Source organism: Juglans microcarpa x Juglans regia, chromosome 6S, assembly GCF_004785595.1.
Source record: "Juglans microcarpa x Juglans regia isolate MS1-56 chromosome 6S, Jm3101_v1.0, whole genome shotgun sequence".
Lineage (NCBI taxonomy): Eukaryota > Viridiplantae > Streptophyta > Magnoliopsida > Fagales > Juglandaceae > Juglans > Juglans microcarpa x Juglans regia.
Genome location: NC_054605.1, coordinates 148754 through 287957, shown reverse-complemented (window position 1 = coordinate 287957; position 139204 = coordinate 148754). Strand labels below are relative to the sequence as shown.

General features: G+C 40.0%; 7 protein-coding genes and 2 non-coding genes across 10 annotated transcripts; 6 read left to right on the top strand and 3 right to left on the bottom strand.

Moving 5' to 3' along the window:
- Positions 1-9092: 9092 nt before the first annotated feature.
- LOC121237672 lies at positions 9093-20129 on the bottom strand. The gene is made up of 7 exons (XM_041134515.1): positions 20001-20129; positions 19580-19919; positions 19003-19071; positions 11301-11350; positions 10090-10734; positions 9877-10006; positions 9093-9535 (listed from the first exon to the last, which is right to left on the bottom strand). Exons 1-7 carry the CDS (start codon positions 20127-20129, stop codon positions 9093-9095), a joined length of 1806 nt encoding a protein of 601 aa, XP_040990449.1.
- A 13473-nt stretch (positions 20130-33602) lies between these two features.
- Positions 33603-37373, top strand: LOC121237223. Its single transcript, XM_041133861.1, has 4 exons — positions 33603-34023; positions 34102-34160; positions 36832-36949; positions 37067-37373. Exons 1-4 carry the CDS (start codon positions 33776-33778, stop codon positions 37146-37148), a joined length of 507 nt encoding a protein of 168 aa, XP_040989795.1. The 5' UTR covers positions 33603-33775; the 3' UTR covers positions 37149-37373.
- Positions 37374-37691: 318 nt separating this feature from the next.
- Positions 37692-41792, bottom strand: LOC121237222 (chromophore lyase CRL, chloroplastic). Its single transcript, XM_041133860.1, has 9 exons — positions 41370-41792; positions 41209-41258; positions 40961-41021; positions 40763-40798; positions 40479-40529; positions 40259-40351; positions 38508-38612; positions 38243-38335; positions 37692-38127 (listed from the first exon to the last, which is right to left on the bottom strand). The coding sequence occupies exons 1-9, from the start codon at positions 41511-41513 to the stop codon at positions 37987-37989; spliced, it is 774 nt and encodes a 257-aa protein (XP_040989794.1). The 5' UTR covers positions 41514-41792; the 3' UTR covers positions 37692-37986.
- A 20900-nt stretch (positions 41793-62692) lies between these two features.
- On the bottom strand, positions 62693-62800 carry LOC121238004. Its single transcript, XR_005935050.1, has one exon. It is a non-coding gene; the product is annotated as a small nucleolar RNA R71 (small nucleolar RNA).
- Positions 62801-69415: 6615 nt separating this feature from the next.
- On the top strand, positions 69416-69838 carry LOC121237671. The gene has a single exon (XM_041134514.1). It carries the CDS (start codon positions 69416-69418, stop codon positions 69836-69838), a length of 423 nt encoding a protein of 140 aa, XP_040990448.1.
- A 2048-nt stretch (positions 69839-71886) lies between these two features.
- On the top strand, positions 71887-72285 carry LOC121237669. The gene has a single exon (XM_041134512.1). The coding sequence runs from the start codon at positions 71887-71889 to the stop codon at positions 72283-72285; it is 399 nt and encodes a 132-aa protein (XP_040990446.1).
- An 11304-nt stretch (positions 72286-83589) lies between these two features.
- On the top strand, positions 83590-83696 carry LOC121237978. The gene has a single exon (XR_005935026.1). It is a non-coding gene; the product is annotated as a small nucleolar RNA R71 (small nucleolar RNA).
- Positions 83697-91212: 7516 nt separating this feature from the next.
- On the top strand, positions 91213-92218 carry LOC121237668 (protein FAR1-RELATED SEQUENCE 5-like). The gene is made up of 2 exons (XM_041134511.1): positions 91213-91278; positions 91658-92218. The coding sequence occupies exons 1-2, from the start codon at positions 91213-91215 to the stop codon at positions 92216-92218; spliced, it is 627 nt and encodes a 208-aa protein (XP_040990445.1).
- A 9189-nt stretch (positions 92219-101407) lies between these two features.
- On the top strand, positions 101408-102603 carry LOC121237658 (succinate dehydrogenase assembly factor 2, mitochondrial). Of its 2 annotated transcripts, XM_041134496.1 has the most exons (3): positions 101408-101801; positions 102134-102202; positions 102355-102603. In XM_041134496.1, the coding sequence occupies exons 1-3, from the start codon at positions 101472-101474 to the stop codon at positions 102499-102501; spliced, it is 546 nt and encodes a 181-aa protein (XP_040990430.1). In that variant the 5' UTR covers positions 101408-101471; the 3' UTR covers positions 102502-102603. The 2 variants fall into 2 exon arrangements, with proteins under 2 accessions (XP_040990430.1, XP_040990431.1); XM_041134497.1 differs by lacking the exon at positions 102134-102202.
- Positions 102604-139204: the final 36601 nt, after the last annotated feature.

Below are 139204 nucleotides of genomic sequence, written 5' to 3'. Positions count from 1 at the left end.
CTTATAAGCTCTTTTCTTTGAGAATATTTTTTAGAACATTTTCTCCAAATGCATGTAACAAAAGACTTATAACATGCGTACTTACACTTGTCAAATAACATATGAAATGTCATGCATGAAATAACCAAGTATAACATGTTCAATTCATAGCATGATAACATAAACCATATGAGATATCGAAACACATACATGGAACCATAAAAAAGGGCCTTGGCTGAAACATATAGAAGCCAAAATATGAAGAATCATGACTTGAACATGCTTCAAACTACTTGATAATCAAAGCATAATGAAACAAAACATAAAATTATGATATTTGAGTAAGATTAGAAACTTCCAAAACATGGTATAGCCGAATCATCAAGTAACACCAATCAACCACAATGTTTTCCTTAAAACTGAAACACGCATAGAACATTCTTGCCATTTTCATCTTAAACCAAACATACCATTCATGTAATATTCATATTCCAAGATCACATAAGCATATTCAAACAAACAAACAAGAAATAGCAAACAAAGCAAACATAACAATGAAAGGATTTAAACAATCATATACAAATATTAACCAAGAGTAAGTTGAGTGTATATTTACAAAAATCCACGTAAGGAAATACTAGCAAGCTGCAAATCTGAATGTGCTTCATTAGAAAGTGCCTAGAAAAATACTATATCATGTTCTTGAGTGTGTGAGGATTTCTAGGGCATCACTTGATCTCAAATCATTTAGCCTTTAGGGTATTTTTGGTCAAAACACCTTCATTTCACTCATGAAGTAAAACAAGGCTTCAAATAAGATGAATACACATGTGGTGATCGAAAAACATGGAGGGTATACATCCCCTACCATTCGGTTCCAAGGGTTGCTTGAAAACCCTAAAACCTTCTTCCATAAGAATGGGTAGAAGTGTGTGTGTGTGTTTCACCATTCTCGAAATCTTCATGAGATTGGATCCTCGTTCTGAGTTGAGAAGGTGACTTGTGTGTGCAAAACTAGGGAAAACCGATCCTTACCTTGCCTATTCTTGATGGTGGTGAAATCCTCTCTTGAAAAGAATCTCCCTTGTTTGGTTGGAAAGAAAGTGCGAGAAAGTGCAAAAATTTTCAAGTGAAGGTGTGAGATGAATGTAGAGAAGTTCAGAACATATGCAAAACTCAGAATGCCAAGAAAAAAGTTTTGGGCGTGTGACACTCTTCCCTTTTTATAGAACTTTCCTCAATCCCTCATTGGTTGTTTGAAGTTCATTGCATGTAAGACAAGTGGTCTTTCCATATTCTTTCTCCCTAGCTGAAATGACCCTTGGTATTCCCCACCTTTGAATTGCATTGGGAAGGTAAAAAGGCTTGGGTGGCGCGTGGGTCTTCTCTTTAGCCGAAATCCTCCTCTTCCTACTATGCCTTTTCCAATTCCCAACTAAGTGCATTGTATATTAGGGCAAAGAGGTAAAATCACTCCATGTCTCTTTCTTTTCCCAAAAGATAAACTTTGCATTAATGACACATGGCATAAGCATGTGCCATCCCCTAGCCATCCACTCTCTCTTCCACTTCCCAAGTTGATGCTTCATCTCCTAGTGCTCCTTCCTTAGGTGACTCCTCATGTGCCATTGGTCTAAAAATAACCCAAGTGACAAGTGGCAAGTGAAAAGGTGCATTGGAAATGTGGTAGCCGAAATCTTAGGGGCATATTTGTCCTTTGATACAAGAGTCCATTCATCTAATCATCTAGAAGCTTATCGCATGCTTGACACTTGGCAAAGTTTGACAAAAATCTGAAATCCCATGTGCCCCTTTTCGGTTTCCCATGCATATTTTCTAGAGAAACTTCCTTCCTCTTCCCTAGATTTCCCTTTCCAAGAAATCTACCTTGGAACTTGAAATAAGGCCAAAACAAGATTCTAGGCGTGTGGAAAAATGGGTTGGCCGAAAATCCTTTAGTCTTCCTAGGTTCCTTTTGTCCCTTGATTCTTCTAGAAGGTTTCTAGCATGTTTACAAGTGGAAAATCCTCTAGACTAGGCGTGCAAGCCACCTTTTGGTGTTTCCCTACACTTCTCTCTCCCTCTTAGCCCACTATCAAGACCAGATTCATAGTGGAACATGTGCATGACACATGGCACTAGTGACTAAGGTTTGAGCCATGGACCTAAAGCAATTGGGCCTAGGTTTCTAAATAGGGCTGAAAAGTACAAGGCAATCTAGGGTCACTCCCCTCTTAGGCTTAAATCACTAAATCAAAGACTTTAAGACCTTCCAAAGTAACTAAGGCTCTTAAAATGCCATGGCAACTAAGAATGAATTCTATGGGCAATATTTAGACAAACTCGGGTCATCACAGAAGATCACGGGTAGAAATATCGTCATGTTCCTGTGGAAAACCATCATATGCAAATTTGGGATCCCCAAGGGCATTATCTTGGACAATGGACGACAATTTGACTTGAAACATTATTGAGAGTGGTGCATGGAGCTAGGAATTTAATTCAAATACTCTTCTTTAGGACATCTCCAGGACAACGAGCAAGTAGAAGTGACCAACAAGTCCCTTACTAAGGATGCTAAAGAAGAGACTTATGGATAGAAAAGGAGATTGGGCAGAAGAGCTCTCACACATCATGTGGGCATATAGAAGCACGGTAAAAACCCCGACAAGAGAGACCCTATTCTATTTAACATACGGGAGCAAGGTTATGGCTCCAGTAGAGATAGGGCTGCCAACATATAGTGTCTAGTATTTTGACCAATAGTGGAACGATAGAGCACTAGAAGAGAACCTCGACCTACTAGATGAACGTCGAGACGAAGCTGGAGTTCAAGTGACCCCTAACAAAAGGAGAACCGAACAGTACTTCAATCAGAAAGTTAAGCCCTGGGTCTTCAAAATAGACATCCTAATCTTAAGAGAAACTGGAGTAACCACGTAGGAAGAAGGAAAACTTGGCCCCTGTTGGGACAGACCATACGTAGTGATCGCCAACCTGTGACCTGGCACATACTACATAAAAGATGCCCAAAGAAAGGACCTACCACATACTACATAAAAGAAGCCCGAAGAAAGGACCTACCACACCCATGAAACACAAAGCACCTAAAGAGATATTATCCTTAATTATGTAAAGCATGGAGAACTATGAATAAAGTTGATATATAAAGCAGTTAGTTATTTCTCTCTGCCCACCTTCTTGCCCAAAAGGCGCGAAAGTCCACAAATTCTACTACCCTCAACCACTATTGTCAACTCCAAAGACTCACTGTGGATAAACAATAGGGATAAACAATAGGGCATACAAGTCCTCAAACTCTACAAACCACAACCACTAATGTTGAGTCACCAATCTCGTTGTGGGTAAACAATAGGGCACACAAGTTCATAGACTTCACGACCCTTAGATTGGACTAACTGTGTAGGAAAAAGGAAAACTTCATCCCCACTAGGATGGACATTTCATAGTGATCGCCAACTAGAGACCCGACACATACTGCTTAAAAGACACCAGAGGAAAAGAACTGACACATCAATGGAACACAAAGCACCTAACGAAATATTATCATTAATTATGTAAAGCACGAAGAACTATGAAGAAAGTTGATGAATAAAGCAACTGGTTATTTCTCTCCACCCACCTTCTTGCCCAAATCTCCTCGACCACTAATGTCAAGCCACCAGACTCGTTGTGGGTTAACAACAGGGCACACAAGCCCTCAGACTCAACAACCTCAACCATTATTGTTGAGTCCAAAGACTCGTTGTGGGTAAACAATAAAGTGCACAAATTCTCAAACTCTATGACCCTCGACCATTAATGTTAAGACCAAAGACTCATTGTGGGTAATCAAAAGGACGCGCAAGTCCTTAGACTCTGCAACCCTCGATCACTAATGTCGAGTCACCAGACTCGTAGTGGATAAACAATAGGGTATGCAAGTCCTTAGACTCCACGACCTTCAGACCAGAGTAACTACGCAGGAAGACGGAAAACATGGCCACTACTGGGATGGACCATATGAAGTGATCACCAACCCATGACCTGGCACATACTATGGCGCCCTCGACCCCCACGTGTTATTTATGTGGAGTTCGTGACACAGGGATGATGACCACACGGATCACGCACCCCAACGACCAATGCTCAGAGTGTGTACAACATGCAATAAGTGTATAAAAATATTCGCAGCAGAGAAATAAAAACGTCTTTATTTATTAAGTACCAGAATTTGTTCAAAAACAGTAAAATAACTTTACAAGGATTATACAGTCATCCGACAGATAAATTAAAAATAGGAAATAACATAAGGGAAACAAATCCCATAACGCTGAACAATAACTCAGCAACTCAGACCTCCGGCGGAGCTGATCCCTCGGGTTCATACTCAGGCTCTACGTCAAACTCTACGGCACCATAAGACGGAACCGTAGGGCAAAACACCATAATGAGATTATGACATCTCAGCAAGTAATTAACCAAAACAACATTTAAGAGATTTTAAAACACATCAATATAATCACGCGTCCCCATACAGAGAAATAAACAGAATAACAACCCATATTTCCTTTTCTCCAAAAATATACTTTTAATACTCACACGAAAAATTCCATTTTTGGCCCCGATCATAATTATTACAAAATTACGCATGCACCACGGTCTCCCCTATGAACCGTCCGCACACCTTGGCTCTCATCATCACATCACGGGTAATGTCCGTGCATGAGATTTCGTAATGAGCGATGCCCAGTTCCGCGCCCAGCGTGTACATGGCCAAGCATCCTCTAACCTCGCTAGCCAAAAGGTCACGAAATCGGTACGGGAGCGTTACCGTCTCGTCCGTTCCCGTCGTCGCCCTGCGACAACTCAAGGGACGTCACGTCAGTCTATTACGCTCCCGAGTGACCAAAGGAGCTCCATCGAGATAATGCCCCATCTCGGCTTGGGGTCGTGATACACACGCATCCACATATTTAGTCTTAATTCCAACAGACAACGTGACATCACAGCACAATTTATTATAAACGATAATATGCATTACAACAGTTTATTGGAAAAAATATTAAATATCTCATTGACAAAAATAGCGCTCCATTTACAAATACATAGTTTCACATCTACACGCGTAATCTCGTCCTCCAATCCGGCCCAAGGCCCAACACCAAAACCAACTACAATCACAACCCAACACTTCAACGACCTAAGGCCCAATTTTCAACAAACCAACAAATCAACAGTTTTACAATTTGACAATTACAACAATATTATTATAAAACCGGAAAATTACATACACACGAAGTTAGGAAATTCTGAAAGATCACTCGAAATGACGTTGCTCAAGGTGGCGGGACAATGGCGGCAACAGTGATTCAAGAGCAAAACGGTGACTTTTTTTATGAGTTTTCTCTCAAAAGAATTCGGTTTAGAACAAATGGGTAGAAAAACAACTTACAGCAATAACCAACAATTCACTCAAAACCAATTGAAATTTCATAATTTTAGAACAAAACAGAGCTTGAAAAAACTCCTCAAGCTCTCGGATTTAACCACCAAAATTCACAACACAATAAACACAAGAGAGGAAAAAGTCTTAAACGAGATAGAGAAGATGAAGAACTCGAAAGACTTAAATTTGCAGAAGCCGTGGCCTATAAATAGGCCAAGCATGGCTGTTTGCGAGACATGCGTGTCGCACGGGCGGAAGAGGAAGAAAGCGGTAGGGCAAGCCGTGGAAGCTTGAGGTGGAAGTGAAAGTGGTCGCGAGGATCGACGGATTGACAGCGAGCATTTCGGAGTCCCACCGAACGCCACCGAGTAGCTCATGAAAGGAGGTGGATGGTGGTCGCCACGTGGAGCGGCAGCTGGACAGGTGAGTTTCAAAGCCTCCACCGAACGACACGGAGCTGAAAAGTGGAAGGAGGAGGTGCTGGCTTGCGGCAGCTGCTGAATGAACAAGTAGGAGCTGGAAAATTGCAGGAAAAAAAGAAGAAGGAAGAAGAAGAAGGGTTGTTGCACGGCACAAGAAGGAAGAAAATAAAACCCTAAAGGCAATCCTCCATACGGCGCCGTTTAGCTAAATGAGGGGTTGGGTTCTACAAAACCGCATGGGCTGGGCCTTGTTGGGCTGGGCTTACACGGGCTGGGTTGGGTTTAATAAAACACAAAGGCTGCTATTCGGGTTGGATTAAAACAAAACTCACACACACAGCCCACTAAATAAAATACAACAAAAACAAAGGCCCAAACCAAAAATACACCAATATAAAATAACATAAATAAATAAATAGTAAGGAAATAAAAACCCAAAATAAATTACAATAACAAAAATAAATAAAATAACACAATTAAAATAATTAAAAACCCATGAAATTTAGGGATCTCACAACCTCCCCCCCTTAAAAGAAATTTCGTCCTCGAAATTGCCAAGTTCCTTTATTGATTCTAAAACAAGATACATCACAAAGCTCAAAACAAAATTGAGAAAGAAAACAAACATTCAAAACTACCCAAACAAGTAAGGGTAGAACTTTCTCATGTCTGCCTCTCTCTCCCACAAAAAATCTTGTGCTAAAGGATCTCCCCAAGATACCATAACTAGAGGTATCGTCTTGGATCTCAATTGTTGCTCCTTTCTGTCCTAGATCTGAGTTGGCACAACTTCATACGTGAGATCAGGCCGGAGTTGAATGCTTCCTGGGTCAACGAAACGTGGCTCTAGCTGACCAAAGCTCTTATTCAATGATGACACGTGGAAAACATCATGAATCTCTCCAAAATATTCTGGCAAGGCGATACGATAAGCAACAAGTCCAACCTTCTCCAGAATCTGAAAAGGGCCAACATACCTCGGGCTAAGTTTCCATTTCTTACCAAAACGCTTAACTCCTTTCATTGGAGAAAATTTGAGGTAAACCCAATCACCATCCTCAAATAATAAATCTCTTCTCCTCGTGTTCGAATAGCTCTTCTGACGACTCTGTGCAGCTGCCATCTTGTCTCTTATAATTCGAACCTGATTCATCATTTCCTGAACGATTTCTGGTCCAAGTAGATTCCCTTCGCCAACTTCATCCCAAAACAAGGGAGATCTGCACTTCCTCCCATAAAGAGCTTCATAAAGGGCCATTTGAATAGTCGCTTGAAAACTATTATTATAAGCAAACTCTATAAGCGACAGATGATTTTCCCAACTTCCTTTAAAATCCAAAACACAAGCTCGCAACATATCCTCAAGGGTCTGAATAGTGCGTTTTGATTGACCGTCAGTTTGAGGATGATAAGCACTGTTGAATTTCAACTTGGTGCCCAAAGCTGTTTGCAAACTCTTCCAGAAGTGAGACGTGAATTGTGGGTCCCTATCTGACACTATACTCTTGGGTATTCCATGAAGACGCACAATTTCCTTGACATATAACCAAGTCAAACTTCCCAAAATATCAGTGTTAGAAATAGGTAAGAAATGGGCGCTCTTGTTCAACCAATCAATAATAACCCAGATTGAATTCTTCCCACTAGGCGTCCTTGGTAGTCCAATTACAAAATCCATTGCGATGTCGTCCCATTTCCACTTAGGAATAGGGAGTGGTTGAAGATAGCAAGCGGACCTCTGATGCTCAGCTTTAACCTACCGACAAGTTGTACATTTTGCAATAAACAAAGCAATGTCTATTTTCATTCCTTCCCACCAAAACTTTTCTTCAAGTCTCAGTACATCCTTGTACTTCCAGGATGAACTGAATAAGGGGTTGCATGGGCCTCAGTCAAGATTCTTTCTTTAAATTCTGAATCTGTAGGAATCACCCTACGATTGCGGAAGAAAATAATATCATCTCTGCTTAGACTGAAATGCGCAGGTCCTTGCGACTTCTTGATTCTTTCTTTAATATCTAACAGCTTAGAGTCATTTTCCTGCAGAGTCTTTAACTCCTCAAAATCAAGAACTCGGATATCATGGATTGAAGTCAACAACTCTTCCTGTTGTGAACTCTCAGCAAGAAGTCTCCTCATACCAAACAGAAGAGAGTCTAACCTTGGCGACTCAGCCTCATCAACCGAATAAGACTTTCGACTAAGCGCATCTGCAACCTGATTTGCTTTTCCTGTGTGGTACTTAATCTCACTGATAATCACTAATTAACTCTAACCATCTCCTTTGTCTCATATTAAGATTTTTTTGCGAGAAAAGATGTTTAAGGCTCTTATGATCAGTGTAAATTTCACAAGTCTCACCATATAAATAGTACCGCCAAATTTTGAGAGCGAAAACCACAGTTGCTAACTCCAATTCGTGCATGGGATAATTCTTCTCATGATCTTTCAATTGGCGGGATGCATACTCCACAACTCTTCCTTCCTGCATAAGAACACATCCCAAACCAAATTTGGAAGCATCACTAAAAACCACAAATGGCTTATGAGGTTCCGGAAATGCCAAAACAGGTGCTGTAGTTAACCTCTTCTTCAGCTCCTGAAAACTCTTCTCACATTTGTCGGACCAAACAAACTCCACATTTTTCCTGGTAAGAGTAGTGAGAGGTCCAGAAAATCGAGCAAAGCCTTCCACAAACCTGCGATAATAACCGGCAAGTCCCAAGAAACTTCGAATTTCGTGCACCGTTGAAGGACGTGGCCATGCCAATACAGCATCGACCTTACTTGGATCAACTGCTACTCCATCACGGGACATAACATGACCAAGAAATTTAATCTCCTCCAACCAAAATTCACACTTGTTCAGATTTGCATAGAGCTAATGATCTTTTAACTTACCCAAAACCAATCGAAGATGACTGGCATGCTCTTTCGGTTCTCGAGAATAGACCAAAATATCATCAATAAAAACTATCACAAAGGAATCCAGATAGGGTCGGAATACTCTATTCATCATATCCATAAATGCTGCAGTGGCATTGGCTAATCCAAACGGCATCACTTTAAACTCATAATGCCCATACCTAGACCTAAAGGCAGTCTTAGAAATATCCTGATCCTTTATCCTCAATTGATAGTATCCTGACTTTAAGTCAATTTTTGAAAAAGTAGAAGCACCTTGGAGTTGATCGAATAAATCATCAATTCAAGGTAGAGGGTACTTATTCTTAATGGTTACCTTATTGAGCTTTCGGTACGGGTAGTTGACTTGAAAAGTCAACCAGTTCCTGTAATTGACTTTTCAGCTCTTTTAATTCCGCTGGCGCCATTCGGTATGGGGCCTTATGAACTGGTGCCGCACTGGATTCTAGATCAATGGCAAACTCCAAATTAGGAACAGGCAGCAAGCCGGGCAAATCATCCACAAACACATCATAGAACTCCTTCACAATCGGAATATCTGCTAAAGATTTCTTCTCCGAAAGTGCAGACACCACTTGAACCAAGAAGGCATCCGCCCCATTAGCTAAGTCCCTGTTTACTTGAATAGCAGATATAACTGTAGGTTTCGACTTTACCTTACTTCCTGCAAACTCTAAATACTTCCCTTCGGGTAGTTGGAAACTAACTATCCGACTATGACAATTAATACTAGCAAAATACTGATATAACCAATCCATTCCTAAAATAATGTCAAACTCAAGTAATTTAAACATGATCAAATCCACCTTAAGAGTCATTCCATTAATAACTAGAGGACAACCTAGGGTAACCTTCGAACACCACACAGTTTCCCCATTTGGTAACTTCACTACCAAAGACCACGATAAAGGTTTAAAGACCAGGTTGCACATCCGTGCAAAAGTGCAAAAATGAACGACTGAGATGCTTTCAAGTCAAACAAAGTGCAAGCATAATAATCATACAGTCGTACTCTACCTAAAGAGATTAAAACTACTGCTAAAATCAATAAATCAAATCACACAGTATAACAATTTCAAAAGATTGGATAGAAATCTAAACCTGTGATGACTCCAGCATTTAGGGTTTCCTGAGCTTCATCATCTACCTCACCAGGGGTCACTGCGTAAACCCTAGCCTGAGCAGTTGGTCGTGGGGTAGTCCACCCACCACGGAAACCGCCTCGGTTTGCCTGAAACATGGTAGGGCAATTGCGAGCAAGATGTCCCGTTTGCCCGCATCTGAAACACTGAATCCCAGACATATGGCACTCGCCTGCATAGCCCCCATTCGTACCCCGATGGCCATCTGCAGTCGGACCCTAGTTCTGGTAATGAACTTAGGTGCAGACCCCGAACTACTTCCTTCCCTGAAACTTCTTCTCTTTTGACCGATTGAAGCAGCAAGAGGATCAATAAACTCCCGCTCTACAATCGTAGCAACCTCCACTAATTGCTGAAAGGTCGGAATTTGCAAACAAGCAACCTGCCTATGGATCTCTCGCCGTAGACCCTCCTGAAATCGTTCGATCCGCATGTCCTCTGTAGCAATCAAATGTGTAGCAAACTTCCCAAGTTCTATAAACTTCCTGGCATACTGCTCGACCGTCATCTCCCCTTGCACTAAATTGTTAAACTCCCAGGCCTTCTGTTTCCTCATAGTGTTCGGGAAGAAACGATCATTAAACTCCCTTTTAAAATGTGGCCAAGACACCGCTATAATAGATCCTAACTCCATTTCCAAAAGCTCCCGCTTGGTCCCCCACCAAGCAGTCGCATCACCTTGCAGTAGGTAACTTGCGTATAACACTTTCTTAGTTTCAGTACACCCACAGATCTCAAACGTCTTTTCGAGATCACTAATCCACCTCCCAGCACGAAGTGGATCCTCTTGTCCAGAAAAAAGCAGGGGTTCTGTGAGCTAAAAAGCGTTCATACAGACAACTGTTCTGTTGTTCCCTTTATGGCGGAAAATTCTGCTGAAGAAATTCTGTCATACAAGTTAAGGCTCTATCCATGGCGAGATTCCCATTAGTACGAGACAAGTCATCCTCAGGCTCAGGATGTGGCATTCTTGGTCGGTCCATTTACTAATAAAACACCTATTTTAAAAACCGATATTTAATAAACAAGTTAAAATAAAATAAAATTTTCTGATACTGCACCTAGGTATTTTACGGTTTTACCCAGAGCCAGACTGCTCTGATACCACCTGTGGCACCCTCGAATCCCACGTGTTATTTATGTGGAGTTCGTGACACCGGGATGATGACCACACGGATCACGCACCCCAACGACCAATGCTCAGAGTGTGTACAACATGCAATAAGTGTACAAAAATATTCGCAGCGGAGAAATAAAAAGGTCTTTCTTTATTAAGTACTAGAATCTGTTCAATAACAGTCATGCGACAGATAAATTAAAAACAGGAAATAATATAAGGGAAACAAATCCCATAATGCTGAACAATAACTCAGCAACTCAGACCTCCGGCAGAGCTGATCCCTCGGGTTCATACTCGGGCTCTGTGTCAGACTCTACAGTACCATAAGACGGAACCGTAGGGTAAAACAATATAATGAGATTATGACATCTCATCAAGTAATTAACCAAAACAGCATTTAAGAGATTTTAAAATACATCAATATAATCACGCGTCCCCATACAGACAAATAAATAGAATAACAACCCTTATTAACTTTTTCCCAAAAATATGCTTATAATACTCACACCAAAAATCTCATTTTTGGCCCCGATCATAATTATTACAAAATTACGCATGCACCACGGTCTCCCCTATGGACCGTCCGCACACCCTAACTCTCATCGTCACATCACGGGTAACGTCTGTGCATGAGACTTCGTAACGAGCGATGCCCAGTTCCGCGTCCAGCGCGTACATGGCCAAGCATCCTCTAACCTCGCCAGCCTCTTTTACGGAATCGGTACGAGAGCGTTACAGTCACATCCGTTCCCGTCGTCGCCTAGCGACAACTCAGGGGATGTCACGTCAGTCTGTTACGCTCTCGAGTGACCAGAGGAGCTCCACCGAGATAATACCCCATCTTGGCTTGGGGTCGTGATACACACGCACCCACATATTCAATCTCAATTCCAACAGATAACGTGACATCACAACACAATTTATTATAAACGATAATATGCATTACAACAGTTTATTGGAAAAAATATTAAATATCTTATTTACAAAAATAGCCCTCCATTTACAAATACACAGTTTCACATTTACACGCGTAATCTCGTCCTCCAATTCGGCCCAAGGCCCAACACCAAAACCAACTACAATCACAACCCAACACTTCAACTGCCCAAGGCCCAATTTCCAACAAACCAACAAATCAACAGTTTTACAATTTGACAAATACAACAATATTATTATAAAACTGAAAAATTACATACACACGAAGTTAGGAAATTCTGAAAGATCACTCGAAATGACGTTGCTCAAGGTGGCCGGACAACGTCGGCAACAGTGATTCAAGAGCAAAACAATGACTTTTTTTTATGAGTTTTCTCTCAAAAGAAATCGGTTTAGAACCAATGGGTAGAAAAACAACTCACGGCAATAACCAACAATTCACTCAAAACCGATTGAAATTTCACAATTTTAGAACAAAACAGAGCTCGGCAAAACTCCTCAAGCTCTCGGATTTAACCACCAAAATTCACAACACAATAAACACAAGAGAGGAAAAAGGCTTAAACGAGATAGAGAAGATGAAGAACTCGGAAGACTTAAATTTGCAGAAGCCGTGGCCTATAAATAGGCCAAGCATGGCGGTTTACGAGACATGCGCGTCTCACGGGTCGAAGAGGAACAAAGCGGCAGGGCAAGCCGTGGAAGCTTGAGGTGGAAGTCAAAGTGGCCGCGAGGATCGACGGATTGACAGCGCGCATTTCGGAGTCCCACCGAACGACACCGAGTAGCTCATGCAAGAAGGAGGGGGATGGTGGTGGCCGCGTGGAGCGGCAGCTGGACAGGTGAGTTTCGGAGCCTCCACTGAACGACACGGAGCTGGAAAGTGGAAGGAGGAGGTGCTGGCTTGCGACAGCTGCTAAATGAACAAGTAGGAGCTGGAAAATTGCAGAAGAAAAGAAGAAGGGCTGCTGCACGGCGTAAGAAGGAAGAAAATAAAACCCTAAGGCCAATCCTCCAAACGGCGCCGTTTAGCTAAATGAGGGGCTGGGCTCTACAAAACTGCACGGGTTGGGCCCTGCTGGGCTGGGCTTACACGGGCTGGGTTGGGTTTAATAAAACACACGGGCTGCTATTTGGGTTGGATTAAGACAGAACTCACACACACAGCCCACTAAATAAAATACAACAAAAACAAAGGCCCAAACTGAAAATACGCCAATATAAAATAACATAAATAAATAAATAGTAAGGAAATAAAAACCCGAAATAAATTACAATAACAAAAATAAATAAAATAACACAATTAAAATAATTAAAAACCCATGAAATTTAGGGATCTCACACATACCGCTAAAAAGACGCCAGTGGAAAGGAGCTACTACACCCAAGGAACACAGAGCACCTAAAGAAATATTATCCTTAATTTTGTAAAGCATGAAGAACTATCAACAAAATTTAACTGGTTATTTCTTTCCGCCCACCTTCTCACCCAAAGCTCCTCGACCACTAATGTCAAGTCACTAGACTCGATGTGGGATAACAATAGGGTGTGCAAGTCCTCTGACTCCATGACCCTCGACCGCTAATGTCGACTCCAAATACTCATTATGGGTAAACAATTGGGCGTGCAAGTTTTTAGACTCCGCAAGCCTCGGCCAAAAATGTCGACTCACTAGTCTCGTTGTGGGTAAATAATAGGGCGCACAAGTCCTCATACTCCGCGACACTCAACCACTAATGCCATGTCACTAGTCTTATTGGGGGTAAACAATTGGGCGTGTAAGTCCACCAACTTCGCGACCCTCAGACCAGAGTAACCATGTGGGAAGAAGGAAAACTTGGTCCCCAATGGGACAAACAGTACGTAGTGATCCCTAACTTGCAACCTGACACATATCGCTTAAAAGATGCCAGACGAAAAGAGCAACCACATCCATGGAACACAAAGCACCTAAAAAAAAAATATTGATGACTTGCATAATTTAGTATATTTTATCACTTCTTAACTTTAAACTTTAGTATAATCTTATTTATTTTTGTCATTTGCAGGCTTCATTATTGTCATTAAATTTTATTTCAGATTTGAAGAAAATGAAGATCAAAATTTTACAAGCCTATAGTCTAGGAACTCTCTCATTTAAATGAAGATGTTATATGAATATAGGAGCTGCTGAAAAAAAAAAAAAAAAAAAAAAAAAAAAAACTCATGTAGCAGTGGGACATGAGGGATGTAAGCTGGGGTTTGAATTTATGAGAGATGCACGCGGGGTCCTTTTGGTTTTTCCGAATAAACATATTTTAAGGAATTCATGCAGGGGCCCTTCTTTTGATTTTGTGAATTGGTATGCAATATGGGCACTTATTTTGATTTTGAATGAAGACCAATGATGTGGCTTGCTTGAGATTTTTGGGCTCTTGAATGGATATACACAAGCAAGTGGTTTGACTTGGCTTTAGACGTTGGAACGAAAATTACGAGTCAGTTGGTGTTGAACAGAATGGATGTAGCTAAATGAATCAACATGCATGTGGGACGCAAGGTGGGGCAACACATCTATAGAACGGCACACACGGACGAGAATGAGAATTAATTGAAAAATAAGAGAGTTACGGAACATAGTAGTTTTCTTTTTTTTTTTTTTTTTTTTTTTTTGGCTTTTGGCACTTTCGGACAAAAAGGGATTTGGATGGAAAGGGGTTTTTCTTTTTCGTTTGAAGACGCTGCGACTGAGAGGCTAGGATGGCAAGAGTATTTTTTAGTGTTCATTTTCTTCCATTCTTCTCAGAAAAATAATGGTGAATTCGTTTATGTTGAATTTAATTTTTAGCATGAACTAAATTTTCTTTATTCTAGGAAAACGATGTAATCTAGTTTCAAACTATGCTTGCTTTTCTATGCTTATTTGAAGTAATTCTCTTCCATATTTGTCTGATTTATTTTGACCTTATTGCTTCTAATTGACTGGCCATTAATTAGATGATTTTGATCTCGTGATTAACTATTGGAAGAGGGAATTATAAAATAGATCTTGGATATTTCGGCATAGGTAAATATAGAGATTGAAAGACTTGTATGAACCTATGTAGTATTAAAATCATTGGTCTTATTGCTTTATTGCGTTATTAATTTGCATACTCTTGTGTAAAATGATGAACAAGAATAATTTTTAACTGACTATCGAAAGAGGCTTTTGGATGAATTGGAGATTTGCTAACAAACAGAGAGAATTAAATTCAATTAGTTAAGAAGAGTAGAGCATAGTGAGGGATTCGGTGAAATTGATTTCCTAGAAGTTTTTTTTCCCATTGATTTGATCTTCAAACAACATCTTCATTTTCCTTTGAGTATTTTCTTTGAATTAATTTTATTTTAAATTACAATTACAAAAATCTTAGTGACTTTTCTAAATAAAGTCAAGATTAGTATAATTTAGGTATTCATCAAAAGTAAGTTACCAATCCCTGAGGACAATATTCTTCTCATCACTTTACTATAAAACTACAATACTGTGCACTTGCGGTTTTGCACCAATCAAATATTATCCTTAATTATGTAAAGCATGAAGAATTATGAATAGCATTGATGAATAAAGTAGTTGGTTATTTCTCTCCGGCCACCTTCTCAGCCAATGCTCCTCGAACACTAATGTCGACTCACCAGACTCGCTGTGGGTAGAAAGTAGGCTACGCAAGTCATCAAACTCCATGACCCTCGACCACTAATGTCAATCAGTAGACTTGCTGGGGTAAACAATAGGGCACGCCTATCCTCAAACTCTACAACCCGTGACCACTAATGTTCAGTCCAAAGACTCATGGGTAAAATATAGAGCGAACAAATTCTTAGACACGCAATGAATAAACAATAGAGCACGCAAATCCTCAAACTCTGAAACACTTGACCACTAATGCCAAGTCACCAGTTTTCCTGAGGCTAAAAAATAGGGCGCGTAAGTTCTTAGACTCCACAACCCTCAGACCAGAGTAACTGTGCAATAAGAAGGAAAATTTGGTCCCCACTAGGACAGACAGTGCGTAGTGGTCACCATGACTCAACACATACCGCTTAAAAGATACCAGAGAAAAAGAGCTGTCACACCCCCGAAACACAGAGCGCCTAAAGAAATATTACCCTTAATTATGTAAAGTGTGAAGAACTATGAACAAAGTTTATGAATAAAGCACCAATTATTTCACTTTGCCCACCTTCTCACCCAAAGCATCATTGTAGGTAAATAATAGGGTGCGCAAGTACTTAGACTTTGCAACCCTCAACCACTAATGTCGAGTCACCAAACTAGTTACGGGTAAACAATATGGTGCACAAGTACTCGAACTATGCGATCCTCTACCACTAATGTCCAGTCCAAAGACTTGGTGTTGGTAAACAATAGGGCATGCAATTCCTCAGACTCCATGACCCTCAGCCCCTAATGTCGAGTCCAAAGACTCGTTGTGGGTAAATGATAGGGTGCAAAGTCCTCAGCTTCTACGATTCTCGACAGCTAATGTTGAGTCACCAAACTCATAGTGGGTAAACAATAGGGCGCGCATGTCCTCAAACTCCGTAACCCTCAGACCCTAGTAATCGCGTAAGAAGAAGGTAAACTTGGCCTCCCTTGAGATGGACAGTACGCAGTGATCACAAACCCGCAACCCGACACAGACCGCTTAAAAAGATGCCAGAGGAAAGAAGTTCCCACACCCATGGAACACAGAGCACCTAAAGAAATAATATCTTTAATTATGTAAAGAATGAAGAACTATGAAAAAACTTAATGAATAAAGCAACTGGCTATTTCTCTCCACCCACCTTCTCGCACAAAGCTTCTCGACCACTAATGTCGAGTCAACAAACTCGCTGTGGGTAAACAATGGGGTGCATAAGTCCTCAGACTCTGCGACCCTCAACCAGTAATGTCGAGTCATAGACTCATTGTGGGTAAAAAACAGGGCACACAAGTCCTCAAACTCCGCTACCCTTGACTACTATTGTTGTGTCGAAAGATCATTGTAGGTGAACAATAGGGTGCACAAATTCTCAGACTCTGCGAGCCTGGACCACTAATGTGAAGTCTAAATATTCGCTTTGGGTGAACAATAGGGCACGCTAGTCCTCAGACTCCGCAACTTTAGACTGCTAATGTCGAATCCAAAGACTTGTTATGGGTAAACAACAGGGCGAGCATTTCTTCAGACTCCGCCTCCACCACTTATGTCGAGTCACCAATCTCATTGTAGGTAAACAATAGGGCGCGCACGTCCACAGACTCAGCAACCCTAAGACTAGAGTAACTATGCAGGAAGAAGGAAAATTTGGTCCACATTGGGACGGACAATACATGGTGATCGCCAACCCGTGACCTGGCACACAGAGGAAAAAGTGACCAAGTCCTCAAACTCCACAACACTTGACAACTAATGTTGAGTCACCAGTCTTGTTGTGCGTAAGCAATAGGGCACGCAAGTCCTCAAACTCTGCAACCCTTAGACTGGAGTAACTGCACAAGTCGAAGGAAAAATTGATCCCCTCTAGGATAGACAGTCTGTAGTGATTGCCAACTAGTGAACCTGCACATACCGCTTAAGAAATATTGCCTTAATTAGGAAGAGAGTGTGCAAGTCCTTAGACTCCATGACACTAGATCGCTAATTTTGGGACACCAGACTTGCTATGGGTAAAAAATAGGGCACATACGTCCTCAGACTTCGCGACCCTTGACCACTAATATTGAGTCCAAAGACTCATTGTGGGTAAAAAATAAGGCTGACAAATTCTCAAACTCTGGGACCCTCAACCACTAATGTCGAGTCCAAAAACTCGTTGTGGGTAAACAATAGGGTGCACAAGTTCTTAGACTCCGTGACACTCGACCACTAATGTCAAGTCACCAGTCTCGCTATGGGTAAACAATAGGTCGCTCAATTACTCACACTCTGCAACCCTCAGACAGGATTAACCGCACAGGAAGAAAGAAAACTTGATCCCTAATGGGAAGGACAGTACGTAGTGATCACCAACCCATGACCTGGTGCATACTACTTAATTATCCTTAATTATGTAACATAGAGCACCTAAACAAATATTATGCTTAATTATGTAAAGCATGAAGAACTATGAAGAAAGTTGATGAATAAAGTAGCTGATTATTTCTCTCTACCCACCTTCTCACCCAAAGCTCCTCAACCATAAATGTCCAGTAACCAAACTCATAGGTAAACAATAGGGTGTGCAAGTCCTTAGACTCCGCAACCCTCGACCATTAATGTCGAGTCACTAGACTTGTTGTGGGTACAAAATAAGGTGCGAAAGTCCTCAGACTTTACGATCCTCGACCACTAATATCGAGTCGAAAGACTTAGTGATGGTAAACAGTAGGGCGCGCAAGCCCTCAGATTCCGCAACCCTCAATGCTGAGTCTAAAGACTTGTTGTGGTTAAACAATAGGGAGTGCAAGTCCTTAAACTCCGCGACCCTCGACCACTAATGTTGAGTCCAAAGACTCGGTGTGGCTAAACAATAGGGCACACAAGTCCTTAGACTCTACAATCCTCGACCACAAATGTCGAGTCACCAGACTCGCTATGGGTAAACAATAGGGCGTGCAAGTCTTCAGACTCCATGACCCTTGACCACTAATGCCGAGTCCAAAGACTAGTTGTAGGTAAACAATAGGGAACTAGTCTTTAGACTCTGAGAGCCTCGACCACTAATGTCAAGTCCAAAAACTGGCTATGGGTGAACAAAAGCGCACACAAGTCCTTGGACTCTGCAACCCTCAACCACTAAAGACATGTCACTAGCCTCGTTATGGGTATCTGCTAACTCTCCACAACACTTCCTCACCTCTTCTATCTTTACCTGAAGGTGAGTCAATTGCTCTTACTTGGAAAAATGCTCCTTCTGAAGCACCCTCAACTCGAAGTAGGTTGCAAGTAGCCTCACTCCTTGCCCCGTTGAGCTCTTCACCGAGAATGACTACATCTTCCCGCAGGCCAACCAAGTCGACCTCCAATGACCGGATATACCCATCACTCTGTTAGCTTGATCAATGACCACCTCCAGCTCGATCTTCTCAACTCCAGGTACACGATTTCCTTTCATGCCAAAAAAGCAAACACACGCCTAAACCACACTTCATCCTCTGAGTTGGACCGTTCTTCAACGATCTAGGCCACCAGTTGGTCCACGCCCTGCCAAAACCATATATAAATAAGGATCCAAGCCCAAAAGGAGAAACAGGGGCTCAATTCGACAAAGTCCTTCCTAAGGAAAGAAACTTCCTCAATCGGGATGCCATGGTGTAAACAAAGTTGTCTCTCTTTGAGAGCCCTGTCGCATGTGGGGCTAGAAACGAACTTGCACCCTCATTGCCTCAAGGCAGGGGCCTTGAGCCACTGAAAGACCCAGAAGGTAAGGGCTGGGACCATCTCAAAGGCCTCAACCTCTACCACGACAGTAGGAGGCATGCGCACCACGTCCATACTCGCGATATTGCCATCCGCCAAAATGAGGAAGAAGCCCTTTAGCAATAAGAGGTGAAGAAGCCCCCTCCTCCCCCCCTAAAGAGGCAATGAAGGGAGAGGAAGGAATCGAAACCCAAACCCTGCTCAGCTTTGGGTTGAGGGGAAGTATCAAAGTTTAGTTGCCAAATATAGTCGAAGTTAGAGAGCCCGAAGTAGGCTCCCCTTCCCCGACCTTCCTTATATTGAGAACCAATCTCGACTTGAGCCCCACCCATCGAGATCCTATCATGGTGGCCAGCAGCAAATTCCATAAGGCACCAAGTAAAAGTGTAGTTGATGTTCGCATCCGCATCTTCTTCATTGACCAATTCCAAGGTGACTGGCAGGGTTGATTGTGAAACAAAGTCGGGCCACCGAACAGAGTCTGGTCCCTGCGAAGGGAACTCAAAGTCAAAGGCAGTAGCAAGGTCCGAGAAGGCCTACCCCATTAAATCATCCAAACCTTCAGAGTCCAGGGAACCCTCTCAGACAGGAGATTCGTGAGACCAAGGCTCAACCACCCCCTCAGCCTCATGGCGAGACCGCTTCCCTTCTTTCTCTAGTGGGGTAGCAACAACCCTTTTCTTACCCTGGGAGGTCTTAGGCTCCTTCAGAAGGATGTGATCGTTGATGCAAGAGCAGTAGGGCATCACCAAGAACCTATCAATATGGATCCTTGTCAAAAGGGCCTATGTCCAAATAGACTCCACGTTGTGCTTGACCCAAGAGTAAACCCTCTCCACACAGGCTTGTTCCCACTGAGAAAGGGTAACAGTCACAGCTTTGTCATCAAGGACCTTTCCCTAAATGGCGTGGATTGGAAATTCAGCCTTATTAGTTTTTCTACTGGGAAATTCCCATCCTTCCCTAGAAACAAAGAAAAATTTCTTCTACCACTTCTTGGTGTTCGAGTTGCGGCCCTCGAAGCAAGTAAGGCGATAGTGAGAGTGGGAGCAAAAGAACCAAATCTTACTCTCCAATGCCCTGACCTAATGGGTAGCCAAAAACTCACAGGTCGTTAGTTCGGGGTACTACTCCCCAATAGGTTCCATAACCATCCTCCATGCGACGCAACAGCACATGAGAATCCTCCAAACATTAGAGCAGAGTTGTGTCGATGCCAACTTAAAATAGTCAAGGATGTCGCGCACTAAGCAATAGAAAGGAAGTCGTAACCCATGAGAAAGGGAGCAAACCATAAGGGCCACCTTCTTAGCAAAGCCCTCTTCATCGACAGGCCTTTGAGGGGGAACCTCAAGAACCACGGAATCAAGGATTCCATACGAATCTCTCAGCTTTCGAAGGTCCACCTTGGTCAAGCTAGACGACTAGTCATAACCCTCGAAATGAGGAACTTCGCAAGCAGAAGAGGACTCCGGAGGGGGAGGGCTACAAGAAGAAGGGTGAGATGAACTCTGGCACCCCATGGAATTAGAAAAAAAAACTTCAGAGAAAGGAAAATGAGTCTCAACGAAGAATACAAACAATAAGGAAAAGAATGCGCAAAGGTGAAAGAGGTAACAATGAAATGGAGGGAACCATTTATAACCTAGGGTTCAACAGCTGAAATGCCCTAGGAAGAATACGAGCAATCTAATAGCACAATCAGCGCAAGCACATCCCACGATCTGGTGATGTGACGTGAGGTCGTTTCAACCCCTCTGACACGCAAATACATACGACCAATCGCAGTAAATAATGTGACAAGGACAAACATTTTATAATCTTTAAGTTCCCGCCACACAGAGTGGCAGAAATTTGCATGGTAACTGGAGGATCATTTAAATCTTTGATAGAAGGGCCCAAGGATATGAAATAAAAGGCCCATGTAATGGGCCCAACAAGATAAGAAACCTACAGGAACGCTGTAGATTCGGGTTCACAAGATCATATCGCCCCAAATAAGATTATTATGGTAACCAACCCTAATAGCAGATATATACTACTAAGGAAAAGGTGAGATACTCAGGGTATTATTCCCTGGGATGTCAAATTGCTCTTTCTGGGATCATATACCAAGATTATGGTGATCAGAGCATGGAGATTTGAGGAAAAATATACCGTACTTATCACCAACACTAATAAACCCAAGTACAATCTTCAGATCCCTCATTTTAACAAGTAATACATCCATATTCCTAACTTAAGCATTGGAGGTGCACCAAGCACAACAGGCCCCCTTTTTCTTCCTTGTTGCAGGTCTTTGATTGAGATAAGTTGGTAGCGAAAAACATCATCAACACTCATCTTCTTCATAGATGAGATATAGGGATTCCCTTCCCTTTCTCATCCTTGCACCTAATGTTGAAACTGCACTGTTATCTAGCCTACCAACCAACTACAACATGAGCAAAGGTTTAACTCTAAAATTGTTTAGCATGACAAGTTTAAGTGGGATTCGAAAAGATTTCCCGATGATCAAGAGATTCAACAACAATTTTTTATGTGAGAAGTTCGGAGACCATGCAAACACAACTTATCTTCTGTAATGCACCTAGATCATACAGATCAAGTAAATCATTTGTTTTTGTCAATGGGCCGTGAACCTAAAAATTATTTGCATCAGTATTCTAACCTTAGACTTGGACAACATTCCCCAAAACCAAGCCTAACCTTGGGGGGGTTCAAAAGATTTGCACCATTAATTGGAGGAAGTGAAAAATAGATCACAAGAACAACACAACCCTTACATAAAAGTTAAAACTTAATTATATTGATTAATTCCAATGATGCACAATTACGAGCCACCAACAAAATTCAGGACAAATAGCCACAATAGTAATAACAAATGGGCGAAAACAAATACCTTGTGGAAGGTAATGTTACTAGTCCAGATCGACAAGGACTTTTCCTTTTTCCAAGCATTTTCCATTACAGAACCGCTTTGGAACAGTTGGGCTGATTTTAGCCCTTTAATAGCAACCAATGAGAACATGACATCTCAGCATTATATACATTAAAACTATGAGGATCATCACATGGGATTTCTACCTAGACTTAAAACCCTATCAAGAAATTGTTTTCCCTTTTGGCATCTCTGCTACCCTATGTAACCTCCTACTTCCACCACCCGTTGCCGCCGTTGCCAGCAGACCAATGCAACCACCCAGTCCAACGCATCACATTTCCACCAATAGATTGCATTGATAACTATCTGCCTACTATTATTATTTGATTATCTTTCTCAAAATCAAAAGGAATGCAAGAAGTGTCAATTAATCAGTTAACCAACAACAGTGAATCTAGATAAAGCATAACTCAATGCATAAAGCCATATATTTTATCAATGATTACGCAAATTTGAGTCTTTTTCTTTTATAATTTTTCCAACCCATATCTCAAATCAGAAATAATAAAGAAATGAAATACATCAAGCAAAAATAATGAGTTGGGGAAAACGGAAAACGTACCACCAAGGGAATTTGGGGGAGGTGACGATCTGCTGCACTCGAGAGGAAGAACCGAGTTCCAACCAGTAGTTGCCACAACAACCCACCACCCACATCGTCGCCACCATTTTCTCCATCATTGACACCATTTTTTGGGCTCATTTACCAATTGTTCTTATTCACGAGTTATTCTCCATTGCATGGTATTCTGTGGATGCTTATTTTGTATTTTCAATTTTTAAAGGAGCATTTGGTTCATTTTCCGTGCTCTTGGTTTGCTTATTAGCTTATCATAATTTGTTCATTTGTGTAACTAAATATTAAACCACATTGTTTTTATTAGCTCATTCATAATTTCTTTAGAATTATTATTGAAATGATTCATTATGATCTAATTTATAGACTTGGCACATGAAGAATATTCAAGATTTTGAAGCAATATGATCTGGTAAAGTTGGAAACAAATTTTTGATGTCGATCTGAGATGGGTTTGGTAAGGGGTGACAATGAGACTAATGTCGCGATCTTGTTGGTGGCGGTGAGTTCAATGGCGACGTTGAAGTTGGGAATTGGAGAAGTCGGATTGGAAAAGTTTTGAAATAGGCAAGTGTTTTTTGCCTTCAATAGGGATTTCTAAACGTGTGTTGTGGTCCCATTGTTAGCCCTATTGGTGGGCTACGTACTAAAAAATTATTGAAGGTTTTTTTCAGCGTGACAAGTGAGAAGATTTTTCCTTTCCATTAAAGAAAAATTGGAGGCTTTTTTTGAGAAAATTTCGAGCTTTCTCGAAAAACTAAGGAATGAAATGGATCTCTAGATACAAAGACTTCTTTTCCCTACCCTTTTTGGAGTGGGTGTGAGCTAAGAGCTTAGGATGCAAACACAATGAGGGAATGCAAAAGGAGAAGTGGAATTTTCTGAAAGAGGACCAGATCTTATATTAGAGCAATCGACAGAGCTTTACTAGTTGACTGTGGTGGAGGAGATGAGCACCTCGACTCTAGTGGGTATAAGGAATGATGACAGAATTCAAGCAGCTGTGCTTCAATCAATCTGCACAACACAAGATATCAACAACCTTCCCAAGTTATCTCAGCAATATACTCAAGTCAACTAATGTCTATACTTAGGAAGTAAATCAATTTGTCAGTTGTATATTGTAGTCTGATTAGCTGTGTATTTAATCTGTATTTTCTGTATAGCATTCTTTCTCTATTTTGTACACTTTCCATAGATGGATCAGCTTGTATATGCTACTATAAATATGGAATGAAAGCACGCTCTCTATAACTTGTGAGATAGTAGTTTCTCAAAAAATCTTTATGGTATCAAGAGCCTATACGGGTTGATAGAGAACTGTGTTTTTTTTTTTTCTATCTATGGATTCCTCTGCAATCTCTGGTTCCTCTACCAACTCAAACCCTTATCCTTACCCAATATCACAAAATGTCTCCAATTATGTATCTCTCAAACTAAATTCAAGCAATTTTCTGCTTTGGAAAACACAAATACTAAACATACTAGAAAGTTATGATCTTCAAGGATTCATAACAGGTGATGTTTTAGCACCATCACAATTTCTTCTAGGTGACTCATCTCAGCCTAACCCACTGTATCAAAAGTGGCGCAGGTCTAATAGATTAGTTAAAGACTGACTTATACTCTGAAGAAGTGTTAGGCATTGTTGTTGGTCTAAACACAGCCTCTGAAGTGTGGAATGCTCTTGTCCATGCATTTGCAAAGTTTCCTCTGATCGAAGTCTTGCTCTTAAGCACAGACTCACCTCCATTACAAAAGGATCTGATTCCTTAAGTGATTACCTAAGGAGGTTTAAGACCATCTGTGATGAGTTTGCTACTATTGGCAAACCAGTGGTAGAGCACAAGAAGTCTTGGTGGCTTCTCAATGGCCTTGGCAAGGAGTTTGAAGTTTTCACAGCAACTATGCTCAGGCCACCAGTTCCAACATACTTAGAAGTTGTCACCCTCTTGGAGAGCTACACAGACAGGTATAAAATTGATGCAAACCCTTTACCTGTGGCCTTTTATGGACAGAAGTCCTATAAGCAAAAGAAATCAAATGCAAATCCTGGATCCTTCACATCAAAGGGTCGTGGTTTTGTACAAGGACAGTCCACTGGCTCCAAAACAAAGGCTGAACAAAGTTTTAACAATCACTCTCGTGGCTCCTGTAACACCGTCCTTGTGGTGGGTCTTTTTATAAAATATTTTGAGAAAGGACGACGAGAATTACTGTCCGATTTAAAACTTTTTGCTTTCTTCCCAGGGTGCAAGACTCTACGTTTATAAAATAAAATTTACTTTTACAATAAAAGAGGTTTACAGTGGAAAACATCATTTGTAATAATAAAAGGCCTCTCTTACATTTAAATGCTCGTGCCTAGACTTCCGTGCTCTTCCCTATGGGCCTTGTCCGTCCCGACGCGTACTTCATTTCCTTCCCTGTTGAGGGGAGGGACATACATAAAAACTAAAATGAGTTGAAGACTAGTAAGCATTACTTCATGCAATTTAAATATAACAACATAGGTTTTCATTGATGCATTCATCATTCGTACATACTATACATACATGCATGCGTGCATACGTACATTCATTTGAAAACGTCAGTGGACGGGGTTTTCCTTTCTTTTTGTAAAACGTTTCACCCGTCAGTGCCTTCATTTCTGCAAGAGTGCAGTGCCTTCATTTCTTAAAGTGCATTCGTGCATACGTACATACATACATACATTCTTTCTTATCACTTTCATAGACCGGTACACACTGTTAGGCCCCGTGTGTTAGGGTTAGCGGCCCTATGGCCAATGGATTCGCCCATGGCCACGGGTTGGAATCCCATTCCGTTAGGGTGCAGCACTGGGTGCACTACCAGTACTACTACCCGGCATTGCAATCTGCCCATTCATTCATTGGGTACCCCTTTTCATTCATTCATGTGGCCGTTACGTATCTTCATACATTTCATGCTTTCATTTCATTCTTTCATTCATTCATTCATGCCAGCTCTGAAGAGCTGGAGCTTTCATTCAGTACTTTCTTTCATTTAACAGTCCTTTCATGAGAAAACATTCATTTTCATGGGAAAACATTTCTTTTCATGAGAAAACGTCATTTTGTGAGCATGTGCTCGAACGCCCTCTTTCATGACGTCCACGAGCATCACCTCGCGGCGTTCACAAAAGTGTCAGTTCACACCGTCCATAAAACATAAAGCACGGGCTCAAACTTCGCCTTTCGCGGCATCCGCAAGCATCACCTTGAACGGCGGCCTTCGCGGCGTCCGAGAGCATCACCTCGCGGCGCTCGCGACGGCGTCGGTCCGTAGGATCCGCGAAGGCGTCGGCTCGAGCTAGTCTTTCGTGCATTTACATCAGTTCGTTTTCTTTCAAAATACGTACCATAGATACATCTTATAGTCATCCATTCGCATGCGTACAATTAATAACTTTGGGTGCGTAAAAAGGGGCTTTCATGGAAGGGCCGTACGTACATATACATTTGAAAGCATAGCATCTTCTTTCGTGAACATTTTCTTAAAGAGAAAGCTTTTCGTTTTCTTTTCATGATTTCTAGAAAACTCCAGAAGGGCATGAACATAATACTTACCTGGACTCCATGCTACTTTCATACCATGCAGTCCATTCATGCGCGTGTCAGCTGGCAACCTACATGCATATATAACCTTAACGTCATTCTCTATCTAATGCATAAGCAACTGAACTAGAAATAGAACTACACTATACTTGAAACACTTTCCTTCTATCCCGTGCACTTACGTGCCCTTCACTATGTTAAAACCTTCGGGGACCACTTACGGTCACCACATCTTCCAACTCAACGTCTTGCCTTGAGTGCTCATCCACATGATTCACCTTAGAATTAAGACACTAAGACATTCGTCTTATTCTCCTTTCTGAACTCATCTTGATGCATGACTCAGACCGACTAAGTCACGCATCCCCATCCTAAACAATACACTCGTCACTACCTCCATACATCCTAGCTCATACTAAATCCTCATTCCCATCCATACAAGCCACACGACTCTAAGCCAACTTTGAGGCTTAAGCACCGTGCAACTATACTGTGGACAGATTACCCATTACATATGGTGAATCCGTCTGGTACACGTGTCTCACCAGACCACATGTACCTTACCCCTTTATCACCAAAGATCAACATATAACATGTTGATCACCTGCTCGTAGAGACAAGGGTCATACTTCGATACCAACATTCTCTTAACTCGACTAGCATGACTCTTCATGCTATCCGTCCCTTCTTACAGTTCATCCCAACACTTAATGCGACAAGGCTCTATTCACAACTACACCTTATGTCACATCATATAGCTCAAGACTATTCTCAAGCTACACAGTGACCTTGTCACATCACCTAACATCCTGCTACGTCATTTCTTACATCAACCCTTAACTCATCACGAGTACGGTTCCTCACGTACTCTCATAACATCATGACATCTCGTCACGTTCTCGTTACGCCATTTTCACACTAACTCTTCACCCATCTTAAGCACGACTGTCAGTAACCATGTCACTTCGTGACGTTGCCCAATCATGCTTCCGCTGTGCACTCTTACACTTATTCTGCTACTACACCCATACTTTCGGCCGTAAGTCAATTATAGTGACACTTGTCACCTCAGACTACAGGCTATGCCATAACTATTTCGGGACATTGTTCCACAATTCCTGACACTATTCACCACGTTCTACTCCCATCAACTGTACAACCATCCTTATCTCTGCGACACGTCACACGGAGTGTCGCTGCCTCGTGGAATACACTCCACGTATACTCCCTTTTTACACGCTACAATCTATCATTAATATGGCATACCCGCCATACGATGCATCATTCCACCACATGGAGTACACTCCGCGTATACTCCATACATGCTATGCCACATCACCATCACGGCATATCCGCCGTATGGTGGATTGCTCCATCACATGGAGTACACTCCACGTGTACTCCATTCACACTCGTTACGCCACATCACCACTATGGCATACCCGCCATATGGTGCATCACTCTACCACTTGGAGTACACTCCACGTATACTCCATACACGTTACGCCACATCACCATTATGGCATACCCGCCGTATGGTGTGTCACTCACTACATGGAGTACACTCCGCGTATACTCCATACACGTTACGCCACATCACCATTAAGGCATACCCGCCGTATGGTGCGTCACTCCACCACATGGAGTACACTCCACGTGTACTCCATTCACACACCATGCCATACAGAGTACACTTTACGTGTACTCTTCCCAATCCATAATACGCTAGGAGAGTATATTTCACATATACTCTCCTTATCTCACTTTATGCTACACATAGAGTACATTCAGTGTATACTCTTCCCATTCCACACAATGCCACACCATCCATACAGCACATGCCTCACAACTACACTGCACAACACAACCACACCATCATTACAACACAAACTCCACAATCATACTTCACTGCACACTTCACAACATAGAAAGCCCAACACTTTGCAGCGCACTACACAATAAGCCCAACACTTCACATACGCGGCACATCACATCACCACACTACACAGATATGCCCAACACTTCACAGCGCACTACACAGCACATCTCAATACAACCCAGTCATTCCCCTAATACTAACAACACAGACCACAACCTAATCAACTAATCAATATCTAACATAATTAAAAGGGATAGAGAGTTATACCATCGACAGGATAACCCGTGCGTTGATCATTGATCGTCACAGCCAATGACATTGGAGAGGTCGTACGTGGCGGCTAACCCACGTACATTGACTATTTGGACGTTTGGATAGCTAAGTGTGGTCTTGGAAGGGCTCATAAAGGCCTTGTGTTGGTGGCTGTGGGGAGCGGTACACAACGTACCTAACCGTGTATAATGGCGGTCAATCACATGCAGTGACTGTCCATCACGTCCAGTGATTACCCACCACGTAAAGTGGTGGTTTGGACCTAGGGCTTGGCTAAGGGAAATGCGGTGGATCTCGTGGTGGCATCGAGGTGGCGCCACGGTGGCTCACGGAGGCGGATCTGGCCATGAAGTGGGTGAGAGGCCGTGGGAGAGTGAGAGAGAGTGTGCGCGCATGGGTGATAGATCGGGGCCGTGGGTGGTTGGGTTGACTTGGTGGTGGCCTGAGGAGGCTGATGACGGTGGTTACCCACTGTGGGTGGCGGTGCACGGCGTGCAACCCGTACGTGTGAGGAGGAACGTCCGTGCATGGAGGAGAGGCCATGGGCCTCAGGTTCAAGGGAGGATGAAGGGGGAGGTAAGGGGAGGTTCATGGTGGTGACTGGTGGCCGTGGGAGCTGCGCACGGTGGCGCATGGTGAGGAAATGGGTTGGAGACCCATTTCGGGTTCTTGTCGTGGAAGGAGAGGGAGGGCTGTGCAACAGGGGCTGGCTTCGGTGGAAGATGATGGCCGGTAGGAGGATAAGCTGTCGTGGGAGTGGTGGCACCGTTGGGCTGCGCACGGCTGTGCTACGTGCATCAAGCCCATTCGGGCTTTGCACTTCTAGCAGAGAGGAGGAGAGAGCGTGAGAGGGAGAGGTTACTACGAGGAGGCTTGTCGGAGGAAGGGGGAACTGATGGTGCCGATGGTGAGAACTGCCGACGCACGGCAACGCCGGGCTGAGGCATGGAGCAGTTCAGGCGTAAGAGCTGCATACAGCGTACGCCGAAGGAGAGAGGGAAGAAAGAGAGAGAGGGCTGGGGAAAAAGTGAGGGAAAGAGAGAGGGGGTATGGGTATTTAACCCAGTCCTTTCGTCTTGGGGTCCTCAAAACGTTCTAACTTTGAGATATTAAAATACTGATTTGAAAATGCGTAAACGTTAACTTAATTAAAAGCACTTAGAGGAATTAAGGTAAATATTATTTTAAACTAACTTTATTTTATAAAATAATATTTCTTTATCATTAATAAAATGATGAAGTCTTATTTAATATCTTTAAGAGAATAAAACTATTAAATTAATTAAAGCTTTCAATATAATTTAAATCCCATAATATTTCAAATAATGGGAATCATTTTAATAATTAATATTAAAATGATTTCTGACAATTATAATATTTTGGAGCTCTTCAAAATATTGTAATTGTCTCATTTAAAAACAAGTTTAACTCAACGATAATGGAAATACCTCATATAAATATTTCCAGTACATTTAAAATACTGGGCGTGCCTTAGAAGTCACCTAATTTCTTGAGAGACACGTCGTCATAGTTCAGCACACATGACGATGCTTGCAGTCGCTAGAAAGAATGGCAGCTGTTGCATAATTTCGTCATCGGAATTTACTTACGTCAGAAAGAATGTGTCTTACATAAGAAAAGAGAAGCTTACGTAAGAAGAAAGGAGCGGGGGTTACAGCTCCCCTTCCAACTTCAAATCTGCAAATAAAGAAGAAGTTATCTACCAGATTTGTAACTAAAGAAACCATACTGCATACCGTCAAAGTCATGGCATCCTTCACCTAGCTACATATCCAAAAACACCTGAACAAAATGGAAAAGCAGAAAGAAAACATATAAGTATCACAAACTTAGGTTTGACTATGATGTTTCATGCCAAACTCCCACCTAGGTTCTGGCTAGACTGTTTTTCTACTGTTGTTTTCTTGTTAAACAGATTGCCAACTCCTATGCTTAATGTGGACTCTCCATTTTTCAGACTTTATGCTAAACACCCTGATTATAGCATACTTCGAACTCTTGGGTCTAGATGTTTTCCATATCTTGGAGAATACAGGTCCAATAAGCTTGAACCAAAGTCTTTGCCATATGTTTTCATTGGCTACAGCAACAAACACAAAGGCTACAAATGCCTTTATCCACCAACTGGTCGTATTTTCACCTCACGATATGTCGTGTTTGATGAATCAGTCCTCCCTTCTTCTGAACCAACACTACTCTATGACTCTCCCACAATTGAGGGGGAACTTTCAACATTCACTGAATGGCACCAAGATAATTTTAAAGAACCTGCAAAGCAGCCATTGTCTTCTACTTATGCTTTCCCTTCAGCCATTCAAACTGAGACTGCTTCTCCCTCATTTCCTATGGTTTCTAGCCCTACTCCAGAAACAGATGGTATGTCCCTCTCATCACCACTCATTTCTGTTCAAGCTACTGAGTAGCCAACTCCTCCATAACATCCTATGCAAACAAGGTTTAGGTGTGGCATTCACAAACCCAATCCTCGTTATGCAAACTTGCATGCTCTAACTCCTATTCCTTCTAAACCAAAGTCCATCAAATATGCACTCAAACATCCTGGTTGATTTGCTGCAATGGAGGAAGAACTTGCTACATGGCAATTGGGAATTGGTTTCAAAAACTAAGGGGATGAATATAGTTGGTTGCAAGTGGGTCTATAAAGCTAAACTAAAGGCAGATAGCACTCTTGAGAGACTTAAAGCAAGACTGGTTGCAAAAGGTTTTAGTCAAGTTGATGGGGTGGATTTTACAGAAACTTTTTCACCGGTGGTCAAACCTGCCAGCATTTGAATAGTCCTTACACTTGCCACTGTTAAACACTAGAAATTGCATCAATTAGATGTCAAGAATGCATTTTTACATGGTTTTCTTAACACTCCTGTTTACATGGATCAGCCACCTGGTTATGTAGATCGAAATAGATCTCAGCATGTGTGCAAGTTAAACCGAACATTGTATGGCCTCAAACAAGCTTCAAGAGCTTGGTTTGACAGGCTAAGTGACTTTCTTTTACAACTTGGCCTCTACTCAAGCTCAGCAGATCCCAATCTTTTTATATGCCACTCAAATTAGGGGCTCCTTATTCTTCTACTCTATGTAGATGACATGGTAGTGACTGGTGATAATCCAAAGAGAATTCAGTGGTTGATATCTCAGCTCAACCAAAAATTCTCAATCAAAGACCTGGGTTTTCTACATCATTTTTTGGGAATACAAGTTCTTAGAGTGGGTACTGATCTCTTTCTATCTCAACACAGGTACATCATGGACTTGTTGACTCAAGCCAATAAGCATGAATGCAAACCCTTGGCAACACCTATGCCTTCCAAAGCTCAGCAACCTACTACTTCTGAGGAGTTGTTTCATGATCCAACAACTTATAGAAGTCTTGTAGGTGGTCTGTAGTACCTCACATTCACCAAACCAGACTTGTCATTCAGTGTGAACTATGTCTATCAATTCTTGCAAGCGCCAACAGTGCATCATTTCTAGCTTGTCAAAAGGATCCTCAGATACTTGAAAGGCACTGCACAACTAGGCATTCACATCATGTCCAGCAGCTCACTCGACTTATATGGGTTCTCTAATGCAGATTGGGCAGGTTGCCCAACAACAAGGAGATACACCTCAGGCTATTGCACTTTTCTTGGAAGCATTGGAGTGCAAAGAAGCAACCAAAAGTTGCAAGATCAAGTGCAGAGGCAGAGTATAGGGCTATGGTAGCCACTGCAGTTGAATTAACATGGATTTCAACTCTACTCAGAGACCTTGGAATGCCATTACTGAAAACACCCTCTCTTCACCGTGACAACATGAGTGCCTTGTATATGACAGTCAATCTAGTTCTACATGCTAGAACAAAGCACATAGAACTGGATTACCATTATGTCAGGGAAAAAGTGGCACTTGGCTCATTGGAAACAAAATTTGTTACCTCTCTTGCTCAACTTGCAGATATCTTCACTAACCTTTGCTCAAAAATCAATTCAAGCTGTTGCGTGACAAACTTGGTCTTTGTTTTCTTCCACAGTCAAGTTTGAGGGGAAATATAAGGAATGATGACAGAATTCAAGCAGTTGTGCTTCAATCAAGCTACACAGCACAAGATCTCAGCAACCTTCCTAAGTTACTCAGCAATCTACTCAAGCCAACTAATGTCTATACTTAGGAAGTAAATCAATCTGTTAGCTTTATATAGTAGTCTAATTAGCTGTGTATTTAATCTGTATTTTCTATATAGCATTCTTTCTATATTTTGAACACTTTCCATAGATGGATCAGCTTGTATATGCTACTATAAATATGGAATGAAAGCACACTCTCTATCTCAACTCGTGAGATAGTAGTTTCTCAAAACATCTTTAGTGGGAACCTCGACGATAGTTGATAGAGCTGCAGGCTGAAATTCGGGTGGTGGGCCGGGCCAAAAACTAGAGCTTTGCTTTGGGTCGATGTTACCGGCTGATGGTTGTGGAGGAGCTGAGTAGGTCGACGTCAGAACTCGAATCACTTCTTTGCTCCTGGGTGGCACGGGCTGGGCAATAGGAGATTGAAATTCAAGCTTGAATGTCCGAAATCAAGCATGAGGAGTGGTTTTTTGGTCATCGCAAGGCAGGGTTTTTTGGTCATTTGACTTAGGTTGACATGGACAAGGACATGTAGGGGAGTATGCGGGGACTGAGTTCTTGGACTATAAGTAAGTTATCAAAATTAGATAGTAGGTTGGGATGAGATAAAAATTGAAAAATTAAATAAAATATTACTAATATATTATTTTTTTAATGTTATTATTATATTAAGATTTAAGAATATTATTAAGATATTAATTTTTAAAATAATTATTTTTTATATAAAAATTTGTAAAAATTTTAACAAGATAAGGTAAGACAAAAGACAAGACGAGATGGTTCCACGTCAATTCAAACCGAGCCTAAAAGGTTTGGAGCACTTGGTAGAAGATAAGAGAAGCACCAAAGTGTCCAAAGAGGGGCTTGTGTCGGATGTATGAAAGCCACGCTTCCACGTATGTTCTGGAAGAACGGTTATCTTCTCATCCCTTCTCCGCTTTTCTACGTCCATTCTTCTACAGAGAAGAGGAGAAGAGAAGGCCATAGAAAATGGCCGTGCAGCTGAAGGCACCCTCAAGATCTCACACCATCAAGTCTTTACCGACAATGTCTCCTTTGGCCACAATCGGCAATGCCGGTCTGCGACGACCGCCCGATCTGTTCGCTCTAAAGTCATCCTTTTTCTCTCCTTCACTTAACCTTTTGCTTTCTCCTCAACAACGGACTCCTGCGTCTGCTGCACCCAGATTCTCTATGCGTGTCGCCTCCAAGCAAGCCTATATTTGTCGCGATTGCGGGTACCCTTTTTTACCTCCTTTTAACTTGGGTTTTGATTTTGTTTCCCTTTAACCGCATTCCAACCTTTGTTGATGCAGCTATATTTACAATGAGAGAACTCCCTTCGAGAAAGTACCTGATAAGTACTTCTGTCCTGGTAAATCACCTTCAACCTTCTCCTCTGTTTCAATATTTCTGCTTTACGCAGTTACCATTCAACACATATGGGGAATGGACCTGCTCATAGATGCTTTGGAAAAGGAAGCTACGTTCATCATTATTAACGAAGTTTAAAATATTATTTTTAAATATTTTTATTATTTTAAGATTTTAAAAGATTGAATTATGATTTGAAAAAATTGAATTGTTTATTATATTTTGTGTGAAAGTTTAAGAAAGTTATAATGATAAGATGAAATGAGATGATAATTTCATGCCCCAAATAAGTCTGATAATTTCTTCTTAAAAAGTACAAAAGCTCGATTTTCAATTCTTTGCACTCACATAAAAAGCACACTTTTATAAATGCACCTTGCTTTTTATATGTGAAGCGCTTGTTATTGGCGTGTCCCTTTTTTTTTTTTCTTTTTGTATGGAGAAAAGGGTTAGAGTGGGTGACTAGAGATGACTTTCCTACCTAGACATGACCATAGTAGCACCCAACTCGCCGGAGAGCCAAACAGGAGAGGCCTAGACAACAAGAACTATAGACACTCCCCACAAGTTGGACTTAAGCCATAATCTGACCCAAACCCCACAAGGGCATCAATGGTCCATGAGCCAATAGGTCAACAATAATCTTGAGTGTTTCCCGTTGCGGGATCCAACCCCAGAACCTAGTGCCCATTATCAAACTCATAGACCACTGAGTCACCACCCTCGATGGTTGGCATGTCGTACTTAAGAGCGTGTTTTTACCAACATTGGTCACATCAATTAGATTAATTGAAAACAATAAGATTTAGGTGTCATTTGGATAGTGAATTGAGATAAGATGAAAGTTGAATAAAATATTGTTAGAATATTAACTTTTAATATTATTATTATTTTGAGATTTGAAAATGTTGAATTATTTATTATATTTTGTGTAGAAATTTGAGAAAATTATAATGATAAGATGATATGAATATTTCTTATATCCAAACCGGGCGTTAAGATTAAAAAAAATAATATTCTCTTTATAAACAAAATAACATTCTCTTCCACAATGGCTAGCTCAAATAAATACTCACCATCATGTGAATATGAGCCTAAGAGCCTTAACTGTGGCTCTTTCCGTTTGAACAATTTACTGACTGAGAGAAGTCATGAACATGATAAAGTTGTATGATTTCTTTTGAAGGCCAACATAAATCTAACCAATTCTAAAGATATAAACACAAATTAGACAATATGTAGTTTTTCTTTTCTATGCTTTAGAGAATATGTAGTTCAACAAAGAATTTAGGTCTGTTTGGTTATGCAGTTCAGATGAGATGAGATGTTTTGTAGAAAATTAAATAAAATATTGTTATAATATAAATTTTTAATATTATTTTTATTTTGAGATTTGAAAAAGTTGAATTGTTTATTATATTTTGTGTAACCAAACCAGCCTTATAATCTCTAAGCATTATCTATATTTGGGTGTTTCAAAATCATCACAAAACCCAAGACAGAAAGATAACCTTAAAAAATTAAAAAAATTCTACTCATTATCTACATACTACACACCACATATTTTTTTTCCTTATCAAATGTGCGGTGTATGCATGGTGAGTAGAAGAACTCAATTAGTTTAAGAGGAATAAAATAAAAAATAAAAAATAAAAATAAAAATAAATGTGGTGTGTGGTGTGTTAATGAGTAGTAAATCTCTAAAAAATAGTATAATGATATATTATTAAATATTGATTTAAGAGAAATGATATCTGCAGTCGTGGAATGCACAAGCGTCGTGCAATTCTTTTAAAAAAAGTGAGTAAATATTGAATTCACATGAAAAAAAAAAACTAATTTTTTAATAGTGGATCTTACTCTTTTCAAAACGATTGTGCAAGGCTTACGCACTCTACGATTGTATGTAGCATTACTCATATTATATATGACAATATGTGGCATCTTGAACTGATAGTTCATGTTGACTTTGAGATGGATTGATATTTGATTGTTTATGCTAGCATAAAAGTCAATAGCTACATTCTTGAGATTTTTTTGTTATAACCCGTTTGGTATATTTTGATCGAATCATATATATCGACTATCAAATATCAGAGATGTGTAAGTCGAGTAAAGCACAGAAAATTATATAGGTTTGTATGAAATTTTATGCAAATAGTTTATTACTTACTTTTATGTTACCTAACAATCTAATAAATCGAGTAATTAGGATAAATATTTATTTTATGGATTTTTTTTTCTTATTCATCATTTTTAAAAATGTGTGCTTTACTTTTAGCGGGTGCACCTTGCTGTGCTTGCACTTAATTTGTGCTTTATGCCTAGATTCTAGACAACATTTGCCTTAAAATAAGGCTAAACTTTCAGCAACACTAGATGTGATATGTTTTGAATGGTTTAATGTGTCAAGGATTTAAATATCAGCACCTAAAACGTACAACATAACATGTGATTAGCCTAATAAGATTTATGATAGAAAACATCATTTTTTATCATGAGAATAATGAGCCTAATTGGTCTTTTTTTTTCGATGTTAGCTAATTGATTCAGAATTGAAAAGGACTGGAACTAATAAATAGGATCAAACTTCAAAGAGTTATGAAACTGTTGATCGTGGGATGTGTTTATGATACTACTACGTAATCGTCACTCTCAATTCTGCTGTGCAGTCTGTGGTGCTCCTAAGCGAAGATTTAGGGCTTATGAACCTGCTGTGGCGAAAAATGCTAATGAAAGTGATGCTCGCAAGGCACGGAAAGCGCAAATTCAGAGAGACGAAGCAATTGGGTAAGCATAAACCTTTTTTATTTCAGAAGAAAAGAGATGTGCCCTTCCTTTCTCTTTTGTCTCCCATTTCTTAATTCAAACAGTTCCTTACTATATTACTTTTGGGGATTGCAACAGGAGGGCACTCCCAATCGCACTTGTGGTGGGAGTTGTGGCACTAGCGGGATTATACTTCTACCTGAATAATAGCTTAGGTTAATAGTTGGGCTGCCATAATAAACGTGGACAGAATGATCCCTGTATTATTTACATTCTATTTCTTATAGTTCGTATTTTCCATTCACGATTCCAATAGCTTGGAGCAGTTTCCCCACCATTTTTAGCATACATATAAACCCATTGAAGTCTGTCTTGGAGGAGCGTAGAATATGTTTACCCAAGGAATCACAACTCACCTAAGTAATGAAGCAAGTCAATTTTGTTTTGTGTTTTTTTTTTTTTTTTTTCCGGTTTAAAAGATCTCGTCTCATATGATGCTGAGCACCTTATATGACGCGGCACTATCTGCGAGTTAAACATATCATACATAGATTCTGATCGATTATCACATAAACAATATCAAATAGCTCATAAATAGAGAACGCCAGAACGAGTGACGATTTGCTGAAATTGCTGCTGATAAAGGCTGCGAGAAATTCTATTTAAGTGTAGTCGCGTGGCACTTCTTTTAATAACATAAATAATAAAAAATAAAACTTGCAACCCTGGCCTTAAGAGTGTTCTGCAGGAGACACTTGAAGTATAACTTATAACTAACATAAGCTTATAATCAAATGCAGTGATGAGGAAGACATTACAGACTGAATAATAGTAGAACTAATGTACCAAAATATGGATGTGTTTCCTACAAATTTAACCACAATCTAGAATTTCTCTCGCGACACATTTGCAATTTTCATTCAGTCACAGACCATGCTTACCGCATGCCTATATTGGTGAATATCCCACCAGAAGAGATATTTAAAAAGAGAGAACTTTATGGTGAAAAAGTACTTGAAAAGAGCCGACGAATGATGATGGCTATACGTAACAAGTGGTCAGTCTTGTAGAACAAGTGAACCCTCTATTCGTTTCTCCATTGATTGCTGAGTATGGAAATTTAAAGGAGAAAACATGTCATTAGAAATAGAGGCAGGCACTGGCTTGAACTCGTAAGGACCTTCCTTCGCTCCCCAAACCTGTAACGCGTAAACAAAAGCACTCCCGTTAAAGTGCTCTAATCTCAATGCAAACAATTTCCATAAATATGCATGAAGGTAATCATCCAACACGAACAAGACTAAAAGAACTAACTTGATTTCCATCTTCATCATAGCCCCTGTCCCAGGTATGCATCTCATTATTCTTCAAGATTGCAAGTTCTGAAGTGCAGTAGGTTGCACCATTCTGTCATGAAGGAAAAAAGCTATCACTGAATAATTTTAATAGAACTGATCACAAGTCGAGGAGAATTCAACTTGTATCCATATGCCACTCCCAGGTTTTCCTGCATACAGCTATTATACGAGGGGAGCATAATCATAAAGAATAAATGGTAACAGGGTCAACAGATAAGTACCCATGAATTGGGAAACCCGCCAGGTGGAGTTGAACCTTCATATAAACAGCGTTTTCCACGCTCACAGGTTTTAAGGTATACTGTCGTTAAATGCTCTGCAATGTCCTGCATATTAATAAGAGATAGAACATGAGTTTGGCCACAAGTAACAATTTAAAAGCATTGAGATGAAAATATGTAGTCCCAAACTCAAACACAAAACCTTGCTGGCATTAATGTCCAGCACATTACATCAGCAGTCCTAGCTAATGAGTGTTCCCAAGCAGAAGCAGTCAAACTACAAACGCATAACGAATTTCTATGGGCTAGATTAATAACTGGTTTAGCGCTATGCCATTCTTGAGCCTGAGGTTAAATCAGCCCATGCTAAAACCTAAGAAGCATAATCTACCCATCTGCAATGTCTCCTATGAAATAACAGGTGTGGCAAGAACAAATCTAGCAAAGTCTGTTACAGCAAATTATATGGTTATGATATCAGAAATTTTCCTTTCAAGTCCTTACTGCCAATAAATAGTCGACAAGGAAAAACATAGGGTATGCAAAGATACCGCTCTAAAACACTAACATCTACTAAATATGAAATTTGACTCAATCAAAATGCCACGACCGATCAACCTGTACCCTATAATTGGCTTGTCGCATGGTTGTAACCCATCAATTGAAAATATTTTTTTCAAATTTATTTTATGTCCCTGTTCAGATCCAACTTACTGAACTTCAGATATGTCATCACACCAGTTTATTCATTTATTTTGATAATTAACATTATTTACGAAGAAAATAAGAATGCCACAACCCAAACACGTAACAATCCATGACCAACTTAAATGTTGCACAGATGTTTGACGTATAAGAAAATAATCAAGTGGTCAGAATTGGGTTTGATTTATGCTTCTGTTGACGTGTTCTTCATCACACCTATTTATTAATTTATAAAAATCGTTAAAGTGAAAGCCAAACACATCTAAGGGTTTGCTGTTTGTGATACTACATATTTGACTAATGAGTGTGGGTGGTGTATGTAACCCCACATTGGGAGGAAAAAGTTATTGTTCTTTATAATGGTTCTAATAGGGCTCCAATTACACCAATGACTAGTCCTTTTGGAGTATAAATCCAAATGTGGCTTGGGCCTTCCCTTTAGGCGTTATAAACGGTATCAGAGCCTATCCCAACTAGAAGCGTGGGACTTGAGTCGTGCCATCTGAGATGAAATGGACCAAGGATATCGGAAATTTAAGAGCGGGATATTGTGATACCCCATTCTAACTTATGAGTGTAAGTGGTATATGGGACCCCACATTTGTTGGGAGGAAAAAGTTCTTACTCTTTATAATGAATGGGGCTTCAATTGTACCATTCAGTAAATCTTTTAGAGTATAGGTCTAGATGTGGCTTTGCCAGTATACCGGAGCTATGCCTACTTCATTCATATCAATAATACTTGTCTCTTACTTATAAAAAAAAAAAAAGTCTAGATGTGGCTTTGCCCTTCCCTTGGGGTGTTACACTATTTGCACACCTCACATACATTGGCTTTGCCAATTTCTTAAAATTTCGTTTCTATAATAGAGTTTTTATACCACACATTCAAGCAAAATATAACATTAAAAAAAGCATACAAAGATTTAGAAGCACAACACAAAATCTTTCTTCCACACTAGATGATGCCAATTCACATAAGGGCTGTCTTATATTATATACATCTAATTAACAAAGACCATGACTTGAAGTGGTGAAAGGCTCACCCCAAGAACTTCTTCAGGCTGTGGCCGCTGGTCCTTTGGGCGATCACAGAAGTTCTTGTATTCCTCCACATCTCTAATGGCATATGAACTTACCTGCTCCTCAAACAAAGTCAAAAACAGTAGAGAAATCAAATCCAATAAACAAAATCTGCATAATTCAATCATGCAACGGAACATTATGTTTTACAAGATTAAAATGCAAAACAGATCAGATGCCCACCTCAACATCACATTTCAAATCTTTGGGACAGGGCTTGACCATGTAAAATCTCTGCAATCAGATACAAGTTAGCCTTCATCAATGCACTATATTTTTTAGAAGGGGAAAAACATACACTATAGAAACACCATTGAAGTTGAATACTATTGAAAAGTTAATAATTATAAAAAGAAAACGATAGCAGAAGCAGGAAGACAAGGCTCGAGCAAGCCATTTCTATAATGCTAAGATCAAGGCATCTAAAAACTAGCGATTTTAACAGCTGAGAGAACAGACTAGCATACCTGCCGAAAAGGCTTCTGAGGAGTCCTCCAGAATGCCTAGGAACAGAAATAAAACCCTCATAAATAATCTATTTCCGGTACAAAGCAACTGATAATGAACAAATATAATGATCAGGAAGCCGTTCCTAATCAACTGTGCCTTACGAAAAAGAAAGAAGGGAAAAAGGAAAGCGAAGGGGTAGCAAGTTATACACTCACTTGCTCAAAATATAAAGCCTTTGACCCATCTACCATCTGTGCCGCTGGGCATGTAAGCATTCTACAGAGAACCAAACACAAAAGGTAATTGACGAGAACAAATACAGTCTAGATTATGAATCATTGGTTAGAGATAAGAAGCTCAGTTATTATTTCAACGGAAAATAAGTAGCTTAAGGAAGTTTCCAGATATCGCGCAAGAAAGTAGGAACATGAATTATAATAGGCTAGAGGGTCTACGGAAGCACCTGAAATTGAAGTAATTATCAGGATCTCTGGATGCTTGCTCCATTGAGAACTATTGCAAGGGGGGAAAAAAATAGAGAGAGAGACAAATCACGCATTTAATAAAGTGGTAGAATTGATTGATAAATAGAAGAAGATGGAAAAGAAAGTGGAAGAGTTGGACCTTTTGTCCGGAAAGAGAGTGAGCAACGATGCGAGCATGGTCCCAGCGAGTGGTAGACTTGGTCAGTCTCTTCAGCAAAAGCGCGCCTCCTATCAGTAGCAGCGTCTTTATTACCAGTCCCCGGGCTCGGCGTCCTGTACCCATCGTTTCTTTCTTCTTTTTAAAATCCTAATATATACCCATAGGACCATCCTTCATCTTCTTCATCATTTAGGATTTTCCCAGGAACAAGAGAGTAAGCTTTACATAGGAACTTACTCCGATCGATCGGATGGAGGAAGGGATTTAGGTTTCAAGTTATCAACTATGTTTTGGCCTGAGAGAGATGCAGAAAAACACAGACTATCGGAATTTCAAAGTTTCGGCCGTATGCCGTATGCCGTATGCCAGTGGTCGAGCGTTTGCTAATCGCTTCGCCACGTCACCAACAACATTTCTTGTCGGTTTTATCATGCTACGTCGGGCTAGACTGAACTGGGCCGGGCTGGTCAACTCTTTGTTTTTAGAATGAGATTGGGTCCTTGAGTCTTGACCCATTTTTATGTAATTCTATCTTTGAATTTTGTTTATTTTATCAAAAAATTATTAATTTGTTTTTAATTTTTATTTCAATAATCATACTGTTATAATCTTTTAAATTTAAAATTTCCTTTCATTTTATGATATAAAATTCTCTATATGAATTGATTATCACATGTGTTAAGGTTGTGTTTCGTACACCTTAACTAAGTTCTTGCAACTTGGGCTGGGATGTTTCTACCTGCAATCACAAAGACAAATGTGGGCTCGGTGGTGGTCGAGAGAGTCTCCAATGCTAAAGTCAGTATTTTGTCTAGGAGAATTGTAGGAAAATGATAGAGTTCAAAGAGATTCATTCGTACTTGGAGCATGGCTTTTATATGAGGTTTCGAGGGTACAGCCTTGTACCTTGTGTCAGGGGTTGTGCCTTTAATGTGGCGTGACGTCTGAGGTGACGCCATCAATGCGGTGTGGCGTCTCTACGGTTGGAAATCGGAACAATCACTTCTTATTTCCATCATCAAAGAATGGAGGGTTGCTGACGCTTTTCATTCACTTGTTACCATAAATCCTTTAATGTTGGGCATTGGAGGCGAGTGTCAGGCTCTTTTGGTGATTCCTGATTCCTGGGCCCTTCGACTTGTTTCTCGTGCAATGCATTCCCTTTCTACTAACAAAATTTGTGGGCCAGACTCTTTTAGTGATTCCTGGGCTGTGGGAGGACATGATCTAGTCTGAGATGGGCCTTAGTATCTAGCCTAGGCCCAACCCAGTGGGTCGAGAGGGGAATATCCCTTCCAGTTATCCCATCAATTCTTGTCAAATGTGTTCGGTGGGAATTCTTTTATTTCTGGAGACGTTTCGACTACACGTCTCTAACAAATGGATGTACACTTGAGTGTGCCAGTTTGACTTCCTTTGTCAGGGTAACGGCTAACGGTTCCCCTCCTGCGTCGCTTCGTGCAGCGCATATCGTAGGACTTGCACCCATTTACTCTTTTTGAATGGGTCGTAGACTCTGAGGGTTACGCCTCGAATGTGGTGTTATACCTTAATATGTTTTCTAGCGGACTACGACTTCCTTTTTGCTGGCCGTTTTGTGACGTGCTAGACTACCTTCGTTTGGCTCTTGTACAGCTCCACCCCAACACGTGGAGGATTCTACTATGTTGCTACATTGTCTGGTGTCAAGCACTGGAAGAGGTCAACCCAAAGCATCTAAACCTCACTGCTCGGGAGTTCCTCTTAACCCATAGTCTCTTGAAGCAAAAAGGGAACACTTGTAGGTTTCGATCACGCCAAGGGCAAATAGTGGCCCGCTTGGAGCAGCAATACAATTGGGTCAAGGACTGGAACCAACAATTCTTCTTTATGTCCGATAAGGGGTGGGAGTTCCCAACCAGACAAACTACTCGACAGGAGTTCCCCATTCGTACCATCTAGAGGATCGTGCTGGTGGACAGGGAGGTCCAATCCACACCCACCAAGAAGGAGGAGATCCGATTGGAGATTGTCCATGCTTGGGTGAAGTTGCACCAGGAGGGATGTTTATTCTAAGGCCTTGTTAGGGGAGGCTAGTGTAAGGCGATACCAAGCTCCACCGACGTACATTCACTTTGATGACCGTCACATCCCCATGCAACCCACAGCCCCTAGGGTCGTAAGAGGCCCTAAGCCAGCCATTGGAAGGGGAGAGGGAAAAAGCCTCGCGCCGAGGAGTTTGGGGACAATAGATTTGACTCTGCTCCACCACCCCCTCTTGGATAATCTTCGATTCCCGTGGTTGTTCGTTAGCCGAGACCATCTTTAGCCATTGTGGGGGCAGTTGTGCCCATCCCACCATCCTTTTCTTCCTAGACCATGAGACTTGTCACCTTGTCGAGACAGACTGGGAATGCGAGCGCATCCCAAGGGGGCCGAGTCACTTTCGAGATGGGTGAGGTTCCTCAGCTAGTGATCCCCACCCTTGGTCTCTCAGGCCGTGAGTTCTCCTACCCCGCCAGGCAGTGCGATGGAGACTGAGACCCTCACTTGAGTTAAGGAGATGCTGGCATTACATTTCTACAAGGCTCTCGTTGTCCCGTCTCCTAAAGTTGACATAGATATGATTCCCTCCTCGAAGGGTGGCGAGCATGCTGTAGAGGGCAAGGGGTTTCCATCTGCTGGGGAGCAAGTACAAGAAAGCGAGGGCAGGGATGTCTTCGATCTTAGCAAGGATAGGGTCTCCATCCCTGAGTCCCTTTCGACTATTCCCCTAAGCATGAAATCTCTTTGATGGAAGTGCACCTGGAGGTGATCACAAAGGTTTGCGAGGCTCCTGCTGCTATGCCTGAGGCTGGGGCCATGGAGGTGTCAGTGAGGCCAATGAGGCTTCAGCAATCTCGCCCGATGGAGGTGTCGTTAGTCCCCCCCCCCCCCCCCGGAGACGGAGGCCTTGATGGCATCAGTGAAGGCCAAGGAGCCTGAGGTAGCAATTACACCAAAGGATAGGGAGTTCCTCGAAGAACCCTTGGTGGAAGAGGAGGTGGAGGTTGCCATGACCTCCCAAGAGGCCGAGCCTAGGACAAGTCTTGCGAATGGTGCTAGGGAGAAAGTTGTGGAGGCAGTAGGCAGTTTTGGGATCTCGTCTAATCCCCTACTTAAGGGGCTGTGTAGTTCTTCTATTTGCAAGGTTTTCTCTTCCCTATAGTTGGGGTCATGGGGTCATCTCGCAAGGCATGGGCGCCAGCCGTAGGCAGGCAAAATCAATCACCATTTGGGTGAAGACATCCCAGCAAAGAATGTATGCGGAGCTGCCATTGTAAATGAGGATCCTTCTAGTGGTGAAGTTGGCCACAAGCATGGTCACCACTAGGGTGTCATCATGGGAATAGAGGACCTCTTCTTCATTAGCTTCCCTGAAGGAGATGACCAGCTCAATCACACTTCTTCTTTGTTTGGACAAGTAGTGATCTGTTGAGTATACTTCCTTGTATCGTGCCTTCCTGGTGTGTGCTTTCCTATTGGAGGAGGTCTAGCCATAGCCAACAAACCCCCCCGGAGATGGTTCTAATCTTACCTAGGGGCCGCCTTTGCGGGGCGGCGTCCAGGGGCGGTGTTATGCAAGCTCTCGCTCCACCCATCGCATCCTTAAGCTTTCACTCCTCCTTGGCCTATCAAACATTCCAAGGCTCTGTTCCTGCTCTCCTATACGGTTGGCTTGGTGCTAAGGGGGTGGTACTCTGACATTCCCCCTCCTGTTCTGAGGGAGAAGCAGTTACGATGTTGTGGGACATTGTTTGGTGGTAGGTGCAGTAGCGGCGACCTTAGTTTCGGTTGTCAACTTCCCGGGCAGTTGGTCTATCTTCCTTCTATACAAACAACATAATCTTGTCGTATCGAGATCCTAGGCCTCTTAGGAAGGTGCCTTATCCCTCCCCCACTCCTATTGGCCCCCTTGCCTTCTCAGGGGCTGTAGCTTTGCGCTATGCCTTGGCCTTTCTATCTGCTTGTTCCAACTCTATCTTTCTGGGCTTGGTTAAGGCCTAGAGTGTGTTTTCGGCGTTGATAAAGTCATCAGCCTTATCCATGAATTCTCATAGTGTGGTTGGGTTCTCCTTGCCAACTCTGCCAGGAACTAGTCTTGAGGCCATAAGCCTCCCAGGAGTGCTGCCAAGGTGATGTTTTCATCCTTGTCATCCATCATTATATGCTCCTTGTTGAATCTAGACAGATATGTTTGTAGACTTTCGTCCTCCCTTTCTTTGATGGTTAGGAGGTACACTGTTTGGTCGCCTTCTCCTCCTGCTTACCATGAACTGTGTGAGGAATAGGCGGGTTAGTTCTCCAAAGCTGTCAATTGATCTGGGTGCCAATGATCCTAACCCTTCTCTCGCAGCCCCCTTCAAGGTCAGTTGGAAGGCTCTACAAGCAATCTCCGCAAAAAAACCATGTAGGGTTATATGAGCCTTGAAAGTTTCCAGGTGCTTAAGGGGGTCCCTATGTAACACCCCGCTCCTTACTTCTTACGTACGCTTCTTCTTTCTGACGTACGTTCATTCTTTCTGACGTAAGCAAGTTTCGAGGACGAAAATTATGTAACCATCCGCCCCTTCTCTCTAAGAACTGTGAGCCTCGTTATGCGTGCTGAACCTTGATGGCGTGTTTTTAAAGATACTATGTGACTTCTAAAGTACGCCTAGTGTTTTAAATGTACTGGAAATATTTATAAGGAGTATTTCCAGTGTTATTGAACTAAACTTGATTTTAAATACGACAATTATAATATTCTTGAAGAGCTCAAAAAATATTATAATTGTCGGAAATCATTTTAATATTATTATTAAAATGATTTCAGTTATTTTAAATATTATGAGATTTAAATTATGTTGAAAACTTTAATTAATTAAATGGTTTTATTCTTTTAAAGATATTAAATAAGACTTCATCATTTATTAATGATGAAGGAATATTATTTTATAAACTAAATTTTAGTTTAAATAATATTCTATCTTAATTCCCCTAAGTGCTTTTAATTAAGTTAATGTTTATGTATTTTCAAATCAGTGTTTTAATCTCTCATCGTTAGATAGTTGCGTAGATCCCCAGACGTTGGGTTTCAGAATAAAACCCCCAGCCCCTCTTCCTTCTCCCTCACTTTTCCCTTCCCTCTCTCTCTCCTCCCTCAGCTCACGCATATGCGGTATGCTGTCCTTCCCCATGCCCAATTCCTCCACTACCCAGCCCGACCCCGCTGTGCGTCGGTGAGCCTCACTGCCCCTTCCATTGGCACCACCTCACTCTGGCGAGTTCCCCCACACCGGTCTTCCTCTCTCACGCTCTCTCTTCCTCTCTCTCAGCAGTGCACAACCCGAATGGGGTTGATGTTGCTGCATCGCCGTGTGCCGTCCTGTGGTGCCACCACCTCCACAGTAGCCTCCCCTCCCACCGGCCATCCTTCTCCAGCGAGCTCGGCCCCCTCCATGTAACCACCTGCACATACACAACCTTACCCATGCATGGGTTCACTGGGCACATCCCTAGCGCCACCGTGTGCGGCCACCTTGGCCACCGGACACCACCACGAGCTCCTCCTGGTCTCCCCCTTCCTCCTCCCTTAGACCCACGACCGATAGCCTCCCCTAGATCCACTGCATGGGACTCCTCCACCGCATGGGTTTCTCACCCTCCACCACCATACGCCACCACCCACGGCGTGTGACCACCCTCTCCGGCATCCTCAGCATGCACACTCTCCCTCACTCTCTCTCACGGGATCTCTTCCTCTCACACGACCGTGAACCGCTGTGCCACCACCACTGAGCCTCCACGGCTCCACCAGCAACCTCCCTTGACCTCCCTTGGTCTAACCCTAAGCCCGAACCACCACTTTATGTGGTGGGTAGCCACTGTGCGTGGCTGACCGCCACTGTACACGGCTAGATCTATCGTGTTACGCTCCTTGCCACCATCACAAGGCCACCTTGAGCCCTTCCAAGACCGCATTTAGCTATCCTAAAGTCCAAACAGTCACCATACGTGGGTTAGCCGCCACGTGCAACCCTTCCGACATCATCAGCCATGACGACCAGCGAGCAACACACGGGTTATCCCGTCGATGGTCTAACTCTCTATCCCTAGTTATTTATATTAAATGTTAGTTGGTTGGTTAGGTTGTGGATTGTGTTGTTAGTATTGTGAAGTTCATTGTGTTGTATGGAGATGTGATGTGCTGTGTAGTGCGCTATGAAGTGTTAGGCATAGTTGGGAAGTGTGCTGTGTAGTGTGGTTGTGGAGTATGTGCTGTATTGGTGATGTGGCATGTGGAATGGGAAGAGTACACGCTGAGTGTACTCTGTGTGTGGCATAGTGTGTATGAAGGGAGTACACGCGGAATGTACTCCATGTGATGGAGTGATGCACCATACTGCGGGTATGCTGTAGTAGTGATATGGCGTAACGTGTGTGAAGGAAGTACACAAGGAGTGTACTCCACGTAGTGGAGTAATGCACCATGTGGCACGTATGTCGTAAAGGTGTTGGGTCGTAGCGTGTGAAAATGGAGTATACGTGGAGTGTACTCCAAGAAGTGCAGCGACACACCACACGGTGTGTCGCAGAGATAAGGATGATTGTGTGGTTGATAGGCGTAGAGCGTGGTAAATAGTGTTGGGAACTATGGAACAGTGTCCCGAAGTAGTTATAGCGTAGCCTATAGCCTGAGGTGACAGGTGTCACCGTAATTGACTTATGGCTAGGAGTATGCATGAAGTAGCAGAACAAGTGTAAGAGTGCGTAGCGGAAGCGTGACAGGGGAATGTCACGAAGTGACATGACCACTGGTAATCGTGCTTTTGATGGGTGAGGAGTTAGTTTTGGAATGGTGTAGCGGGAACGTGACGAGATGTCACGATGTATCAGGAGTACGTGAGGGACCGTACTCGTGATGAGTTAGGAGTTGGTGTAAGAATGGCATAGTGGGATGTCAGGTGATGTGACAAGCTCACGGTGTAGCTTGTGAGTAGTCTCGAGCTATATGACGTGACGTGAGGTGTGGTTGTGAACGGAGTCTTATTATGTTAAGTGTTGGGATGAACTGTTAAAAGGGACGAGTAGCATAAAGAGTCATGCTAGCCGGGTTAAGAGAAGGTTGGTATCGGAGTATGGCCCTTGTCCCTACAAGTAGGTGATCAACATGTTATATGTTGGTCTCTGGTCATAAGGGGTAAGGTACATGTGTAATCTAGTTAGACACATGTGCCGGACAGATTCACCATATATAATGGGTAATCTGTCCTGAGCATAGTTACACGGTGCTTAATCCTCAGAGTTGGCTTAGAGCCATGTGGCTTGTATGGATGGGAATGAAGATTTAGTATGGGCTAAGGTGCATGAAAGTAGTGACGGGAGTATTGTTAGGATTGGGATGAGTGATTCCGTCGGTCGGAATCATGCGTCGAATGTGGTTAGTAAGAAGAGTAAGACGAAAGGTCTTAGTGTCTTAATCCTAAGGTGAATCATGAGTTCACTTTAGTAGATGAGCACTCGAGGCAAGACCTTGAGTTGGAAGATGAGGTGACCGTAAGTGATCCCTGCAGGGTTTAGCATAGTAAAGTACACGTAAGAGCATGGGATAGAAGGAGAGTGTTCCAAGTGATGTGTAGTTCTATTTCTAGTTTAAGTTGCTTATGCATTAGATAGAGAATGACGTTAAGGTTATGTGTATGCATGTAGGTTGTCATCTGACATGCACATGAATGGACTGCATGATATGCAAGTAGTATAGAGTCCAGGTAAGTGTTACATTCATACTCTTTTGGAGTTTTCTAAAAGATACGAAAAATGAAACGATTTTCTTTACAATGCATTACGAAAAGACACGAAAGATGTTTTACGAAAGAAAATGCTAAGTGTTCAAAGGTATACGTATGTATGGCCCTCCTCAGCAGCCCCTGTTTACACACCCAAAGTATTAATTGTACGCATGTGAATGGATGACTATATGTTGTATCTATTGTATGTATTTTCTAAAGAAAATCAATGATGAGGCTGATGCCTCAAGCTTAAATGGATGCTTTTATGGATGCTACGAACCGATACTTTTATGAATGCCATGAACGAACTGTTAAATGAAAGATAAAGCTGAAATGATCTGAATGTTTAAGCCCATGTTTTAAATGATGTTTTTCCCTGAACTGAATTGTTAAATGAAAAGGATTGAACTGAAAGGACTGAAATGAAATGAACATTTAATGTATGAAGATACGTAACGGCCACATGAATTAATGAATGAAAAGGGTACCAATGAATGGGCAGATTGCAATGCCAGGTAAGTAGTACTGGAAGTGCACCCAGTACTGCCCTCTGACTAAAAAGGGATTCCCAACCCGTGGCCACGGATAGAGTCCGAGTCTAAAGGAAGACCGCTAACCCCAACACAAGGGGCGTAATAGTGTGTACTGGTCTATGAAAGTGATAAAAAAGTATGGATGATTGCATGAACGCATGAATTCTTGAAGAAATGAAGGCACTGATGGGGGACATGTTTTACAAAAGAAAGCCCCTTTTAAAAGAAAATCTCGTCCAGTGATGTTTTCAAATGAATGCACGTATGCATGTACGTATAGTATGTATGAAATGGTGAATGCATGAATGAAAACCTATGTTGTTATATTTTAACTGTATGAAGTAATACTTACGAGTAATCGATTCATTTTAGTTTTTATGTATGTCCCTCCCCCCACAGGAACTGAATGGTCAGGACGGACACGGCCCATGGGAAAGAGCAAGGAAGTCTAGGCATGAGTGTTAATTGTACGAGAGGCCTTTTATTGTTAAAATTGATGTTTTCCGCTGTAAACCTCTTTTATTATCAAAGCACATTTTATTTTATAAACGTAGAATCTTGCACCCTAAGCATGGAAGCAAAAAGTTTTAAATCGAACGGTAATTCCCGTCATCCTTTCTAAAATCATTTTATAAAAAGTCCCACCAAAGGACGGGCGTTACACCCTGGATCCATCATACATTTTCATTTGAGGGACCTTGAACTTTGGTGGCAGCAGTGCAATTGATCCTCTAATGAGGAGGTGCCCATCTTCCTCATCATCTCCTCATACTTGTCCACGAGGCTTCACAACTCGTGATGCATCTTCCTTCTTTCTTTTTCACCGGCATTTGCTTGACAGAGCTTTGGGATTCTTCCTACTCATTCCTACTTGAACCTGCTTCATCTTGTTGTTCAGTATTGGCTCTTCTCAAAGCTTCATTTTCACAGTGAAGGTTCTCAACTTCTTCCGCCATCTTTCTCATACGATCTTCCATCTCTGCAAAACGTCATGCCGTATTCATCAACGTTGCTTCTTGTTCGTCGGTTACTTGTGAAAGTTAAGTAGACGACAAAAGAAGGAAACCTTGCATCTATAGAAATCCCAAAGATGGTGCCACTGTTAAGATCGTGTTCCATAAACCATGGTTAAGTTCCTGCAACTAGAGCTAGTGTTTCTACCTGCAATCACAAAGATAAAGGTGGGCTCGGTGGTGGTCCAGGGAACCTCTAATGCTAAAGTCAGTATTTCATCTTGGAGAATTGTAGGAAAATGATAGAGTTAATAGAGACTCATTCGTACTTGGAGCATGGCTTTTATATGAGGCTTGAGGGGGACATTCTCGTACCTTGTGTTAGGGGTTTGTGTCACGCCCATAACATGGCCTTTATTGTGGCGTGGCTTTTGAGGTGGCACCATTAATGTGGCTTGGCGTCACTTCTTGTTCCCATCGTCAGAGAATGGAAGGTTGCCCTTGCTTTCGGTTCACTTGCTAGCATAGATCCTTTAATGCTAGGCGTCATAGGCGAGTGTTAGGGTTGGTGCATCTCATCTGAGCCCTTCAACTTGATTCCCACGATATGCATTCCATTTCTACTAACACAGTTTGTGGGTCAGGCTCTTTTGGTGATTCATGGGCCTTGGGAGGGTAGGATCTAGTTCAAGATGGACCTTAGTATCTAGCCCAGGCCCAACCTAGTGGGTCAGGTATGGAATATCCCTTCCAACATGTTTTTAGTCACTAGGATTTTTTTTTTTAATTAGTTCTGAACTTCTTCGCTCCATAAGAACAAACAGACAAGTTTAAGGATGTCGTGTTTTTTTGTTTCTTTTTATTTTAGGAATAAGAAAGAGAATGATTAAAAAAAATGATGTCGTTAGGATTATTGAAGTTTGGGCATATTTCAGTAATTTTATGCAGAGAAGGGTACACCCGTTGTCTCCTAACCGTTCGTTATTTTCTATTTGCCACTTCGCTCTACCTTTTCTCCTTACCCCTCTTTGATCGGCCGCCCAAGGGCTCCTAAAGTGTAGCTTGGGATTGCTGCACTAGTCTCAATCTCTAAAAGGACTTCCTGTATTTGCCTTAGTTTCTCTACGATCCCACTCGACCGAATGTTTTGGTTCTACTTTAGATCTAATTTATGAGAAAAACTGTAAAGGAAATATATAAGAGACACTGATTTTTCAAGAAAATCAGCACCTCCAATATGGTGTTAGCCATATAATTGTTCTTCATGATACTTTCCCAGAACATTCTACCACACTTATAATAGAAAGCAAAACAAACCAAAGCATAAATGACTAACATGCCCTTAATAGTGTAACGGGCCACCAAAACACAAAAGGCTATCTACTACACTTTAAGACAAGAACATGTTTATTACCTAACTACGCATAACGGCCCATGGCCCAGCCCATCAGAATACTCTTCTCTATCCCCATCTTCAATTCCGACATGACCAACACTTCAACTCTTCTATCTCCTTCTTGAAGTCCCTAACGGCTATCTTCCCCTACAGAAGACCTTGTCCACAAGGTCAGGGTACTACCGCTGTAGCTGATCCATGAGAACCCACGAGGAGTCCTCTTTTGGTGCTCCACTGCATTTGACCAACAACTTAATCAAAGGCCTGTTTGGAAACTCTCTCATGCATTGATCGGGTGTCTTCTCGGGTTCAACACGAAAGGCATCTTGAGGGTCTAGAGGTGGCAAATCTGGTGAGGGTACAACTGTCAGTCCCAGATGCTTCTTGAAAAGTGAGACGTGTAATCCCTAAGGCAACTCCAATTTGTAAATGACATCCCCAATCCGTTGTACCATAATAAAAGAACCGAAGTATCTAGGACAAAACTTGGAACTTTGACGCTTGGAGACACTCTACTGTCGAAATTTTTGAAGTTTGAGGTATACTAAGTCTCCCACCTCGAATTCCCATTTGGTATGATGCTTGTCATATTACCCTTTCATGGCTTCAAGTCCTGCTTGTAAATTATTTTTCAAAATCCCTAGGATTTGTTCCCTAGACCTCAACTGTGAATCAACTTCTGCATTTTGTGTAGTACCCGAGACATATTGTAACAGTGTGGGTGGAGGGACCCCATATAAGGCCTCGTAGAGAGTTAATCTGGTAGAGGAATGAAGGTTGGTGTTATACCACCACTCCCCTCATGGTAGCCATGAGGCCTACTCTCTCGGCCTCTGGTGTACAAAACACTTTAGGTATTGCCATACGCAACGGTTCACCACCTTAGTTTGGCCATCAGACTGGGGATGGTAAGCTGAGTTGTAAGACGGCTTTGTACCTTGAAGCTTGAACAACTTCTTCCAGAAGGAACTTGTGAATATAACATCATGGTCAGTGACTAGGGTTATAGGCATACCATGTAGTCTGAACATTTGAAAGAAGAAGAGTCGAGCCACTATGGATGCAGTGTAGGGGTGAGAGAGAGGGAGGAAATGGGCATATTTTGTGAATCAATCCTGATATGAACCCGTAGGAAAGAAATCCCTTGAACCCACAATTAATTTGAAAACTCCTCAAGGAAGCCAAAATCAAGTCAATGGATGGAAAATCTAGATCCCATGAGAACTCGTTTCAAGAACCTAGATTATATTAAAATCTAGACCCGTTGAAAAACCTATCTCAAGAACCCAGATTACAAGGAGAAACGCTACAAAGGTTGTGATTTACCTTTGATAAGTTTAATAGTTCAATAAAGAACAAGAGGAGTAAAACTCAACTCACAATGAATAAATTCATCAAATTTCATAAAACTGCTTAAAATGAGGCTACAAAGAGTATTTAAACCTAAACCTAATTAAAACCCTAGCTAAAATAAAGCCCCTTTTACCCAAAATGCCCCTGGATGAACAATGTTGCGGCTACAGTAACCTCTAAAAACCCTAGTTCAATGAAATAATAACTTTCCCAACATGCCCTTACATAGGCCTCTTTTAAGTCCTTCCCATAATAAACTTAATTATTCTAAACTAATAAAATAAGTCCTTTAAATGAATTAAATAAGTTGAAAGCCTTTAAGTGCCCAAAGCCTTTAAGTCATGTTGTTGCCCTCTTCTACAGCTTATCAAATGAATCAAAACTGGATCTTCATCCTTCAAGCCAATCTTGAATGTTGGGCTCTTGTTAAACTCGTCCCAAGTGGATTGCCAATCCTTGCATTGCACTCTTGACCTTGTAATTGGCCCATATGGAACTTGCAAATGATCTTTAAGATTAGGTCCATGTTGGTGCCCATCATTCCCGCTCTCCTCAAAATGATTCGACCTTGAATCTCCACCTGGATCAAAGGGAAAAATATTAGCAACATTGAAAATAGCAGAAATATGATACTTACCTGTAAGATCCACTTGATATGCATTATCATTAATTTGTTCAAGAATTTGGAATTGTCCGTCCAAGATACTCCTATCATCAACTGGTAAAGGCATTAAATCTAGAGGAGTAAATGGATTAAGTCTATAAACAATTTCAAAAGGTGAAAATTGGATAGTAGCATAAACACTCCAATTATATGCAAACTCAATGAAACGCAAATGATACTCTCGCAAATGTTCATGCAACAAGTCAATGTATGGCAAATGATACTCCCACTAACGTTCATGAAACACACCTAAAGTTTTCCTTACATGAAAATGACCACTCCAATTATATGCAAACTCAATGAATGGCAAGCAATACTCTCACAAATGTTCATGCAACACGTTAATCAATGACAAATGATACTTCCACAAATGTTCATGCAACACGTCAATGAATGGCAAATGATACTCCCACAAACGTTCATACAACACATCAATGAATAACAAATGATACTTCCACAAACGTTCATGCAACACGTCATTGAATGGCAAATGATATTCCCACAAACGTTCATGCAACACAACAAAAGTCTTCCTTACACCAAGGTTACCCAACAAACCACCATGTCTATCACACACAAGCAACTTATGTATAAAACTAGTAGGCACATAAAGTCTATTCTCTTTAAACAAGTACCAATCTAGTTTATAGAACTTACCAAACGATGTTTTCTCACTTGTTCCATACACACTAGCAAAGTCATCATCATTAGAATGCAATTCCTTGTCATATTCAAGTCTCAATAATTTTGCATCTAAAATGAAGACAAGGACATACCTTCTTGCTAAAGCATCAACCACAAAATTTTCCGTATCTTATGTGTATTTGAGTACATGAGGAAAAGTATCAATACAGTCCTCCCACTTAGCATGCATTCTAGTCAACAACTTACTTTGTCCCTTCATGTGTGTCAAGGACTCATGTTTTTGAAAGAAAGGTCGGTTAAGAATTGTCGCACTTGGCACAAAATCAATGTAGTGCTCTATCTCCCTAATAGGTGGTAATCCACTAAACACACTGCTAGGGAACATGACCTTATATCCCTGCAACAAAGAGACAACAATATTAGGCAAAGATACGTCAAGTTCGTTAGTACTAAGACTCGCCTTAGCATAAAAACTCACTTTTCTCTTTATTTTTCTCTCACTTTCTTCACTCTCTCTTTTCTTTCTACTTCTGTTTTACTCACTTTTTCTGTTTCACTCTTTTTTTTTCTATTACTCTCTTTTTCTTCGTCTTTTTTTACACTCTCGACCTCACAATTATTTTCCAACCCATTCTCTTTTTTTCTTGAGGTCTCAACCTCACTGTCATCTTTTTTCTCTCTCTCTCCTCTTTAGCCTCACTATTTCTTTTTTTCTCAATCTCACCTTCACTCTTGCTTTTTAGCTCAATCTCACTTTCACTTTTACTTTTTAGCTCAATCTCTTTTTCGCTTTTTCTTTTTTGATCACTCTCACTTTCACTCTTTCTTTTTTGATCACTCTCAGTTTCACTCTTTCTTTCTTAGCAACCTCACTTTTCAGTTTCAATTGGTTCCCATGGGCTTGTGTTGGAGTTAAATGAGCAAATTTGATTGTTTTTCTATCCTTTTCAAAACTGTATATGTTCCTTAACCCATCATGGATCACCTTCCTATCATATTGCCATGGCTTCCCCAACAAAATATTACCAGCATGCATAGGCACTACATCACAAAGGACCATATCCTGGTATTTTCCAATTGAAAAATAAACTAGCACTTGCTTATTTACCCTAACCTCCCCACAATCACTCAACCACTGCAACATGTATGGTCTAGGGTGTTTCAAGGTAGGTAAATTCAATTTCTCAACTAAAGTAGTGCTAGCTAGATTAATACAACTCCTCAAATCAATAATCATACTACATACCTTGTTATTGATGTGACATCTAGTATGAAAAATATTCTAGCTCTGCTTCTCGGTATCATCCATCTTAATTTGTGTAGTAACAAGAGAATCACCATACTCTTCTTTCTCATACCCATTTTCAACACTAGACTCACTTCACCTCTTATCTCTCTTGCCCTGTAGATTTCTAATTACCGCATCTTGATGATCTATCCTATCCCCCACTTCACCCAACATCAAGTTCAACTGCTCAAACTGTTGTTGCATGGATTGCAACACAAATGATGAGTTATCTACCATTCCCTTTGGTGAAGAGCCACTCCGATGAGACATTGCAAAGTGCTGCACAAAAGAATGTTAGTGGAAAACCTCACATACTCCCTTATGTGTTTACACTCGAATAATGACACTCCACTCGTGTTTCACTCTTAATTGACTTTTTCCTGATAATAATCTCACACTTTCTTGCCTTTTACCTCAATAGTTTTTCCGCTCAAGTTCTTTAAGAACTAGTTGAATTAAATCAAGACAATACAATCTTGTATTATTCCAACCAGTAATATAGATCCAAGAAACAAGAAACAAGGAAGGAATAAAATGACACGAGACTCAATGAATTTATACGAGGGAAAGAGTAAATATAAAATAAGATACCAACTACAAAGATGTATTCAACCCCTTTGATAATAAAACTCAACTAACAAATGTTTTTCTTTCTCTTTGTTGTAACTATGTAGTAACCTTTGAATATGCTACATTTTCTTTTCTTATTCTTCTTCTTCTTTTTTATTTTTTTTTGGATTTTCTTTTTCTTTTCCTTTCTTTTCTTTTCGTTTCCTTTGCTTTCTTTTCTTTTCTTTTCCTTCTTCTTCTCTAATTCAATCACAAACAACAATACTCAATTGTGAAAATCAAGCAATTGAATTCAAGCACACAAGAATTGAGAACGAAATAGAAGAGAATCAGTGGAATGACACTCCAAGCAATTGACAAACATAGAGATGCATTAAACCCTAGAATTTTGAAACCTTAGGTGATGTAAATTTCAGCTGAACCCAAAACCCTAAGAATTTCGGCAGCCTTCTTTTGTTTATGCAATTTTTTTTTTTGGCAACCCTAGAACAATGTAGCCCTAAAATTAAATTTAAAGATGCAAGAAATTAAAAAATAGAATCAGACCTGATTAGAAACCTGGCTCTGATACCAAACGATATGAACCCGTAGGAAAGAAATCCCTTGAACTCACAATCAATTTGAAAACTCTCCAAGAAAGCCAAAATCAAGTCAATGGATGGAAAATTTAGACCCGATGACAACTCGTTTCAAGAACCTAGATTATATTAAAATCTAGACCCGTTGAAGAACCCATCTCAAGAACCCAGATTACAAGAAGGAACGCCACAAAAGTTGTGATTTACCTTTGATAAGTTCAATAGTTCAATAAAGAACAAGAGGAGTAAAACTCAACTCACAATGAATAAATTCATCAAATGTCATAAAACTGCTTAAAATGAGGCAACAAAGATTATTTAAATCTAAACCTAATTAAAACCCTAGCTAAAATAAAGCCCCTTTTACCCAAAATGCCCTGGATAAACAGTACCTCGGCTACAGTGTTGCGGCTACAGTAACACTACAGTAACATCTAGAAACCCTAGTTCAATGAAATAATAACTTTCCCAACATGCCCTTGCATAGGCCCCCTTAAGTCCTTCCCCTAACAAACTCAATTATTCTAAACTAATAAAATAAGTCCTTTAAATGAATTAAATAAGTTGAAATCCTTTAAGTGCCCAAAGCCTTTAAGTCATGTTGTTGCCCTCTTCCATAGCTTATCAAATGAATAAAAACTGGATCTTCATCCTTCAAGCCCATCTTGAATGTTGTGCTCTTGTTAAACTCGTTCCAAGTGGATTGCATCAATCCTTGCATTGCCTCCTTGATTTTCTTGGCTATTGACCTTGTAATTGGCCCATCTGGAACTTGCAAATGATCTTTAAGATTAGGTCCATGTTGGTACCCACCAAATCCACTACCACCAAAATTACAGAAAACCCCTTTAATACTGGTAGGGCATCAATGAAGTCCATTGAAATGTTTGCCCAGCTTCTAGTAGGGATAGGTAGTGGCTGAAGTAAGCCTGCAGGGTGCAAAATCTCTGATTTGCATTTTTGGCATATGGAGCACTCCCTAAGAGCATTGACATTGGTTTCATCAAAGTCATCTCCAAAATTTAATGAAAAATACATATTTTTCCTAAATCTAAAACCTCCCCAGCCATAACCCCACATTGGATTAGTCAAAATAATAATATAATATTATTTTTTAAATAATAATATTTTTAATTTTTTTCATATTTTGCAATTACACCAACCATAGGTTAATAAATAATTAAATTTGTACTTAAATTATTTTTTCCCAACTAGAATTTTTCCTCAACCTAATTATCCAACAAATACATTTTGCCAACCTTTCTTCTACCCAACAATCAAATATACAATTTATGAAACTAACAAACACATTTTGCCAACCTTTCTTCTATCCAACAAACACATCTATAATTTGTTCATCCAAGAAACATATTATGTCAATATTTCTTCTACCCAATACTCACATCTACAATTCTTGAAGCTAACAAACACTTCCACAAACCCTTCTTCTCTACCCAAACTTCACATCTATAATTTTAAAACTAACAAACACATTTATTCCACCATGCACAATACACAACATTCATATTTGCAATTATTGAAACCAACATGTAGATGTAGCCAACCATTCTTTTTTTGTCAAGATTTTTAGTTGTAGCTAATAGTCTTAGATTAAGTCCTATAAATAGATCCATCCTCTAACTACTTCCCACTCATCAAAAACCAATCTTTCTTCTTCCAATTCTTCAAATTTTCTTCTCTCAATTCCCTATAGATCCCTTTTGGAGTATTGATCATATTTTATATTACGATTCTTTTGATCATGAGTTCAATATGATAGAAGCAATGGCCCTACAATGGGAACAATGTGCAGCCAAGGGAGCATTTGCTTCACATCATCGTATGTTCATCAGACATGATCCATTGGAATGTCATGAATGCCTTTGGAATGATTACTTTGCTGAGCCGCCAATATATCCGCCAAATGTTTTTAATAGGAGGTTTTGACTTACTCGTGATCTTTTTCTACATGTACATTCTATAGTTGAAGCTCATGATGATTATTTTGTCCAAAAGAGAGATGCAAGTGGGAGGCTTGAATTGTCTTCCCTTCAAAAGATGACTGCAATAATTAGGATGCTCACAGATGGGGTAATGACAGATCTTATGGACAAGTATGTCAGAATTAGAGAAAGCACTGCATGGTTGAATATGAAGAAATTTGTGAAGGCGATCATGTCAATTTTTAGGGGTGAGTACTTGAGGTCTCCAAATGGCAGTGATATAGCGAGGTTACTAGAAGTCGGACAAAGGCATGGGTTTTTACGAATGTTGGGTAGCATTGATTGCATGTATTGGAAATAAAGGATTTGTCCTAGTGCTTGGAAAGGTATGTACTCTAGTCACGTAAATGAATCAACTATTATTTTAGAAGTTGCTGCGTCTTACAATCTTTGGATATGGTATGCTTTTTTTTACTTGCCTGGGTCTCATAACGACATCAACGTACTCGATCGAACTTCTATTTTTGTTGCATTGGCCAAAGGTTGTGCTCCTCCGTGCAACTACACAATCAATGGTCATGAGTACACAATGGGATATTATCTTGCGGATGGTATATATCCTTCGTGGGTAACATTAGTGAAAATAATTTCTGCTCCACATGAACAAAAGAAAAAATATTTTGCTGATTGCCAAGAGTCTACAAGGAAAGATGTGGAGCGTGCCTTCAAAGTACTCCAAGGTAGATTTGCAATTGTGCATGGACCTATTAAGTATTTCCAGCCTGAAGTTCTAAAAGACATTTTGTACGCATCCATTATCTTGTACAATATGATCATTGAAGATAAGCATCATCTATATCTTGGGGCTAACCAGTTCATTTACGAAGCAATGGATAATACTCCAAATGAGCCAATTTTGTGTGATAATATACCTTATGAGTGCATGAAAGTGCACTTTAAATACCCAATTATTGGAATAGAATGCTAAAATTTGAATAGAAATCATAGGAATTAATTTATATTCTTGAATTTAGTTTCTATTTACTTTGGGATACACCTAAGCACATTTTTATGTTTAATTTCAGAATCCAAAAAAGAGAGAGCTAAAGCTCAGTCAAATTCAAAGCAATTTTTGAATTAGAATAATTCCCAATAGATTTCAATGAAGCATGACATTTGAATTGAGCAAGACTTTCAAGTAATAAGGACTCTTCATTTTCAACGTGGACTGACTTTCAATGTGGATAGACGTGTGAAATTTCAACAAAGCAAGGATGCTTCAACATGAGAAGATTTCAATGTTGGGATATCTTTTCAAAATATCAAATAAAGGATAACATCAAATAAGGTGAGTTTGAGAGTAATTTGAATCAAGAGAAAAAGAAACAAATGCAAGAAGTCCAAGTCCAAAACACGCTAGGAGACGGTCTGAACATACCTTGGTATTTTGATTATAACTTTCCACTCACACAACTGACTGATGCGATTCTTGATGCGTTGAAAAACTATCTTAAAGGGCTAACATTAATGTTATAAGGATGTCCAATGTCTGACTTCTGAAGTGCATACACAACTGCCAAGTTGAGTCCTAAAAGTTAGGGAATTTTTTATGCGGGAATCAGGAAAACGTTAGGATTTCTTCTATACCCTCGAGAAGCATATCATTGGGAGGGCTTTGAAGGGAGGAAGCAAAGTTCTAGAGAAGAGAAAAATACCATTTTACTTTTTCTGTTCTCCCATGGAGAACTAAATATTGGGTAAAGCCTAGGATAGAAATTAATTGGTGAAAATACTTTGACTTTATTTAAATTCATAGATTAAGTTTTATTGTTTAAGATTTTAGGATTGAATTCTCTATTTTTTTTAGTTTTTATAAGTTTGAGACAATTATATTAAATCTTGCTCTACTTTGATTTCGTTGAGCTATACGATTATGTCATTGATGTGATCTTTTGCTACACTACTGTTTGCTATACGATTTCATCTTTAGATCTAATATTTATTTTTATATATGAAAATTATGGTTGTAAAGGGGGGAATAGATTCTAAAATTAAATTTGAGAAAGTAGATGAATATAATGTTATATCTTCCAATTAGGAATTTGGTGCTATAATTCTTAATTGTGTATATAGTTTGCGTTGAAAAAGTCAGAGTATTGGATCCGGTTGATGAAAGCCCGAAACTTTACTTGTCTTTTTATTCATGCCCTAATCTCATTTTAATTGCGTGCTTTAGGCAAAATTTTCATATTCTTGTCATATTGTCATTTAATCTTTTTTCTTAAACTTGCATCTTGTAGTGTTTTTTCTGACTTCCTGTCGATCGATACCCTGAACTATATATATCACCACATAATCAAATTTTGGCGCCGCTGTCGGAGAGTATGGTGCAAGAGTTGATATGAGACATAATTTACTTCAGTAGTTAGTAAATGCGGTAATTTCGTTCCCTCTTTTAGCTTGCTGCATTATTATTATTTTTTTTCTTTCTTTTCATAGTATTTTTAGTTTTTAGTATTTTGTTATCTTGCATGCATAGATATAAAGATGTAGTGGGTAGATTTGCTTGTAGGCTTGTGCTAGAGTCATAATAAAAAATTTTAAATCATTTATTTGACAATCCATCTAGTCCCAAAGAAATAGGTGAACACGAAGATCAACCTACTAAAACTCTTCAGGATTACCCCCACCCTACACGCACAGCCACACCATCATGCATCATATTTCCAGCCTATACTCATCAACTTTATTTTAAAACAGGGATGATATAACTACTTCTCACATTTCATGGTTTAGAGAATGAAAATCTTTATTTGCACATTAGGGAGTTTGAGGAAGTAGTTGCAACTTTTCATAGTCATAATGCTACAGATGATGTTGTGAGACTTAAGTTCTTTCCTTTCTCTTTGAAGGATAGGGCAAAGAGCTAGTTGTAAAGGCATAGAGAGAGCTCTGCAAACCCTCGCAAAATCACAAAATTGGGAGCAAAGAAGTGACGCAGCAGTCTAGATCTCAATGGATTCAACTACTCGAAGGAGCGGCGGAGGCTTCTCGAAGGTCTTTACAAGGTAATCATGAGCCGAACCTTCGTCTATGCCACCTTCATCATCACCGGTGCTTTTGTTGGAGAACAGGTTGTTGATTATGGAGTTCATAAGCTGTGGGAATACAACAATATTGGGAAATGTTATGAAGACATCCCAGTCTTGGGACAAAGGCAATCAGAAGAATGACTTTTTGAATTCTTCCCCTTGGCGTCTTTTTAAGTAGATACCTTTGGAGTTTTGAGGCATTTATGTAATTGATAGCTTTGTGCATGTTTTCAATGAGTATTATATGCTTGTGTGCATCAAACATTTCCCAAGCATGTTTTGATTCATCTTAGCTGTCAAAAGTGTTAAATTGGTACAAGTTATGTACGGCTACAAGGATTCATCTCAGCCGAAAACATTGTAAGTTCATTTCATTTTCTGAATTTCTAATAAAAAAAAAAGAGCTGGTTGTACTCACTAAGATCACGATCAATAGGATCATGGAATGAGATGGCACAAGTCTTCTTTAACAAATATTTTCCCCAACATAAGACCAATGCTTTGAAGAGGCAGATCTCCACCTTTGCACAAAAGGATAGCGAGACTTTGTATCAGGCTTGGGAGAGGTTTAAGGAGTTGTTGAGTATGTGTCCTCGTCATGGGTATGAGAACTGGCGCTTAGTTAGTTATTTCTATGAGGGACTTACACCTAGAGAACTTCAATTCATAGAGATGATGTGTAATGGTGAGCTTTTGCAAAAAACTCTAGATGAGGCCATAGAATATCTCAATGAGTTTGCTGACAAAACTCACACTTGGACCGGATCTAGTGCTACTGAGCAGTACAAATAGGTCACGACCTGCTGGAAATCCAAATAGTGGTGGAATTTACCATCTTAGGGAAGAGGATAACCTAAAAACTAAAGTTAAGATGCTTACTAGAGAGTTAGAGGTGTTAAAAACTAAGGATTTAAAGCCAACACACGTGGCTACTCGTGTAGAGTCTTTTGGACTGTGTTTTATGTGTGGTGGGTAGATCACCTAGCTCAAAAGTGCCCCACATTTGCTGAAATGAGGGGAATATATGAGGAACAATGTAATGTCTTAGGTATGTGCAAAAAATCTTTTGCACCTTTCTCTGAAATCTACAATCCTAGGTGGTGTAATCACCCCAATTTTAGTTGAAAATAAAAGAAAAACAGCAACCTGCACAGCCACCTAAAGCTTACCCCGCACCGTATCATGCATCATCTTCTTCTAGGAACTCCTTAGAAGATACTTTATATGCTTTTATTGAGGCACCACATAAAACTAATCAAAAGCCTGAGTCTTTGATTACGCATGTTGTTGAAGAAAATAAGGAAATAAAGAGCCATGTATCCAAGTTGATGAGCTCCTTGAGTGTGAATGAACATAGCAAGTTCCCTTCTCAAGCTCAATCCACACCCTAAGGTCAACATATGGCACAAGGAAATTTGAAGGTGGTCAATGTCATTGTGACATGAAGTGTAAATCTTTACACATCCCAACAACTGATAAGTCAGAAGATGTTGAAAAGGATCAAAGAATGGTGGAGCTGAGCTGCCTAAGGAAGCCATTGTAATAAAGAGCCCAATTAAGGTACAATTTCCTCAAGCTTTAAAATCGAGTATGCGAGCTTTGGATCCTAGCAATGAAATCTTAGAGAACCTCAGGCAGGTAAAAATTAACCTCCATCTTTTGCATGTTATTAAACAAGTTCCTAGTTGTGAAAATTTCTCAGAGACTTGTGTACTGTTAAGAGGAAGCACCATGTTAAGAAGACAACATTTCTGATAGAGCAAGTTAGTGCTCTAATTGAGGACCCTAGTTGTCCAACTATTGCATGTAATATTGAGAATCATGAGTTTGGGCAAGCCTTGCTAAATTTAGGGGCTAGTGTAAATTTGATACCTTATTCCATTTATTTGCAGCTTAGTTTGGGTGAGATTAAGTCCACTTTTGTTGCGCTTCAATTGGCTGACTGTTTAGTTAAGAAACCGTGTGGGATAGTTGAGGATCTTTTAATCCAAATTGATAAGTTTACTACCCTGTTGATTTTTTAATTTTGGACACTCAGTCGGTTGTTGAGTTGACTCTAAGATTCCTCTCATATTAGCTAGGTCTTTCCTTGCTACAGCTAATCCACTTATAAACTGCAGGAATGGGTTGATAAAACTATCTTTTGGAAACATGACCACGGAGGTAAACATATTCCACATCAGTAAGCAGCCCAGGGAGGATTATGAGTGCCAACAAACGTACTTAATTGATGCATTCACTCAAGAGGAGGAATTTGATATCACCACCAAAGATATGAGAAGTGTGGAAAATGTAGTGGTCGATCATCTCTCGAGGCTCACATTTGAGGACACCACCAACCCCCAACATAAACTTAACCCCACCATGAAAGAAGTTGTGAAAAATGAGGTAATAAAGTTCTTGGAGGCTAGTAAGTTTAGAAAATTTCAGTTGACCGAGTTAGAAGAGTTGAGAAATGATACTTATGAGAACTCTAAAATCTATAAGGCTAAAATGAAATCGTTTCATGATAAAAATATTCTTAGGAAGATATTTAAGCCAAAATGACTAAGTATACTTATATGATTCTAGATTTCACAAGCACCCAGAAAAACTTCGGTCCAGGTGAACTGGACCCTTCTGGTCCCTCTGTAGTGAAACATATTTTTTAAAACAAGGCGGTAGAAATAGAGGATCCTTGGGATGCCAGAGTCTTTAAAGTAAATGGCCAACGCCTAAAAATACTTATTGATAGACAAATTTCTGAAGTGGAAGACATTCCACTTGTAGACCAAGTCTATCAACCTTGACCCTACCATGCATGTATTTTTTTTTAATTGTTTTCGTTTCTTTTCTTTTCTTTCCATTCCTGATCTTTCTTTTTGTTTGCTACAGTTTTCTTTATTTTCAGTTTGCAGAATAGGTCATGTGATGACCCGAGTTTTGTTCAGGCTTGGCCCTTAGAATTCATTCCAGGTTGCCATGGCATTTTAGGAGCCTTAGTTACTTTGAAAGGCCTTAGAATTTTTGATGTAGTAACTTGAGCCCAAGAGGAGAATGGCCCTAGTTTACTTTGGAATTTCATCCCTATTTAGAAACTTAGGTCCAATGGTTAGGCCCATGATCCAATTATAAGTCACTAGTATGATGTGTCATGAGAGTGTTACACTTTGAGACTCTAGTCTTGATAGTGGGTTAAGGGGGAAAGAGAGGTGTAGGAAGGCACCAAGATGGGCTTGCACGCCTAGCCCATTGTTATTTTGTCCAAAATTTGAGTACCATGGTAGGTTTCTTGGAAATGGAAGCCTAAGGAAGTGAAATGGAATTTTTCTAGAAGTTTTGCATAGGAAACTGAAGGGAGGCATATAGGATTTCAAATTTAGCTAGCTTTTTGCCATGTGTCAAGCATGCACAAAGTTTCTAGAAGATTTTATGAAAAGACTTTTGTATCAAGGACAAGTTTGCCCTTAGGGTTTCGGCTAGCACACTCCCAAGCATTTCATTGACTTGCCACTTGTCACCTAGTGTATTTTAGACCAATGGTATATGAAAGGTCACATAGGGAATGAGTACTTGGAAGATGAAGTAACATCTTGGAAAAGGAAATGGAGAGGACGGCTAGTGCTATGGCACATGCCCAATGCCACTTGTCTTCCACGCCAAGAGTCACTTGTTGGGAAAAAGGAAAAGGTATGTATGGTTTTACCAATCTACCCTTGAAGAGATATTTACTTGTTTAAGGAAAGGAAGGGCATAAAGGGGAGAGAAGGAATTTTGGCCAAGGAGAAGTCCTACACGCCACCCCCCAAAGTGTCCCTTCCCAATGTAATCCAAGTGGGAAATTCCAAGTGGCGTTTTGGCAATAGGGAAAGGGGGAAGAAGAAACCTTGCCATTTGTCATCCATGCAAGGACTTTGGATGCAACCAAGGAGGGAAGTGAAGGGTCTCATATATAAAGAGAAGGGTTCACGCCTAGGGGGCTTTTCCCTTGCCATTTTTCGGATTTGCATGAGCTCTCAGTCTCTCCACACAATTCTCCCTTGTTCATTTGAAATTTTTCTCATTTTATTCTATTTTCTTTCTAGCCAAACAAGGAGGATCCTTGCAAGAGAAGGGATTTCAGCACTACCAAGGATTAGCAAGGTAAGGATCGGTTTCCTCTAAGTCTTGCACACACACAAGTCTTTTCTCAGTCCGAAAATGAGATTCAAATCTCATTAGACTTTGAGAAAGATAGAACACACATAGTTTCTAACATCTTCTTGCAAATAACTTAGGATTTTCAAGAGAAACCCTTGAGGCTGATTAGTGAAGGGGGAGTTCATCCTCCATGCTTCAACAATCACTTGTAACTTGCTTACTTTAGGTTTTGTTTTACCTTATGAGTGAAATGAAGGGGTTTTAACCTAGAGTGCTTAAGAATGGAGTGGTAACCCCTGGGTCGACAAAGTACCATCAACGAGCCTCGAATGGATTCTTTTAAAAGGATACCGGAGCGAGGAAGTGCCTAACGCTAGTGGGTGCATCAAACATGTAACCAGCCAAAGTAAGGTCAAGTTAATATGAATCTCTGTTTATGACGTATTCATCACGGTGCACGGACCGTTGATGGTGCGGTAACTAGCAGGAACACACGGTCCTAAAGGGAACCGTCTTGTATCCACTCTCTGAATAACAATATGAGCATAAGTGCTAAGGATCACTCGATTCAAATCTTGTGATATGTTCTAATAATGCAAGTTCTAAATAAGTTCACGTGAATAAGAAAAAGTTATGAAGTTTTTATGAAAAGCTCAAGTCTTTGCTACAAGTCTTTGTTACAAGTCTTTTGATAATGGTCAAGTGCATAAGTCAAGTTTTGGTCAAATGCATAAGTCAAGTACATGTCCATACACGCATTTCATGATATACTTGCTGAGATTTCTTGAAATCTCATTGTGGTAGTTTTCACTACCATTCCCTAACCAGAATGGTAGAAGTTGTAATAGGTACCTCAGATACCCAGGAGACAAGAAGCTGAATGGTTCCTTGATAGAGGACATGTACACTGTTCAGGCTCGTCAATACTACACTGCAGATGCATTAATTCATATGGCTAAGCTTCTCTAGGAGATCTTGTATAGTATTAGTGACACCAAGATTGATGCTACGATCTATCAACCCTCTTAGAATCTGAAGTTTTCGTGGAATATAGACTAGTTGTCTGCATACCTAGAGCGAGCCTCTAAGGCCTAGACTGACGCAAAGGCAGTAGCAAAGGAATTAGGTCTAATACCGCCCAAGCCTCATCAATCCCATTGGGTCTTTTGGTGTTTATCTCCCGATGGGACAATGGTTATGAAGAGTACGGTAGTTGAAAAGAAAAGAGAAAAAAAAAAGCGATAGTACTTATGGCCAACTTTTGTGGATCCATGTTGTTTGTTAGGAAATCCTGTGTTTTGGGAATATTAAACTATGCTTTATGATTTTGGGATATTTCACCTTTATGGCTCATGTTTACATTTGGACAATATTTTGGGTTATAATATTAGTATGCTGCCATGTGCTTTGCAATTGCTTATCGCATTGCTTAGTTTATCCGACTTTTATTAGTTTTCCATTGCTACGCTATTGAATACTGCTAGTGTACTTAGGTGCATAGCATATTATTTGTCATGTATGAGGGGTGTGTAGCTTTGTTTTACATATCCCTACATCTCAATTACCTTTCAATCCCAAATGAGGGCTGGGGGAGCCACATAGCATGGTATCAGAGCAATTACATCTCTTGGTAAACCCACACATTATCCTAGGAATGCACGGTACCTTTAACTAGGCTTGAGATCTGTAGTCATAGGCTTGGATCTTATAGCTTTAGGCTTGAATTCAGAGGAAGAAGAAGCTACGTCCATTAGATTGCGAGTTCAAGGGAAGAAATGTTACTCTCCTTAAGGAAGGGACTGACCCACGCTGGTTTTGTGCATTTTCAGGAAGAAGGAAATCATGGTTCAAAACCGGCGTGAGAATACATCTCCTAGAGGTGGGGATCAAGAGACTGGGAATCCTCTAATGGAAGGGGGACAGGCTATAGCTGAAGCCATTTTTCAGATGACTGAGGTGGTACGTACTCAAATGGAACAAGGACAGAACGCTAGACAAGTACTGCCTAGAGGAGAACAGGGATGTACTTACGAGAAGTTCATGGTGTATAGATACCTGAATTTCGTTGGAACGGAATGACCTTTAAAGGCTAATAAGTGGCTTATGGATTTAGAAAGAACCTTTGAAATTAGCGGATGCTCAGAGGAACAGAAGGTCCAGTTCACGAGTCATATGCTTCAAGGAGAAGTTGGAATTTGGTGGCATACCAAACTGCAGCTTTTGGCCCAAGAATTGGGAAGTATGACTGCACTCACTTGGGAACGATTCAAGACGGAGTTTGATAATAGTTTCTTTCCAGAGACGGCTAAGCAGCTAAAAGTTTTGGAATTTTCAAGTTTGACCCCAAGGAATATGACAGTGGATCAGTACACTGCTCGTTTTATGGAAATGGGGAGGTTTGGACCTCATCTGATTAGTACCGAGAAGATGCAAGCAAGGAAGTTCCAGGACGGTTTGCAACCTCATATCCGAAACCAAGTAGCATGCCTACAGATAGGAAATTTCCAAGAATTAGTCAATGTAGCTTCAATAGCAGAGGCAGAGCAATGAAGGCTAATCATACAGGCTCAAACGGATAGGAAAATGAGATTTCCTTACTCATCAGGATCTAGTATGGGGAAGCGAAAAGCCCCTGTAACTCCAAGCAAAGGAAATGGCGTGATAGTTGGGAAGGCAGCACTCATCACTCCACCACCTTGTCGCCAATGTGGAGAATGTTGAAGGGCCTCGGGAGCGTGTTTTAGATGTGGTCAAATCGACCATATGATCCTGGATTGTCCGTAGATTATGCCTGGAGGACTGTCAACACCAAACGCTAAACCCAAGACTGTAGCAAAAGTCAAGGTTTATGCTATTACGCTAGGAGAGGTGGACCTAGAAGCAAATGAGACGACAGACGCGGGAGTGATTACTTGTAACATTTCCAACTTTGCCTTAATTCATAGATAGCTTGTGTTTGGGAATCTTGAGTAAATATAGTTACCTCTTCAGGTAAAGTTAGATTGAAGCAGTACGTGGTATGTGCTTTGTTTGATTCTAGAGCATCAAGGTCTTTTATCTCTAGTAGATGTGTATGACGTTGTGAGCTCGAGGCTGAGCCAATGTCTCGAAAAGTTTTAGTAGCTATTCCTGATGTGAAGGTAATCAGTTGCACAAGTGTAGTTAAGAATTGCCTGTTGGAAATCGCAAACTTGGTCTTGACCGTGGATTTGATTGTCTTTCACATGATGGAATTCGATCTAATCTTAAGAATGGATTGGTTGTCTAGGCATTACGCCCAAATAGACTGTCGAAGGGGGGAGGTAGTGTTCAATTTAGCTACACGCGAAAGGATTTGTTATATGTGTGAGACTGTTTGGCTTGGTCTGTCTACGGTAACGGTCGAACAAGTCAAGAACAATTTTGTGAATGGGGCCAATGTTTATCTAGTAATGATGAGAGACGTAACAGTAGGACCTAAAGAAATCCCAGGAATCCTTGTGATTGAGGATTTTCCTAAGGTCTTCGCCGATGAACTACCCTGATTACCTCTAGATCGAGAGACGGAATTCGTAATTGAGCTTGAATCGGCCATAGCCCCAGTGCATGAGGCACCCTATCGAATGGCCCCAGCAGAATTGAAAGAGCTTAAAGTGCAAATTGAAGAGCTTCCAGCAAAGGGTTTTATCTGACCTAGCTCATCGCCATGGGGAGCACCGGTCTTGTTTGTTAAGAAGAAGGATGGGACTCTTCGAATGTGTGTCGATTATAGGGATTTGAATAAGGTGATTCTCAAACATAAATATCCATTGCCAAGGATAGACAATCTGTTGGATCAATTACAAGGAGTTGTGGTTTTCTCAAAGATTGATCTACGATCTGAATATCACCAACTTAGAATCAGGGAGCAAGATGTCTCTAAGATTGCTTTTTGAACTTGTTATGGACACTTCGAGTTCCTAGTCATGCCTTTTGAGCTGATGAATGCCCCAACCGCATTTATGGAATTGATGAATTGGATTTTCTAGCAATATTTAGACAGTTTTGTAGTGGTGTTCTTAGACGACATATTGATCTACTCCCATGAAGAGGAAGAGCATAAGAAGTGAGGATTGTACTGGAGATATTGTAGGAACATCAGTCGTATGCCAAACTTTTTGGGACATGTGATTTCTAGTGAAGGAGTTGCAGTGGACCCTACCAAGATTGATGCTGTAATGGAATGGTAAAGGCCAACTAATGCCCATGAAGTACATAGTTTCCTTGGTTTGGTAGAATACTATTGAAGGTTTGTAGAAGGGCTTTCTAGGCTTTCTTGCCCTTTAACGACACTAACAAGAAAGAATGCTAGATATGTATGGACTGAGCCGTGTGAGAAGAGTTTTCAGGAATTGAAGAAGAGGTTGACTTCAGCCCCAGTATTAGCATTACCAGAACCTCACAAGCCCTACGTAGTCTACAATGACGCCTCTAAGATGGGTTTGTGATGCGTTCTAATGCAAGAAGGAAGAGTCGTCGCTTATGCTTCGCAATAGCTCAAAGACCATGAATGGAATTATCCTACCCACAACTTGGAACTGGCAGCAGTAGTTTTTGCACTAAAAATTTGGAGGCACTATTTGTACGAAGAGAAATGCGAAGTGTACACAGACTACAAAAGTCTAAAGTACCTATTCAGTCAAAAAAATTTGAATATGAGGCAACAGAGATGAGTGCAGACCATTAGTGATTATCAGTGTGAGATTAAATATCACGCTAGCAAGCCTAACGTTGTAGCTGATGCACTTAGTTGCAAGGTTCAGACAGACTTACCATCGATCTTAGCAAGATTGAGGAATCTAATGATTGGAGATCCACCGCGAGATGCCATTTTTTGCAGTAGTACAGGAGTTCATATCTGTGACTGAAGAAGAAATCCTAGAGGGACAGCGCACCCTAGCAGAACAAAGATGAATTGAGACTTAAAAGGTCAGTTTTGGTGGGATGCAATTAAGAAGGAAATAGCCGAGTCTGTGGCAAAATGCTCCATCTGCCAGATGGTAAAAGTTGAACATCAAAGACTGGCAGGTGAATTACAGTCATTGCCTATCCCAGAGTGGAAATGGGATGATGTGTCTATGGACTTTGTAATCGGTTTGCCAATGACGTCTTCAGGAAGGAACTCAATATGGGTTATAGTCGACTGATTGACTAACATAGCTAACACAAATTCTATTGAGAAACGTTCTCGAATTTATGTTAAGGAAATTTTCTGATTGCACGGAGTACCTAAGACCATAGTATCGGACCGAGATACCCGTTTTACTTCACGATTTTGGCAGAGTTTGCAAAAGATGCTAGGCACTCATCTGATTTTTAGCAGTGCTTATCATCCTCAGATGGATGGACAGACGAACTGTACAATCCAGACCTTGGAAGACATGCTACAAGCATGCGTTATGGAGCTCAGTGGTGATTGGGAAAGTCACCTACCTTTGGTGGAATTTTCCTACAATAATAGTTTTTAGGCTACCATTTAGATGGCACCCTACGAGGCTTTGTATGGAAGAAATGCAGATCCCCGTTGTATTAGTATGAAGTGGGTGAAAGGAAAATGCTAGGACCCGAATATTTACATGAAGTTCAGAGACAAGTAACCGTTATTCAAGAAAGAATGAAATCAGCCCAGAACAGGCAGAAGAGCTACGCCGATAACCGACGTAGGAGTTTGGAGTTTGCAGTAGGACATTGGGTATACCTCAAAGTATCACCCATGAATGGAGTCGTATGTTTCGGTAAAAAGGGAAAGTTGAGTCCTCGATATGTAGGACCCTATGAGATAATCGAAAGAGTCGATCCAGTAGCTTACAGGTTGAGTCTGCCAACAAAGATGCAAGGAATACATAATGTGTTTCATGTGTCAACTTTGAAGAAGAGTTTCGGAGAAAAACGGCCATTAGTTATTGAGCCCGACGAGATTCAACTTCAACCCAACTTGTCTTATACAGAATGACCAGTACAGATCATGGATCACAAGGAACAGGAGTTGAGGAATCGGAAGATACCTCTAGTGAAAGTGCTTTGGAATAACCTGGAATTTGAAGAAGCAACTTGGGAATGGGAGGATACAATGAGAAGCGAACATCCTCATTTGTTTGTATCTTAGAACCTTTGATGTATGCATGAATTGTGTGATTTATATATATACATATGTTGTCAATGTTTTGTTCTATGAGAAATTTGTCTATTCTGTGTTTGTTAGTTTAAGTGTGGTAACCATGTGTATACCTACCAAACCCTTAAAACAGGGGAAGGCACAAACTAGAAAGACCCCACATATGTCTATTTCTTTAAGGGCACAGTTGAGAGAACAAAGAAAACGTCGTATCAGATAACACCTTAGAAGAAAACAACAAGCATTAGCAGAACAATCAAGACAGATGGAAATGTTTGAGCATCATTGTACCCATGTGATGGATGCAGACGCTCGAGGAAGGCTTTGTTTTCAACTAGCATTACCACATGAGGAACGGTGGCCGTGGAGTAGCTCGAAGGAAGTAGAAAGAAGAAATCTGCATAATTTCGATCCGGAAGCATAATCGAGCCGCACATCGAAAGAACGTTCAAGTCAGTTCGTACCCTTCGAGACCTTGGATATGTCTGCGGATTGTATTTGTTTTTGCGAAAAAGGTCAACCACTTGAGGACACGGAGCTTGAGATAGAGCATAGGTTGAATGAAATGCGTGTCAATATGTATTTTGATTACGATTTGGAAGCTATATTTTACTTTTCACAGGATTCCATGACCGTGGGGGTAGATGAAATGCCTTCATCCTCAACATCGTCTAAGAAGTCTACGGCTGCTTATGGAAGAGGTAGTAGTCTGGTATATCTTCTTATGAGTGTTTTGATTAATGGTTGCAGTGCTGATTTCGAGGACGAAATCTTTTTCTAAGGAGGGGAGGATGTGATGACCCAAGTTTTGTCTAGGCTTGGCCTTTAAAATTCGTTCTAGGTTACCATAACCTTTTAGGAGCCTTAGTTACTTTGAAAGGCCTTAGAACCTTTGATGTAGTAACTTGAGCCCAATAGGAGAATGACCCTAGTTTACTTTAGAATTTCGGCCCTATTTAGAAACTTAGGTCCAGTGGTTAGGCCCATGATCCAATTCTAAGTCACTAGTGTCATGTGTCATGAGAATGTTACACTTTGAATCTATTCTTGATAGTGGGTTAAGGGGGAAAGAGAGATGTAGGAAGGCACAAGATGGGCTTGCACGCCTAGCCCATTGTTTTTTTGTCCAGAATTCGAGTTCCAAGGTAGATTTCTTGGAAAGGGAAGCACAGGGAAGTGAAATGAAGTTTTTCTAGAAGTTTTGCATACGAAACTGAAGGGAGGCATATAGGATTTCGAATTTAGCTAGCTTTTTGCCATGTTTCAAATATGCACTAAGTTTCTAGAAGAGTTTGTGAAGAGACTTTTGTATCAAGGACAAGTTTGCCCTTAGGGTTTCAGCTAGCACACTCCCAAGCATTCCATTCACTTGCCACTTGTCACCTATTGTATTTTAGACCAATGGTATATTAAAGGTCACCTAGGGAATGAGTACTTGGAAGATGAAACAACATCTTGGGAAAGAAAATGGAGAGGACAACTAGGGCTATGGCACATGCCCAATGCCACTTGTCTTCCATGCCAAGAGTCACTTGTTGGGAAAAAGGAAAAGGCATGTATGGTTTTACCAAGCTACCCTTGAAGAGATATTTACTTGTGGAAGGAAAGGAAAGGCATAAAGGGGGGAGAAGGAATTTTGGCCAAGGAGGAGGAGCCCTACACGCCACCCCCCAAAGTGTCCCTTCCCAATGCAATCCAAGTGGGGAACTCCAAGAGGCATTTCGGCAATAGGGAAAGGGAGAAGAAGAAACCTTGCCACTTGTCATCCATGCAAGGATTTTGGATGAAACCAAGGAAGTAAGTGAAGGGTCTCATATATAAAGAGAAGGGTTCACGCCTAGGGCTTTTCCCTTGCCATTTTTTGAATTTGCATGAGCTCTCACTCTCTCCACACAATTCTCCCTTGTTCAATTGAAAGTTCCCTCATTTTCTTGTATTTTCTTTCCAACCAAACAAGGAGGATCCTTGCAAAAGAAGGGATTTCGACACTACCAAGGATTAGCAAGGTAAGGCTCAGTTTCCTCTAAGTCTTGCACACACACAAGTCTTTTCTCAATCCGAAAATGAGATTCAAATCTCATTAGACTTTGAGAAAGATAGAACACACACACTTTCTACCATCTTCTTGGAAATAACCGATTAGCGAAGGGGGAGTTCATCCTCCATGCTTCAACCCTCACATGTATCTTGCTTACTTTAGGTTTTGTTTTACGTTATGAGTGAAATGAAAGGGTTTAAACCTAAAAACCATAGAAGCCAAATGGTTTAAGACCAAGTGATGCCGTAGAAATCCACACACATACTCAAGAACATGAGATAGGGTTTTAGATGCTCTTTCTAATCTAGTATGTTCGGATTTACATCTTGCTAGGATTCCTTTACATGGATTTTGTAAGTATATACTCAACTTACTCTTAGTTAATGCTTATATATACTTGTGTAAATGCTTCCATGGTTTTTGATCGCTTTGTTTGTTATCTCTTGGTTGTTTGTTTGAATATGTTAATATGATTTTGAGTAACTCTAAGGAAGGAATTATATGTTTCGGATTTGTGATGAAAATGCCATGAAATATGCCTATGAGTTTTGGTTTTCACTTGTTTGAGGTTGATGATTTATGCAATATGAAGCTTCGATTTGAACATGCTTTGAAAGTTTCAGACTTAGTCAAAAATCTATGATTTCATGTCTTATTTTACTATGTCTTGATTTCTATAATATATGCTTGAGGTTTGGAACATAGTTATGTGATGAATCTTCATGCTTTTGTGCCTATGAGTTTTGGCCTAAGCAAGCTTTCATGGTTCCATATATATGTTGTGATATCACTTATGGTTTATGTTATCATGCTATGAAATGAACATGTTATGCTACTTATTTCATGCACAGTATTTCATATGTCATATGTCAAGTATAAGTAAGCATGTTTAGGTCTCATGTCACATGCATTTGGGGAAGAAGTGTTTTTGAAAAGAATGTTTTCAAAGAAAAAGTTTAAAATTTTTCTCATGACCCCAAGTAGTGCTAGGGCGGGGGAATTTCCTAGTGGAACTCCTCTGTCTACTCTGGAGTGCTTAAGAATGGAGTGGTAAGTCCAGGGTCAACAAAGTACCATTGACGAGCCTCGAATGGATTCTTTTCTAAGGATACCGGAGCGAGGAAGTGCCTAACTCTAGTGGGTGCATAAGGCATGGCATGTAACCCAACGAAGTAAGGTCGAGTTAATATGAATATCTGTTTATGGCGTATTCATCACGGTGCACAGACTGTTGATGGTGTGGTAACTAGCAAGAACACGCGGTGCTAAGGGGAACCGTCTTGTATCCACTCTCCGAAGAAGAATACGAGCATAAGTGCTAAGGATCACTCAATGCAAATTTTGTGATATATTCTGATAAGGCAAGTTCTGAATAAGTTCACGTGAATAAGAAAAAGTAATGAAGTTTTCATGAAAAGCTAAAGTCTCTGTTACAAGCCTTTTGATAATGGTCAAGTGCATAAGTCAAGTTCTGGTAAAAGGCATAAGTCAAGTACATGTCCATGCATGCATTTCATGATATACCTTTTTTATGCTTGTGTTAATTGTGGTATGTTGTGTGATTAGTTGCTGAGATTTCTTGAAATCTCATTGTACTAGTTTTCACTACCATTCCCTAACCAGAATGGTAGAAGTTGTAACAGGTATCTCAGATACCCAAGAAACATGAACCCGGATGGTTCCTTGATACAGCTAAGCTTCTCAGGGAGATCTTGTATAGTATTAATGAGACCAAGATCGATGCTACGATCTATCAATCCTCTAAGAATCTGAAGTTTTGGTGGAATATGGACCAGTTGTCTACGTACCTAGAGCGAGCCTTTATGACCTCAGCTGACGCAAAGACAGTAGCAAATGAATTAGGTCTAATACTGCCCGAGCCTCAGCAATCCCATGGGGTCTTTTAGTATCTATCTCCCAATGTAACAATGGTTATGAAGAGTATGGGAGTTTAAATATTTTGAAAAGACAAGAAGGACAAAAAAAAAAAAGTCGACATTACTTATGGCCAACTTTTGTGGATCTATATTGTTTTTAAGGAAATCCCATGTTTTGGAAATATTAAACTATGCTTTATGATTTTGAGATATTTTGCCTTTATGACTCATGTTTACGTTTGGACAATGTTTTGGGTTATAATATTAGCATGGTGCAATGTGCTTTGCAATTGCATATCGTGTTGCTTAATTTATCTGACTTTTATTAATTTTTCGCTGCTACAGTATTGCATATTGTTAGTGGACTTAGCTGCATAGTTTATTATCCGTCATGTACGAGGGGTGTGTAGCCTTGTGTTACATGTCCCGACATCTCAGTTACTGTCCAATCCCAAGTGGGGGCTGGGGGTGCTACAAAGTATGGTATCAGAGCAATTACGTCTCTGGGTAAATCCACATGTTGTCTTAGGAATGCATGGTACATTTAACTAGGCTTGAAATCTGTAGTCATAGGCTTGGATCTTATAGCTTTAGGCTTGAATCTAGAGCACTTGTTTCCTTAAGTATTTATGTGTGAGTTTTGGAGAGAATTGAGAGCCAACATTGCTGAAAATTGGGATAAGCGTTTATTGATTTTTTTGAATTGGGCACTTCTTTTGAGAATATCATTGCATGGTTTATGGTGTGATGGCGGATATACTTGGGATATGATGAATGTCAACTTAGGATTAACATTTGAGCCTTTCAAGCCAAGCCTTTCAATTATAGACCCCAAATAGCCAACTTTGAGCCAGGAAACATATAGTTTTTTTTTTCTTATACCAACATTATCCATACCTCTCCACATTGGAGGATAACCTATACAAGGATTTTTTTCTATCATTTTTACTTTCAAGTGTGTACTAGAAGTGGAATTCTTTTCTTTGCGAAGAATAAAAACAAAGGAAAGAGCACGAGTTACTAGTTATTCATGTGAGTTAGCTTCAAAGGTAGAAATACCAAGACTGAGTAGAAATAGCAAAATACCAGGTGACAAATAATTATTCACCAAATTAAAAAAAATGAAAAAAAAAAGAGAAAAAGAAAAAAGGCATTATTCGATGATGAAAGACTAAAGAATACATCAAGTGAGAAATGTGATTTATTGAGATATTTAATAAGATTTCTTAGGTATGTACTTGGATGTTTTTTAATCATTTTCTTTCATTCCTTATTTTTTATATAGCCTAACCTAAACCACATTACAACTTTTTGTTTTGATCGTTCTGATCCCAAGTAAGTCTGTGGCAATGATGGTTGAGTTATCATTTGTTAGTGTTCCTATCATAAGATCAATACTTGCTTGTTGCTTGTTCATAATTACCTAAATCTCCATGTGATTGTGTGTACACCACTTGTCAACTCCATAGAGAGAGCCCTTACACAAAACACTATTATACCTGTGAGTTATGGAGTTTAACATTTTGTTTGAGACGTTCTTGATGTTGCATGTGTTAAGGTTAATGGTAAGATGGTTATGACTTGGAGAACACACAAACACTTTGTGAATTGCTATAGGGAGATTGATCTTGATGGGTTATTGGATTCCTTAAATTGTTTTGATATTCGAATCTCGAAAGTGTAAATTGGTGGTCTATTTTTGTGATTTTCTTGTCTCTTTCATCTTTTTTTGCATAAAAATTGTTAGGGACAAGCAATAAGCAAGTTGGGAAGTGTGATGAGTGCACAAAAATGCCCTTTAAATACCCAATTATTTGACTAGAATGCTAAAATCTGAATAGAAATTATAAGAATTAATTTGTATTCTTGCTTTTATTTACTTTGGAATACTCCTAAGCCCATTTTTATGTTTAATTTCAGAACCCATAAAAGAATCCAGTCAAATTCAAAGCAATTTTTGAATTGGAATAATTTCCAAGAGTTTTCAATGAAGCATGACTTTTGAATTGAGCAAGACTTTCAAGTAATAAGGACTCTTCATTTTCAACGTGGGTTGACTTTCAATGTGGATAGATGTGTGGACTTTCAGCAAAGTAAGGATGCTTTAACATGAGAAGATTTCAACGTTGGGATAACTTTCCAAAATATTAAATAAAGGAAAACTTCAAATAAGGTGGGTTTGAGAGTAATTTGGATCAAGAGAAAAAGAAACAAATCACAAAAAGAAATTGTAAAAAGTCCAAGTCCAAAACGCACTAAGAGACAGTTTGAACATACCTTAGTGTTTTGATCATAAATTCCTACTCACACATTCAATTGATGTGATTCTTAATGTGTTGGAAAGCTATCTTAAAAGGCTAAAATTCCGTGTCTAATAAAGATGTCCAAAGTCTGACTCCTGAAGTGCGTACACAACTGCCAATCTGAGTTCTAAAAGTTAGGTATTTTTATGCAGGAATAAGGAAAATATTAGGGTTTCTTTTATACCCTAGAGAAGCATATCATTGGGAGGGTTTTGAAAGGATGAGGCATAGTTCTGGAGAAGAGAAAAATACCATTTTACTTTTTCAGTTCTCTCATGGAGAACTAAATATTGGGTTAAGCCTAGGGTAGAAATTGATTGGTGAAAATATTTGGACTTTATTTCAATTCATAGATTAAGTTTTATGTTTAAGATTTTGAATTCTCTATTTGTTTTGGATTTTATAAGTTTGAGACAATTATATTAAATCTTGTTGTTCACATAAAAATATATGCAAGTGCACAGAATCGAAACAAGTAGTAAAGTGCGTTAAAGAAAACGGATGTCAAACCCACAGGGATTAATTATGCTATTGAGTACTAAAATTTACTAAATTAAGTTCTATTTGGAAAACCGAAATTTGAAGAATAGATTATCTAAATGAAACTAAAGAAAATAGTATTAAAATTAAGATTTTAAAAATAATAAGAATATATCTAGAGCGTTTGATTTCACCTAGCAAATTCCACACAATTTATTCATTCTTATTATAGAATTCCAATTATCCTAAATTGGTGATAAAAATTCCTTAACTATTCAATAATTTCTCCCGAACAATATCAAAAATATCTCCAACTAATAACTCCATATCTCTATGTGAATTTAACTAATTGGAGACTCATTAAGTTCTTTGGATTTTTTTTTTAAAAATCACACTAACCAAGATAAAGTATCTCTATTTTCGTTCAACTAATGGTGCCTAATCCTAGAACTTTAATCACAAATCACCTCTCGGCTCATTGCGATTCAATAGATCGAAAAATAATTAGTTAGAAAATTGTAAGCATTAAGAACAAGGAATAAATACTCAATCATGGAAATATTGAAAATACGATAACTTAGAATATAAATTGTGTGTTCAATGTTAGACTACATCAAATTTCTAAAAAATAGAATTAGTTCATAATGAAATTGACAAGAAAAATAATAAAACTAGTATTCTTCATTGGAGTCGGTTGATGAAGCATGCGGCTCTCGCCTCTGTCCTCCAGATCCGCCTCCTTAAAAAAACATAAATGATAAATTTTGGACTATCTTTACTCTAAACTATGACTCTCCTCCTCTATTCATCCCACGAGACAGGATTAAATAGATGTCAAAACTCAAATCCAAAAGCAATATAAATGCGGCTACAATCTAACTTAAAGATCTAGAAAGTAATTTCTAAAGATAAATGTTAACATAAAAGAAATTATCCCAGGAATAACATAATTATCTAAAATGGAAGATTCAGTAATAAGCGGCTTGATTTACGGAGTTCGGGAGGGTTTTGTGGTCAGTAGATTGATTGTAGAACTCAGAAGGGTCCCACAAGGTAAATGTCGTGTGTGCTGAATATAACTGGTTTCCTCCCCTACCGAGAGGAAAGACTCCCAACCGGGATGATAGAACCCTCTCACCAAGCTACCGAGCGGTAAAGCTGCTCGCCGTTTCTACTTATTGCCCACAATGTCGTTTAGGTTGGTTGCTTAAGTTAGTCGTTTAGACTAGTCTCCCAATCTAATCGCTCGGAGCCTTGCACCAACTTGCCCAAAAGGTAAAATATCTCGCTTATCAGCTAACTCTTGTCACCAATTCTGGTCGCGCCTTCTAGTCGTGCCTTTTGGTCTCAAGTCTCCTCGCCTAAATCTCCTTAGCTCTCTTCAGATCTCACTGCCTCTCATTGGTCTAGATCCGTAGTCTCTTCTTTTGTACCAAAATGCTCTCATTTTGCAATAAATCTTCTAATTCCTTCAAATCCAAGAAAATAAAGAAAAATATATAGAAATAAAATAAAATCAACAGTATTGAAGGAAAAATGACACTTTTCATAAATAAAAGAGTAATAAAAAATACATAAAAATTACATAAAAGATTGTCTAAAGTCTATAATTCAAACGAATCATTCAAGATCAATTAATTCTAAAAGTTAATTCAAAACTCAATTTCACCGCATTATCCATCCCCACATTCATGCATACCCATCATTCTCACTTTATCATTAGTTCCCCGGATAGTTTTATGCAAACAAGTAAATAAATAATGGATCTCTAATCACTTCATAAGCTTTCTTTTTAAATTACTCTCCACTAATGTAGAACAAAAACTATTACCAGGGATCAATAGGTCTTTATTAAGCTTGTAATGTAATGTAAGGCTAGTGTGAGGGCTACAAAGAAAATGTAGGATTCAAACAAAACAAGAGAACTTAAGTTTGAACACCAACAAAACAAATAGAGCATTCTCACTTCTAACATATCTTCTCAATCATTGTAAATCTCTCAACATACCTCTATTTATTATACTTTCAAGTATCTCTCTCTTTACCCCTCTATTGGGCAAGTCGGACACTTTCTTTTCTTTTCTTTTTTATGGAAGTATTCCATACCTTTTCAACTGCCTTTGTGGATGACTCTCCTCGGCCTTTTCTTGTTGGTCACACAATAGATGAGTTGACTTTTCACACCCCCAAACTTATGATTTTGATAATATGGCTTTAATTAACTTTACTCTTAGACCTTTTACTCTCTTGCCTTTCATACTCTTGTGAGTCTGTAACTTTATGTAAATTTAGTTCTCTTGAAAGGTAAGAAAATGAGTATTTAAGCTCAAATAGGGTAGGGAATATGAGGTTTACAAGAAAAAAAAAAATATAAGGCCAAAATATAATTCAATAAAGGTCAAAGGGGTGGCTAGGGATAAAGATAATAAATGGGTAAGCTTGAAAGGCTCAATCGATCCAAAAAAATGCCTCAATCATTTTCCCAGTAATATTTTGTTTATGATTTTGCCTCGAGTGTAATCAAACAAGTTCTAGTGTAAGTTGAGACCATACAAATTCAAAAAATTCACATAAAATTTCTCTAGGTGTGCAAAACGATTAATGATCATAAGAAGCATTCATTGAACATAGAAAATATCAAATTAAGTAAGATCTTGTAAAGAATTAACAACTAGACATAAGCAATGAGAATTTTTCATAAAAATTATAATCAGTTTCATTCATATTCTTATCATAGGCTTTTTACTCATCAAACCATACTGTTATTATTATTATTATTAGTTTAAATAAATAAAATAATATCCTTTCCCCCCAAATTTAAATATCACATTGTCGTAAATGAGAAAAAGGAAGAAAAACTAAAGTAAAGAATGAGAGAAGGTAAGAGATGCTCCCCTGATTTTCTTTTTTTTTTTTGGTCTTCCAATTGAATATTTTCCTTAAAGGTGCAGCTGTGTACCCCTTGGAGATCTCCCCGGCCTCTTCGTTCCTTAAATTTGATGGAAGCGGTTTGAGTTAAAGCTTGGGTGGTTCCTTAAGTGGTAGCTTTGGAAATTCAGCTCCATAAGTCTTGTCGGCCATGACCACGTCTCGGTCGCTTATTTGAAAACAAGAATATACCTCAGAAGGGAATTCCATAAATTTAAATGCGTCAAAAGTGACCTGCTCCTCACCCTCCTCCATATCAAGTATAATGAAGTCGGCCGGGAAGATGAACTTATCAACTTTCCCCGGTACATCCTCAATGAGTCATCTCGGGTATTTAATATATATGTCCGCCAACTGTAGAGAGATGGTGGTAGGCTTTGCTTCTCCAAGACCTAGTTCCCTGAAAATAGAGAGAGGCATTAGATTAATACTTGCCCCTAAGTCACATAAAACTTTATCAAAATATGAATTTCCTATAGTGCAAGGGATCGTAAAACTCCCCAGGTCTTTCAACTTAGGCGGCAGCTTCTTTTGTAAAATTGCACTGCTCTCCTCTGTCAACATTACAGTCTCATGCTCATCCACCTTCCGCTTGTTTGATAATATATTCTTGTTTTTTTTTTACTCTTTACGGAAAAGGAATTGGTGAATCATAAATTGAAGGAGAATAAGTTTCAGATATAAACTCCTTGGATTTCTTGGGTTTTGCAGCCCCTTTATTCTCCTTAGCCATTTCAGCTTGCTGGTCGATCACATCCTACTCTAGTCATATGTCCACCCACTTTTCAATGTTATGGTTTCGACATGTTCCTTCGGATTGGTCACAGTGTTGCTCGATAAAGTCCTTGTTGTCCTTTCAATAAGCATGTTTGAAAGCTGACTGATTTGTGCCTCAAGATTGCGGATTGAAGCCGAGCTGTTTTGGATCACCATATCATTCTTTTACATCACCATATCAGTCTTTTGCATGTACTACATAAATATATCCTCAAGTATCAGTTTCTTCTATTGCTATGGAAATTGTTGAGGTGGTCTAACCGACACTTGGTTATTGCTCCATGTAAAGTTAGGGTCATTTCTCCATCCGGAATTGAACGTATTTGAATAAGGATTGTTTTGACATTAGAAATTAGACACGTAATGGGCTTATTCATAACTCGGTTGGGCAAAAGGATTCCCCACTGAGCAATCTACACTTAAATGATTTCCTGCACAATGATCATAAACAACATTAGTTTGAATAGCATTAACGTTCATCTTACCTAGTTGTTTGGATAGATTTGCCAACTGGGCCGCAATTGCAAACATAGAGTCAAGCTCAACGACGTTGGTCGCCTTCTTTGGCATTGCTCTCTCAGTGGCCCACTGATTGTTGCTAGACGCCAACTCTTCTAGAAGTTCATATGCAGCTTCATGGGTCTTACTCATTAATACTCCTCCTGTGGTTGCATCAACCATAGATCGATTTGTGGGTCCCAAGCCATTGTAAAATGTCTGTACTTGAAGCCAGGCTGGGAGGTCATGATGTGGACACTTGCGCAATAAATCCTTCTATCTCTCTCATGCCTCATATAATGATTCACCCTCAAATTGGGTGAAGGTAGTGATATCATTCCTTAACTTCGTTGTCTTGGCCGGAGGGAAATATTTTGCTAAGAATTTTTGTGCCAACTCCTCCTAGGTGGTGATAATGCCAGGTGGCAAATAGTTCAACCAAACTTTTGCTTTTTTCCTAAGTGAGAAAGGAAAAAGTGTCAATTGAATTGCATCATCTGTCACTTTGTTATGTTTAAAAGTATAACGAATTTTAGAAAATTTACAATATGGACATAAGGATCCTCTTGTGATAGCCCCCCAAACTGGAAGGTTTGTTGAATCATTTGAATGATGGCCGGCTTGAGCTCGAAGTTATTGGCTTGTATAGCTGGCTGCCTTACTAGGTGTCGCCTCATTGACAGAGGGCATAGCATAGTCTCTTAAAGCCTTGTGCTCCTAGTCAGTCATATTAAATTTAGATTCAGCGACCTCTTTCTTTTTCTTTTTATTGATCTGACATAAGGTTCTTTCAATCTCGAGATCAAAAAGTGTATGCTCTAATGATTTAGATTGGGGCATACACTTTTAATTCCTTAAAAGAAAAACCAAACTGAGATCTAATTTAAACCAATTTTTTAAAATAAAATAAAATCCAAAGTAGTAAAAATCTAGCTAGTATCCATATCAATAACAAATAACTAATCCACGGCAACGGCGCTAAAAACTTATTTGCATAAAAATATCTGTAAGTACATAGAATCATAACAAGTAGTAAAATGCTTTAAAGAAAACGAATGTCGAACTCACAGGAATTAATTATGCTATTGAGTACTGAAATTTACTAAATTAATTACTATTTACAAAACCAAAATTTGAAGAATAGATTATATAAATTAAACTGAAAAGAATAGCATTAAAATTAAGATTTTAAAGATAATAAAAATATATCTAGGGCGTTTGATTTCACCTAACATATTCCACACAATTTATTCTTCCTTGTTATAGAATTCCAATTATCCCAAGGTGATAAAAATCCCTTAACTATTCAATATTTTCTCTCAAACATTTCTAAAAATATCTTCAACTAATAACTCCATATCTCTATATGAATTTAACTAATTGGAGACTCATTAAGTTCTTTGGATTTTTCTTGAAAATCACACTAATCATGGTAAAGTATCTCTACTTTCGCTCAACTAATGGTGTTTAATCCTAGAGCTAATCACAAATCACCTCTCGATCTCATTGCGATTCAATAGATTGAATAATAATTAGCTAGAAAATTGTAAGCACTAAGAACAAGGAATAAACACTTAATCATGGAAATATTGAAAATATGATAACTTAGAATATAAATTGTGTGTTCAATGCTAGACTACATCAAAACTCTAGAAAATAGAATTAGTTCATAATGAAATTGAAAAGAAAAATAATAAAAGTAGTGTTCTTCGTTGGAGTCGGTTGATAGAGCATGCAACTTTCACCTCTATCCTCAAGATCCCCTCCTTGAAAGAAACTTAAATAATAAACTCTGGACTATTTTTACTCTAAACTCAGACTCTCCTCCTCTATTCATCCCACAAGATAGGATTAAATAGATGTCAAAACTCAAATTCGAAAGCAAGGTAAATGCGGCTACAATCTAGCTTAAAGATCTGGATAATAGTTTCTAAAAATAAATGTTAACATAAAAGAAATTATCCCAAAAATAATGGAATTATCTAAAATGGAAGATTCAGTAATAAGTGGCTTGATTTACTTAGTTTGAGAGAATCTGGTGGTCAGCAGATTGATTGCGGAACTCAGAAGGGTCCCATCTGGTAGATGCCATGTGTGCTGAATATAACTGGTCTCCTCACGTACCGAGAGGAAAAACTCACGATCAGGATGATAAAACCCTCTCGCCAACCTACCAAGCGGTAAAGCTGCTCGCCTTTTCTAATTGTTGCCCATGATGTCGTTTAGGTTGTTGCTTAAGTTGATCATTTAGACTAGTCGCCCAATCTAGTCGGCCGGAGCCTTGCACCAAGTCTTCTCGCCCAGAAGGTAAAATATCTCGCTTATCGCCTAATTCTTGTCGCCAATTCTGGTCCCGAACTCTGGTTGCGCCTTCTAGTCGCAAGTCTCCTCGCCTAAATCTCCTCGGCTCTCTTCAGATCTCGCTGTCTCTCATTAGTCTGGATCCGTAGTCTCTTCTTTTGTACCAAAATACTCTTCTTTTGAACTAAATCTTCTTATTCCTTCAAATCTAAGAAATTAAAAAAATATATATAGAAATGGAATAAAATAAATAGTATTGAAGAAAAAATGACACTTTTTATAAATAAAACAATAATAAAAATTACATAAAAATTGCACTTATCACTTGCTATGGTTTGATTTGGTTGAGCTATAGGATTATAAATATATGATTGTGACTTAAATAGTTGTTTTTCATGTCATTGATATAATCTTTTGCTACACTATTATTTGTGAACATAGTGTCGTCTTTAGATCTGATATTCATTATTATATATGAAAAATGTGGTTTGTAAATGGGGAATAGATTCTATAATTAAATTTGATAAAATAGATGAATACAATGTCGTATCTTCTAATTAGAAATTTGATGCTACAATTCTTAATTGTGTATATAGTTTGGATTGAACAAGTCAGAGTATTGGATCGGGTTGATGGAAGCCTGAAGCTTTACATACCTTTTTATCCATACCCTAATCTCATTTTAATTGCGTGTTTTAAGTAGAATTCTCATATTCTTGTCATATTGTCATTTAATATTTTCCCTTAAACTTGCATCTTGCAGTGTTTTTTGACTCCCTATGAATCGACATCTTGAACTATACTATACCACCGCATAATAGTTTGGTCGTAATCAATATCTGGATTCATGGAGTTCATTGCGCAACATCATCATATTAGAGACAGAGGCACTCATTCTCAACTACAAGGGTTAGGTGCCCATAGTGCAATGCAATTATGACAATCTAGCTATAAGCATACATCATTTAGCCAGCCTCCCCTCTTATTTATCATCACTATTGCAGATGATATTATTGCCATACTTGTATCATCCTGTGGTTATATATGCAATACGCATCAAGGATTTTGCGGGCACTCTAATGACCTTGATGACAAGGGTTCTCACAAAAAAAAAAAAAATGGCAGATCAACTTCTCTTGACTGTTGATAGCAAAGCGAGCTTACCAAGCATTTATGGAATATGCATGGCCACTCATAATTTATAAGTTAGAATGTGGAAAGACTTGTTGTTAACTGTAGTAATCGTAAAAATATGGTCATATTAAGGAAGTTCTATTATTTAAGATTTCCTTTTTATTGTTTTAATGGACATTAATTTATCCATCCTAAGACTACTATTGAAAATCTTTCATTGGCGTAGTTTATGATGAGTAATTTAAAAATTCTAATTTAAATAGAAGGAAATTACTTTTGTCAATCCTTTTAAATAAAAGCATAAAACTCCTCTTATATACAATTCAGAGTACGAAAAAAGGGTGCACATATTTCCTTCTTAAAAGCAAGAGAAGGCTTTCAATCATTTGCAAGCTCTATATTTCAGTGTTATGGACACTTGCTTTTTCTATGTTTGAATCATATGGTCATAATAGTATTGAACTTAATGCGTGCATTTACTAAACCAACTTATTCTTCAAAACTGACTTTGAAACAAGGTGCTCACAGACAGCCTAGCAAGATATGATGGCAGACCAAGTATAACATACAAGCTTTTTCGAAGTACCTTTCTGTCTGCATACAAAACCAACTAGTATAATAGCATTCTTCAAGAATGACTTTGAAACTTACAAGACCAACTTCGAGTATAATATAATACAAAACCAACTAGTATAATACCAACTTAGCATAGAGTATAATATAATAGCATTCAATAGCAGACCAAGTACATTTTTGTCCTAATATAAAGAAATGTGAACTAACCAAAAAAAAACCCTCCACTCGGGTTGCTGTCATGAGGAAAAATCAGATCAGAAATTCCCAAAGCATCCCATTCTTAAGAGCTACCCAAAGCGACCCAAAGTCCAACCACCACTTCAGTCCATTAATCCTAAGTTACACATGCTTAGAAGCAGCCCAAAGCAACCACACGCTAATGAAAGGGAGAAAACAAGGATACTAGAAACTAACATTGACTGAATTTGACAAGAGACTTTTGTGAAACTTGAAATATTGAAAAGCTGAACACTATCAAAGTCAAGTGACCAAGCTAAAACACTTCAATGGCCAACAAAGCAACAACCTTCCTTACCAAAGCGGCACTTAATATAGCCAGCTTAACAAATTAGTACTTAATATATCCATGGGGAAAAATCACACACAAGTATAACCACGCATAAAACCAATACAAAATCTGAACTCAATCTGGAAAAATCTGAAATCAAAACATCTTGTAAATTAAATCCAACCCACCAGTCCACAAAAGTTCCAACAAACTAAACAAACAGCTTACTCAAGTTTCTACTACCAATGTGACCCACAATGCAAAAAGTTACAACCAGCCTACAAGATCCTTAACCTTTCCAGCATGCTATTGTTGAAATCAAATCACAATTCCAAAATAATATCATCCATTTCAAAAAAAGGAAAAAACAGATCTAATAGTTGCTGCCCAGCCACTAAAATCTGAAAATCTAAAATCAGCTCAACAGTTACACACCTCCATGAGGTGTGGATGGAGATTTCTCAGATGTACCTTCGGAATTATTCAAAGATGCCTCATAAATTTTCCTCTGAATATTAAGGAAGTAGTATTGTTGCATGGCATTCATGCCAGCAAGATCCTTTCTCATCATTGCCGCCTCAAACTTTTTCTCCTCAAGTTCCAGTTGTGCACCTCCATCACGATTTGCCTTCATCACCCATGCTCTCCTCTCTACCATGCACAACCGTCTATCCTCGGCCATCCCAGCTAATGCCATGTTGAACTTAGCATCACATGATTCCCAAGACTTCCACTTCCTCAAGTTTTCTTTCTTAGCTTTTTTGCCTGGAGGTCTCTCAATAAGAATCCCCACGTTCTCCTCCATAGTGTCGTTGACAACTTCACTTTACTATTCATTGGCTGGACGTTTATCATGTGACCTTCTCCTCGTATTCAGTGAAACCATGTGTTGCTACCATTTGGGTTAGTGTCTCAAAAGACACCAACAATGCTCCATTGTGAAGTTTGCCTTCTCAATCTGAAAAGGTGAAGCAATATTGTAAAAAAATAAATCTTACATACATAATTGCAATATTGAAAGAAAATGGTACATACCTAGTCTTGCTCAGTCGCACCACTCGAGTGCAATGATTCTACCTGCACTAAAAATGCACAAAACGTATTTGTGCATTTCTGGATCATGGACCAGCAATTGATCAATGACCCGACATAATGGTTCACAATGTTTGGTTTTTTATACTTGATAAAAATTTGAAATTTTGTCCCACATCTGAGTGGATTTTTTATCAGTACCCCGTATAACATCAATGCTAATGTTGAGCCAAGTGGAGACAAGGAGGTTACCCTCCTCTACAGTGAAAGATGTACCTCTTTGAACTTTTTTTGCTGGAGGCCTCTTTTCACCGCCAAGGGGGGTTGCTTGGACCACAATATTAGCATGTTGCGTATACGTTGGAGAGCTATTACAACCTTCTCTTCTACTTTGTAAGAAAGCGGTGAAGAATGGGTCCTGATCGAATGGAGTCTATCCTTTAAAAAGTCGTAATTTATAAGGAGTCAGTCAAAAAAAATAACAATTGTCTAGTTATGTATAAAAATATCCACCCTCCAGCCATGAGGAGTAGATTATAGCAATTGGAGGTACGGGTTGTAGATTTCCAAAATGCAAACATTGATATGTGGTGTGAAGGATGTATTAATATAAAAGCTAAAATACTTATGAATGTATTAAACTCTAGTCTGCAATTAGAATTCAAAATACAAACGTGACCTATTTCCTGTTAGTTGACATCAAAACTGGGAAGATGTAAGGCCTAAAGCAAAAATTTATGTTTGTCACATACCAATCAAATCATGGAATATTTTTTGTGTATATGCTAACAATTAATTATGATAAGTTGTTGGTCCTAAAAAAAATCTACAAGTTCTTTGACTAGAAGTAATCATCTACAGCGGAGCAAGAGAAAGACAGGTAATGCCAGTTCAATTATCTATGCCTATTAAGACAAGAAACCTGCCACAATAGAGTGCAGTTGGGTTGGATTTGGATAATGATGAAATAATTTTAGATGCATAAATTCAATCCCATCTAATTGAAACAGCATAAAGAGAAAAGGGTTAGTCAATCAATTGCTCAGTTTTAGTCAATGAAAAATTTTAATAATGGTTGTTGGCAATGAAGTTCAACAATGGTTTTGAGTAAGTATTGGATATTGTCTTGTTGGTCAGCAACAACATTAGTGACACCATCATATTATTGGGCATACGATAATCTTGTTCTGTCATCCATATTATCACTCGGGAGATAAAAAGATAAAAGAGTACCCCCATCATCTTCTCTACTTTCCCTCTAAAGCTCCATTTAAAGGGAGGAACTGCAACCTAAAATATATGCATGCAATCTACAAAAGAGAGGGTGGTTTTGAAGATGAAGTTTTGTCAAAAGGAGATTCCAGAAGACAAATTTGTTTCTTTTTCTTGCATGGTGATGCCAAATATATCTAACCTTTGATACATTGGTAGTTGGAAATGTGTGGTTTACAAGTGCCCTTCAAAATCAAGCCATTTTAACAGTATTTTCAAGAACAAAGCCGCTTCCAAACGGTCTGGCTGTTTTTCACACAAAAACAGTCCTCCAATCAAGTAATGACAGGTAAGAAAAAACACACAAAAGGCAATACGGTAGACCACAGAGAATCAAGGTAGTTCCTTTCTCATTTGCATCGCGCAAAAGCATTCGGGTTGCTCACTGCTTCGTTGGTCTGTGCACCTCCCTCAGTTCGACGCTGACGCCGACGTGTAACGTGACGACTCGAAGGCATGATTAGCGCCCCTCTCTTGCACTAGCACGGCGTGATTTTGGGACAGATTGCACCGCCTCTTTCTTGTGGCACTTGTGAAACATCTCTGATCTCATTTGCACCGCCCCAATCTTAGTCTGACGCCGACGAAGCTTAGAAAGTCCGACGCCGACGCAACTAGTTGTCCACAAGGATTTCATGGCTGACACTCAGGGATGTGTTTGATTAAATACCACAAAGGGCTGTAAATGGCTGACACTCAGTTGCCCACGAGGATTTCATGGTTGACTCTCAGGATTTCTAGCTTTGTTAAGCCTTTCTTCTTAATCTTCTAAGTAAATTCAAATTTATTTGCATATAAGGCTTGCAAACAAAGCCATTCTACCTCTGTTAAGCCTTGCTTGGTAGCAATAGTTATAACTACATCAAATACATGTGCATTAGATGTCCATTAAACCTAGTTTCAAGAACCATAAAAACAAAAAACGATTAATGGCCTATATAGACCATTATTCTGGCTTATGTAAACCATTATCCACCTGGCCTATGTTTGTGACGACGTACAGTACTCTAGCTAGGTGCTTATCTATTAGTCAACTCCTTAATGGCCTATGAGGACATCTCTTTGCAGAAAAGATCAACTGGACCAAGTCCTTGCATGCATGCAATAGTATTTGCATATTCTGGAAAGACTCGATTTTAGTGCATACGTGGACTTGGTATATAGTTTGTGTGATCCTTATTGTCAATAATCTTATCATATTGCGCTTCTCTTAGTTTATTCTAAGTCTATAGTTAATTCTTGACATAAAGTAGGGAACAATTAAGTTTGATCATTTGGTGAACTCTATGTTTGGAGAATATGCAATCTAATTGGTTTGCACCTTTTATTAATTTTAACTATGTTATAGCTACAACTATACTTGTATCAACTAAACTTTTTAATGCACACAAATGTTTTGAATAACTATTGAATTTATAATTTCAATGTTTAATGTGATTGTTTTGAATAACTAATGAATTTATAATGTGGTGGTTTTGTATTGAAGGAACTTGAGGCTGAAAGTGTAGATGGACAATGTAATGTTAATGTTGAAGATGGGGTGAATGTTGAAGATAACGTGAATGTCCAATATTGTGTGAATGTTGAAGATGGTTTGAATGTCGAAGATAGGGTTAATGTTGAAGATAGAGTGAATATCGAAGAAGGAGTAAATGTGGAAGATTCGAGTAGTAGTCCTTTGGAGTCATACATTGGCATGATATTTGATGATGTGGAAGATGCCCAAGCATTTTACAAGGCATATGCAAGACGGAAAGGTTTTGCAATTCGGACCAATCATACTCGGTTGTCGAGAGATGATAAAAAACTTTGTGCAGTAGACTATGTTTGCACAAGGGAAGGATTTCGGCGGGTAAGTCGAAAAGAAAAAGAACGAACAGTTCCTGAACTTGCAGAGACAAAGATTGGATGTAAAGCAATTATGGGAATAAAAAAAGATGGTGAGAAGTGGATAGTGAACAAGTTTGTGGTTGGACATAACCATGTTCTACTTACACTGAGGAGTACTAGTTTACTCCAAGGAAATAGGAAAGTTACTAAAGTCTAAAAAAAATTTATTATGACTTTGAATGAGTCCGGTGTACCGACAAGGAAGATTATGTCAGTGTTGAGTAAAGAATCAGGCGGTGACTTCAATGTTGGATGTATTGGCAAGGATGTTGAAAATTACTTGAGAAACAAAAGGAGAAAAGTATTTGAAGAGGGGGATGCACAAATGTTATATTCTTACTTTCTTGAGTGACAACTCACAGAACCTGGATTTGTGTACTCCATGCAAGTTGATAAGGATGGATATATGAGAAGTTGTTTTTGGGCCGATGCGAGATCAAGAGCTGCATATCAGTATTTTGGAGATGTTGTTACATTTGATGTCACGTACCTAACCAATATTTATAAGATGCCATTTGTGCCATTTTCTGGAGTTAACCATCATCATCAGACCATAATGTTTGGTTGTGCATTGTTAGTTAATGAAACAACACAATCATATACATGGTTATTGAGAACATGGCAAGAGGCAATGCTTGGTAAAGCCCCTTCAACTATAATTACCAATGATGACAAGGCTATGGCTAAGGCCATTGCAGAGGTACTCCCAAACACAATTCATAGGTTGTGCTTATGACACATTTTACAAAAGTTTCCCGAACACTTGGCCCATGTATATAACAAATTCCAAGACTTTGGGAAAGATTTTCGCGATTGCATCATTGAGACAATTAGAACTGATGTGTTCGAGCAAGAATGTGCTTCTATATTAGTGAAGTATGAGCTACGAGGAAATATTTGGCTGCAAAATCTTTATAGCCGACAGTATAAATGGGTTCTAGCTTACTTGCGTTCAACATTTTGTGCCGGCATGTCAACAACTCAAATGAGTGAAAGCATGAACAAATTTTTCAAAGATTATGTTCATTCAAACACTATGGTTAGTGACTTTGTGTATCAGTATGAAAAAGCTATAGATGCACGTCACTTTAAAGAAAAAGAGAAAGATGTGTGGACAAAATCTACGCGGGCGATATTGAAGACACCTTTTAAAATTAAAGAGGAGATGACAATAGTTTATACAAGAAAGTCTTTCATGATCATCTAAGATGAGCTGTTCAATAGTCTACGGTACAAACAAACAAAATTGTCCAAAGAGGGTGAAAGCAAGACATATGAAGTCGTACCTTATGGTAAAGAAACACCTGTTTATCATGTGATATTGGAAAGTGGTGACGGATATACAACATGTACATGCCAAATGTGGGAGTTTATGGGGCTTCTTTGTAGGCATATCTTGTGTGTTTTTGGCAAGAAAGTGAAGTTAGATAGGTTGCCACAACATTATGTTCTTGAAAGATGGACTATTAATACTAAGAGTCGACCCATTCTTAACATACCATGTTCTAAAGGGTAAGTTCGGCAAGGACAAGATGATCCTACAATGAGAAAAAGCAAGTTAATGATACAACTTTATGACATTGTTGAACTTGGGTCGTAGTCAACTGCAAAACACAATCACCTATGTTTTGCATTGGAGAAGGTTCACAAAGAATTACTTGCAATGGAAGATCATGTAGAATGTTCACAAAAAGGGGATCAACCAATGACATTCAAATGGTAAGAAGTCAAGTTGTATCAAACTTTTCACAAACAGTCCAAGATCCTCCATGGGTGCCAACAAAAGGACGACCAAAATCATTAAGAGCGAAGAACCCAAAAGAAACACAAACAACAAAGAAAAGACATTGTAGCATTTGCACGAATGAGGGACTTGCAAAAAACAATTGTCCTTCAATGAGGTATAATAGTTTTGTAGTTATTTGTATTTTATCAGTTTTTAATTGAAAAAGTTGAAAAGGTTTGTGTTTTGTTGTTGTTTTTGTAGGGATTTTGGGCCAACAACTGACAACATATTGATCATTTAGAATGAATGTGGGAATTTTCTTATATCTTGTATGTGATTTATTTATCTTTTGTTATGTTTAATTCAGCTTCAACAAAAGGATTAATTTAATCCGTCTTTATTTTTAATGTGACAGGGAATTTGGCTTTCTTCACAAGTTTGGCGGAATTCAGATTGTGAAGAGACTTTGTTTACCAATGTTTGTTGTACTGATGTGGCAGTTTAGCTACAAGATATTATTTATTTTATTCTGGTTGCATTTTCTTTTGGACAATGACATGTATCCATGAATTTGATATTGGTTTATCTATGATATGCTTGGATTTGATTTTAGTGCCATGGCAAAAACCTTACTTGGACATAGAGAATTTCAAATAAACTAGCCAGCATCTGATCATACCAATAAAGTTGGGAAATTTCAAATGCATTCAATCCATGAAGGATGTTCTCATTACATTAACCACATTTAGTACATTCAAATACAAGCATCTGATCTCAAAGTGTCCGATGCCGACAACGTGTTACAAGAGTCGTAGCACTAACCGAGATACATTGTAATTTTTTGGATACATAAAAATCACACCACAAACTATTATAAAAAAAACCATGAGAAGCGTAACACTTTCAAGACTCCCTTGTACTGCTTATCCAATGTTTTAAATTTGGAATGTTCGATGTGTAGCCGCTCATGAAGTAGCCTATCGTGCCTCCATTCAGCTAACTCCAACGTCATCTTATAGTAGCTGTTTTGCTCACTTTGAAGACCAATCCACTCAAAAAATGCACATTGTTTATTAGCTTTGTAGTTTGGACAATTGAAAAATCTTCTACCAAAACTTTTTGCTTTTCCAGATATCCGTAGCTTTGCTTGGCAGCCACAATAGCAAAGTAGTCTCTCCAAAATAATTTTGTCTTTCCCTCTTTCGGTCCAAGAACTTGACCCGGAATGAGAACCCCAACTCTTCATTTGCTATCATAATATTGAAGAAAGAAAGTAAGTAGTGACTGAAAAAGTTTTAAAATATTGATAGGTACATTTTGCAATTAAGAGATTCTATAAAATTTTAACCATAGGTACCATAAAACTCCCACAACATGATTGTTTCATGTTCTAGATTGCAAACTAAGAGATTCTATAAAATTACATATAGTTAACAAATAAGCCTCAAAGCCAAGGGTAAGAAACAATCTCTTTTAGAAGAATACAGATGAACTTCAATTACAAGCGCACAAACAAAGCATGTTTTTGCCTATTCTTTGAACTTTGAATGTAATGTAGCTAGAAAGTATAGACAGAACAGGTTGAAAGTTAACAGATAAGCCTCAAAGCCAAGGGTCAAAAATATGGGGAATGAAAGCTGTATACCCATTGATCTTATAATATTTTGCCCCCTTTGTCAATCTCTCTCACTAAATATTCTAATACATGACAACAAATACAACATAAACTGGCAAACCTAATTATAGTAACTTCTAGCTCTGTAAATTGGCCTGTGACGCATAGAGATTCGAGTTTATCCATGTGTATGCCAAACTTTAGGCATACTAGACACTGGACTCAGCAGACTAAAAGACTAGCAACCAATGTGTATTCAATCAAGAGCATTATTTGTTGTGATAATTGACCCCCATATTAATGTATAAGTAGAAATGAAATTCGAATCTCAGCCTAGTTGCCTATCATCCTGTGTATTCTCTAAGTAGTAGAATTTTGATTCTAGAGTAATAAATAATCATGTATTCAAACCAGTCAAACCATTTGTCAAATGAGAAATCTAGAAACGGTTATACCAATTTTGGGGATAAGCTTCGACGAAGAGAGGGTTCGACGCCGATTTGTGGGGATTTCCTACGGGTTGAGCTTCGATGAAGGGGGAGTCCAACCGACGCCGTTCGTGGGGATGAGCTTCGACGAAGGTTGAGCTTCGACGAAGGGGCTGCTCGGGTTGAGCTTCGACCTAGGGGATGCGATTCAGGATTGCGAACAGGGGTGCGGGTACGGGTGCGGGTGCGATTTGATGAAAGGGGTGCTGGGTTGCGAAGAGGAATCAGGGGTGCCGGTGCGAAGGATGAAGGCCTGTGCAAGGGATTTCCTTTGAAGGGGGTGCGAGTGATTTTTGCAAACAAATTGATGTTTTGATGTTTGATGGTTTAGGATAGATACGGTGGATGGCTTATGTGTAAGTTTATAAGTGGGAGGCTGTTTTTATTTGAAAACCAGCCGAATCGGCTATAAGGATTTCTCTTTCAAGAATAAGATGCGAATGTCTAACAAAAGTTGATTACATGCATGCTATCTTAGTATAGTAACAAATACTTTAGTGTTTTGCAAAATTTGTTCCTAGGACACATAAGTGAAACTTTGAATCTCTCAAATCAACATATTCTTGTCTCCACATTGAAATATATATATATATATACATGTATATGTATATATATAATTAACCACTCAACCGAGGGAACTCCATTGGACCTTTTCCACGTGTCGACGCCAAGTATTACAGGAACAACCCAACTCTACAAGAACAACCCAACCAAACTACATACAAGATATTTATGCCACATACTAGACCCATAGCAAATACCAGAGCAATACATATCACAAATTGTAAGCACAAATCACAAATCAGACCACATATCATACCACAACACCACAGATCAAATGAGTTTCCAAAAAAATCAAACAATACAAATATAAAAAAAAAAAAAAAAAAAACGAGGCAAAGCATGAATTTTTACCCTTGCCACACAATAAAAATCGAAATAGAGCGACTCAGAGAGGCAGTCTAGGGCAAAAATCTCAAGTCCCAACCCAACGATGCAACTATAAATTTTTGATGTCGAGATTCTATCCCAAATCGATTGTCCCTGCTGACTGCTCCTAACCTAAGCCAACAGAGAAGAAATTGATTCCTTCGGACAAAGAAATAAGCAACGAAATTGAAAAAAAAAATGGAGAGAAAGGGAGAGAGGGAGTGTCGGACTCTAAAGGGAAGAGAGAAAGAGAGAGAGGGAGAAAGGGAAGAGAGAAAATGGAGAGAAAAAATTGAAAAGGAAAAAGGAAATAGATTCTAGGGGGGAGGGAAGAAAGGGAGGGGAAGAGAAAGGGGTGTTGGGAGAAAGGAAACGGATTCATGGGCGTAAAGGGGTAGAGCAGTTGGACAAAATAATTTTTTAATAAAATAACGGGGAAAGTTATGAACAGGCTTCGTTTGGAACCTAAATTCATTTCAACTCATCTCAACTCATTATTACAACTTTTTCAAATCCCAACACAAAATATAATAAACAATTCAACTTTTTCAAATCCCAAAATAATAATAATATTATAACAATATTTTATCATTTCAACTCAACTTAACTCAGTTCAACATCCAAATGCAGTTGTAGTCTCTAAACATAGAAATGACTTTGAATATATTGTAATGTTTACGGAATCCAATGCAATGATTTTAAAGAGAAACCATTCAAATTTTGGAGAGAAGTAGTGTTTAACGAGACCGATGCCAGTGCTCTAATGTGGGCTTTAAGGTCTTTCTTCATCCCTTGCCAAATAAAGTCAGCCCTAGCCATGTGTAACGATTTTTGGTAACCAGCATGTCCTCCATAAGGGCTATCATGTATGTAGTGTAGGACTTGGGTCTTGAATGGTGAGTTTTTTTACAGATAAATCCTTCCGTTTTTTAATAGAAGCCCATTCACCATAGAGAACCCTTGTCAGCCATCTAGGCTTGTGATAACCCTTGAACAAATTCAGAGAGTTCAGAGTCAGTCCTATAAGATGTCTTCAGATTCTGTAGCCACATAGGACCTAAGATTGTAATCCCAGCTACAGATCCTTCCTCTCAGTTCTCTGTTTGTCTGGACAAGGTATTAGCAGCCTTGTTTTCCCTCCCCTTCTTGTACTCAATCACAAAGTCATAACCCAACAGTTTGCTGATCCACTTTTGTTGAGTGGGTGTCACAATTTTCTATTCCAATAGGAACTATAGGCTTTGTTGGTCTGTTCTGATAATAAAGGCCCTTCCTCCTAAACAAGGCCTCCATTTCTTCACTACATACACCAAAGCTAGGAGTTCCTTTTCATAGGTCGATAGGCCCAAAGCCTTTCCCTTAAGGGCATGACTAAGGTCGGCTAAGGGTCTACCCTCCTATATTAATATAGCCCCAATACCTCCCCTTAGGCATCACACTCGATAAGGAAGGGCTTAGAAAAATTAGGTAAAGTCAAAACTAGAGGTATGGTCATGGTTGTCTTTAACCTTTCAAAGGCTTGAGTCGCTGTCTAAGTCTATTGGAAGGAATTTTTCCTTAGTCATGTCATGAGTGGGGCAGCCAATAACCCATATTGCTTGATAAACTTTCTGTAGTAGCCCATGAGGCCCAAAAATCCTTTTAAAGAGTAAAGAGATTTTTGTTGGGGCCAGTTAAGCATAGATTGGATCTTAGAAGGGTCGGCCTTCGCCCCTTCTGCTAAAACCAAATGCCCAAATAATCAATCTCTTGGCAACCAAATTTGTATTTACTCTTCTTGGCAAAAATGGATTGTGCACTGAATGTTTCTAGCACTATTGTCAAGTGCACCACAAGTTCTTCCCTGGTTTTGTTGTAAACCAGAATGTCATCAAAAAACACAATCACAAACTTCCTTAGATAAGGCTGAAACACTTCATTCATTAGCTCTTGGAAGGTGGCATGGGCATTTGTCAACCCAAAAGGTATCACAAGGAATTCGTAATGGCCTTGGTGGTTTCTAAAAGCTGTTTTGGGTACATCCTCCTTCTTGACTCTTATTTAATGATACTCTGACCATAAGTCCAGCTTAGAAAAAGTTATAGCTCCTTGTAGCTCATCAAGTAGCTCATCTATGACTGAGATGGGGAACTTGTCCTTGATAGTTTTCTTGTTTAGTGCACGGTAATCCACATGGATTCGCCAATTGTCATCTGCCTTTTTGACCAGTAGCATAGGGGATGAGAAAGGTGATTGACTCAACCTAATAACACTAGCTGCCAGTAACTCTTGCATTATTTTCTCAATTTTTGTCTTCTAGAAAAAAGGAGTATCTGTAGGGTCTTACAGATATAGGTGCAGTCCCTTCTTTAAGCTTAATAGGGTGGTTAAAACTCCTTTTAAGAGGCAGCCCCTTTGGTTCCTCAAAAAACTCATTAAACCTACCTAAAACTATCTGTAAGTCAGAAGGTACCATTGCCTCTCCTTTATTAGGTTCCAACTCACAAATCTAAAGGAGTATTCCCCTCCTCTCTACTTTAGTTAACTGTGACAATTCCACCCCATCTATCTACTCATGAGGCTTGGGGTTCAAACCCCTAAAGGTTATGGATTTCTTTGAACAATGAAAGTCATAGTTTGAGAAGCAAAAAATTAGTAGAAAATAACTGCCCTTGCACCAAAAAATCAATTTCCTCTAGTTTGCCTCCACTTCTTATTCTTTCCCCATTGACCACCCTTACTTCAATTTGCTCCATAGAATTAATGGCCAGCTTAGCCTTAGAAATAATGTGGGGTCCAAAAAGTTGTGGCTACTTCCTGTGTCTATAAGAATTACCACTTGATGTCCCTTCATCTCGGCCTAGCACTCGCATGGTTCTTGGGTTGACTGACCCAGCAATTGCATGGAGTGATATTTCAGGTGTTTCTCCCCCCCCACATTCTGCACAACTACTTCCCCTTCATCCTGGTGTGGCTTCTCGTTTTCCTCTTCAATTAATTCACTCTCTAGTGAGAATTACATCCCTTCCATAACAAATAGTTTGGCCCTTCCACATTTATGATTGGGTTTCCATTTCTCCTCACAAAAATAACAGAGACCCTTCTCTCATCTCTCCCTCATCTCATTAGTACTTACCAGTTGAGTGGGTAGGCTTTCCTTGGAAGGAAAACCCTTAGCAACTGTGAATCTTTCTTGATTGCAGGAGACACTGACCCTGAACCCCCTCCCCTTCCCCCACTGTAAGTACCTTGGGAATGTGTGTTGTAAAAGTTTCCAGGTATAGTTCCTCTCTTAGTGCTGTTAACATATTCTTCTTGAATTTTTGCAAGCCCAAATGCTAAATTTAAGTTGTTGGGTTTAAGCATCCTTATGAGAAGCCTAATCTCATCATTTAGTCCACTAAGAAAACAACTAAGTTTATAATTCTCAGAAACTCCTCTAAGATGATTAGAAAGTACCTCAAATTGTGTCATGTAAGTTGAAACAGTTGAAGTCTGCCTTAGTCTAGTAATAACCTCCATGGGATCATCGTATGATGAGCTACCAAAATGAATTTGCAAGGCCTGAATAAAGGATTCCCATGTATGGAAGCTCCCTGCCTCCTTAGCATCTTGAAACCAAACCAAAGCATCTCCTTCCATATAAAAGGAATCCATTAAAACCTTTTGTTGATATGGCATTGGATGCATGACAAAGTAATGGTTCACTTTGTAAACCCAGCCAATATCCCCATCAAATCTGGAAAAATAAAGTTTGATGGAACGAAACTGCATTCCCTAGAAGCTCCAAAGCCCTCTTTTTTCACTTCTTCATCTTGGTTTTTGTGGTGAGTGTGTCTCAAATGGGTATGGGCCCCATCATTCAAGGTCTTTAATAATAGATCCATTTTTTCTCGCTAAATCATCCAAAGATTTCTGATGACCCTTTACTCTCTGTTCTTGCATGTCCTGGTGTTGTTTCATTCCTAATACCAGCTTCTCGAGCTCCTTAAATCTTGTGCCCTTCGCCATTGTAGAATGCTCCAGTCGCAGGATCTTCAAGTCTGATGCCAACTTTGTTACGGTTCTACTTTAGATCTAATTTACGAAAAAAACTGTAAAGGAAATTTGTAAGAGAGACTCTGATTTTTTGAGAAAATCAGAAAATCAACACCTCCAATATGGCGTTAGCCTTGTAATTGTTCTTCATGATACTTTCCCAAAACATTCTACCACACTTTAACAGAAAGCAAAGCAAACCAAAGCAGAAATGACTAGCCTCGTCTGTTTTTAGAGATGAAATGAGATGAAATGAAATGAGTTGAGATTAAAGTTAAAAAATTGAATAAAATATAGTTAGAATATATTTTTTTAATATTATTTTTGTTTTGGAATTTGAAAAAGTTGAATTGTTTATTTTATTTTATATGTGAATTTAAAAAAATTGTAATGATGAAATGAGAGATTTTCAAAATTTTCAAAATGCTCTTTTTAGAATAACGGGCCATCTAAAGACAAAAGCTATCTACTACACTCTAAGACAAGCCCATGTTTATTACATAACTACGGATAACGGCCCATGGCCCAGCCCATCAGAATACTCTTCTCTATCCCATCTTCAGTTCCGAGTTCCGACACGACCAAACACTACTCTTCGATCTCCTTCTCGAAGTCCCTAACGCAGAACAGCAAAATGGGGAGTTTTCGAAGAAGTCTGATCGGCGTGCACCGAATCCTCAATTCCAATAGAAGCTCCGTCGCAGCCCCTTCCTCTCAGGCCTTTTTTGGGCCTCGATATCGTGGGGTTTCCCATTTTTCTTCAATCAATAGCAACGATACTCTGTCGCCTGATATCGATCTCTCCAACGAAGAGAGTAAGAGACGCTTGTTTAACAGTCTGTTATATAGGAGCAAACAACGAGGCTTTCTGGAACTGGATTTGGTTCTAGGGAAATGGGTGGAGGAGCATATTCATTCCATGGATGAGAAGGGTATTAAAGCTCTCGTTCACGTCCTTGACCTGGTATTCTTCTATGTTCCTTTCTCTTCTCTTCTCATGTTTTAGCATTGATCATAAGCCATTTACATCTGTCTTTGATACCATTTATTTTTTTAGCAACAAGAGGGGATTCCTCTGATAATTCAAATGATTAAATTAGGTCTAACAAGAAGAGATACCTCTTAGACTAAGATTAGAGCCTTTATTGATTTTTTCTTAGGGGTAAAAGACTTGCTGGTTTCCTTGGACAGCTTACTCTGCGATTCTATTAGAAAATGAATTACTTCTTGGGAAACAGAGACTAAATACTCAATGCATTGAGTTCTTACTTTGGATATGGTGTATCTGGTCTTCAGGAAAATCCGGATCTCTGGAAGTGGCTTACTGGGCAAGAGCGACCCCCCGAATCAGTGAAATTAAATCCTGTGAGACATGATCAAGATATGAAAATTCAATTATTTTTTTCTCTTTGCTTTTCTTATTATTATTTTTTTTTTCTAGAAACTTTTATACTTCCATTTGACTTTTCCTATTTATTTGAATTCAATTTTCTCATTCAATTTATTCGATCTTATAGGTGTTTACTGCAGTGCATGACAAGGTTATGAACAACCTCAACAGCCATTCCGCCTCGGAGACACGAGCAATACCTGGACAACCATGGGTAAGGGGGTGGGAAGATATGAGTAAAGGTCGAGACGGTCCTATTGCAGGGAATCAGTAGTTCTGCGAGCAAAACTGAGCTATGTTTTGAATAATGCGTTTGTCCCCTCCACTGGAGGAAATAAATAAGATGTGTTTGTTATTTTCGTTTCTATTTGTTCTTCCCATGTCTAGTTGTTTTTAAAAATAAATAGCTTTAGGGAAACCAAACTGCACTGGAGCCTTGCCTCGAGGCCAATGTGGTGTAATAAATCATATATATTTGGCCTATGTTCTGTATCCAAAGTTGCTTATTGTAATGTAATATGTCATATATTTTGGTTCAAATGTGCTAGTCTTGGTAATTCGTCCTACAATGGAAACCGTATTTTCTTTATGTTCTGTTCTCTGGAACTTTTGACTTTTAAATGTGACAAAAACTTATGCTACGAGAACAGAAAGTAGAAGCAAGAAGAATTATCAAATGCTAGTGTTGATACAGTTTCCAGCCTATTGAGAAAGTCTTCAAGGCTCTTTCTCTCTCCACCTGCAACCCAAGAAGATTTGGTGGCTGCTCCTACTTCAAACACTCCGAAAATCAAGTAAGTTACTTTGTGAGATCTTAGGAAGAAGAAAAATGACAATCTTTTTTTATCTTCTTTTCTCATGGGGTCTGGTTGTATTTATAGGCTATCAAGGCAAACTGGGGTAGCCCTTTCCTGCTCCTAAAAACGTTGGCTACTGCCGTTTAGCTTTACATTCTCCATGACAGAACAGTACATCGCATTTAAGGTTCCTCAGGCTTTATGTCTTTTGTATTAAATGTGTCATTAGGTCATTTTTGCGTTAACACTCTTATGACTAGTTTCGTTATGGGCAACTTAACTTCTCATTAGTTTGACGTAACTTATCTCTTCGCTTAGGATGCCAACGCTCCTCGACTTTGTCCTCAAGCATTGGGGGTGGGGAGGGTACCCCTTCCTTGCGCTGTGGTGAGCACTCCTCATCACGAGCACCCTTAGAGCGAGGATCCCTATGACAAGATCCCTTAGTGGTGAGCACTCTTCGGGGTTGCATTTCTCGTTTCGAGGTCCTTTTGGTGAGCACTCCTTGGAGCTCGAGAGTGAGGATCGTTATGACCATATCCCTTGACAGGGAGCACTCCTCGGGGCGAGCATTTCTCGTAGCGAGGTCCTTTCGGCAAGTGCTTCTTAGGGCAAGCATTCCTCAAAATGAAGTTGTTTTAGTGAGATTCCTTTGTAGCGAGGCCATTATGGTGAGCACTCGTAGCGAGGATCCCTTAGTGGGGAGCACTCCTCAAGATAAGAATCGCTCACAACGAAATCCTCTTAGTGAGGATTTTGATGGCTCATTGGCTTTCAATGTCGATTGGGTTTTTGGGTCTAGGAAATTGGCCTTAGGTTGATCGGGCCTTTTGGGCGGACTTTCCCTCTTAATAGTATCCCCAGATTTTTTGTTATCTTATAGGCACGCGAGAATTTCCCGTCTAATGGCTCTTTACGACGTAACACACTTGCATTTATTACAGGGAGCTGCTACAGCTACATAGGGATCCCACAAACTTAATGCCACATCAAATTTTTTTGTTGTTTTGTTTGTTTTTTCATCAATTCAGTCGCTGTATTACAGTTTACTGCAGCCATCCTGTCTGCAGCTCCCTCACGCAACATCTCGCACGTCCCGCATTTTCTTAGCCACACAGCTCACTCCTTCACACACGACAACGGCCCTCTCCCTGCCTGGTATCTCTCTCTCTCTCTCTCTCAATCATTCTCTGGTTTCCGTTTTTTCATTCCTTTTTTTTTCTCTCATGTATTGCTAGCTTCATTCCTCTTCTTATTCTTTTTTTTTTTTTTTTCTTCTTCAAGTATCTATCGCCGGTTCATTCCTCTTATTCTTCTTCTTTTATTTGATTTCCTTTATTTATCGCTAGCTTCATTTCTCTTCCTTTTTTTTTAGGTACTATTCCTAGCGGCGTCCTTTGAGTTCGAGAAAGTAAGTTCCAGATATTCTCATTTATTCACTCCTCTTCTTTGAGTTCCAGCTTTTTTCAAGTATTCCTTTCATTTTTACACATTCAAAGTGAGATAAAAATGATATTTTTACACATTCTTAAGGGATAAAATGTATATTTTCGTAATGGCAGTAACTTTGGGGATAAAATATCATGTAAGGGATAAAAATGACATCTAAGAGATAAAATGACATTTTTACACATTCTTAGATTTTACACATTCGATTATATAATTTTAGTTTTGTATAAAATTGTTTTATTTATATTTTTTATTATTATTCTTACAACTATAATCAAGATGGAACTGTGTCGATTAATATTTTTCGAGAAAGAACACAACATTGAGGGTCTTAACACTACACGAGGTTAGAAGTTAATTATTTAATTTTTAATGGCATTGTTTTATGAACTCTTTTAAATATCGATTATTTTATGGCAGGCTTAACGGATTTTAAATAAATCATGTTTTGATTAATGTAGACCAACAAGAGCAAATTGGATCTCAGTATACCGAGAATCAAAATGTTGAAGAAGCAAATGTTGATATGATATTTGAGACTCAATCGGATGTTATTGAATACTACACAAAATATGCCAAACAAGAGGGATTTGGAGTGTCGAAATGAACATCGACTACTGGGGATTATGGGAAGGTAAAATACTTCACCATAGCATGCAGTCGCCATCATAAGCCAATAAGCAATTCATCAAAAGTTGATCAGCCAAAACCGATAGGAGGGACAGGTTGCAAGGCTAAGATTAATGTAAAGCAAATAGCAGATGGAAAGTATCAGTTATCTAATGTTGTCATCGAACACAATCATGCAGTAAGCCCAAGTATGTCAAGACATATTGCTTGCCATAAAAAATTATCAAGTTGGTTGAAAAAAGAATTGAAATGATGGATAAAGCCAGACTCTGTCTGGCTAAAAATTACAAAGATATACTTGTTAAAGGGGTGGATATGAGAATCTCACTTTTGAAGAGAGAGTGCAGGAATCATATCAACAAAATTCGTAATGAGTTGCTAGGAGAAAGAGATGCAAAGCCATTTCACAAGTATTTGGTGTGGCAGTAAGAGAAAAATAATGGTTTTTTCTATGCGATGGATCTAGATGAAGAATGGAAGTTGAGAAATGTGTTTTGGGTAGATGCTCGAAGTAGGGCAGCAAATGAATTATTCGGAGATGTCATAACGTTTGACACAATGTATTTGACAAATAAATATAAAATGCCATTTGCCTCTTTCGTGGGAGTCAACCACCACGGCCAATCGATACTTTTTGGATGTGGCCTTATAACAAACGAGGACATAATACATTTGTGTAGTTATTCGACTTGTGATTGAGGTGTATGTCAGGACGGGCTCCTAATGCGATTATAACCGATCAAGATAGGGTAATGAAAGCAGCAATAGCAATAGTTTTTCCAAGAGCTAAGCATAGATTTTGTTTATGGCACATTTTATTCAAATTGCCTCATAAGTTGGGATCTTATTCACATATGACAACTTTAAAGGCTCTTTATTAAATTGTATATAGGACTTTTTGAGTTGTCAAGAATTTGAAGAAAGGTGGCACAACATTGTTCAGAGCAATGGTTTAACAGACAGTGCTTGGTTGAGTAACTTGTATGAGGAGCGGCATCAATAGGTACCTGCATATGTGAGAGGTATGTTTTGGGCTAGAATGTCCACAACTCAGCGTAGAAAAATTATGAACGCATTTTTTGATGGCTATGTAAATGCAACCACACCATTGAAGAAGTTTGTTGGGGACTATGATAATGCTTTGGCTAGGATGGTCGAGAATGAGAAGATAGCTAATTTTAGTTCATTCCAACGAAAGATCTATTGTATTACGGTCCATGCAATTGAGAAGTCACTTCAAGAATTATACACGAATGCCAAGTTCAAAGAGGTACAAATAGAATTTAGGAGGACTATGAATTGTTTGTCTTCCCTAAAAAAAATGAAGGCGCAATATCGACGTATGAAGTTGTTGACCACTTAAGCATTTATGATGATTTTGTAAAAGAGGTGAAATACTGTGTATATTTCAATGACGATGAATGTGAAGTGATGTGCACTTGTAGACTATTCGAGTTCAGAGGAATTTTATGTAGACATGCACTCATTGTTCTCACCATGTGGAAGAAAGTCGTGGAGTTGTCATCCAAGTATATTCTTGATCGTTGGAGAAATGATTTAAAAAGAAAGTACATGATGATACAAAGTAGTTATGATGACCTCAGCAATAATCAAGTTGCACAAAGGTTTAATGATTTGTGTAACGATCATTGTGAAATTACTTTAATTGCTTCAAAGGATCATGAGACCTACATAAAGTGGAAGAATCATATGCGCAAGTTTAAAGAGGTAGAGTCAAGTCAGAACAGTACAACGAGTGAGTATGTTGTGTGTCAGGATGGTCCAAGTGAAACAAAACAACAAAATCAAGGGGTTCGTAGTCTTGCTGGTATTAAAAGTAAGGGTAGGCTTCCGTCCAAATGGCAAGTCTCTACAGTGGAAACAAAATTGAAAAATAAAAGAAAAAATCAAAAAAGAAATAAGATAGATGAGGTATCGTAAAATTGTGCAACTAGATTGTCATGTCCAAGCCCTTCTTTTAACACTCTACTAATGGTTTTTTTTTTATGATTCGCAGGTGAAGGACATACATACTGGAGTAGGGAGTCAAGATAGTATACTTACCCAACCATGAGTACTATGTAATATTGGAATTTGAATGTGATTAGGTGGTTGGATGGTAATTTTGGGATTTGAATGTAACTTTGGAGTTTAAATGTATATTTTGGTAATGGCAGTGGAGACAACTTATTTTGGTATTTAAATACTGATTCAACAAGTATAGTACAACTTCCATTGTACAAAATCTCTTTTCTATTTAAGCATTACGAATTCTTGTACAACTTGCGCAGCTACAATTATGTCTTACATACTTGACAACAAAGTACTTTGTCAACAACTACTAACATTACAACTCAAAGTATTTGACAATTGTTAACATTACAACTCAAACAACTTCCATCCTTCTGTACAAACACTATGGGGCACCTTATAAGAACTGTTGCTAGTAATGCTACAACTACCAACAGAGCATGTAACATCATCAGCATAATTTGATTCTAAGTTTGCAAATGAACACCCCATAGTGCCAGATTGTCTTCTCCTTGCAATGTCCACTTTTTTCAATTTCAGTTGGTTAGCATAAATTCACACATCAAACACAAATAAAAGCCCTGCATCGATTGCAAGGTAACAAATATTTTCTGAACTAAATAACTTGCCAATTTTTTCAATCTCAGTTGGTCAGCACAAATTCACACATCAAACACAAATAAAAGACCTACTTACTAATTTTTTTCATTACGTATTTGAGAATGAGAAATCTAGCTCCAACTTCACACTCTTTATGAGACTAAAAATGGAACTATTCAGGTTTAACAAATAAACCAACAACCGCAAGCCAAAATCACACAGCGATCACACGCCAAAATACAGCAACCACACACAAAAATAACCAAAGTGACAAGAATGGGTTTTCATAGTGGGCAGCGGGGGAAGAGAGTGGAGTTGGGGATGGGCAGTGGGGTGTGAGCAGTGGTGGAAGAGAGTGGCGTTGGGGATGGGCAGCGGGGGAAGAGAGTGGGTTGTCAACGACCAGTGGGGGTTGTGGGTGACGGTGGTACTGGGTTGACGCCAGAAAGACGCCGACAGCGGCACTGGGTTGAGATCCCGCTTCATGAGGAGAGTGGCTTCGTAAGGGTAAGGGGAAGCGGGGGAGCAGGGGAGAAGAAGGAAAAGAAAAAGGAGAAAAAAGAGAGAGTGGTCGCTGGGGGAGGGGCATGTGTCACACTATCAGTGTCTTTGTGGGATTTCTTTGTGAGATCTATTTGTAGCTCTAGTGTTTTCCTTTATTATATGCCTTGCTTTGGTATGATGCAAGTCTCTTCAAATTCCTTACTTATGATCGTTTTGTCCACGTGTTAGGATTTGCAGGCTCTTTAGTTTGTTATAAATACTCAACCTTTGCTTCGCTCTTCCTCATTTCCTAGAATTTTGTATTGCATTTCTCATTCTCTCTTCCTCTCTTCCTTTCCATCTATCTGACTACCTAAGGTCATCTTCCGCCACTATGTTAAAGAAAGGCGCTTCCCCTTCAAGAAAGGGTTCTCAAAGTATTGACCCCTCGCCAGATTGCGGTTCGGTTAATAACCCTAACTTTTTCGTTGGGATGTCTGGCATTCTAGGGCTAAGATTTGGACCCTTTTTGTTGCAAGTATTGGATCCCTGAATCCGTTGTGTTCGGGCCCAGGCCCCTTGGTTAGACAAGGTTGTGATTGGCCCTAACGGTTTCCATAATGAGGTTGGCCTCTATATAGAAATATTTGCTTTAGGCCCTACAATTTCCACAACGGTTTTGCTCCAGTTGGCATCTAGCAAGTTGGCTCAAAATGCATGGAGGTTGTTGTTGTGTTGTTGTGTGATTTAGAGGTGGGCCCTTGATCCGTAGAAAGATGAAGTGGATGTAAGTCCAAGGGAGTTCCTTTCCTTTTATCACTAGGAGAAGAAATTCGAGAACACTTGTACCTTTCGGTAGTCGTGACAGGAAATGGTTGTTTTACCCCAACAGACCTAACTCCCAACCCAAAGAATGGACCAACAATTTTAATTGTGTTTGGGTCTGGGTGGGAGTTCCAGAATAGTGAGGTTGGCAAATCTCTCTACCACGACATATATGGTGCTCGAGCTATGTCTCGAGGAAGATTTCTACATTGGGCAGTTTGAAATGTGGATGTTGAAGCATCTAGACTTAAGATATCCCAACCTAGTGTTGTCAAATGGTAATCTCTAGGATTTCCTCTACGAACGACAATGCTTAGGGAGGGTTCCTCGATTAGCATCACGTGAAATCTTCGTTGGTCCATCCACTCCTCCCTGTGCGAAGCCCGCGAATGGGCCTACCCTTGAGGGTAATGTGGATGACCCTATGATGTCTCTAATTCTTATGGGTGCTAAACTTTTCGGAGCAAGCACCTAGTGGCCCACAGGGTTACAGTTTGGAGAGCAACTTTTCGGAGGTTTCTTAGTGCTTCTAATGGTTGATCTTCCCTAACCGGTTGTGGTTTACCTCGAAACTAGCTTGTAGGATAAGGGGGAGGAAGTTGAGACAAGGGTAGAGGGGGAACAACATAAGTAAACAACTCTCTTAGTGATGCAGAAATCCAAGTGCCATTGAGATTCCAAGGGGTTCAAATAGAGCAGGTTCAAATTGCATGGCTTGTCGTAATTGCAGCCAACACGACAGGAGAACTAGTCGAAGTAGAGATGTTGCTTTGGACGAGGAGCACATTCTGGGGGCTAAGGAGCTGGGTAGGGAAAACGTCAAGCAATTTGTAAGTGTTAGGGGCCCTGCAGTCATCGAGGCCCCATTCACCTAGGTTAAATTCTTCGAGGCGGGCTAATTGTCTTCCATAGTGGTCAAGGATAAGGGCGATAATCTTGCTGATACAACTGCTTTTCCTTGGGATGTAGGAGGCGAGCTTTCTTTCCCTGAAAAGGAAGCCAACTGGGAGAGGATCCCTCCATTTCTAACCAGAAGCTAATGTACAATGAGATCTGATGTTCCTTGATCACGCCTATCTCCTTCTCATTTCTATCATATGCTTTTGGCTAATTCTTTGTGTCTTTCTTTCTAATTGATTTGCTCTTCTAGGCAAAGTGTTGTGGATATCTCGAGGTGGATCCTAGAGAGGGAAACCCTTCTTTGCGAATATTTGACTAAACACCAGTCTGCCAGTTGAATTGGCAAGCAAATGCGGCTTGTAGAAGAGTCGATCAACGATTTGAATAACATCGCCCGATTTACTTCTCAAGTGTCTGCTTTGGAGGCTTCCTATAACGCCCCGTTCTCGGAAGGGTTGGAGGGTTACTACCTATCACTTTCAAACATATCTTTACAAGCATCTAAAACTCCAAGGACATCATAAATAGTACACAATCTCATATTTTCCAAATAACCATAAAGCAAACCCCATAAGTCATCATTTCAAAATAATATAAATCAAGGAGGGGTCCACAATTTTCCAATAATCTCAACAAAATAAAACGATACATCTTTAAATCTCAATAGGTCCAAACAACACAAAGTACTTCAAATACTCAAGTTAAACCCTTCTACTAATAATGGTACTCGACCTTTTATCCATATCTAGCAAAGCTCCAATTTCTAATCTTAACCCCCAGCTCAGAAATCAATGTCATCTGAAAAATAATGAAGATAAGGGGTGAGTTATCTACAACTCAGTAAGCAGAGAATATATGCCAGTATGTAAACATGAGCCCTTTTTTAGAAAATTTACTATGCAGGAGTAAAACATCTCATTTTCATGTAAACATCTCAAAACGTACTATTAGAAAGAAATCCGAGTGTCAATATTTTCATATTCATAAATTATTTTCATACTCAAATATTATTTTCATATTCAAAAATTACTTTGGGGTAACCTAACTGCACGTCTTCATCTTATTATAACATATTATATACCATGTTTAACCCTCGTGGTAGGGTTGTGCTATCCTTGGTGGCCAAACCAGACAATATCATATTGTGAAACTTTTCATTTTTCAATCTCGGAGCCCCGAGTGTGTACACAAGAAAGAACCCTTAAAAAACTATTTTGTTTCCAAAATGGGTGTACTCATATCATATCATATCATGTTGATACCAACTATATCATGTGAGCCAGTATCATCATATCAAAACCATATCCAGATCAGAATCGAAACAGATAAGTACGCTAAAGGCATTTTTTTTTCGTATCCATATCATATCAAACCACGTACTGAACATATTCATATAATTTCCATTTGATCAAAAACAGATCCAAATCATTTTCATATCACATGTAGAAAAACTCACAACTATCATATTCGCTCAAATATGGCTCATATCTGCACTATTCATGTCAAAAGCATTTCTTTTCTCGTTCATACAAATCTCATGAGTGAATGCAAAACATATACTGAGGTTGTTTTTCACCTTTTCTTTTTAACACAAAATGTACATTTTTACAAACCATCCTCAGTTCATTTCTTTTTATGCAAATCTAGCATAGGAACACCGCTTACTTGGACTTCGTAGCCTTTTAAAAATTTCCTCAAAAATGCCGAACAAATATTAATCTTCTCCTATAACACAATCATGAATATTTCTTTTATAAATTTCCAATCGAACATGTATTCCAATATTTAAGCCTAAGATGCTAAAATAACTTACTTTTAAATACCTCAGAAACCTAAATTCACGAAATCCTAAAATGTTAATACTTCCCAAAATTCCAACTAAAACTCTGACTAAAGTATTAAACCCTAACTTATTTACTACTGAAAATCAAACTATCAGATACGGTGCAACATAATTATACCAAAACTTCTTTTTAAGTTATACATAAAGACAATTTAACAAACTAGGTCATGATAAAATTACAACGTTATCACTTACTTTTAAAAGAAGCTTTACTTAAAAATGAATTTAACTTACCAAAATCATTTCTGTAAACATGAAAAACTTAGAGTTTACAAATACATATTAAAGGTTTAAAACACAATAATGAAACTTGTAACTCCTAGGTAATAATGTAGTTTTATTTATTTATTAGACCGACTATGCAATGGCTATAGAAATTTTTTCATCACTTGAAAACATGATCAAATGGCATAATAGTAATAATTTCTATTCTATTAGGTTAGAGACTTACCTATATATATAAACATATATATATATACAACTATTTAACTCAACAACATGAAAAAAAACAGAGGAAAGGAGTGTAGTAGTGAGAGCTTACGACCAAACCGAGAGTATGCATGGATGGGCAAGGCGCGATGGGCTGGTTGGAGGAGCTACGGTGGCGCAATTGGAGTGCAACAGAGGCGTACGGCGGTGGGGCTACCTACGCTGGGCAGCGAGAGCGAGAGAGAGACGCATGATGAGAGAATGAGGGAGAGACCGAGAGGGAAAAAAACACATCTGGAGGTGGCATGAGCTTATCAGGGGACTGAGGCAGCGTGCGGTGGATTGGGGTGATGGGAAGTCCTCACCGGCACTTTCTATGGGGGCACAACGCGGTGGAGGGTGATTGCAGCAGCTTGGACGCTGCTCTGTTTTAGACAACTAAAACAGGGTATTTTGGGGCTTGCAACAGAGGCTACAGGGCGTTGGGTGGCCGCTCCGTGTGGCTGGGCACGATGGTGAGGTTCGGACAGAGGTTCACAGTGGAGAGTGGATGTCAGTTTGGCCGTCTGTGAAGAGGAGAACGAGTGACACTTAGTTTAGAGTTGAGAAAAGCTTAACATATATATGCTATAAGTGGAAAGCAGATAAAACCTCATGAGGAGGAAGGGATGGACATGCATGAAAGAGGAAATATGGCGTGAACTCGAGTTATGTGAAATCCATAAGCGTTTTCCACGGGCCTGGGCTGGTAGCGGGCTGGGTCTCAGACTTCCCTTGAGGAAGAAAGGAATAGGAACCACGAGTTGGGAGTTCTGAGGGAGCAAGATGCCAATGAAGCGAGGATAATTTAGTAGCCTTGCAGGTGAGCAACAAGGAGTTGAGTTCATCAATCGATTCTTTGAAGGAGCAGAATCACAACCTTACTAGGGATTTGTCAACTAAGAGTGACGAGCTCATGAAGGGCCAAATTGATCAGTATAGGGTCCCAGAAGCCACCTCCACTCAATGTGAGTTGGCCTTGAAGCTTACCAAGTGGCATACATAATTGGACGCTTGGGGAACAAAAGGTAAGGTTTGAGGGTTTGCAAGGTGATTTTGAAAGCTTAGAGACTTTGGTAAATTGCCTTGTGACCTAGATGTCTGAGATCATCCCATTTTATAACATGACTTTTGGGATATAATACAACCTCAGGTTGACTCTATGCCGAGATTACATTCTAACTGTAACACTCCACTTAAAAATACCTTAGATGTTAACCTTAATAGCCATAATCCTAGTTAGTTAGGAGCTAGGTTATTTGAGAGTAAGAATATTTTTGGAGCTTGAGTTGGCAAAGAGGGCCGTATGCTTTGGGTTTAGTAGAATTTTTAGAAAATTCTAGTGCAATATTGATTTTGATGAAAATAAAATTTTTGGAACTTGATTGATTTAGTGGTATTATTTCAGAGGTTTTAGTGCAATATTATTTATGTTCATAATATAAAGCCAAGAGGCCAATAGGGAAAGGACACGTGGCATATTGGAGGGCTTAGTAAATTGGGTTAATTACTAAATGGTTTTAGGAAGGCCCATGAGATTCGTTTAACAAGGCCCCAAGCTTTTTGGGTATAAAGATTTAGGAGAGACACTAAGGTCTTAGGCCCAACTTGGAAGACATAAGATTTTAGGTCTCACTTATTGGACAAAAAACTATTAGCCTGACTTATTAGACCCAAGATATTAGGCCCAACAAGGCCTCGTTTGCATTCAAAACCCATCTCAACTCATCTCATCTTATCATTATAATTTTTTCAAATTCCCACACAAAATATAATAAAGATTTCAACTTTTTCAAATCTCAAAACAAGTTTTTCAAATTTCCACACAAAGTATAATAAATAATTTAAATTTTATTTTACTATTCACAAATCATCTCAACCCATCTTAACTCATCTCTGAATCTAAACCACTCCTTAATAAGCATAAGATTATTGGGCCCAACTTAGTAAGCTTTAAAACTATTGGCCCGATTGAGGAAAGACCCAAAGATGGGGGCTTAAACTAGAGGAATTTTGAGGCCAAGTGAAGGCCCAATAAGTGTGGACATGAGGCCCATAAACAGGTTCACTTCCAAGCCCTCACATAGAGGATTAAATAGTTGGCCCATTTGGGCCCAACCCTTGAAACCCAAGCCTTGTATTTCATTTCATTCTTCCAAATAGGGCCCACATATACCATACCATTGGTTTCCTTTCTCCCCAAGCTTACCCCACATGCCCCTAGGGTTATTTTTCAACCATGGTTAGGCTTCTAACTTGAGTTAAAGATCACTATTCATCTCACCCATGAATAGTAACTCAAGCATCATGACTTTTCATAGTTCTTTTAAACCCTTTTCTTCATAATTTTAGATCTGAATTTTTTGTCTTTTGCACGTGTTTTGTATCACCCGTAGACAGTCTTTGAATGTTAGAATTAACCCAACTCATGCCACTTGAGTCAAAGACATGTCAATGCCACCACAACCCACCAATCAGATGCTTGGTGCAAAACCAAGCAACCCTTTCAACAAGCCACGACCCTTCCACAAGTTTCTTGAATATTTTCTGCACCATTCAACCCTCACGATGTCCCCTAAAATAATACCTAGTGAGTGTGGAAAGTAGTTCCAAGAAACAAAAACAAAATCCCAACAATTCACCTAGGAAGCTAGTTGAATTCAAACAAATTGAACCTTGATTCTTCAAAGAATTTCTGCACCTATTTGCTTCACTTTCTCACCCCACTACCCTTGTCATTTATTCCCTTGGAAGTGCTTCAAAGCACTCAAGTGCTTGCTTGTCCAATTAGCTCCCAAGATAGCACAACCGATTGGCTCAAAGAGAGGCACACATTTGAATCACTCAGCTAAACCACCTCCCTTTCATCTCTTTATAATTTTAGTTCAAGCATGATCAATTGGAAACCAACCACACATCTTTACCCACTTGAGAAGGCCACTCAATCATGGTCATAATGCCTACACCCCAAATCAGACCAAGAGGATAGGACAAAAGAGGATAAAAAATCTGGACATCTTTGGTGAAGCCAAAACCATTGGCTTTCAACTTGTATTTCCTTGGGATTTTTGTCCATAATTCTGGAACTACTCAGCCCCTGCACCCATGGTCATCCTCTAGCACTTAACATGAGGTAATCATGCATTTTTAGGTCACTATTCAACTGACCAAGCAATGGCAAAATTGAAAATGCACTCACGCATTGCACCACCCACACAACAATCACAACACTTCCCTTCATCCAAGACCAACGCCCCTTCACCTCTCATTCCTCCATTTGAGTCCTATAAATACCTCCATCCACCCCTCACTTCCTCACAATCCTCTCTCAAGCATTCTCCTAGCTTTCTTGAGAGCAAAATACTTCTAGTGTGAGAGAAGTGTGAAACTGAGTGGGTTGAGATTGAGGTCTTTGAGTGAGTCGAGTTTTGAGAGCTCAAGGACCACGACTTTTGGTAAGTAATTGTGATGCCCCCAACCTTCGCTTGGGATGGAATAGAGACTTATAGTATTGGGACATGTAACACAAGGTTTCATACCCCCGTACATGACAGGTAATATGCAATGCATCCTATAAGTGCAACTAGCAGAATGCAATATTCGCAGCGGATTAAGGGTGAAAATAAAACTTATGCCAGAATAACTAAAAACATCGTAATGCATTAATGACCATCATAAGTTCAAACCAAATAGTAGCATAATCTTAGTACAACTAAACATAAAAGTCTCCAAAGCTAGATAAGCTGCTTCATGCATTCTAGAGCATGAAGGGCTAGTGTTATAAACATCATAATAATGTCCAGCCTTTTCTCGAGGTCTGGCTCCTCCTCAATCAGTTGGATCCACCGCTCCATTCAGTCTGTCCTTCTAAAGTCTTGACACAACTTCTATCATTTCGAGTGGAATGATAGTGGATCACAATGGGTGAGGTTTATTTGAAATCTCAGTAAGTTAAACAACCAACGTGCACAAAAATAAATTATGCATGAAGAATGATAAATATGAAATGCATGAAATACGAAAAAAAAGTGTGTGTCTTCCATCCAGATACCTTAACATTTTCAGAAAAATTGAGACATATTTTCGCACAAAGAATATTTTTCACTTTACTAGCAAAAATAATCATAACATTTCATCATTATTAGCAATTCATATTTAATCATAATGTGTGGTATCGTCACAGTTTTCCATATGCACTGTGAGTACCTTTTGGTGACCATAGTACAACTCACGTTGAAACTACGTTACCTGCAGACTCATTCTCAATGTATTGGTAATATAATATAACATCATAGCATGTACACCCACCAGCTTTAGGTGTCATAACATTTGACTTCGCTCCGGCGTTCTTAAAAAAGAACACATTCGAAGTTTGTTGACTGTTATTCATCAATCCAGAGGCTACCACTCTATTCTTAAACACTCTAGGGTCGACAGAGAAGTTCCACTGGGGCAATTCTCCATCCTAGCCTTTGGGGTAGTGACACAATTCATTTTCATGTTATGCTTAAAAAATGTATTTCGTGACATTTGTATATGTAACAAGCTTTCATGTAAAAATGATATTTATAGATGCAATATGCTAAAATAATGAAAATATCACATGTCATGTAAGTATACACTAAATGTCTCATATAACATGATATTTTATACTCAAAATGAAAATTATAACATGAGTGTGGCATTTATCAATAAATCATAAATAACTTATCAACGTGTAAGTTAGAGGCCAACTTACAAACTTCCTGAATTTGAAAAGTCGTGGTGTCTGAAATCAAATTCATACTAAGTTAGGAATTGAACTTCTAAGGAAGATGTTCATAATCAAAGGGTTCAAAAAATGGGTATTTACAAAAATACTCCTAAATTTTCAAAAATTGCCACTAAGGCCCTAATTTTTCACTATTTGCAAACAAACCTCAAATTTAATCAAACTTCATGGACCTCATATTTTTTATAGTCTAAAACTATATATACTCTTAGAACCGTAAAATTCAAAGTGGAACTAGGTCAAACACTCCCAACCCATGGCATGCACTTTAGTTGATCCATATGAATGCATGCTTATGCAATTTTCTTTAGTCACAAACAATCACTATAGTCTTTAACGATATTATAAGGTCCAATTCTTGGGTAAGCAAGTCCATCCCAATACTTAATCATGGCTAAAAACCTTAATCTTCATTAATCCTCCATTAATCAAGTTTGATGCATGCTTTCAAAACTCACCCAAAATATGTATTTTCGTTCTTATCCCAATCAGAAGGTTTTCTAAATGCTTAATCATCAAGCCTAGGTGGAATAATCAAATTCATGCCTTAATCACAAACTTACTTAAAATCCATGCATGTTTTGATGATCAAAACAAGATAGAATTAAAACCTATCATAGCATGCTTTTAATAAAAAAATAAAACCTTCCATGATCATTCTAAGACATTAATAAATCAGATCAAAATATGCTAAGACATGCCATAGCTAAAATTTTTACTTAAAATAATTAAACACTTAAACCATTCTTAATGAACCCGGTTTTGAATCAAGCATGGTAACCTTTTCTAAATTCATCCAAAAATCACTCCAGCACTTAAAATCACAACTTGATATGTAAAATAAGATCTAGGGCAAGAAAATGTACAAATTTCGAAGCCCACTCAAGCTCCTAGCACAAGAACGTCAAGAACACTAAAGCACTCACACACATTTCGGTTTCTCTCTAAACTAAAGGGGAAGATAGCTCTCAATGATCAAGGGGGAGTTGGGGATGAGGTGTGGAGGAAATGATGGGGTGGAGGGGCTTTTTATAGGTGGCCAAGGTGGGTGGAGACGTTGGCCTAAGTCCATGGAGATTGAATGAGATGGGCGGTGGTGTAAGGAGCTGAATTTTCAGCTTGCACTTCATCACCTTGTGTCACTTGTGAAGAACGAAATAGCACCCTAAATCACCATGACTTCATCACTATAGGTGCTACATTGATCCTAAGGGTGCTGGTCAAGTCATGGTGCAAAAGGAAGAGAAGAAAAACCAACATAAACCAACCATGGGGCTGACAGGTTCAAGGTGGTTTTCCTTGGGTAGTTTTGATCATAGCCTTGACTCAACCTCTTGTCTCTTCTTCAAGGATGATTTGAGCAGGTCATAAGTCACTTCTTGAAGGCTTTCTCAGGTGGTAGAAGGTAGATAGTTGGCTGCCATTTGAACATGAAAGTGAAGCTCAAAGAAGATGATGCAATGGAGGGTGGTTGTCGAAATGGAGTGGCTTGGGTGCCTTCAGTTTGGTGCCTTCTTTGGGTGGGAAAAATTGGTCAAAACCTCAAGATGACCATGAGGGCCTCTTGGGGATTGGGTGGTGCTGTAGATGGTATGGGGTGGTGGTTTAGCCATGGGCAGAAGGGAGGTTGAAACTCAACCAATTTGATTCCCATCCAGCTAGTGTCCAAGGTGCATTCAGTTTGGGGTTTTGGTTTTGTTTTTCAAACTCAATTTCATCCAAGGCTTAGTCTGGGTCTAAAGGGATCATATGATGTGTTTAAAGACCATAGTTCCCTTGAGAAAAAGGTACAAAAAGATTGGGCTTAAGAGCAAAATATCCCTTGCACACAAAGGGCACACATATGTGGAGGTTTATCTAGGTTTCTAATATGATCTATGAATGATGTAATTGAATAATGAAACAAGAAAACGTCATATCAAAAAGGTTAAAAAGATTAAGAAAGAAAATTAAGTTCCAAAACATGGTTTAAAGATCACTAATCATGGGTAACTTGATTAATGGTCTTAACCAAATTTCAAAACTTAATTTGAGTACTTAGGGTATGACATGGGGTTGAGGAAACCCATGGTATGGTGTATTGAGCTTTCAAATTAAATAGTGAAATAGAAGCAAAACAAGACTTTGGGCCTTGTGAGCTTAAAAGGGCCATGAATGTGGGTTAATGGTCCATGGGATTTTGCATTTGAGTGAATGGGGGCCTAGTTTCAAGATTTTGAGGGATTAAGAGAGGCCTCAATATTCACAAAGATGGGGCTTGAAAGGTGTACCTTGACCTAATTGGGCCATGGGTCAAACCTATACCAAGCTTGGCCCAAAGGTCTTATGCCTTCCTCATACTTGGGCCAAGGCTATCCTACCAAGTTTTGCACTCCTATGAGGCTTGGTTTAAGGCTTCTAAGGCTTGGCCCATAAATGTCCTAGGGTTCTAAAGGCCTTAATAGGATTACTAATGGGCTTACTTTTCTAATCCTTCATGCTTAATAATTAATGACACTAAGTGTCATGGTCTAAATAAATCTAACTATCAACATTGAAGTAAATAAATAAAATAAGCAAAAAATAATAATAGTAATAATTAAAATAATAATAAAAAGATTTAAAACACAAAATCATAAGCTTAATCTAAGGGCGTTTAAAGATTAATCCTAATGGTTAATTAGGTGGTGTGTTACAGTGATCTTGCCTTATCTCTTGTTGGGTGTTAGATTAACATGTTAGGCTTTGATTATGGCATGATAATGAAGATTTGATTGAGTTATATGAGGTTTAACTTGAAGAGATGCATTTCAATTCCGATTTGGAGTTTTGATTGAATAAATTGTTTTGGGATGAAATTTTAGCCTTGACATGTCTTGATATAATTTTATATGTTTTATTAATGTCTTGGGATATTTATTGAATTTTTAAACTTGAGAAAAATAACATGTCATGATAAGTTTATAAATCCATATCTTGTGTTGATCATGGTATTCGATTTGCACTTGTATGAGAATGATCTTGGCATATCATGTTCTATTTCCTCAAGGATGGCTTTTTGAACCTTTAGGAACCAATTATCATCATGTTAGGCATTGAAGTGCATGATTTATTTAGGTTTTAAAACATGCATTGACAAAGAGAAGCTAGAAACATCATTCATACACACGGTTTGAAGCTTTTGGATGATTTGGTGTTATTCGATGACTAAGTGTTGGGATGAACTCAAGTAACATTATTCTAAGTTCTAAACATGTTCCAAGATCAGTTTTATGGATTTATGTTTAATGGAATTGGATCACACATACACACATAGAAGCTGTAGGTTTAAAATTACAAAATGGTCACCAAATTACATGCCACAAGTTGAATGATTTTGACATAGTAGTTGTTTGATTTTTAAAATTCTAAGGTCATATATGGATTTATAACATAGAAAATATGATGTTCATGAAGTTTGGTAAATTTTGGGGCCCAATTGTAAATAGTAAAAATTTAGGTCTAAGTGGCAATTTTGAGAAATTATAGGGGCAGTTTTGTAAATACTAAATTTTTTGAACACTTTGATCATGAACATCTTTCTAGTTATGCAATTCCTAATTTAGAATACCTCTAGTTATAGGCGCACCAATTTTCTAAGGACCTAGAAATTTTGTAAGTTAGCGTATAACTTACTCTTAGATAATTTATTTATGATTTTTGTATAAGTGCCACATTCATATTATAAATGTCATTTTGAGTATGAAACATCATATGATACATCATTGAGCATTTGATTACTTGCTACATGACATGTAAAATTCTCACCATTTTAGCATATTGCATATAAATATAATTTTCACATGAAACTTATTGCATATGTACATATCATGAAATACATTTTGCAAGCATAACATGAAAATAAATTTTTTCAAAACCCCAAAGGTTAGGATGAGAAATTATCCTAGTGGAACTCCTTTATCCACTCTAGAGTGACTAATAATGGAGTGGTAATTCCTAGGTTGACAAAGAACCGTCAACGTGTTTCGAATGAATTCTTTTTAAAGAATGCCGAAACGAAGTCATTTATGACACCTAACGTTGATGGATGCATATGTTATGATACCGATGCATTGGGTTACAATGTTTGCAGACAAAGACGTAATGTGAACATAAGTTGTGCTAAGGTCATCAACAGGTGCTTATGGTGCATATAGGGAACCGTGTTGCTACCATATATTATGTTAATGATGTTAATAATAAGAACAGATGTTATGTTTTCGAAGTGATGAAATATGAAACGTTCTCTTTCAAAATGTCATTTTTTGAAACAAGGAAGCAACAAAAACAAAAAAAAAATCTCTGAAAGAGAATGCACATCAAAGTTTTTCTGAAAAATGTTGAAGAATTTGGATGGGAGACAAATATAGATTTTCTGCGTAACATGCATCTCATGTTTATCATTAATTATGCATATATTATCTCTATGTAAGTTGGTTATTTAACTTACTGAGATTTCAAATAAATCTCATCCTTGTGGACGCACTACCATTTCTCCCGGAATGGTAGAAGTTGTGTCAGGACCAGCATTCAATGAAAAAGATGAATCATTGGCTTTAGATGGTTGAGGAGGAGCCTGATCTGAAGATGAGACTGAACTTGATTTTAACTTTCTTAGCAATGGCTCTATATACTATAGACCAGATGAGAGAGTTAGTCTGATTATGTAGATTCTATTTTGTAGAGATTCTATCTCCCACATTATGTTGAACTTAAGTGGGCCTTTTAAGTGAAGAAGTACCTATTTATGATTTATAAATCATTGGGATGTTTAGTTCATTCTGGCATCAATTATTTTTATCACCCTTATTTTTACTGCTATTATGGCATACTGCTAGTTGCTTATTAGGATGCATTGCATATTAACTGTCATGAATGTATGTAACTTTGTGTTGCATGTCTCGACACTCCAAGTCTTCATTCCATCCCAAGCGGAGGTTAGGGGCATCACACTAGCCCATTCTAGAATCGATGTCTCAACCTTGTCCTTTCTTAACTTCCGCCCTCCCCAAGAGGCGATGGCAAGGATAGGCCAGATTGGGGTGGAGAACTCCAGATTCTTTCTGAATTGTGCCACCTTCTTCCTTCGTTGCAACACCCACTCCTAGTGAAGCTCCTATTGGTGAAGAACTACAACACCTACTTACTAATTTTTGTATGTGTGTATATTTTATTTGCCTTCCCCTTTTTCTATATAATACTGACTTATTCTTCAATTTAAGATGCCAACTTCACTTGTTGCTCAATAAAGCTACTACCTTTGTTATTATGCTTTCTTTGTTTATTTGTCAACTCTTTTTGTAACAGCCTGCCAAAAATTCAACGGATAAATTTCTTTAGGCTTTAAAAATCTCGTGGGAACCTAAAAAGATTTTCATGAATCGATCAATTGCGTAGGTATTAGTGTGTCAGCATAATCAATCTTACTACTCACTATGATGCCAGAAACGCGATTCTATTTATTTGAGGTACTTAGGTGTTTTAGATTGAGAAACAGTCTATGCCATTAGTCTTAGATGAGCATTTAGGATTTCATGACGCAATAAACCAATTTTCAAGGCACTTCGTAGTCAAATTTTGATAGAAGATTTTCACTTTGAGGTAGTATTATTATTTAGGATTTTACACTGTGTAAGGGGATTTTCCCCACTTCACAAAGCCCATCGAGCCTCGGCCCAATACTAGGCCCAAGGGTCCCCAAGACCGTACAGGGAGCAAGGTATCTACTAGGGAAAGGAGTTGAGTAACCGATAGGACAAGTCACCAAGACCGTTCAGAACCTGAGGACTTGCATGGGACACAACAATAAATGCGGAAGACCCTCGATCTATTAACATCAGAACATATACGGTTCACAAGGGGTAAAAGTAAGGCCTGGAAACGATGCCGCATTAATGACACCACTACTGAGCTACAAGCCACATTTATGGTGCCGTTGCATGCCGCATTAAAGGATTCTACCAGCGGAAACAATATGAGAGGCACAAACTTTGTGGAGACAAACACTATTTGCACCTCCCCCCAACCCATGGTATAAATAGCAAGATCTAGGTATGAGAAAGCTCTCTGATACCTAGATTCTTTCACTTATTTATAGACTTTCAAGAATATTTATTAACTTTTGCATCAGAGACTCCCCGACCCCTAGGCCGCCCTTCCTTAGCTGTCTTCCCCCATTTGGGAAGACCTAAGTTGTCGGAGCTTGACCCAAAGGTATGAGAAACACTACGTTAATAGTGGCACAGTCTGTGGAATCTTTTTTAGGTCTTACGTGTACTTCATGTGCCTGAGGCAACCAATTCCAGACAACTCAGAAGCTCGCCAGTATTACAAGTGACATGGAAGTTGGCCAACAAAAGAATCAAGTTCTTGGGAGTGAGAAGGGCACAGTGGAAGAAACCTATGCACACACCCGCAAAGAGATGCCTATGAACGATGGGGGTAATAAAGGTGTATCTTGCGGAGGATGCCTACACCTTGCCACCAACTCCCAGCTGCACGGAGGTCATAAGCGAAATTCGAGATGAGTAAGGGCTTACGAAAGTGAAACCAATTGAGCCATTGGAGCTCATCCTTCTCAACCCAAATCAACCCGAAGTCGAGGCAAGTGTTAGTAGCGAAATGAAAACTGAAGCTCGGAGCGCCATGGAGCAACTTCTCACAGAGCACCAAGATGTGTTGTCTTGGAGTCACGAGGATATGCCCGGAATAGCGCTCGAAACCATACAACACAACATTAGTGTAGACCCAAAGGCCAAAAGAGTGAGGCAAAAGCATTGAAGTGTCAGCGTAGAAAAGAACGTCGCCATAGTCGAGGAAGTGGACCATCTGCTGAGCGCAAGATTCATCCAAGAAGACCATTACCCAGAGTGGTTGCCCAACGTAGTGCTCGTGAATAAGCTAAGTGCCAAATGGAGAATGTGCATTGACTTCACCGACCTCAACAAAGCCTGCCAGAAGGACAACTTCCCACTTCCTCGCATCGACCTGATTGTTGACTCCACGGTGGGTCACCGTATGCTCAGCTTGATGGATGCCTACTCTGGCTATAACCAAATTCGTATGAACCTGAGGACGAAGAGAAGACTTCTTTCATCATTGATCGAGGCTTACATTGTTACACGACAATGCCTTTCGAGCTTAAGAACGCGGGCACCTACCAGCGGTTGATCAATCGTATGTTCAAATACCAGATAGGAAAAAACATGGAGGTCTACATGGATGACTTTCGGGTTAAGAGTGGGACCATAGAACAACACTTGGACGACTTAAGGGAGGCTTTTGCAATACTACAACAGTATCAAATAAAGTTGAACCTGGCAAAATGCGTTTTCGGTGTCGGATTAAGAAAGTTCTTAGGATTCATGGTGTCCGAATGTGGAATCAAAGCCAACCCCGAGAAGGTGGAGGCCATCCTCAGCATGGCCCTACCCCGAAACATAAACGAGGTACAAAGGCTAGTTGGGTGAGTGGCCGCCCTTAGCAAGTTCATGTCAAGATCCATTGACAAATGCCTACCTTTCTTCAAAGTCTTGTAGAAAGCACAAGCATGGGATGGAGAGTGCGACCTGGCATTTGAAGCCCTCAAGAAGTATCTCACAAGCCTACTGTTCCTTAGCCAACCCCTGTGTGGGGAAATGCTAACCCTGTACTTGGCTGTCTCCCCTCAGGTTGCCTCCTCAGCGTTAGTTGGCGAGGAGATGGGGTCCAGAGGCCAATCTATAACAACAGTTGGGTGTATCAGGGGGCCGAAGCTAGGTACCCCTGCATAGAGCAACTAGCCTTTGTGCTAGTAGTAACCACGTGCAAGCTACACCCGTACTTTTAAGGTCACCCAATAAGGGTCGTCACACAAACCCCCCTAAAAAAGGTGCTACAGCGGCAGGACGCCTGAGGCCGGCTCATGAACTGGGCAGTGGAGTTGAGCAAGTTTAACATCGACTATGCACCATGGAACACCATCAAAGGGCAAGTGCTAGTGGACTTTGTCATTGAGTTTATTGGTTTCCTGGTAGAGAACGATGATGCACCTCCAGTGAAGCCCTGGCAAATATTTGTTGATCGCTCATCTTGTCGGCTTGGAGGGGGAGTGGGAGTGCATATTGTCACTTTCGAGGGAGAGGAGTACAACTACATCATCAAATTGGCATTCAAAACAACGAACAACTAGGCAGAGTATGAAGCACTACTTTCACGGCTAATGGTAGTCAAGTCTCTAAACGCCACCGAGATCGAAGCACAGGCCGATTCTCAGGTAGTGGTAAATAAAGTGCAAAGAGATTTTGCTATAAAATGCGAAAAGTTGAAAAAATATTTAGTGCTAGTAGAGGCCGAGCACCTCCATTTCAAGTATTTCTAGATTCAACAAGTGTCGAGGGCAAAAATCAGAAAGTGGACAAGTTGGCATGTGTGGCCTTCGGTCAGGAGGACTCCCTCCAACCAGAGCAAACAATGATCCAAATTATGGAAGTACCTATTGTGGGGATTCAGGTAATGGAAATACTGCCCGGAGCCCTAGACTGGGTTGAGGACTTAATCAAATATTTAGAAACCAATGAGGTACCAGAGGACAGACAAGAGGCAAGGAATATCAGAAATAGAGCAGCGCTACACTCTAATCAAGGGTGTTCTCTATCGGAGGGGCCACTCGGTGCCCCTTTTGAGGTGCATCTCCCTGGAAGAAGCACAATACGTGTTGACAGAAATATACCAAGGGATTTGTGGGAATCACTCAGGAGGAAAGGCACTGGCCAGAAAGGTAATGAGAATGGGTTATTACTGGCCTTAGGCCCTACAGGACACCAAGGAGTATGCACGAAAGTGATGGAAGTGCCAAGAATATGATAGGGTGCCCCATCGCCCATCTGAAGAATTAACGTCGATCATGCCACCTTGGCTTGTTGCCCAATGGGGAATCGACTTGATCGGCTCACTTCCCTTGGACAAAAGAGGAGTCAAGTTTGTGGTGGTGGCTGAAGACTACTTCACCAAGTGGGTTGAGGTTGAGGCCTTAGCAACCATCACAACGAGCAACTTCACGCGATTCACTATGGAGGATGGTAGTTTGCAGATTTGGCATCCCTCGTATCATTATTTCGAATAATGTGAGACAATTCAATTTTGATCACTACTGCAATTGGTGCCGGGAATTGAGGGTCGAGTTCTGGTACTCATCCCCGAGACACCCGCAATCTAACGGGCAAGTTGAGGCGACCAACAAAACACTGATGGGAATGTTCAATAAGTGGCTCGAGGACAAAAAGGGGGCATGGGCAAAAGAACTCCCAGCCATCCTGTGGGCCTACTGGGTCACAGTGAAAATGCCAACTGGGGAAACTCCCTTTACCCTTACATACTGCCACAAGGTGATGCCACCAGTAGAGATCGGAATCCCCACCTACAGAGTTTCAACACTTCGAACAAGAGTCCAATGAGGTACCAGAGGACAAACAAGAGGCAAGGAAGATCAGAAATAGAGCAGCGCGCTACACTCTAATCGAGGGAGTTCTCAATCGGAGGGGCCACTCGGTGCCTCTTTTGAGGTGCATCTCCTTGGCAGAAGCGCAATACGTGTTGGCAGAAATATACCAAGGGATTTGTGGGAATCACTCAGGAGGAAAGGCGCTAGCCGGAAAGGTAATGAGAGCGGGTTATTACTGGACTTAGGCCCTATGGGACACCAAGGACTATGCACGAAAGTGTTGGAAGTGCCAAGAATACGCCAGGGTGCCCCATTGCCCATCTAAAGAATTGACGTCGATCATGCCACCTTGGCCTTTTGCCCAATGGGGAATCGACTTGATCGGTCCACTTCTCCCTGACAAAAGAGGAGTCAAGTTTGTGGTGGTGGCTGAAGACTACTTCACCAAGTGGGTTGAGGCCGAGGCCTTAGCAACCATCATAACGAGCAACATCACGTGGTTCACTATGGAGGACGGTAGTTTGCAGATTTGGCATCCCGCGTATCATTATATGGAATAATGGGAGGCAATTTGATTTCGATCACTACTGCAATTGGTGCCGGGAGTTGAGGGTCGAGTTCCGGTACTCATCCCCGAGACACCTGCAGCCTAATGGGCAAGTTGAGGCAACCAACAAAACACTGATGGGAATGCTCACGAAGTGGCTCGACAACAGAAAGGGGGCATGGGCAAAAGAACTCCCAACCGTCCTGTGGGCCTACTGGGTCACAGTGAAAACACCAAATGGGGAAACTCCCTTTACCCATACATACTGCCACAAGGCGATTCCACCAGTGGAGATCAGAATCCCCACATACAGAGTTCATCACTTCGAACAAGAGTCTAACGATAGGCAACTAGAAGAACAGCTGGATCTGTTCGGAGAGGTCAAACTAGAAGCCGAAAGAAGAACCACGACTAACAAAAGAAGGGCCGTGAGAAGCGCATGCACCCGAGAGCATTCAAGGTTGGGGATCTCGTGCTTAAAGAGACGGGAACAACAATGTGGGATGAAGGAAAGCTAGGCCCCCAATGGGAGGTCCCTTTCGTGGTGATAGCCACAAACTGCCTAGGCTTTTACCATCTCTGAGACTATTAAGGGAATGAACTGCCACATCCCTGGAATGTCGAACATCTACGAAAACTCTATTGCTAAGCCAATTCATTGTTGTAAATTTACATATTTTCATGCACACTTACAAGCCCTAATGAAAAAAGTGTTGTATTTCAATGGCAAATTTTAGAAACATAACGTAACCCACTAATGAATTCTCCACCGACAAAATCAACTAGTTTCCATCAGCAAAGTCATCTCCGTCAATGTAATGTACATCGGCAAAATTAACAAAGTCTCCATCAACAACTTACCTCCCCATGGGACACCAGAGGAAAAGGTAGGCCTAAAGGTTGCCTTATTCCTCCTGCGGCGGAGTGCAGATTGGCCCTTGGCCACCAGAAAATAAAAACTTACCTTCCTTGTTAAGTATCAATAGGCGGGAGTCGGTTCATTAATAGACTGCCCGAACAACCTACCTCCATGTAGGATACCATAAGGAAAGTTAGGCCTAAATGTTGCCTTATCCTCCTACAGTGGAGAGCGGGACCTGCCCCATAGCTACCTGAACGAATTACCCCCACTTCCATTACGATGAAGTGTGGAATCAGCACCGGCTTGACCCAAAATTACCTTTCCCTACAATGTCAACAGGCGGGAGCGAGTCTAGTCCCAAACTGCTCCAACAATTTACCTCCCCATGAAAAATGATAGGAAAGTGGGACCAGTCCCCCCAGCGGCCAGAATAACTTACCCCGACCCCATCACGGTGAAGGAGTAGACCAACCACATCGTTGTCCGAATTACCTCCCCATTGGGCACTAGAGGGAAAGGTAGGCCTGAAGGTTGCCTTATCCCTTTTAAGACGGAGAGTGGGTCAGTCCTCAGCTGCCAGAAGAAAAACTTATCTTCCTCATGAGGGTCAACGAGCAGGAGCGGGTTCAGTTACAGACTGCCTGAATAACTTACCTCGTGGGATACCATGTGGAAAGGTAGGCTTAAAGGTTGCCTTATCTCTCCAGCAGTGGAGAGCAGGATTAGCCACAAGGCTACCTGAATAACTTACTCCGGCACCTGCTAAGATGAAGTGTGCGATCATCACTAGCCTGACCCAAACTTACCCTTTCTTGCAGTGTCAATGGGTGGGAGCAGGTCTAGATATAGACTGCCCGGACAACCTACCTCTTGCGGGGAGGAAAGGGATGGGATGAGCCAAAGGCTGTCTTGTACCTTCCGTTAAAAAGAGCGTGTTCAACCTCGAGGCTACTTGAATACCTACCCCAAGCCCCACTGCAGCGAAGGAGGGACCAGCCACATCACTATTCGATTACCTCCCTGGGGGAGAAAGAGGAGATTTTGCATGAGGCATTTTGACCTCTCTCAGACAAAGAGCAGGCAGAGTCTATGGACCGCCCGAATAACGATGCAAGAGGCACACATCATCAATACAGGTGTCAACAACACGACAAGCATAGTATGACATAGGCCAGGGGGCCAGGTTTGTGATATTAACTCCAGTCCCCTGAAGCAAAATAATGTTAATGAAGGAAGAATGGTACAATTCCAAACTGCCTGGACAACTTACCTCCCCAAGGACCGAGGAGGCAAGCCAGCCCTAAGGCCGTCTTGACTCCTCGCTGCGAAGAGCAGGATCAGCCCCACAACTACCTGAAGAATAGATCTATGCTAATGGAGGAAGACAAGTACAGCTCTAAGCTGCTCGGACAACTTACCTCCCTGCGGACCAAGGAGGCAAGCTGGGCCCAAGGCCGTCTTAACTCCCCTCGGAGGAGAGTATGATCAACCCCATGGCTGCCCAAAGAACAAACCTGTGCTAAGGAAGGATGTGAAGAATGTTGGCCCCGTTAAGCAAAGTTGATAAGGCCCCAAGAGAACGACAACAAACCCACGCCACATGGTATAGGCTGACGAAAGGGGCGCGAATAGGAAGACAACCCACTTGCGAGGTAGTCGGATGTGCGCTGGGCACTAGCAGGGTGGACCGTAAAGCCTTGTGTGGTGAATCCTCATGGCCAAGCTCCCTATATGTTGAACAAAAAAAAAATAGACAACAGAAAAAGAATGCTCAAAGAGACATAGCCAGATATAATCAACAAAAAGTAGTATTATTAATCATTGAGAGCTACAAGGAAAAAGTTACAACATAAAGTCGCTTACAAGAAACAAGTTACAACATAAAGCCGCAGGGCTACAAGGAACAAGTTACAACATAAAGCCGTAGAGCTACAAGGAACAAGTTACAACGTGAGACCTTAGAGCAATCGAGAGTCGGATATAAAGCAAGGCAACTTATCACAATCGAGCTCGATCAAATCATATTCCATGAAAGTGGCAGACAGTGATCTCCACACTAAGATGTGTCGAAAACTCCTGAGGTTTCCTTTAAAACATCAACAGGAATATAACGAGACAACTAATTGAGTTGTATGGTGATAGCCATGGCCCCGCGGCTGCTCGAAGCCATCCGCTAGCTGAGGAAAGGTATGAGAAATTGTTCTAGGAGGTGAAGACGGCAGATAGGATTGACCTAGAAGACTAGCCCTATAAGCAAAAGGGCGAGAATGAGGAGAAGAGGCTTGGGACAACAACAGCAGAGAAGAGCAAGGAGACTTGCCTAAAAAACGCAGTGGAGAGGAAGCCTGGGACAACAACAGTAGAGAAGAGCAAGAAGATCTACTTGAAAAGTCAACCCCTAGTGGGCAGGATCTTTCCCGACAGAGTCATCACTGAGGGCGCTCAGAACTAGACCCTTCCTGAGAAGAGCACCCCGCTTCAGGGACTCCTGATGTGGAGGGAAATCCCCCACACACAAGACCTTGAGGTCGAGCTGGGGGTTCTGAAGAATGTGAGTCTTCATCCATTCTAAGCTTCATTATAACTGAAGTGCCACTCGTCATTGTGAACACGCTAGACATATGACAACTCCTCCTGCGAACTACTGATGGTAGCTTCACAAGCTTCTAGAACTTGCCTAGTCTCTTCCTAGGCGGTCTCTGCTTCTCTCCTTCACTTCTTTTCCGCTTCCAGGGCTTTTCTCTTCTTCGTCAGAGATTTGTTGGCGTCTTCAACTCGCTTCATCAGCCATTTGTTCGTTCAGCTGTTGGAGTCTTGTTGTTGGTACAGCTCTAGGTTCTCAGTCTGCAGCTGCTCAAGTTCCATTCGTCGATGGTGCCCCATCTAACGTATATGGGAAACCGGTGCTTGAGGGCCTGCTCGACCGGGAACTCCAATCCATCGCCTTACAAGAAGAAGAACCGGCAGTTGTATCCCTTCACAATGGTATGTCGTGCCTCCAACCGAACCAACTCCTGGACCGGCTGGAAGCCGTAGAGGTGTCGACCCTTCCTTAGTATGTTATAGGTAATGAATAACTCGCATGCTGTGAGGTCCGAGAAGTTTGACCCGGCCTCCTCCAATGCACGACGCCAGAAGACACAGCACAAAACAAGAATCTTCCACGTGCAGGGAGGAAGTTGGGCTGGTGCCAACTCGCAGAAGGCCAAATCTTCTCGAAGTAGTCGACAAAAGGGCAGCTTGGCCTCAAGAGAACATGGCGGGGTACACCACGATCTTGGTGCCGAAGCCCTTGGAGTCCACCACCCCTTCGGTGGAGGAGGGCACCACGAACTCCACGTTTGAAGGGACCCTATACATCTCCTTCAACCACTCCAGTTTAGCAGGAGTCACCGCCGATCACCACGTAAATCAGGTGAATTCCTTCAGGGTGGCATCACTGTGGCCAATGATAACCCGAGCATTGCCAAAGGATCCAACCTGTCAAGAAGAGTTTGAAGATTTCTTCAGAGCCATGAGAGATCAAGAGGAAAGTAAAGGAATTTCGAGAGAAAACTAGAAGAAAACAAAGGAACGAAAGACTTAAGCAGCAAGCAAGGAACACAGAGAATAAGCAAAAGGAAGAATGAGTGAAATGAACTTTCGCAACGGAGGAAGAGCCGTTATATAGGCAAGATTGATGTTTGAACTCTCGAGGCAATATAACCCCATGTGTCTCCCAAAGTACCAGAATCCCTCGATTGTTTCAACTTCCCCAGACTGTATCTACTGATATGATGTGCGAAATAAATGACTACTTGAGATAAGGTCATGATGAAAGAACAGAAGGGACACCATTCAATGCGAAGCGTGATCGTCATAATACAACCACATAAATGGAAGGCAAATTGTTGCTTGGTTCAGAACAAAAAGGCCGGGTAGTCTTGCAGAGCAAAGGTTAAAGGAATAAAGAAAGAATTCCCCTCGGACTGACAGGAGTTGGTGAGGTGACTATAAGGGGAATTTCCCCACTTCACAAAGCCCACTGGGCCTCGGCCCAAGGGTTACCAAGACTGTACAGGGAGCAAGGTGTCTACTAGGGAAAGGAGTAGGGTAACCGATAGGATAAGTCAGCCTAACAACCCACGGCCGCGTTCAGAACCCGAGGACTTGCATGGGACATCTACGGCTCACAAGGGGTAAAAGCAAGGCCTGAAAATCACGCCACATCAATGGTGCCACTACTGAGCTACATGCCAGATTTATGGTGCCGTCGTAAAGCCAAGCTGCATTAAATGACTCTAACAACAGAAATCGTAGGAGATGCATGAACTCTATGTAGACAAATAGGATCTGCACCTCCCCCAACCCACAGTACAAATAGCAAGCTCCAGTTACGAGAAAACTCTCTAATCCCTAGACTATTTCACTTATTTATAGGCTTCCAAGAATATTTACGAATTTTGGCATCAAAGACTTCCCGGCCTATTTCAAAACTCTTCAGTTATCAGAAACTAGACCAAAGGTGTGCGAAATATGATGGTAACACGCTGCAAAGTTTATTTTTCACTTTTTTTGAGTGAATAGTAGCCTCGATTTTAGCACATAGACCAGTGTTTTTAAAATCATAATGTGGAGTGTCTAAATCATGTTAGGGAAATTATATTTAGACATTGGCAAGATCTTAGGCACATTTGGGTTTAGTATTGGACACTTGACACCAAGTGAAACCATGAGATGGAAAATGTAAAGGAAATCAAGTTTTGTGATTATGCCACCTAAGCAAAACCCTATTCCATCCAACAATCATATTTGTGCCAAACCAAAAAGGGTTTCAACCCATAGAAACCCTAAACATCTGGAATCCAATTGAAACCCAAAAATTTTGGTGAAAACCAAAATCCCAAAAGTTAGCCTTCAAACCCTAATTGAACCCAATTTTGGCCTAGTATTTAATCACTTGACTAAATCATTTTTACATGCTATTAACTACTCAAATTCATGTTATTACATCCTCATTTATTAATTTACACCTTGGTATTTTATCGGGCCAAGAAAAATTAGATTTGAGCTTGATAAAAACCCAAACCCAAACCCCATTGAAACCCTAAAAGGAAGCCCACTCGGTTAAGGCCCATTAAGGCCCACAAAATTAAGCCACCAAGGCAAGGCTTGTGGAGGAAGTCTCCCCCCTTCCATGGCAGTCCTTTCACTGCCTAAAGTAGCCCTAAACAGTGGTCGATGGAAAGGCCATGAGCCACCTCATCCCTCCTCTCACACAATAGTTGTTGGCAAAAAACCATGGGCTAGTTTTCCCCCTGGTTCTGGCTAACACCCCCTCACTCAAAGTGTCTTTATGTAATGCCCGTCTTTGTGGTGGGTCCTTTTATAAAATATTTTGAGAAAGGACGACGGGAATTACCGTCCGATTTAAAACTTTTTGCTTCTTCCCAGGGTGCAAGACTTTACGTTTATAAAATAAAAAATATGCTTTTACAATAAAAGAGGTTTACAGCGGAAAACATCATTTTTAATAATAAAAAGGCCTCTCTTACATTTAAATGCTCGTGCCTAGACTTCCGTGCTCTTTCCCATGGGCCTTGTCTATCCCGACGCGTGCTTCATTTCCTTCCCTGTGGGGGGAGGGACATGCATAAAAACTAAAATGAGTCGAAGACTCGTAAGCATTACTTCATGCAGTTAAAATATAACAACGTAGGTTTTCATTCATGCATTCATCATTCATATGTACTATACATACATGCATGCGTGCATACGTGCGTTCGTTTGAAAATGTCACTGGACGGGATTTTCCTTTCTTTTCGTAAAACGTGTCACCTGTCAGTGCCTTCATTTCTACAAGAGTGCAGTGCCTTCGTTTCTTAAAGTGCATTCGTGCGTGCGTGCATACATACGTACATACATTCTTTCTTTTCACTTTCATAGGCCGGTACACACTGTTACGCCTTGTGTGTTAGGGTTAGCTGCCCTATGGCCAATGGATTCGCCTGTGGCCACGGGTTGGAATCCCATTCCGTTAGGGTGCAGCACTGGGTGCACTACTAGTACTACTGCCCGGCATTGCAATCTGCCCATTCATTCATTGGATACCCCTTTTCATTCATTCATGTGGCCGTTACGTATCTTCATACATTTCATGCTTTCATTTCATTCTTTCATTCATTCATGCCAGCTCTAAAGAGCTGGAGCTTTCATTCAGTTCTTTCTTTCATTTAACATTCATTTCATGGGAAAACATTTCTTTTCGTGAGAAAACATCATTTCGTGAGCATGGGCTTGAACGTCCTCTTTCATGACATCCACGAGCATCACCTCGCGGCATTCATAAAAGTATCAGTTCGTACCATCCATAAAACATAAAGCACGGGCTCAAACTTCGCCTTTCGCGGCATCTGCAAGCATCACCTTGAACGTCAGCCTTCGCGGCGCTTGCGACAACGTTGGTTCATGGGATCCATGAAGGTGTCGGCTCGAGCTCGTCTTTCGTGCATTTACATCCGTTCGTTCGTTTTCTTTGAAAATACGTACAATAGATACATCTTATAGTCATCCATTCGCATGCGTACAATTAATAACTTTGGGTGCGTAAAAAGGGGCTTTCATGGAAGGGCTGTACGTGCATATACGTTTGAAAGCATAGCATCTTCTTTCGTGAACATTTTCTTAAAGAGAAAGCTTTTCATTTTCTTTTCGTGTAATTTCTAGAAAACTCCAGAAGGGCATGAACGTAATACTTACCTAGACTCCACGCTACTTTCATACCATGCAGCCCATTCGTGCGCGTGTCAACTGGCAACCTACATGCATACATAACCTTAACGTATCAAGTGCATAAGCAACTTAAACTATAAATAGAACTACGTTATACTTGGAACACTCTCCTTCTATCCCGTGCACTTACGTGCCCTTTACTATGTTAAACCCTTCGAAGACCAATTACAGTCACCACATCTTCCAACTCAACGTTTTGCCTCGAGTGCTCATTCACTAAAGTGAACCCATGATTCACCTTAGGATTAAGACACTAAGACATTCGTCTTATTCTCCTTTTTGAGCTCATCTTGATGCATGACTCAGACCAACTAAGTCACGCATCCCAATCCTAGACAAGACACCAGTCACTACTTCCATGCACCTTAGCCCATACTAATCCTCCTTCCTATCCATACAAGCCACACGACTCTAAGCCAACTCTGAGGCTTAATCACCGCGCAACTCTACTGTGGATAGATTACCCATTACATATGGTGAATCCGTCTGGTACACGTGTCTCACCAGAATACACATGTACCTTACCCTTTTATCACCTAAGATCAACATATAACATGTTGATCATCTGCTCGTAGGGATGAGGACCATATTCTGATACCAACATTCTCTTACTCGGTTAACATGACTCTTCATGCTATCCGTCCCTCCTTAGAGTTCATCCCAACACTTAACGTGACAAGACTCCATTCCCAACTACGTCTTATGTCACGTCATATAGCTTGAGACTACTCCCAAGCTACACCATGATCTTGTCACGTCACCCGACATCCTGTTACGTCACTTCTACGCCAACTTCTAACTCATCACGAGTACGGTTCCTCACGTACTCTGGTCACATCGTGACATCTCGTCACGTTCCCGTTACGCCATTTCTACACTAACTTCACCCATCACAAGCATGCTGTCCATAACCACGTCACTTCGTGACGTTGCCCAGTCATGCTTCAGCTGCGCACTCTTACACTTATTCTACTACTACACCCATACTTCCAGCCATAAGTCCTTCAAGGTGACACTTGTCACTTTAGACTATAGGCTGCGCCATAACTATTTCGGGACACTGTTCCACAGTTCCCGACACAACTTGCTACGCCCTTCAATCATTCAACCGTCCTTATCTCTGCGACACGCCATACGGTGTATCGCTGCCTCGTGGAGTACACTCCACGTATACTCCATTTCCACATGCTACAACCTATCATCAATATGGCATACTCGCCATACGATGCATCACTCCACCACATGGAGTACACTCCTCGTGTACTCCGTTCATACACACCACATCACCATTATGGCATACACGCCATATGGTGCATCGCTCCACTACATGGAGTACACTCCACGTATACTCCATACACGTTATGCCACATCACCATTACGGCATACCTGCCGTATGGTGCATCGCTCCACTACATGGAGTACACTCCGCGTATACTCCATACATGCTACGCCACATCACCATTACGACATACCCGCCATATGGTACATCGCTCCACTACATGGAGTACACTCCGCGTATACTCCATACACGCTATGCCACATCACCATCACGGCATACCTGCCGTATGGTGCATTGCTTCATCCTCCCATTACACACATCACGCCATACAGAGTACACTTTACGTGTATTCCATACACGTTACGCCACATCACCATTACGGCATACCAGCCGTATGGTGCGTCGCTCCACCATATGGAGTACATTCTACATGTACTCCCTTCATACGCATGCTACAGCACACAGAGTACACTCAGCGTGTACTCTATCCGTTCCACACAACGCCACGCCATCCATACAGCACATGCCCCATAACTACACTGTACAGCACAACCACGCCATCATTACAACACAACCTCCACAACTGCATTACACAGCACAGTCCACAACACTTCACAGTGCACTACACATTATGCCCAACACTTCACATACATGGCACTTCACATCACCACACTACACATATATGCCCAACACTTCACAACGCACTACACAGCGCATCTCAATACAACCCAGTCATTCCCCTAATACTAACAGCACAGTCCATAACCTAGTCCACTAATCAATATCTAACATAATTAACGAGGGATAGAGAGTTATACCATCGATAGGATAACTCATGCGTTGCCCGTTGATCGTCACAGCCAATGACGTTGGAGAGGTCATACTTGGCGGCTAACCCACGTGCGTTGACTGTTTGGGCGTTTGGATAGCTAAGTGTGGTCTTGGAAAGGCTTGTGAAGGCCTTGTGTTGGTGGCAGTGAAGGGCGGTACACACCGTACCTAACCATGTACAGTGGCGGTCAGTCACATGCAGTGATTGTCCATCACGTGTAGTGATTACCCACTACGTAAAGTGGTGGTTTGAACCTAGGGCTTGGCTAAGGGAGGTGTGGTGGATCTCATGGTGGTGTCGAGGTGGCGCCACGGTGGCTCACAGTGGCGGATCAAGGCCATGAAGGGTAGGAAAGGTCGTGGAAGAGTGAGAGAGAGTGTACGGGCATGGATGGCAGATCGGGGCCATGGAAGGTTGGGTTGGTTTCGTGGTGGCCTGAGGAGCTGATGATGGTGGTTACCCATCGTGGGTGGCGGTGCACGGCGTGCAACCTGTGCGTGCGTGAGGAGAAGTGTCGTGCATGGGGAAGAAGTCATGGGCCTCAGGTCCAAGGGAGGAGGAAGGGAAAGGGGAGGAGAGGTCCATGGTGGTGCCTAGTGGCCTTGGGTGCCGTGCATGGCGGCGCTAGAGGCCTCGCACGGTAAAGCCGTGTGTGGGTCTCCTAGTGCGTGCTTGTGTGCGATGGAGGGGGAAGGTGGCTGCATGGGAGGAGCTGAGATTGCTGGAGGGTGGTGGCCAGTGGCAGAGGAAGCTACCGTGCAAGTGGTGGTGCCGGAGGAAGACGCGTGGCGGCGCTATGTGCATCAAGCCCATTCGGGCTTTGCACTTCCAGCGGAGAGGAGGAGAGAGCATGAGAGAAAGGGGCTGCCGTGGATGGACTCGTCGGAGGGAGAGGAGTGCGACGGTGCCGGCGGTGAGAGTGGACGGAGCATGGCGGCGTCGGGCTGGAGGAAGGAAGCTTCGAGCGGAAGGGGCTGCGTATCACGTACGCCGAAGGAGAGAGGGAGGAGAGAGAGAGGGCTGGGGAAAAAGTGAGGGAAAGAGAGAGGGGGTCTGGGTATTTAACCCAGTCCTTTCGTCTTAGAGTCCTCAAAACGATCTAACGTTGAGATATTAAAATACTGATTTGAAAATGCGTAAACATTAACTTAATTAAAAGCATTCAGAGGAATTAAGGTAAATATTATTTGAAACTAACTTTAGTTTATAAAATAATATTTCTTCATCATCAATAAAATGATGAAGTCTTATTTAATATCTTTAAGAGAATAAAACCATTAAATTAATTAAAGTTTTCAACGTAATTTAAATCCCATAATATTTCAAATAACGGGAATCATTTTAATAATTAATATTAAAATGATTTCTGACAATTATAATATTTTGGAGCTCTTCAAAATATTATAATTGTCTCATTTAAAAACAAGTTTAACTCAACGATACTGGAAATACCTCATATAATTATTTTCAGTACATTTAAAACACTGGACGTGCCTTAGAAGTCACCTAATATCTTGAGAGACACGTCGTCATGGTTCGGCACACATGACGATGCTCGCAGTCGCCAGAAAGAATGGCAGACTGTTGCATAATTCCGTCATTGGAATTTGTTTACGTCAGAAATGAGGAGCCTTACGTAAGAAAGAGAGAAGCTTACGTAAGAAGAAAGGAGTCGGGGTTACACTTTAATACACCTCCTATCACTCCTCCAGATGTTTAAGAGTCATCCATGTCAATTCCCCTTGCATTTGGTCACTTTTCAAACCTTTTCTTGGAGAGAAAACCAGAAGAGCTCTCGGACAATTTTTTTGGATTACCTTGCTCAACTTGTTTGAAGCTATTATAAGTGTTTCCTCACGAAGTACCCTTCACATAATTTGTTGTGCATCGAGTCTAGTTGGTTTAAGCATTAAGAGGTCATTCTGGGCGATAGTCTGGCTAGTGTGTGATATTTTGATATTTTGACCAAGTGGTTGGCAAGCTCTTTGATGGGAACCAAGGTGGGCCTAGTCTTAAAGATCTTTTGGAAGTTCCAGATGGACCAATTACAAGATCAAGAGCTAAGAAGATCAAGGAAGCAATGTAAGGATTGGTGCAATCCACTTGGGATGAGTCTAGCAAGAGCTGAATATTCAAGATGGGCCTGAGAGAAGGAGATCCAGTGATCATCCATGTTATACAAGCTATGGAAGAGTGCAACATAAATTAGAGCCTATTATTATGATTATGTGATAGAAGGTTTTGGACTTGTTTATTTTATTAAATGAACTTATTTTATTAGTTATAAGAATTAGTCTAGAATAATTGGACTTGAGGATGTTTGGCCCATATATGTCTTATTTCCTATGAACTATAGTTTTTGGGAAAGTCTTGTATTTTGGCCAATGGCTTATTTGGAAAGTTACTTTTTAGGAACTAGGGTTTAAAGAAGTATTGTAGCTGAGTTACTA

Excerpts from the sequence above, each read along its gene's own strand:
- LOC121237658 (XM_041134496.1), top strand. The coding sequence starts at position 101,472 with ATGGGGAGTTTTCGAAGAAGTCTGATCGGCGTGCACCGAATCCTCAAT. Across the intron at positions 101,802-102,133 it reads TCGTTCACGTCCTTGACCTG|GAAAATCCGGATCTCTGGAA; the intron begins GTATTCTTCTAT and ends TCTGGTCTTCAG. Across the intron at positions 102,203-102,354 it reads AATCAGTGAAATTAAATCCT|GTGTTTACTGCAGTGCATGA; the intron begins GTGAGACATGAT and ends TCGATCTTATAG.
- LOC121237668 (XM_041134511.1), top strand. The coding sequence starts at position 91,213 with ATGGCCTATGAGGACATCTCTTTGCAGAAAAGATCAACTGGACCAAGT. Across the intron at positions 91,279-91,657 it reads GTCCTTGCATGCATGCAATA|GAACTTGAGGCTGAAAGTGT; the intron begins GTATTTGCATAT and ends TTTGTATTGAAG.
- LOC121237669 (XM_041134512.1), top strand. The coding sequence starts at position 71,887 with ATGCTAGGACCCGAATATTTACATGAAGTTCAGAGACAAGTAACCGTT.
- LOC121237672 (XM_041134515.1), bottom strand. The coding sequence starts at position 20,129 with ATGCCCTACTGCTCTTGCATCAACGATCACATCCTTCTGAAGGAGCCT. Across the intron at positions 10,735-11,300 it reads AGGGATCAGCTCTGCCGGAG|CTCACAGAACCCCTGCTTTT; the intron begins GTCTGAGTTGCT and ends AACGCTTTTTAG. Across the intron at positions 9,536-9,876 it reads AAATGCTGGAGTCATCACAG|GAATGGATTGGTTATATCAG; the intron begins GTTTAGATTTCT and ends ACATTATTTTAG.
- LOC121237671 (XM_041134514.1), top strand. The coding sequence starts at position 69,416 with ATGTCTCGAAAAGTTTTAGTAGCTATTCCTGATGTGAAGGTAATCAGT.
- LOC121237222 (XM_041133860.1), bottom strand. The coding sequence starts at position 41,513 with ATGGGTACAGGACGCCGAGCCCGGGGACTGGTAATAAAGACGCTGCTA. Across the intron at positions 40,530-40,762 it reads CTCAGAAGCCTTTTCGGCAG|AGATTTTACATGGTCAAGCC; the intron begins GTATGCTAGTCT and ends ATCTGATTGCAG. Across the intron at positions 38,128-38,242 it reads ATGATGAAGATGGAAATCAA|GTTTGGGGAGCGAAGGAAGG; the intron begins GTTAGTTCTTTT and ends TACGCGTTACAG.
- LOC121237223 (XM_041133861.1), top strand. The coding sequence starts at position 33,776 with ATGGCCGTGCAGCTGAAGGCACCCTCAAGATCTCACACCATCAAGTCT. Across the intron at positions 34,024-34,101 it reads TATATTTGTCGCGATTGCGG|CTATATTTACAATGAGAGAA; the intron begins GTACCCTTTTTT and ends TTGTTGATGCAG. Across the intron at positions 34,161-36,831 it reads TGATAAGTACTTCTGTCCTG|TCTGTGGTGCTCCTAAGCGA; the intron begins GTAAATCACCTT and ends TCTGCTGTGCAG.